Below are 102,015 nucleotides of genomic sequence, written 5' to 3' on the forward strand. Positions count from 1 at the left end.
TATAGGCCAGAAGCTCAAAGTGAGCAAAACGGAAGCCTAGAATGTGTCTTGGCTCACTTGTCACCAAAGAGGACTTGAAGATACAGCACTTTTGGGGTAACAGTATTCAAAATACAATTGCTGAGAAATTTTAAGTTCCTTGATACAAAGATATGTCTGATAGTTTACTAAAGAGACATCACTGTAGGGAAGAGGTTCCTTGAGCCTGACTCACGGCAGGAATGACGTGTCGTCAGTTTAACATCTACTGGCTTATAGCAGCTTACCTCTACGTTCAGAGAGCAAGATTACAAGTTATGGCTCCTAATATCCACACCCTAAAACTGACAGAGGCAGAAAGGCATCTGAAAACATACAGGTAAATGGCTCAAGGTCATTACAGTACTTCTTGCCACGCGGATCCCTCCCTGGCTACTCTTAGTGTTTGGGAGGGGGCTGATGGGATGCTCAAGAAGGCATCGCTCAGGCACTGCCCAGCCCTCCCTTCTCTAGTCTCGGGAAGAAAACCAAACATACGTGCAGAAACCCCCACGCAGTCCTAACCTTTTAAAACCGTGGCTGACAAGCTGTTGTAGGAGGATACCCCCCAAATATACTTTTAGCCATTTACTACCAAAAAAACCACTAATGTAAGATCGCTTGGAACTAGGCCTCTTTTGAGACACAGGGCCCAGAAGCTGCGGTGGCTTGTCCCACCGTTACAGCATGCACCGCGGCAGAAGCACGGCCGAGGCGGGGCGGGGGACAGATGGCCCGACCAGCACACCAGGCTCGCGAGGTCCCCCCAGGCTCTGCTGCAGGGTCCAGCCCTGTGCTTGTCCCACAGCACAGAGACAGGACAGGGGAGGTGGGGGGCGAGCACGGGGCGGGGCGACAAAGGAAGAGGGAATGAGCAGTCTATTTTAAATAGTGTGGCATTCAAATGAGGAGAAAAGACCCAAAGGAAAGTATTCAGATCTGGGGAATTCAGCGTTTGGTGTTTTTCACTCCTAGGTTAGAACAGGACAAAGGAAAGGTTCTTCTAGCCACTGTTCTGGAAGAATAATCTAAAATCTATACTCTGTCCATTGTGATAGTTTGAGTCCTGAAAATACCTGTTCACAGGGGCCTGTTAAAAAGTCTGAAGAGTTCGAGCCTCTTTTAGAAATTCTCAGTCTAGTTCAGGCCATGACGGGATATAAAACCTCTGTAAGGAGCCTTCTAGCAGCCGTTCCATCCATAAGGACAACTTGCTCAATTTTCCTTTGATGGGCCTGGATCCAAGGCCAGAAGATTTCCCTCGAGATTCACCCAGATGGAGGGAAGAGTCAAGGTCACTGCACGACCCCATGGCTTCCTCCTCTTCGACTGTTTTTTGGGGCTTGAAGAGGCAGAAGTATTTCTTGTGGCCATTCAGAGCCAGTACATAGCCCGTGTAGTCGCGTTCCATGAAATGCTTGTCGTATTGGTTTGGGATCGGGGCCACATCTTGAGCAAATTCTAGTAAGTATTCCAGCCATTCTCTGTGTTTATCTAGACTCAGGAAGGAAAAGTGCAGGCAGCTGCTCCTGTAAGAAGGACAGAAGGAGGATTTAGGGTATTTCCCGACACATTTAGTCGCAGGGAACACAAGGACCTCAGTCAGATTTTAAATAATAGGAAAAAGCTTTGTGCTGGGTGGGGCCTGAATACAGAAGAAACGAAGGATTTCTGCGGGACCCGGAGGGCTTCTACAATGGCGGCAAGAGCCCCTCATCCATTTCCTGTCCCTTGCTGGGCGTCACTCACATCACTCTCGGTGTCTGGCTTCAGGAAAAGGCACAAGAGCTAGAGAAGAGAGTTTCCTGAAAGGGCTCAGGGAAGACTGAGTTCAAGCTCTTCTGTTCAGAACCAACAGTCAAGGGGAAGAAAGGTCCCCACACGATGGCTTAGAGGTCTGGGTTGGAAAGGTCACAGCCAACACCATGCTGCACGGAAAAAGCCCCTGCAGCTCCCTCCTTACCCAAGTGTGCAGGCTCCCCCACTCCTGCTTCCACAGCCCCTGCCCTCTCTCACGTGCACCCAGGAGCTCACCCAGTGAACGTGTAGACCTCCAAGGCGAACTTCTGCAGCAGGCTGGTCTTGGTGGAATTTGACAGGATGAGGACCACGTTCATGTGGCCTGGCCTCAGGCGTACCAAGTTACTGGTGTACGTTACATCTGTGAGCTCGGTCACCTCCACAAAGCCTTTTTTAGGAATCTTGCTGTGGAGAAAAACTGAGGAATTAAGATCTTGTAGGATAAGGGAATGCCACGACTTTTAAAAGGAACAAGTGGAAGAAAATGATATGTTCTAACCAGACTAGATATGTTATTTACTAGTCTCGAGCCTGGCGCATGGGCAGGGCGGGACTGACCCCCGTCTGGTTATCCCGGGACCGTAAGGAGCCTTGCCGGGGCTGCCGTGCAGTTGGTGCAGAAGCGGCTTTAGGACAGGATGAAGGCCGTCAACACAGTTATGGTGACGCACCGTTCTCTGCTTCTGGCTCATCTAGCATCTCCCTGACACGCTTCTTTGCTTGCTTCCCGCCTTCATGATTAAATCTGGGATTGAGAAACTCAGGGTACTGAGGAGAAGATAACTAGTCCTGCGTCTGAATGCCTAGGCAGTCTCAGTCAGCGCTCGTCAGCTGCGACTCTTGCCTAAATCCACATCTCTCACAAGGGGGGGAGCCAGGGCTCTGAGCTGTACTAGCCCCTCGGACGCTGCTTATCAGACCCCGTGGCGCGCGGGGCTGCTGCTGAGGGCGAGGTGCCGGTGTTTGGTTAGGGCGACCTGCTGGGCTCCTTGGTGAAGCTTGGCTCTGTCCTCCCGGTCTTCTCGTGGGCTTCCTCTTTGTCTGGAGGGCTTGACTCTCGCTCCTCATTTGAGTCACTGAAGTAAGAAAAAGGACTTTTCCAGAAGGTTTGTACGGTCCGGGGCTCACCCTTCAGACACGGCACTGAGCAGACACGGAGGCTCTTACCTGAAAGCCTGGATGATGACGGTGCCGAAGAGGATGAAGAGAGCAGAGAAGACCAGGGACAGAAGGGGCATCATTTCCCGCCTACAATGAAGTTCACAAGCTCTGGTCAGCTCTATGTGGGCTGCTGTGACGTACCAATGAATGGTTTTAGGTCTCTCCTCTCTGGCTTAAGGAAAAAACCCTAAACAGCCCCCAACCGAAAAGCTTTCACATCAACAAACACTTTTTTTTTTTTTGGCTGCGCCGTGCAGCTTGTGGGATCTTAGTTACCCAATCAGGGATCGAACCCGTAACCCCTGCATTGGGAGTGCAGAGTCTTAACCACTGGACCGCCAGGGAAGTCTGACACTTTCTAATCTCATACCAACAGAGGTTTTTTTGGGTGGTGGTGGTGGTGAAAGCAGAGGTTTTTCCCTCACTGTTTTAATGCACAGATCACTTATTCAAAAAGCTTTTGTGTCTCAGGCTTGGTGAATAAATTCTGCAGAAGGAAACAATAAGATGGGTAACAAACGATTTAAGTTGTAAACATGGAGGAACATTCTAATGTCAAGGGTAGTATCAGGTGACTAAAAAGGTCTGTGGAATTATTTCCTTTATTTTGATTGATTTATTTATTTTTTCTGGCCAGAATAATTCAGATGTGGCCCAGAGGGGAGGAGAAGGGAGGCAAAGTTGACTTCTCAAGATCTCCACTAGGTGTTCTGAAATTTTATTCACCCACAAACACCCATCAAAGGCCTGCTGTTTTTCAGGAGCTGGGTTGGGGGCCAGGAAGCACGAACATGAGTGGGACATGGTCTGTCCTCAGGAGCTCATGGTCTCGTTGGGGTGGGAATGGTATAGCCCTCCCTTCTCCAATTAATTCACTGATTCATTTGTGCATCTATTCACTGGACTCCATGTGTGTCAGGCCCTGTGCTGTACACCAGAGGTGCTCTGATGAAGAGGATGGTCCCAGGCTCTGCTAGCTGGAGGGGCAGTCAGGGGTGATCCTTTCTTTCCCCACCAGTGGGAAAGGGTCAATCAGCAAATATAAAAAAAGGGAAGTCACTGAAAGAAAGAAAAAGGGGAACAGTTGTTGAAAATATGTAAACACTCTTCCACCTGCCTATGGAGTCCACACTGAAATCAAAGAAGAGTGGACTCTTCTCAAAAAAAAAACAGCGGTCCTGGTAGTTAACAGAGAGAAAGAAATTCAAACTTGGCAATACTCCTACCAGTTGCTGTGAAATATGCCGTCCCAAGAGTCTGAGATGTAGTCAGAAGCAGAATAGAGCCACCGAAGGAGAAAAATCTGTTGAGGGAGAAAATGGGTGACGGTCAGGCCTGGACCCCTGAGCCCCGGAGGGAGAAGACCCCTGCCTCCAACATGGCACTGTTGCTCTGGGGGCTCAGGAGCCCTGCCCGGTGCCCGCTCTCCTGGCTATGTGCTTACAGGGGCAAGTTCATCGGTCAAGTCGGGGAGCACAGCTTCCGAGGACAGAAGAGCTGGGTCTTTCCGCAGTTGGTCAAGATAACCCAAAAGGATGAATTTATCGCTCTCACTCCCGGTCCAGGGATCCTCCAGGGTTTTATACACCACCCTCCCTGCTGTGTTGCGCCTTTCTAAGATAGACACCTGGGAGAAAAAGAGAGCAAAAACCATGAGAATTCTCAAAAGAATGCGAAGTTACTGTTGCTTGGGTTTTTTCCAGGGAGGATGGAAAAAAACGGGTCTAGCGAAGCTCAAACACAGGTATGGATGAGTATACAATATCTGCAAGAGACTGACATTTTTCTAACAAAAGAAATTAGTTTTGTGCTGACTTCCCAGAGCTTTCGCTACAGTTAAAGCTCCTTCTTCTCAATAGACTTTGTTCTTTAACTTCTGACTTAATGTCATAAAGAAGGAAACCTTTGTTTTTTCGAGAGATTTTTTTTTCCATAATTACCAAGATGATGAAAAAGACAGAGAAGAATTTCATGCTTCTGCGGAGAGTGATGATGAAGGAGGGGAAAGGAAGGTGAAATCAATTAGGATGAAGTAAAAGAGGCAGAAGCACAGAAGGGAGACATTTGGAAAGCCTATTACTGGTAGCCTAAGGAAGATTCTACAAACTAGGTACTGTAAGACTAGACCTGCCAAGGGGAAAGACTGGTGAAAGGGGCTGATGCTCTCTAATCTTTACCCAGAGGGAAGATGCTTTCTGTGAAGGTCCAAGGCTGAAAATCTAGGAGGTGAAATCAGCATAGTTTAGGAGTGCTTTCAAAACAGGCTTTGGACAGCACAGCGAACTATACTCAATATCCTGTGATAAACCGTAATGGAAGAGAATATAAAAAAGAATGTATATATAACTGAATCAATCTGCTGTACAGCGGAGATTAACACAACATTGTAAATCAACTATACTTTAATTAAAAAAAAAAAAGTCAAATGGCTTCCAAGCACTCGGAAAACATAAGGCAAAACAAAACGGAACAAACAGGCTTCAGAGATTCCAGGACTTCCTGGAATCTATACTGAAAATTCCTGAGGAAGGAGGACACAGAACTAAGCGTCACGTGCTTGTGAAGAGCTCGAGACCAGGACAGCATCCACGACTCACCGCTGATTTTCCTTGAAACGCGTCGCTGTCTGGCAGTAAGGTGTTGGCAAACTCCTGCTGCCGATTGCTGTAGACGTGCACGAACCTCACTGTGTCCTGCGTGTTTGCCAGAGCAAAGGACAGGAAAGCCTCGAAGGGTTTACTCAGCTTGGTAGCCTCAGCCGTCAGTAAAACCACACAGTACCTGCATGTCAACAAAAGACAAGACTTTAATCCCTGAGGCCACGGCTAGAACCTGAATGGCAAGTGAAGGTGAAAGAGAGGAGACGCTCACTTACAAAGTGAACGAGCATGTTTTAGGAATGAAAGCTTCATGGGGGAGCCTCTAATGAGAGAAGATGTCCAAGGCATTAAGGACCCGCTTCTTTCTAGACTGGTGATGCTCTCCCCAAACCAAACTTCACGACATTTAGAGATGCCTTTGAAGGCAATGGTCACTGAACCCTTGATGCAGAAGGGCCTTGCAGAAGGCACCTGTTCTAGTTCTCCCACCGCAGGCAGGGCTGGTTGAGCCTATCTGAGGCCAGGGCCACTGGGCCTCATTCTGAAGGGCTTCCTTTGTAGTGGTGCCAAGGGAAAGTTCATCTAATCATTCATTCATGCATTCATTCTCTCAAATACTACTGAGCACTCAATAGACGCCAGGTAAGACAGACAACGCTCTTGCCCTCATGGAGCTGATATTCCAGTGTGGAAGGCAGATACCAAATAGATAGATGGACAGATCGTGACAAGTAGTGACAAGGGTCATGAAAAAAAAAAGAAGTGAAGGGGAGAGAGTCAAGGGTGGGCTGGGAGTCACGATCCATCAGGCTGGCTGCGCAGAGGTGTGAAGGAGATGCCATAAGAGGAAGTGGGGTCTGAGCACTCCAGGCAGAGAGCACCACAAGTGCAAAGACCCTGAGACTGGGGCACTCGAGCCAATTCACAGTGCTAGGAGGATCGCTGGCTGACATGAACTGACTGAGGGTGGGAGAGTGGAGCGGAGGCAGAGGAGGTTAGGAGGCTAACACGGTGGCCTCGACGAGAGGCGACAGTGACCTGGAGAGGGTGGCGGTGCTAACAAAGGGAGGAGCGCGTGGACTGGGGATACTTTCTGAAGGCGGTATAAATACCAATCCTTAAAGCCCAGGATCACCTGCCTTACGGTTAATTAAAGTCTTTCTTCTCTTAGTCTATAAAGGAAACTGAAAAGCCTGGAAACACAGGGAAGTTTTCCTATTTTAAACAATATTTTAGTTGTATTTTCACATAACGTGATCAAAATGTTTTCCTTTCATATCCAGACAGCTTTCACTCATATCCAGACAGCTTTCACAGATGAAACAGGCCTAAATTTAAAGGCACTGATGCATTAATCTGAAAGAGGTATAATAAGTATTTTCCCTGTATTTCCAGACTTTAGACACTCTGTATGAATAAGTATGCCTCAGCCTTATTATTCCCATTTAATTATTTTACTATTTCCTCAGTACTCTCACTTCTCTACTGTTTAGTCATTAACCTGGTCCTCTCCAAGACCCCCAGAGGCTCACCCTGTGTGGAATACTCTGGTAGGAACAGTAACTCTCTCCTACTCCATGCTGCTCTACAGTGACCCAGGCTCTCCTTGACACCCGGCAAAATCTACTCATCCTTCAGGGCTCAGCTAAAGTGTTACCTCTCAGGGGGATCTTCCCTGGCACACCCAATAATTTGGTCCTAAGGTGCCCTGGACTCTTATACCCCTCACTGTCATAGTTGCTCGTCAATATCTGTTACATGAAGAATAAATTCTGATTGTCTCAGGGTCGACGTTTAACTGCCTTGTAGTAAAATGCAACACGCCCCTCTGCTGCACTGATGAGCAGGGGCAAAGCCTTCAGTCCTTACTTCCTCTGTCGGTGAGACCGTTTCACGGGGCAGAGTTCATGGAACAACTTCTGGCTGGTGAGCCTGGCTGCCAACAGATACTTGTTTTGGGTGATAAAGTCATCAATGACCTGTTTCTTCATACCTCGGGCCTGGAGAAAAACCAAGAGACAGTGGATTCCGATTCAGTTTTCTCACTGAAAATGGGCTTTACTTACAGCTTAATAAACATGTAGCTGAGGGAATTCCCTGGCGGTCCAGTGGTTAAGACTCCGTGTTCCCAATGTGGGGGGCACAGGTTCGATCTCTGGTCAGGGAACTGAGATCCCGCATGCCGTGCAGCGCGGCCAAAAAAAAAAAAACCAAAAAAAACAAGTGCCTGATCCTGGCTAAAGTAATAAAACCACTTACGTCAGACTCATTTGAGCAGATAAACATGTGGTGATCTTTTTAAAAAACGCAGGGCTGGGACTTCCCTGGTGGCGCAGTGGTTAAGAATCCGTCTGCCAATGCAGGGGACCAGGTTCTAGCTCTTGTCCGGGAAGATCCCACATGCCGCAGAGCAACTAAGCCCGTGCGTCACAACTACTGAGCATGCACTCTAGAGCCCATGAGCCACAACTACTGAGCCTGCGTGCCACAACTACTGAAGCCCACGTGCTTAGAGCCCATGCTCTGCAACAAGAGAAGCCACTGCAATGAGAAGTCCGCGCACCGCAACGAAGAGTAGGCCCCTCTCGCCACAACTACAGAAAGCCTGCAGGCGGCAACAAAGATCCAACGCAGACAAAAAAAAAGAAAAGAAAAAAAAAAGCAGGGCTGAGAGCAATGACGTAGCTATCTCAGGTCAAAGGAAAAATCAAGTGCTCTTTTCACTGGACAACTTTTATATACTGTTGTACGGTAGCAGATTTAAAAAGTCAATAATTTGGAATTTTTAGGCAAATTTATTTCAAGATTTATAGGAAACTGAAGAATTGAAAATAAACTCCCTGGGACTTCCTGGCAGTCTGATGGTTAAGACTCTGTGCTTCCACTGCAGGGGGCACGGGTTCAATCCCTGGGGAACCAAGGTCCCGCATGCCTTGCTGCATGTGGCCAAAAAAACAAAAAGAAAGAAACAAAACCCCCCACAAAACTCCAAAGTAACAATGTTACTGAGTATAAAAGGCGGACAACAAAACTGTAATATGACCACTTTGCTATTACTGACTTTCATATATTTCAAAGGACTGAAATTTTATATATAGTAGCTTCTCTGACCACAATTAAACAAGAAATCAATATAAGATAGAAACCAGAAAATCCCTTTTTGTTTAGAAATTAAGAAACTCTGAATAACTTATTGACCTAAGAAGAAAGCATATCAGATATAAGAAAATATTTTGAATTTGAAGTGATTAATGAAAATACTATTTATCAAAACTTTGGGACTCAGATAAAGTATCAGTAGTACTTGGAGAGTAATGTTAAAATGAATATAATAGAAAAGAAATTAATGAACTAGACATCCATATCAAGAAGTTACAGCAGGGCTTCCCTGGTGGCGCAGTGGTTGAGAGTCCGCCTGCCGATGCAGGGGACACGGGTTCATGCCCCGGTCTGGGAAGATCCCACATGCCGCGGAGTGGCTGGGCCCGTGAGCCATGGCCGCTGAGCCTGCGCGTCCGGAGCCTGTGCTCTGCAGCGGGAGAGGCCACAACAGTGAGAGGCCCGCGTACCGCAAAAAAAAAAAAAAAAAAAAAAAAAAAAAGAAGTTACAGCAAAAATACAACCGTAGTGGGCTTCCCTGGTGGCGCAGTGGTTGAGAGTCCACCTGCCGGTGCAGGGGATGTGGGTTCGTGCCCCGGTCCGGGAAGATCCCACATGCTGCGGAGCGGCTGGGCCCGTGAGCCATGGCCGCTGAGGCTGCGCGTCCGGAGCCTGTGCTCCGCAACGGGAGGGGCCACGGCAGTGGGAGGCCAGCGTACCGCAAAAACAAACAAACAAACAAAAACAAACCGTAGAGAAAAGGAAATAGTAAAGATGAATATAGAAATCAATAAAACAAAATAAATATATAAGAAGAAGAATTAACAAAAACAAAATTGGTTCTTTGGAAGAGCTAATAAAATTGACAAACCTCTGGTAAAACCAATCATGAAAATAAGAGAGAAGGCACAAATAACCATTATCAAGGATGACGAGGGACTTCTCTGGTGGTCCAGTGGCTAAGGCTCTGCGCTCCCAATGCAGGGGGACCCAGTTTGATCCCTGGTCAGGGAACTAGATCCCACATGCCACAACTAAGAGCTTGCATGCCGCTACTAAAGATCCTGCATGCCACAAGGAAGATCCTGCACGTGGCAACGAAGATCCCAAGTGCCGCAACTAAGACCGGGCGCAGCCAAATAAATAAATATTAAAAAAAGAGAAAAAGGGACCTGCTTGCTGGCACAGTGGATAAGACTCCATGCTCCCAATGAGGGTTCGATCCCTAGTCAGGGAACTAGATCCCACATGCGTGCCGAAACTAAGAGTTCACATGCCACAACTAAGGAGCCTGAGTGCTGCAACTAAGAAGCTGGGGAGCCACAACTAAGGAGCTCTGGAGCTGCAACTAAGGAGCCTGCTGCAACTAAGACCTGGAGCAACCAAAAAAATAAATATTAAAAAAAAAAAAGGATGACGAGGAGGAATCACTCCCTATGTTGTAGAAACTAAAAATATATACGTATACATACATATATATATATACACATATACATTTAAATTTGAATATTTAGATGAAACAGAAAAATTTCTAGAAAAATAAAACAACATCTGAAAAAGAGAAGAGTTAACTAGTTCTATAACCATTAAAGAAGATGAGTCAGTAGTCAAAAATCTCTCCTTGAACACAAACTCAGGCTGAGATGGCTTTACGTAGGTGGTTTTGACCCAATTTTCAAGGAGGACAATCTAATCTTATACAAAGTCTTCCCAAGAAGAGAAAAAGGGAGAACACACCCCATCTCGTTTCATGATTCAAATCCTCACATGGGCATCTTGAGAAAGAGAAGTTAGAAGTCAATCTCATTTCTGAACATAAATGTGAAAGTCCTAAACAAAATGTTAGCAAACTGAATACAGCAATATACTGAAAGCAAAATATAAATAATGATCCTGTTGGATTTATCTCATGAATGCAAGTTAGGTTTAACACTAGAAAATGATTAATATGATTTAGCACATTACAGAACATGAAAGAAGAAAACTCTGGATAATCATAATGGATGTGTAAAAGGTATCTGATAAAAATCAACACCATTCATATCAGAAAAATTAAATTGGTCTAGTGTTGGCAAGGATATGGAGCAATGGAACACTCACACGTGATTGGTGGAAATGTACTTAGGAAAACACATTAGCTAGTAAAGTTAAAGATATATATATATATTTAATCATTAAAAAAAATAAAGCCATATATGTTAACATAAATAACTTTTTTTAAACATTAAAAAAAATAATTTCCAAAACCAAAAAATGTTTAGTGAGAAGATTAACACTGCTTTACATTTTTACAAATCTTTTTAATGTCTGGTTTCATAGGAGAGATAGGTGGATTCTCATATCTGCTTCTATATACAATCGGGGGTCACATATTGTTTTGGTTGAAAACCCAGCCTCACACAGATATATGGTTAGAAAAGGGAGGTTTATTTTAATAGCTTTTCAGATAACTGTGGATATCCTTCTTTGCCACTACACCGAAACTGGACAAATGGTAGTTTCTTAAAAGTTAGTTGCTATGTGGATTCAATGAACTTTTTTTGTTTTTTTTTGGCTGCACTGCATGGGGGATCTTAGTTCCCCAACCAGGGATCGAACCTGTGCCCCTGCAGTGGAAGCGCAGAGTCCTAACCACTGGACTGCGGGGGAATTCCCATCCATGAACTTTTAGTACTCTGTTAAATTAAAATTCACTGATCAAAAATAAAGAAGGTAAAATTCACTGATCGCCGTGCACTTAGAATGGATCTTTTGCTCATGCATGGTCATTTGAAAAATACTGGTTCACTGATCTCCCAGACACTGACAAATTTTCTTATTCATATGAAAAAATGCATCACATCGATGAACCAATCTCGTAAGCAAGTTTGAGAAGCTATCAAGGTCACGATGGCTGATACAAATTTTTCAAAATTAAAATTTCCTTGGAAGCCTGGATTCTATCATCAGCAACAGATGCTGTGAGTTGTTTCCCTTAAAGTGCCAGGCTCACTTCATTCATTTTAAAGAAAATGTCTGCCCTAACTCTGAGTAACCATAGTTGTCCGTCAATTATTCTTTCAAGTAAAAAATGATGTTCCATCAAAAAAAAAAAAAAAAAAAAAAAAAAGAAAAGTTGCCAGTTCAAAACTCCTGAGTTAGGCAACCACACAGACATTTGTCCCCAGGACACCCTCTCAACTTGGCCTGCAGCAGAGCTTTCTGCACACTTCCTATTTTGTCACAGAGAACATTAAAGATACCAGAAAGACGTGGACTTGAGTGTCAATTTACCTATTAATAAAATTCATATTTCTTACTACTTCATCAAGGCTATTCAGTGAAATGGGAGTTGACCCTCTGTGTTGTTACGGTGAGTGCTTAGGCGTGAAGAACACACGGCCACCGGCAGCCTGGTGCCCGGGCCTTGGTGTGTGCACTTGGTGGTTATGCACTGGAAAGTTTACCCACCATTGCTTTTGCACCATCGGTGCAAGCGTCAACACAGAGAAAAGACAAATTATGTCTTAGTGGTTCCTGTGAAGACAGCTTTGATCTCACAGACTCTCTTAAAGGGTCTTTTGGACCCCCGCCCCCCGCCCCCAGGGGTCTGTGAACCACATTTTTAAAACTGCCGTCCTGTAGAAACTTGTGATTGGGTACACCGGGATACATGGGATGTCCACAGCATCACTGGTCCTAAAGCCCCGAAATGTCCATCAACAGAAGAATGAATAAACCCATTATCATGTGGCCATAGCCACTGTACAGCAGATGAAAACAAGTTAACTAGAGCTAAGAGAAACCACTAGTGCTACTAGTGTTTGCTAAGCCCCTTGCCATTGGGAGGACTCAGTTTATGTTAAGAATGCAGTTTTACATTCATAAAGAGCAAACTGGTAAAGCATCCATTGTACCAGCAATTTTGTTAATGTATCTGATTAACGATTTTCCCCAGGGAATAAATAAATAACAATTCCCAAGAGTACAAGCTATCACTAAAAAGCAATTTAGGAAATCTCACAGATTAATCTTGGATTGAGACGACCTTTCCTCTCTTCCACAACTGGCATTTGTTTGCTTCCTGACCCTCTCTTGGCTCCTTCTTAGTCGCCATCAGGCATCCCTTTTTTTTTTTTTTTTTTTTTGCGGTCCGCGGGCCTCTCACTGTTGCAGCCTCTCCCGCTACGGAGCACAGGCTCCGGACGCGCAGGCTCAGCGGCCATGGCTCACGGGCCCAGCCGCCCCGTGGCATGTGGGATCTTCCCGGACTGGGGCACGAACCCGTGCCCCCTGCATCGGCAGGCGGACTCTCAACCCCTGCGCCATCAGGGAAGCCCTCCCCTCTTTTTATTTGCTGGTGATTGTCCAGAGTTTTGTCCTTGGCTGCCTTCTCTCCTTACTTTACATACGATGCCTGCGAGATCTCCCCACACTAAAGATTTCACCCTCTAACCAGTCACTGACGATTCACAAATCTCTATTCCAGCCCCTCCGCCTTCCTTGGATCTAGAGCCCTGCCTGATGGGCATCTCCCCTTGGGTTTCCTGAAGGCAGTTCTAATTCTTATGTCCACAACTGAACTCATTACCTTCTTCTTAAACCTGCTCTCCCTTCCTTACTATCCACTTTCCCCATCTGGTTCTGTCACACACAACACCCTAGTCCCATAGTCTCAGGACCCCTTCTACATCCACAGGGCACCCGGAGGAACCCTCCATCTTAGTGAGACACCTACTACAGTGGACGGTCTTTTTCCTCTCCTGACTGTGAGTCAAAGGAGGACGAAGACTAAACTGGATGTCGGAGCTGTTCTGTATTTAGTGTTCAGCAGGCAGGCAGTGAATGTACTGAATAAAGGATTTTAGAGAATTTCTCCTTCTTCTCGTTCTAGCATCCTATAAGAGAAAGTATCAAAGGGTTCTTGACCATTTAAAAAAAAACATTAAAAATATTAAAAAATACATGTCCATTATAGGGATTTTTGAAAACCTAAATATTGAAATAATACCTAATTCTGCCATCAAAAGATAACCATTAATGTTTTGATGTATTTATTTCTAGTTTTTTCCTGTGTGTACACATGCACACATGCACTCACTTTACAAAATTGAGGTCAGTGAATAAACTGCATATACAATTCTGCATCCTGCTTTCTCTGTAACATCATGTTAGGAAAATTATACCCATCATTAAGTATTCTCGAGTTGCCATTTTAAATGGCTATATAATAGTCTCTGGGATGTACCAATAATTATCCTGCCGTTGGATGTTTATATTTCCACCTCATTTTTGGTATTATGAATGATACTTAACATCTCTGTATGTACTTCTTTGCCTGAGTTCCTATTCCTTTAGGATAGAGCCCTAAAAGATAATCTCACCTCCCTCAGGTCTTTCCTCGTGTCACCTTAATGAGGCCCTTCCTGGCTGCTCCACCTTAAAAATGTGAACCCTCTCCCATAATACCCTCTTCCCTGTTTTATTTTTCTCCTTGGCACGTATCACTATATAAATACCACGACAGAGTATGTTATGCTGATTGTCTGTCGTCCCCACTAGAACACAGGACGGGGAATTCTGTCAATCTTGTCCAGGGCTGCACCCTCAGCACAGAAAGCGGTGTTTGGCACACAGCAGGTACTCAGGAGTGCTCTTCTGCTAGGCAGTTGATGTTTCATCACCCAATCGCTTTTCGGAAAACTTTTGAGGCTTCTTCCAGCAAGGCAAGAAAGACAAGTCCCTGTTTCTCTGTAGTCTCAACTCTACTGAGGATTTTTCCTTCAAAAATCTTTAACAATTTGATGAGAGAAGAAAATGTTTATTTTGCTTTTCTCTGATTATTAGTGAGATTTATTTTTGTAAGGGGGTTTATTAGTCACTTGAATCTCTTCTCAGGATTTTGTTCACTTCGTTTTGGGGGGAAGTTTTAAAAATTTTTTTAAAAATTGAGGTAAAATTCACATAACATGAAATTAACCATTTTAGTGTACAATTCAGTGGCACTTAGTACATTCAGTGTTGTGCAGCCCTCATCTCTATCTAGTTCCAAAACATTTTCATCACCCTAAAACTCTATACTCATTAAGTGGTCACTCTGTACTCATTAAGTGGTCATTCTCAAGAAGTTTTGGGTTGATTTCCTTGATTAGAAGAAGCTCATTAGAAATTAAAGATAATGATCCCTTTTATATTGGTTGTAATTACTTCCCTTATTGTTTAATCAAAAATTCTTAAGCATTTATATAAAAATTTAAAACTTATAATCAAGTTATTAAGATTTTCCAACAAGATTTTCCCCAATGTTTTTAGCCCTTCCCTATCTTAAGATCAGATAAATATTCAGTGTATGTTCTTTAACTTAGTTTATGGGTTTTTTTCTTTTTTGCCAGTGATGTTATTTAGTTAGTTAGTTAATTAATTAATTAATTAATTTTTTGGCTGCGCAGCGAGGCATGTGGGATCTTAGTTCCTGACCAGGGATCAAATCCGCACCCCTGCAGTGGAAGTGCGGAGTCTTAACCACTGGACCGTCAGGGAAGTCCCTAAAGGAAGAGGTTAAAACTAGTTTCTTCTCCTCTCCTGCTGTGCTCGATTTTGCTGTTTATTTATATGACACCTTGAGATAAAATGGGAGGGCCATCTTGAAACAAGGTGACACTCACGTACCTGGATAACATCTGCAGGCTTGTGTATGTGTTCTTTAAAGATCAGGATGGTGGGGGTATAGACGTTGACGTTGTATTGCCTCGTCATCTCTTCCGCCCCTCTCAAACCGACGTACACGTATCCAAATGACAAATAATCTTTATACGCGAAAGCAGTCAACTGTTAGGGCATAACAGAGAGGAAGAAATGAAATTGATAGCACAGCATCTAAATTAAGTGTGACTTGTTCTCATCAGTGGGTGGAGATGAACGCTAGCTTATACAGCCCCACTCAGGCTGCCACACCCTCGTTCCCTGGTAGGAATGCTATGGTGCTCCATGAACAAAAACTGTACCAACAAAGCTAAACAACAACTAATTCTTTTTTTCAGACAGAGCAAGATATTCATCTTACTGAGATCTGTACTGGGTGGGAGGTTTGAGGAGTTAACTGTACCCTAATTAGGTAAGATGGCAGTGACCATGCCAACGGTTTAGCACTTTCCTCTCCCATCTCATGTCACAGTGATAACCAGAGGTGTGCTAGATAGAAGTATAGTATATATTCAGAGGGCAGGTTCGGAATCAGACAGGCTACGAGGGAATCGATATTCAACATGGGAGACCTTGGGCAGGCTATACAACCACTCTAAGCTTCAGTAAAAGTAGGGATAATAATCTGTATCACTGGGTTCTTCTGAAGATTAAATGCTATTATGTGTGTGGAAAGTACTAGCACAGTAATAGCATCAGTAGGTCCTCAATGTATGGTGGTTAAAGCAAATTTCTGGTCTTCAAGCATTTCTCTTGGGATGAGCTACTACTCACAGAAAAGAAAATCACCAAAATAAGAGAAAACATTACCCAGCACCTAAAGTACCTTGTAGAGCAGTGGTACAACGGGCATTTGGTCAAACAGAAGGACATGCGGTTTATTCTCTTGCTGCCAGCCAGAGAGGAATCTGACATAATTTTTACTTGTAACCTTAAATTGAATAAAGGATGTTAGTTTCAACATTTAATTCTTAACAACTGCATTATAATCCAGTCAGGAGATAATTAAACAAAATCAAATATGTGCAAAAGATTGTTTTGTAAAAAATAAAAAATGCAGACAACTAATTTTTTGCCTTTATGTGACTAAAATTCATTAAAAGAACAGAGATATTGATTTCATATTTTCATGTGATCCAACCCTTACAGACTGAAATCATAATCTTTTCTGAAACAAGTACTGACCATACTATAAAAAAAATGAGCTTTCAAAGTTGGTTCTTGATCAGTTATAGACTGCACTTGTTAATCTATTAGAAGATAATGCAACAACTGCTCTTTTAAAACGGCTTGAATAAAAATAAGTGTGCCCACCCCACCTATACATTACATAAGTTCATTCACTGCCATCTGAATTGCTACTTTTGTGTTTCCCTGTTTATGCCTTAAAATAATCCCAAGAAAACAAATTAAAAACTTGAATAAATTAAATTTCTATCTAGAAAATGTTCATAGTAGTTCAAAAAAGTTTATCTTTCCACTTTGCTTCCATAATGATCTATATAAAACCACAATCTCATCATTTCATCCCACTGCTCAGCCCCTTTCAATGGCTCCATCACCTGCAGGCCAAGTCCAAGTTCCTTAAAGGAGACCCTCACAGTGAGATTCCCATTAACCCCTTTAATCTTGTCTTCTCCCACTCACTAATGACTACTTCATACAAAGCAGGCTACCTCTGTATGCCTGGAACTCATTCCCTTCTTCTCTCTCCTCACCTGGCAAACTCAGTACAGGGGTTATTTCTGCCAGGAAGCCTTTCTCAAATCTCTAGGATGGGCACTCTACATATAGGATGGAAACAATCACCTACTAGACTGCGAGCTCCTTGGAAAGTGTCCTCAGCACTTATCATAATGTCTGACATACAACAGGCGTTTTAAAAAGGTTTGAGGACCTGTCAGGACAACCTATCATCATTTTAGGAGGCTACAATGCTCTCTGACAATTTCAAGGTAACTCCAACAAATATTTCTTCTGTGGGTAATGATCCTGGTGGGACAGGCTGTGTAGAAATAGGATGGAAGTATCTGTATGTTCACTCTCCTTGGTATTATTAAAAGAATGAATCATTTTCATTTAAAGCAACATAAGAGTCTTCTTCTAGTTCCTGTGATCTCTAACCTCAGATACTGAGGGAAAAATGCTTCTTAAATATAAAAATCATAGTTTATAGTTTGTGGGAATTTCTGTGCCTGGCTTCTCTAGCTCAATCTTTTGTTTGTGAAGTTTACTGACACTGTTGCATCGCTGTATGTTTTGAAAGTTCCAAAAATAATATCTGATTTCATGGAATCTGGTGTTTTCAATAGATATGATCGTTAAATATATAACCAAATATAACTTAATTTGAATACTCTCATAAGAAAAGTATCTTTAAACGAACACATGCATGAGTTGGAAAGACCTCCTTCATCCCATGTTGCGATCTAATTTTTTGTTGAGAAAAGAAGAGGCACTCTCATTTTAGGCTCAGATTCCTATGACAGTGTAAGTCTTCCCAGCGGTTTTGACAAGGATGATTCTTTCAGTCTCTCTACTTCATCTGTTTCAATTTTCAGTCTCTGGCAGACTTCATTTAAATGATTTAGTTAGAGTAATTAATTAATTAATATGTGTCTTGCCCTGCCCCAAATGAAACTCAGGTCTGAGGATGACCACAGGTAGAGTTCAGGGCAGCCAGCAGTCCCAGGAGCCTCTTAAACTACTTCTCAGCCAGGTACTTACTTTCTCCACCAAGTTCCCTGGAAGAAGACTCTCTACAAACTGTCGCAGGTTCTCACGGACAACTGCATTATGGAAGAAGGAGATTTTCCCATTTATGATTCCTAGGATAGCTGGTGTGCTGTGTGCTCCCAAGTGATGGGCCAGGCGTCTCTCGTAGCCAGCGTGGACCACGCCGATTCCTACGCCTGAAAAATATGGAAGACCTCCATGAAGACTTTTTATGCCCTCATGGCAGATGAAGAAATGCTGCTAAATAATTTTCTGGTGTGAAAATGAAATCCCGACTTAGTAGGAGGGGATATCTTTCCTGATAGACTGTCTAGCATTCTATCACTGCTGGAATGCTAAATTGGTTCAGTTTTTCTGCATAGCCATCTAGCAATGTTTAAGAAGGGCCACAAATCTTTCTATCTTTCAGTCTGTTGTTTCTAATTTTGGGAGTAGATCATGAAGAAATACTTCAAAAGAAAAGAACAATCTGTCCACAGTGTTCCTATTCATAAAGAACACCACCTGTAAACAATTCAAGGGTTCATCAACTCTGCAATGGTTGAAAAAACCTAGAATTTAACGATGGGCTGGAATCATAATCTTCTCACCTTTCAGAGCATGTCTCCCTTTTACATCAACTATTTTATAGAGATTTTGTACAGATTCTCAGAAAGAGAAAGAGATTAGGTTAAAATTACTTGGTCATATCCCACATAACTATTGTTAACATTTTGGTATCTATCTGTGCCTTTTCTTACGCAAATATGTGTGTGTGTGTATATGTATACACACAGGTATAAATAAAATAAAATGGGATCATCTGACACTTATTTCACTTAGTATTTGAATAACTTTTCTTGTCTTTCATTCAACCACTGTATTTGGAGGGCTAGCTCCTCTGCTAAACATTGGAGATACAGTAAATGTTAATAGGCAGTAAATATGCTTTTTCTCTTGGGTGTCTAACAGACCTCTGAGTATAAAGTTTTCAAAAACAAACTCCTGATCTCCTCCTCAAACCTGTTCTACCCTGGCTTTCACCATTTCCATTGACGGCGGCTCCCTCCTTCCCGTTACTCAGGACGAAAGTCTTAAGAGTGATCTTTGACCCCTCTCGTCTCTCACACCCCCCATCTGATCCATCAGCAAGTCCTGTTGGTCCTGTCTTCAAAATACAGCAGGAATCCGACTGTTTTTCTCCCCTTCCATTGTACCCCGTCTCTTATGCATCTTCATCTCTCTCCCGAGTGGCTGCAATAACCTCCTCAATGGTGTCGTGTTTCTCCTTGTTCCCCTACTGTCTGTCCTCAACACGGTAGCCAGACTGTTCCTTCTAAAACATAAATAACGGATCATGTCGCTCCTCTGCCCAAATCTGGCAAAGCCTCCCCTTTCAACTCAGAATAAAACCGCAATCTTCACAAAGGCCGACAAGACCTCTGGGACTTGGCCCCTGGCCCCCTTCCTCTCCCATTCCTCAGGCTCACTTGCTCTAGCCCCCAGCATCCCTGTTCTTTAAACACACTGGCATGTTCGTTCCTGCCTTTGGGCCTCGGTGCTGGCTGGTGCACCTCCTGACATCTGTGTAGCTGGCTCCTTCACCAACTGCAGGTCCTTCTCAATGAGGACGACCCGACTCCTGTATTTAAAACTGCCCTCCCCACACTCAGGATCCCCTTCAAGTCTCTCACTTTCCCTTTTCCATAGCACTTACCATCTTCTAACACACCGCCCAAGTTCCTCATTCTGTGGATTTTTTTATTGTCTGTCTTCCCCTGTTAGAATGTAAGCCGTTTGAAGGCAGGGGTCTTTGTTTAGTTCTCTGATGTACTCCAAGCACCAGAACAGAGCTTGGCACACAGTAGGAGCTCATCACTGAAACTGGACCATCAATCTATTTAACCCATTCTTTATTGCTGCACATTGAAATGGCTTCTGGCTTTCACTATCATAAGGCATGTTTCGATAGACATCCTTGTACATCTCTGTACACACATCTTTGTGTACTTGTGTGATAACTTCTTAATTGAAAAATCCCCCAAATGGAATTGCTGAGTAAACGGCAGCGACTGCAAACTTAATACTTTAAAATTGCTGAGTAGGCTAAACAAATCTATCTGCTGGCCACCTGACTGTGAGTATCTCAAGGGCAGGAAAGGAGGCACCTCAGACATCACATAGTCCACTCCCCTCATTTTACAGATAGAGAGACTCGGAGAGGTGAACTGACTTATCCCAGTTTGCAGAGGTGATAAGATTGCAGAAGAAGAATCCCAACTTGATGTTCTAGAGTCAAGTCTAGTACACTATTGTATCACACTAGAGGTATTAAAAATAACCACCGAACAATGTCAGTAAATGAAAGTGCACCTAAGATTGTGTGAGCAGGAGAAAGAACGAGAACATAGCAGGCACATACCTGAGAGACCCAGTCTCATGTAAAGTGAGAAGAGACGTCACCTAGCAAGGTCAAGTTGCCACACAGCAAAGGTCCAAGGGGGGAATCAACGTGTCTTGAGCCCTTTCTAAGACAGGCAGCATGCCTACAGCTTTATATCCGTTATCACTTTTCACACCCACAAACCCCGAGTGGTTAAGTATTGTCATCTTCATGGATGAGGAAGCTGGTGCTTGGAGAGGCTGAGCCAACCTAGCTGGTATCACAGTTAGTGTGCAGTAGGACCAAGATTTGAACCCAGGCCCAGCCGACTGCAAAGCCTGGCTCCTTTCTGTCTCCAGTACCCTCTTCCACTCTCGGCTCTGAACGCTGGAGGGATCAATTTCTTAGAGACGGACCCACCATCAATGACTACATAGGCCAGAAGCCACCATATTTAACTGATCCTGGGGAATATGCCTTCCCAGTAACTGCATCATTCAGCGGTGCCCTCTACCAGACTTTGGGACTAGAATCAGTAATTAGAATGGTGGCTGGTGGGCCCAGAATCAGGACAAGGGATGCAGGAGTCTTGGGAGAGCAAAGGAAACTGAAGAGATCTTTTGCGCTTGCTGTTCCCCCCCACTCTTCCCTGATATTCCGGAAGCTCGTTCTCTCGCCCCCTATGGGCCACCTGCTCAGTGAGCCCTTCCTCATCTGCCTGATTTAAAACTGAAGCCTCTCACCCCGGCACTCCCTAGCACCCGGCCTTTTTTATCACACTCTACCACCATCTGGCGGGCTGTATATTTTGTTTGTTTGTCTCTCTTCACTAGAATATAGAAGCTCTATGTAGGGGTTTGGGGCTATTTTGTTTACTGCTGTATCCTTAATATCTAGAATAGTTCCTGGCACTCAGTTTTTTAAAAACAAGTAAATGAATAAAGTATTCAAAGTCAGATCCAGATTCAAATTCCAGCTCTGCTACCCATTAGCTGTGCAACCTTAGGCAAGTCATTTAACCTCAGCTTCCTTATTTGTAAAATGGAGATAAATAGTTGTGAGGACTAAATGACATAATATAAAAATGAGCCTAGGGCTTCCCTGGTGGCGCAGTGGTTGAGAGTCCGCCTGTCGATGCAGGGGACACGAGTTCGTGCCCCGGTCTGGGAGGATCCCACATGCCGCGGAGCGGCTGGGCCCGTGAGCCATGGCCGCTGAGCCTGAGCATCCGGAGCCTGTGCTCTGCAAGGGGTGAGGCCACAGCAGTGAGAGGCCCGCGTACCGCAAAAAAAAAAAAAAAAAAAAAAAAAAAAAAAAAAGAGCCTAGCCCAGAGTCTGGAATATAGTGGGCGCCTAATTAATTACAACTCTTATTATTAAGTATTATTTCATCCAGACCGTGTGAAGTCCGATCTAGAGACTTGCCTCTTATGTGAGTGGAATTTTAACCTCCATGAGTCTCTCTCCCTTCCTTGTGTGGAGTGGGATAAACAATGTTACACTCTCACTCTTTATGTCATCCTCCCCCCACCTTTCCTATGCTCCCATCAATATAGCTTTTTTCTAGTTAAAACAGAATACAAGTGATTGGTTTCATTTATTTTACTTAAAATTACCATTGAGTCCTTGGAATTACCTACATCACCTTCATCAAACATAAGCATTTCTCAGTCTATAAAAGGCTATTCCTTGGATCATTTCTACAAAGGACTTCGATTCTTAATATTATACCGATTTCTAAACTCTGAAGGAATGTTACTTCTTTCCTATAGACTGACTATCACACGAATTAGAATAGCATAAAGAATGATACATATGTGGTGTTTAAATTTGTGGTATTCTTCCTCTTGAAAAGATACTTAAGATTATAATAAGAATACCAAAATTCCTTAAAGTCCAGACCTAACTAATCCCTTCCTCTCCCTCCATCCAAGCTGGGAAGGAAGAGTCAGAAAAGTTGACAGCACTGTTTTCTCCCTAAGACTCAGGCTGGGAAATGACCACTATGACTGGTGGTGACTTAGGGTCTCTGAGTTACAGTGGACAACAGAATTTCTATTGTCTCCTCCTCTGCCTTGAAACTCTCTACATTCCAAAGTTCCGGGTTCATAAAGCGAGTTCAGCAAGTACAGTTCTATTCTTATCCTGATTCAGCATAACCTGGCTGGATAACAAGGACACACCAGAATCCACACGAACTTGAGTAGCAAATTTAAAAGAAAGGCAAAGTGTGTTACCGTTTTCAGAAACATTTGATTTTTCTATGGATCAATGTTTTGGGCTAATTTGTAGATCCCGGGGAATTAAAAATACAAATACCTTCTCCTCTTTTTGAGTTTGTAAGAGGGTGTTCTTTCTGTAAAGTACTAAAGATCTCTCTTTTGAGGTGTCAAATTATATTTGCTTTCATTATGCAATCCTAAACGTGTATCACGTGTTTTAGGGAAATTCTTTCATTTTCCCCTCTGTCGCATACACATATTCATCTTTCTTTCAACTTTTCCATATGCCTTAAGGGATGGTACAGAGCCAACTCAAAGAACGTGGCACTGTCAAATCTGGCTAAATACAAACCTGTTAATAAACAAACTACTAAGGTGCAAAATGATGTGAAAGAACACAAAATCAAGAACACAGAGCTTCAGGAGGAAAAAAAAAATAACTAGTATCTAGGCAGACCGTTTTCCTACACAGTATGAAGTTGTTATACACTTAGCTATTTTTAGGAATAATTCCTTGAAAGAGAGGAATTATTCTTTCTTTTAAAATAAGAAGTCATGGTGGATAAACACTACATGATCATCCAAATTGGGTTTCCCTAAAATGATATCTGATTTCAAGACACACAACCTCCTTGACGCCCTGGTAACTGTCTGCAGCTCCCAGCGAGCACCGAGTGCGCTGTGATGATTCAGGTGTGTCTCTTAGTTGAGTTTCCTGGGTGCGAGGACCAGGTTTGACTTATTTCTGAGCAGTGCAGCACAGTGGTTAAGACTGAACTCTGGAGTTAGACTTCTGGGTCCATGTCCCAACACTGCTGCTTATCAACAGTGTGACCTCAGTTGTTCCTTAACCTTCCTGGGCCTCAGTTTCCTCAACTGTAAAATAGGGATAATAATAGTCTCTCCCTCGTTGGGTTACTTTGGGGATAAAGACAATCCATACAAAGCATTTAGCACAATGAAAAATAAGTAAAATGCTAAAAAAAAAGTTATAATATTTACTTTACTGTTTAATATGGTGCTTGGTCCATTAAGAAAATAGTTCTTTTTTTTCCTGGCCATGCCACGCAGCTTGCGGGATCTTAGTTCCCGGACCAGAGATTGAACCCAGGCCATGGGAGTGAAAGCACTGAGTCCTAACCACTGGACTGCCAGGGAACTCCCAAGAAAAAAGTTTTAAATAAGAACATGCAATGAATTCCTTACCATCTTCTACTTATTCTTGTAGTACTATATTATTCTGTACTTGCAAATGTGAGGTTGGTGTGAATTTTCCGGGTACCTATTTTCTCTTCAATTAACAGTAAGCTCCTCAAGGTCAGGGGCAGTGCTGACTATTTCTGGACCCTCCTCCACTGCATGGTTGTCTATAAGTGCTGGATGCTTTTGCACAACTGCATGACCATAGATTCCATCTAAATAGCTACAACATTTCTCCTCTGGGTGGAACTGTTCCATTTCCTTCATTTACTGCAATTCAGCATTTTATGTTATTCTGAGATAATGTCCAGGCTTCCCCAGACCACCCAGCTAATCTTTAAGATTGTCCGCTCTTTCTGTCGACTCAGAATAGAAACATTTTCTGCAGTAACTGTCTTAAAGGATAATGCTGCCTTGCTCAGACAGGGAGCGGCCATGGATACTGGTCATGGATACATGGATACATGGATATCTCATCTCAATGTCATCTAACATTCCAAGTGGAACTTGACTGTCAGGAATCTTCAACAAATCCGAATGTTCCAAAGAGGAAAACCAAACTAATTTAATACATTTAGTCAAAACTTGCTTTCGAGGAGACTTGGGGGGGTGAGGTGGGGGAACAGACTAAATTCCTATAAACATTGCTTCTATGGATCTAAATCCATCTTCTTCCATCCTTGTCATTTTGAATCCTGACTTATTAGGATTATACAGCACAGCAACCCCAAAGGATGGCAAGACCTTCAATCATCACAGATTTAAGGACCCCGAAAGGCAGCAGGGCATCGTGTTCTCCACGTGGATTATAGAGCCAGACTCCCTGGGTCTGAATCCCAGCCCTGCCGAATACCAACTGTGGGACCTTGGACAAGGTACCAATATGAGCCAAGTCTCTATAAAAGCGGGATGACAACAGCAGCTGCCTCAAGGAGTTGTTTGAGTTGATACTCACATTAGTGCTTGGCATACGGTAACCTATCAATAAATATAAGCTATTATTATTATGCCTATGTTATTATTGTCATGTCATTGCACTTGGTATGTCCAAACCACAGTCATTATTTAGAATCACTTCTCCCCGATTCAACTCTTCTCTGTATTTCCTGCCCATCCAGTTGCTCAAGTCAGAATGCAGAGTCAATCTTGACTCCCTCTCTTTTCCTCATTTCTCACATTTAAATGGTCCTCAGGTGCCAGGTCCCTTCGTGATCCTACCCCTGAAATATCGGACACTTGGCCCCTCTCTGCTCCTACTGCCCAAGCTCAGGCCAATGGTTGCTGTCTTGCCAGGACTGGTAACCTCCCTGCATCTATTCTCACCTTCTTTAATTTGTCCTTCACGCAGCTTGAACAGTTAGCTTTCTAAAGCACAGACCTGATTAGATCACTCTTGGCTTTACTACGTACTATACAATAAAGTCCAGCTTCCTTAGCCTGGACTTCAAGGATCCTTACCACCTGGCTCCCAGCATGCTCTTCCTGCTTCCTCCACTCTCACCTGCACTCAAGTCACACCTTGCTGCTGGCTCTTCTGAGGATGCTCTTTGTTGCCCTGCCTGCACTGTTCCCTCTTGCCTGAATGTTACTCCTCTATTTCCTGTCCAGCCAGCTTCTAATCATCTAATCATCTTTAGCTAAAAATAAGGCAAAGGTCAGTGCTTGACAGTCTATGAGCTGAAGAAAACTAACATTTGAGAAAGATTTTTAAAAGGAATTTACAAAATAGGTGCTTTCAAAAAATTTCAGTTTGGTAAACCAGAAAACCCCGTTAACCAGAAATTCTCTAAGGTTCATTTATTAAGTACTTCATATATATCAGGCACTTAAAACACATTTTTTTCTCATTTAATATTCATAACAATCCTGTTGGTTTGACATCATAACCCCATTTTAGAGCTGAAGAAACTTAGGCTAAGTAATTTGTCCAAGGACACAAAGTAGTAAATGATACAGCTGAGATCTGAAAACTGGTCTGTATGACTCCAAGGCATGTGTTCATAACAGCTGACCACTGTGCTATGTTGCCTCATGTCATGTATGTTTGCCTGTTGGCTCTGATCTGACCTTGGTGTAAATGCATTACCATTCTAAATTATGCACTGGGTCAATGTTTACGTTCTGCTATGGGGTTTTTTTTTTTTTTTTTTTTTGGCGGTATGCGGGCCTCTCACCGTTGTGGCCTCTCCCGTTGTGGAGCACAGGCTCCAGACGCGCAGGCTCAGCGGCCATGGCTCACGGGCCCAGCCGCTCCGCAGCATGTGGGATCTTCCCGGACCGGGGCACGAACCCGTGTCCCCTGCATCGGCAGGTGGACTCTCAACCACTGCGCCACCAGGGAAGCCCTGCTATGGGGTTTTAATGTCAGCTTCTAGACTGAAGAGGTTAAATGATTTTCAGCACACCACCTGGCATGGCACAAAGTGCAGCTGTGCTGTGTGATGAACCCGGTGGCTTCCACCTGACCTCGGTCTCTCATTCGTTCATCAGACGCCACAGAAAGCATCTGCTGACCGCCCGCCACACGTGAGACAATGTGCTAAACTTACTCCCTTGTCTTCCAAGAAGTTGATTACATCTTAGGAAAGCATTCTGGCAAATCTGACTACCTGAGTGCCTCTGGACAACAGGTCGAAATTTCTGCTTTAGAATAAATGAACTGATGGCTTTCAGGGGTGCATGCTCTCCAGAGAAATCCAGGCCCCTCAGCCCCTATGGTTGAGTTTGTCCCTTTTTAGTTACTCAAGAGGTCTGCTAATGCCTATAAAACACATACATATACACGCACACACAATTAATTCAGTAATTCCAACTTTTAGGAGTTATTAAAATAAATATCCTTCCTGGATCAGTAAAATTTTCCTGGTGCTAAGTGGTGCCTATTAACAAGGGAAAGGCTAATCTGTGATTGAGAGTGGTAATCTATAACCATTAGAATACTATGGGTTATAGGCTGAATTGTATGCCCCCAAAATGCACAGGTTGAAGCTCCAATCCCCAGTACTTCAGAGTGTGATTATATTTGGAGATAGGGCCTTTAAAGAGGTAATTAAGTTAAAATGGGGTTGTTAGGGTCACAGAGTGTGATACACCAGACCCAGACACATGCATAGAGAAGACCATGTGAACACACAGGGAGAAGGTGGCCATCTGCAAGCCAAGGAGAGAAGCTTCACAAGAAACCAAACCTGTCAACACCTTGATCTTGGACTTCTAACCTTGAGAACTATGAGAAGATAAATTTCTGCTGTTTAAGCCTCCCTGTCTGTGGTATTTTGTTATGGCTGCCCTAGCAAATTAATACACAGAGTGAAATCACAAACACCATAAGGATAACCTGCAGATCCTACCAGCATTAAAACTGGTGCTCGAGGGCTGCTTTGTTCAACCAATAATTTTTAAGTTTTTCCTCTATATTAGGCCCTCAACTAGATGTTAGCAGACTATATAGATAAAGCTTCAAGTTAGTAACGCTAACTTGATGAAAGTGGCTTACACATTTCCCCTCTCTGAAAATGTGTCCCCAGGAAAACACCAGTCACCATGACTTTGTGAACAGAAGTCACATTAACTGTTCCTTCTCCCAAATATCCCATAAAATTCAAGAGATGTAAAAGTCACCTTCTCCTATACCAACATCTTCCAAGGAATAAAATGATCTTACCCAACCCTTCCAGTTCTTGAACTACTTCCTTCCAAACAGGCTCAATATGGATACAGCTAAAGCACCAATCTGAGGTGATCTTAATGAGGTAGGGTTTCTTGAAGCTATCTGGAACCACTTCGTTCACATAATGTGAAAAGTGCAATAAATACTTTTCATCAATTGAGTCTCGCCGTTCAGAATTAAAAGGGAAGTGAAAAAATGGTTCATCAAAATAAAAATTCTCATGGAAATGGCGGAAGCGATACTCTCGCTGCTGCTTCTGGTGGCCCTGGTTCTCCCCGGCATCTCCATAGTGGTCATAATGTGATCTCTTTTCTTCATTGGAAAGAATCTATAAAGAAAGGGGAAAAAAAAAATAAGAAATCCGGGAAACGAAGAAAAAAAAAGAGATCATCTAAAGGACTTTCCTGTAAGCAGCTTGGAAGACATAGGAAAAAAATAAATGTAAAGATACAACACAATTAGATGTTTTAAACACAATCACTCAATATACCATGAAACACTTCTCTTAATAGAAAAATTAAGTATTTCAGAAACAAAATACTTCAGTTGTGTAGCTACTCATGACCATCTTGGCTTTAAAGATTCTGAGCTATCACACTACTAAACAGAAAACTTAATATAACTTTGATCGCTAGGGCTCAACCTCGAGAACGCTGACTCAGTCATACCATCTAGGTTGGAGTCATTCAAACGAAGGTATGGAAAGCTGAGAACACCAAAAAGTAGCCACAGGATTGAATTCTGTGACTGTATGTTAGCTGACTTTGTCTTACTTAGAAGTAACTTTGACGTCTAAAATTCAAGAACCTGTTTTAGGATGAAGCATCATTCTATAAGCCAAGCACTGTCTGTGGAAGAACATTACCCTACACAAATCAGGAAGCCATGGACTTATCTTTCTTGCATATTCCAGACCAACTTACTTAACCTGATATGTTGGAAAACTGTTAAAAATGTTGTGTTTAAATGTATTTGTAACCTTAACTCACTTTAATAAATATAGTAAAATTGTTCTGTGATTCTTTAATATAAGTTTCTAGTATATGTGCTGCCAAAGTGAGCATGTAATATAAGGAAATAGAGACATACGTTCAGGGTGACTCTAAAATTCCAATTAAAGCCTTTAAAATAGGCCAGTTTTCCTAAGAGCTGAGTGTTCAGGTACTAGTTTCAACATATTGGATGTGGCCAAATATGTTGTCTCTACCATCACCTAGAAACGGGGTCAAGGGCATGGGGAACATGCCCTCTTCGAGAGGACTTTACCAAACTGATCACCTAAGATATATTTTATAAGAGCTAAAAGATACATCACAAAGTTTGCCACGATACCTCGTAAGCTTTGCTAATCTGAATGAACTTGTCTTCTGCTCCAGGATCTTTGTTTTTGTCAGGATGCCTGAAACACAAAGGGGCAGGCAGTGAGGACGGATTTACTGTTCTATACATGGTCAACTGACATCTTCGTACACACAGAGGCAAAGGGAAGGGCATTCTGTTAGGACAGTTTCTTGAAAATGGGAGAAGCAATTAGTTGCTTCACGTGACTACAGTAAATAAACTGTGAACAGGCAATTTCTTCCCAAAGCGCTTCAGCTGGGCACATGTTCAAAGCACCAGATAGCGCTCCAGGCTCTCACTGAGGAAGGGTGGGATGTGTATCTGTCTTTACACTGCTCCCAAACACTGCTGGAGCTCAAGGGTCAAGTCACTTATCCGTAAGAACCAACTTCTTTTCCCAGGATGGCAGCATTTCATCCCAATGTTAGAATGGTATCAATGTAGGTATTTCTTCTGACAACTCAGGTAGACAAAGCAAACAGTTTTTAGGATATTCCATGAATTTGTTTAGTAACAACCATGTTCCAAATGGTATCTTGCTGCTGATGTTCAAATTAGAACATTTTAGTTTTCACTATTCCCTTGGTTATCCCACCTGCCTGATTGCCTACTTACAAATGGATAATAATTACAAGGCCACATGTTTTAAAATGTGAGAAAAATCTAGTTTGTACGAAGTGATTTCAACTAATACTGGACTAATATTTGCTATTATATACAGTTGGCAATTAACTGTATCCATCTTGCTGCCATATATTATTCTGTAATCTTCTTGTATTGGTACCAATTTCAGCTTTGGGGATTCTAAAGTTTTGGAAAGTAGGGGTTGGGTTTTATTTCCTTAGAACCACTTAAGATCTAAATCAGTGTTTTATACCAACTGATTTTTCAATGTTCATTTTATTAAGAGGTTCTATTACAGAGCTTATTTTTTTGTAATCACTCCTGCTAACTTCTAGTACATTTCCTCTAGCAAAGGTTCTGGAAAGAAACAATCCACTGGGAAGCAAATGACTACTAAAAACAGCACCAAGTACATTGGAATAAAAAAAATTTACAACTTGACCAACTTATTCTAGCAGGAACATGTTTGAATGAATTATACCAATATTCTGACTTCTCTAAAAATAAAAAACCTTCAAATTATTGGCTGTTGAATTTAGACATCATTCCTCCCTTAAATATTTAATCCTGTTACGAATATTAGTAGGGAAAAAATCTCAGCTAGATGTCAATGAAAATAATGACTTAAGGAAACAAGATGGTGGTTCCAAAGTATGTTTCTGGATGACTGGAAAAAAAAAGTGCTTTCAATGTTCAAACTTAGGCCAAAGGTTGAGAAGATAAAAATTATGCAATTGCACAAATGAAGATTTAACATACAGAACTCTGTAGGGAAAGAAGGGAAGGGTAGGAAGGAGCTTTTAAGGAGACTGAACCAAAGACAGACTATTGAGACCTGGGTTAAAACCACAGATCCTGAAACAGAGGAAACCAAGGCCCAAGAACAAGGAGGATACCATAAGACGGTTTTAGCTTATAAGGAATATTTTCCTTATTATAGGAAGATACCACAGAGTTGAAAACATTTAGAAAAGGATAAATTCAGCTCTAGGAAAGTACCATCTAATGCTATTTTCAGTGTACATGAAACATTTCACAGACTACAATATTATACACACCCTTTAAATTTCAAAGTGAAGAAAATACTGTACTTGGTATCTACTGGCTGTCTAACGCTACCTTTAAGGGAAAAAAAACAAAGGTAGAAAAAGTAATATAGGAAAGTATCAGACAAATCAATTACTGTTGGGGTGAACGACTACATTATACTCATTTGCTTCAAATCAAATTTTATGATGCCTTTTTCTTGGGGTGGGAGGAGTTATTCTGCCGGTGTAGATGACAAAAGAAAAGTACCAATAATAAAACTTAATTATTGGGAGAGAAACAGTTTTTCTGAGATAAAAAGTAATTTAATATGGTTTCTGGACTACCTGCCCTTTGTTGCAAAACCTCTATATATCCTAGCTCCCCCCATCGCCTCCTCGGAGCAGTTCTCTCAGGATTACTTGAGATGCTGCCTCTCGGGCTTGAAGTCCTAAAAATTCTTGCCAAATAAAACTCTCAAAAAAAAAAAAACCCACCAGAGGTTTCACCAAGCAAAGGGAAAGCGCTTGAGCAATGTAAGAAATACTATTAAGTGGTGAAACAGCAGAGGAAGGTTACAAATCCAATTCAATAATGAACCATTCCCCACTGTGACAGCTCATTCTGAAAAGTCAAACTGGGAAACTGCTATTTTCAGTGTACAGCTGACCCTTGAACAACATGGGGCTCAACGGAACTGCACAGTTCAAACCCATGTTGTTCAAGGGCCGACTGTATATGAAACCATTATGAAATGAAACAAACTGTTTCATTGATAAAATGCTGCCATAGCTGAAACAGCAGAAAATAATAGTACAGTGAAAATACAAAGGTGAAGTCAAATTTTAGCCTTTCATTGGATCAAATTTTAGACTTTCTATGGGGACATATTATGCCTAGAGAGACTCTAATTAAGGAGGGGAAGCATATGATTTATTTAATTAATATCATAACACCTTTTTTAGCTCTGGAAGATAGAAAAGTCACAGCTGTACATTTTAATAGATCCCACATAACCAAGTTATCATTTCTGCTTTCAAATTGTGTCAAAGGCCATATCCTGTCCAAAAGAATATTGCTACCTTGTGAATTAATTCAAAGGCCACACTGTGTCTAAAAGAATGTTGTTACCTTATGAATTGCAGATTTATGTGTTTTGCTTTAAATACAAAGAGGCAAGAGTCTGAAATGATGTAGAAAAAAAAGCAACTTTGCTGTAGAGTCCCTGGAAAGAGGCCATGCATAATCAGAGATTGTGTTTTTAGTATCCAATTCTGGGTTCCTCATGATATGAATATATGGTCTAAGATAGTTACATATTCAAAACATTCAAAAGTATATTTTAAACTATCTTTCACCTTTACTGCAACCAACTGAATACTCAGACGCATCTCTCACTGAAGAAAAATGGTGTCAGGCAGAGTCATGCACAGCCTGCAGTGTCATCTGCACGTGGCAGCTTTGCTCCTGCATAACTTCCTACCCACCCAGACACTAACCCACTCACTCTCGCTTCTGCCCAGATGGGTAAGTGATTAAAAAAGAAAAGAGCAGGGCTTCCCTGGTGGCTCAGTGGTTGAGAGTCCGCCTGCCGATGCAGGGGACACGGGTTCGTGCCCCGGTCCGGGAAGATCCCACATGCCGCGGAGCGGCTGGGCCCGTGAGCCATGGCCGCTGAGCCTGCGCGTCCGGAGCCTGTGCTCCGCAACGGGAGAGGCCACGACAGTGAGAGGCCCGCGTACGGCAAAAAAAAAAAAAAAAAAAAAGAAAACAGCAATAAACTACCTGCTGGTGCGGAAGGTCAACCTATGGAACCCACAGGTAATACAGACTTACCAACCGTGAGCCTAGTTCCTCCCCGGAAAAACAGGGACAGCAATATCCGCCCCCAAAGGGTAATTATAAGATTTAAATGAGATAAACAGCGTAGAACCTGGAGCCTAGCACGCAGTAGGTACTTGATGATGGCTCCCATCCCAGACTTCCTCTCCTTACTTCTGGTTGGTCCACCCAGCTTTAGCCGCCTGTCCTCACCATCCCTTCCTCCTCCTGCTGCTCCCCTCCAGCTATATAATCTAGCGCTTCTACTGTGTCATGTCCAAGGCATCGGTGGAAGAAACTGATGTTTGTCCAAAATAAGGTTTAAATTTATTGCTATCCTGCTAAATCACAAACACTTGCTTATTCCCCAATGTCTACAGGTAAAATTAAGATTTTTCTATGTGATAATTTTTTAAAGTAATGTACTCAGTTCCTGAATATTCTTACTAAATTGAGGGCAAAAAGCTCTTATTATAAAATTTTTTTGAAAGCTTAAAAATTAATAACCTAGACAATAGGACTGGATAGTGTTCCGTTTAGCAATGGCACTCATAAAGAGTTACTTTACGGGGCTTCCCTGGTGGCGCAGTGGTTGAGAGTCCGCCTGCCGACGCAGGGGACACGGGTTCGTGCGCCGGTCCGGGAAGATCCCACATGCCGCGGAGCGGCTGGGCCCGTGAGCCATGGCCGCTGAGCCTGCGCGTCCGGAGCCTGTGCTCCGCAATGGGAGAGGCCACAACAGTGACAGGCTTATCGCAAAAAAAAAAAAAAAGAGTTACTTTATGAATCACGGGAAGGGCAGCTTATCCACTCTTGACTATATATATATTATATATATATAAAATTTTAATATATATTAAAAATATATTTATTAAAGTTTCCTCCTACTTACTTTAACATTAAATAAGTGAACAGTATCAAGGCAATTCTTTAAGCCAAAGAATTCCTAACAGGGGGTTTCATAGTTAACAGAGGCTTTGGATCTCATCACTAAAAATTCTAGAATCACACGAATACAAGTCCTTCCACATAAAATACGTTAGACAAATATATATTATATATTTAATGAACACAGAAACAGAGACAAATAAAAGCTAACCATAATTTAGGCTTCATTCTCCTGCTAAAACTGCTTAGCTTATTTTAAACTGCTATTTCTTTGTTTCACCTACCATTCCCGGGCGAGCTTCTTATAAGCCTTTTTAATATCAGCCTGACTGGCTGTTCGGCTGACCCCTAGGACTCTGTATGGGTCAAAATCCAACGCAGACAGAATTTGCAGGATCAGAACCAGAACTATCAAGAACTGCCAGGAAATGCTCAACTTTTTCACTTCCATTTCTCTTCCTTTCCAGAGCTGAAATGATTGAAGAGGCAGTAAGTTTTAGTGGTAGAAATCTGGAGAGTCTTGCTTTCTAGGTAAAGGTATAAGATATACAGATGAAAAACAAAACAAAAGGTACTTTGCAGGAAAAGTGCCAAGCTGTTTGACCACATCTTCTTAAATGAGCAATCTTGCTACTGTTTTTGAATATCACAAATAAGAACTATTATAGATGAAGAGATGAGCGATAAGAATAGCAACTCTCCAAAATCCTTGTATCAGAAAAGCTTCAGAAATGACTGAAAACGAATGAGAAGAAGAAATAATAAGCAAACGTGGGAAAACATACACAGGGAAATCAAGGCAACTACATCTCAAATACACTATTTCACTTATTCTGACAATAATAGTTTAAACTTAAAATATGTGGTTAGAGAATACCTCACTGAGCACATGCTAAACAAATTCATGAAATCTTAAGATTTACCATGTGCAAAACTACCAAATGAGATAGTTGTGATGCTCTTGGGAGTTAAATAAGTATAAGAATGAAAGTGAAATACTCTAAAAAAAAACTGCAGTTACAACTTTGTGTGCCCCAATTCTATTCTTTCTCACCATGCCCATTCAAACAAGAAAATAAGAAGCTGTTCTTTAATCACTAGCAATACTGTCATTACAAATGGAGACCTCAGATGAAAAAAAAGTGGTGAGAAAAATTTTAGTTTGCCACGTGAAGGGGGATTAATGGCAAAGATCGTAGACCAGGCATGGTCTTCAAATGTTAAAGCTCCAGCTCTGGTGAGTGTAGTGACTGAATTCACTGTGGATTTTGGAAATAATCCCGGCTGGTAAATGAACAAGGTAGTGCTGTACTGCAGGGACATTTACACTCCAGGAGTATGATCTTTGTGATATCACACAATGATTTTTCAAGGGCCATATCTTGGTTTCTCACAAATCACTAAAATTTTAAGGATCAAGTATCTAATATGACATCTTACTTAAGGGAGGCAAAGCTATAACACTGTGGATTTTGACAAGTGGGAGTCTAAATCCTCAAGAAATTGACTAATCTGATGGCCACTGTTTAGGACTGCAAAAAATGCTGAATAAAATCCTAAAACAAACCAGTTTCTTTTCTGTAAAGGCAATTTATAACCTATTCTCTCACAAAACACATACAGCACGCTAAAAACTGAGAAGGTGATGTAGCTACTAATTAAGCACATGGACTCTGGAATCAGACTAACATTGGGGTCTGTCCTCAACCACTTTATGACCTTGGACAAATTACTTAAAACTTGCTAAGCCTCATGTCCTCCTTCATAAAATGCGGGTAAATAATACCACCTTGAAAGGATCAAAATGGGAGTTAAACGTATGTAAAGGATTTACTGAGCACGGGGTCAGCAGCCAATAAGCGGTATTTACTGCCATTATTTTTTCTACCATGCAGTGCAACCAGTGCCTTATTCAACTGTGTCAGTCGCCTCCACTTAGAGGGCCCAAGTGCCGGGGGGCTGTGTTCTTTTGCTGACAGCTCGACGGTGCCGGCCTCAAGGCAGGAAACAACCTGCCCAACAGGTAGGCTATCGCCCTCGGGCAGTATACCCCGGACCAGGCAGCCGGTCCCAGAGACATGGTTAGCTCTGAGCCCCGCCTCGAGCTCCCGCCGGAGGTCGCAACCCTCCAGGAGACAGCCGCATCCCTCGCCGCCCCCGAGAACCCTGGGCCAGGCCCTATCGGCTCTGGGTTCCCCCCGGGCCCAGCGGGGACCGGGAACGAGGAGGAACTGACGGGAGATCCCTGAGCCCGCCCGGCCCCGCCGCGTCTGCGGCTCCGCGCGTCACGCCGGGAAGTAGTTACCTGGAAAGGGCACCGTCCTAACCGGCTGCAACGTCCGTGCTCCAGTTACTCCGCGGGGCCGAGAGCCTCCGGTCCACACCAGCGCTCGCCGGGGCCTGGGGAGGGGAAAGAGGAGGGACGAGCCGGAGGGCAGTCACGTGACACTTAAAGGCCCGGCGCACCGAAGGCGCGGACTGAACAGTTCTAGGGCTTCAACTTTGAAAATCTGTTTTGACCCTTGCCACCCGCCGTCTGCGCGTGGACCTGGCGCGGTTGTCATAGGAACGAGGCTCGCGCTCCGGCTGGATCCAAAAGGATGGTGGCGACCAAAGAGGCTAAAACGTCCTTCCTAGCGAGGCGAAGTCGCGATGCATGATGGGATGCCAAAACACCTCCCCTATCCAGGGAGGAGTTTCCGCTTCTACCAGGAGATGGCCCTTGTCTAACAACAGTTGCTGGGGTGGAAGCAGTCGCTGGTCCCTATATTCTCTTTAACCCTATTCATAGAATCCTAGAGCGTCAGAGTTGGAAGGGACCTTAGGGATCGTTTCTAGTCCAACTCCACCGTATCCTGATGGGGGAGATTGAGACCCAGAGACGGGCAGGAACTTGCCCAAGGCTTAGAATCCAGGACTCCTAATCCTATATACCCAAAAGCGATCTCCACTCTAGAATGTACCAGGTCCTGTCCTAAGCACGGGAAAGGGATATGTGTATGGTGATGCTGGTGGGGGCGGTGGAGGAGAGGCACAAGTGAGTGAGGTAAACTTTCATTGAGCCAATGACATAGGTTCCTTGGGGATGTAAAGAAAGAGATTTCATGTCCTCCTGCCCTGCTTATTTAGTCTTTATCTCCTTTGCATTTATCACTATCTAACATACTGTATCTTTTATTTATTTACATTGTTTATAATCTGTCTCCTCCCACTGGAATGTAAGCACCTAAAAGCAGGGCTTTTTGGACTTCCCTGGTGGCGCAGTGGTTAAGAATCCACCTGCCAATGCAGGGGACACAGGTTTGATCCCTGGTGTGGGAAGATCCCACACGACGCGGATAGAACTAAGTCCATACGCCACAACTACCGAGCCTGCGCGCTAGAGCCCGTGAGCCACAACTACTGAGCCCACGCGCTACAACTGCTGAAGCCCATGAGCCCTAGAGCCCGCACGCCTAGAGCCTGTGCTCCGCAACAAGAGAATCCACCGAAATGAGAAGCCTGCGCACTTCAGCAAAGAGTAGCCCCTGCTTGCTGCAACTAGAGAAAGCCCTAGCGCAGCAACGAAGACCTGACACAGCCCAAAATAAATAAATAAAAGCAGGCCTTTTAAAGTCTGTTTTGTTCGTCTCTATATTCTTGGTGCCTCTACAGACCTTGGCACAGATAGGATCTCAACAAATATTCGGGAATAAATGGATGAATGGGGCTGAGGTTTCACTGCTCAAGAGAATACATTCTAAAGTGGATTCCCGGTTGTGTGTGGACCTTGAGTTGGGCTCGGGTTTAAATCCCACCCGCCTCTGCCACTTACTACCTCTGTGATCTTGAACAGTGACTTCACTTCCTACAGCCCCAGCGTCCGCATCTGGGAAATGGAGGAAAAGACTATCACCCTGGTAGGATTGTAGTCAGGGAGAAATGAGGTAATACAATGTAAAGTGGCTAGCACAATGTTTTTTTAATTGAAATATAGTTGACATAGGAGCAATTTTTGAAATGAGGAAATGAGCCGTACAAACGGATCAGAGGACATGATTTCTGCCGGTTTTTTTCTTTGTGGGAGGTGCTAGGGTGGGAGGGAGGGAAGAGGGGAATGGGAGACCTATAAGGTGGACTTGGTTGCATGAGACAAGTTTGGCAAAGGAAACCAGGATATCTGGGCACGGGGCGGAGACTTATGGTTTCATTGGGGGCAGGGCAGGGGGCTAGAGGGGAATCATGCCCAGGAGAGGGTCGAATGGGGCGGGACAGACCATCGCTCCAGGCATGACAGTCTCTTACTAGAAGAGTAACCCACTCCGAGTCTGCGAAAGCGAAGTGGTAATGAATTCCCGCAGGGGCCCTTGACGGAGCTGCGCGGGTGTGCCCTGGGGGCGGGTCGCACCCTGCGGGCGTGGCAGGGCGCGGGGCTGGAGCCGATGGGCTAGAGGTAGTGAGGTGGCGGGGCCGGGGGGTGGTGCAGTAACGCTGAGGTGGGTTTCGAGGGCGGTGCCTGGGGGCGGGACCCAGGGGCGTGGGGAGATGGGGGCGGGGCGGAACGCGGTGGCAGGTCCCGGGGCGGGTCCTGAGGAGAGGGCGGGGCTCGGCGGCCGAAACCCGGAAGCGCTCAGAGGCGGCCGGTGACTCTGCCGTCTGCCCGACATGGACGAGGCTGACCGGCGGCTCCTGCGGCAGTCCCGGTTGCGGCTGGTCGGCGAGCTGCAGGTGGCCGCGCTCTGGGACGCTCTGCTGAATCGCGAGCTCTTCACCCCCGACATGATCGAGGACATCCAGGTGCGGCCCACCACCCCCCCAGCCGGCGCCCCCAGCTTCCCGCGCCGCGCACACTTCAGGTCACAGATGGGGACAGCGAGGCCGCGCGGAGAGGGTTGCTGAAGCCACACCGTGACTTAATGGCCGAGCTCCCGCCCTCTCCTCTCGCGTCTGTGCCACGCAGTACCCGCTCCCTTTGGGGAACCATTGTCAGGGAACCCCGTTTTCCCGCAGGGCGTCGAGCCCACTAAATTGCCCAGAGGAACCAAACAACCCCATACGCCTTTTCGAGGGTTTGCTAAAGCGATTCCATCAGAGTACACCGTTAGCTGCTGCAGCGGTGTACTGTTTTTTCCTCTTCTAACGTGGAGGTTCAGGAAACCCATTTGGGCGGTCAGACTGCCTGACACTGTATCCTCTTCGATCTGCAGTGTCCTGGGATGTGAAGTGGGGACAACAGCAGTACTGTCCTGAGGGCTAAAAGAGATAACGGGTGTGAAACAGTAAAGTTTCAGGCACAGAGTGAGGGCACATCATATGGTAGCTGGCTGTGCCCTGTCCTCCTTGGCCAGCCCCTCATGAGTTACGATTATGTTTTGTAAGGGGTTTGGAGAGGAGGGGCCTACTGCAGGTAATGAAGAGAATAATAAAGTCAAACATTTGAGGTTCTCTTTAAAAGCACTGTCATGTCTTTGGCTTATTTGACTCTCCCCACAGGCCTGTGAGGTCAGGAGGGAACAGGAGGTTTTTTTTTTTTTTTTTTTTTTTTTGCGGTATGCGGGCCTCTCACTGTTGTGGCCTCTCCCGTTGCGGAGCACAGGTTCCGGACGCGCGGGCTCAGCGGCCATGGCTCACGGGCCCAGCCGCTCTGCGGCATGTGGGATCTTCCCGGACCGGGGCACGAACCCGTGTCCCCTGCATCGGCAGGTGGACTCTCAACCACTGCGCCACCAGGGAAGCCCACAGGAGGTATTTTTTACCACAAGATACAGTGGGAATGTGTGGCTTCCTAGAGGCCCTTGCACAGTGCCCTGTGGGCTGCTTGCAGGCCAGTTTCTGCATCATCCAGGAACTTGGCCTGATCCAGTGAGGAAGTCTTTAATAGGATAAATATCATATGGAAAATTGCCAATGAATAATAATATTACAAGAAGTCTTATGAGCATCTGCTGTGTACTGAGGAGTGGAAGTGATTTGAGGCCATACCCTTGCCATCAGGTACATTCACAGGAGTCATAAACTCGAATGTCATTGGAGGCCCAATGGGTGGGCACTAGAGCGGGCAGCCTCTGCCCTGCCCCCCAGCTCCAGATGAGTATGGTTATACCAGAATGTTGGCCCAGTGTTGCCAGGTTAGGGTTTGTTTTTTTTTTGGCTACGCTGTGTGGCTTGTGGAATCTTAGTTCCCTGATCAGGGATCAAACCCAGGCCCTTGGCAGTGAAAGCACAGGGTCTTAACCACTGGACCACCAGGGAATTCCCGAGAAGCTGGAAATCTTGATTTCGATGTCGAGTTCCCTGATTTTAAATGTTAGCAAAAATAGCACAGGGAGCTCTTCTCAATATTCTGTAATAACCTAAAGGGGAAAAGAATTTGAAAAAGAATAGATACTTGTATGTGTATAGCAGAATCACCTTGCTGTATACCTGAAACTAACACAATATTGTTAATCAACTATACTCCAATATAAAAAAAAATGTTAGCAACAAATTTGGAATTTTTAAAGAATGTCTTATGAACAATGGGCCACCATTTTGCCACCCCTAGTATGGCGGAACCACATGGATCTGGGCTGTTATCTGGCTTTGTTACATATTAGCAAGTTGCAGCACCTTTCTTAGACTCAGTTTCTCTCATCCATAAGGTGGGGATAATTGTAATTTAACCCCTTAAGTTTGTTGAGGAGGACTAAATGAAATGATGCATTTAACACAGTGTCTGTGAGTGTTCAGTAAATGTTGAGAGAAACCAAAACACCACGATTTACTTGCAGAGAAGTAAGCATGCAGCTAATTATGCTAATGAGAATTACCTTCTCAATGATAGTATAGGTCTGTGCTATTCAATATAGGAGCCATTAACCACATGTGGCTATTTCAATGTAAATATGAAGTAATTAAAACTGAACAAAAAATGCAGCTCCTCAGTCATATGACCCAAGTTCTCAGTAGCCACGTGTGGCTGATGGCTGCCATATTGGACAGCACAGATAACATTTCCATTATCCTGGAAAGTTCTCTTGGACCACGGTGCTGTAGGATATTTGAGGACAGGGTGATGTCTTATCCCTGTGGAACTTGCCCAGAGCTGGGCCTCAAAGGACAACCAGCAGATAACCTGATCCCCATCTCGTTGTCTGGTACCACCATCCTGACACCTGTCAACCTGGACCATTCCTGCAACTTCACAGTCCACCCGATCAATGCCCAAGTCTTGTCAATTTCCGCTCCTTATTTCTCTGGTATGTCCTCTCGCTTTTCTCCATTCCAGCTGCAAAGTCTCTGCCACCAACTGACTTGGCTATGGCCCACTCCCTGCCATTGTCCACCCTACCCCCAGGATGATTTTTAAATTTTTATTATTTATTTATTTTTAATTTTTAAATAAATTTATTTATTTATTTTTGTCTGTGACAGGTCTTTGTTGCTGTGCACGGGCTTTCTCTAGTTGCGGCGAGTGGGGGCTACTCTTCATTGCAGTGCACGGGTTTCTCATTGTGGTAGCTTCTCTCGTTGCGGAGCATGGGCTCTATGCGTGCGGGCTTCAGTAGTTGTGGCACGCGGGCTCAGTAGTTGTTGCTCGTGGGCTCTAGAGCGCAGGCTCAGTAGTTGTGGCACTTGGGCTTAGTTGCTCCGCGGCATGTGGGATCTTCCCGGACCAGAGATTGAACCCGTGTCCCCTGCATGGGCAGGTGGATTCTTAACCACTGTGCCACCAGGGAAGTCCCAGGATGATTTTTTAAAAGGCATCTGACTCTGTCACTCCCTTCTTTTTATTTGTTTATTTATTTGGCTGCGCCGGGTCTTAGTTTCATCACTCGGGATCTTCGTTGCAGCTTGCGGGAACTTTTAATTGCGGCATGCAAACTCCTAGTTGCGGCATGTGGGATCTAGTTCCCTGACCAGAGATCGAACCTGGGCCCCCCTCATTGGGAGCGCAGAGCCTTAGCCACTGGCCTACCAGGGAAGTCCCCGTTACTCCCTTCTTAAAACTCTTCAGTGGCTTCCACAGCTTTCTTGACACAACAGTGCAAAGGTCTCCTCTCTCACTTTGTCTCCCCCCTTATGTCTCTCATTTCTCTGAATTCATTACTCACTTCCTAATGTTCCCTGGGGTCTCAGCTAAGATAGCCCCTTCTGGAGGCTTCCCTGATGCCCCAAGGCTGAGTTGAGTGCCCCTGTACCCTTCCAGCCCCATGTGCTTTCCCTTCTGTCACTTCTCTCTTTGCTGTGTCGTTGATGTGCCTGTTCACATCCCCCGCTAGACGTCTGGTCCCTGAAGACTGCGACGCTTTGCTGCTGCATTTTCAGCACTTGGCACGGTGCTGGGCACACCGCAGACACCTCCAACATACTGACTGAAGAGATAAAGACTGGCAGGTGGCACACGCTCAGTGCAACTACAGGCTCAATGTTTGCAGAGGTGCCTGATTGTTTAGACTTAGGTAGATGGGGAATGGGGGGACAGGGTGAGATTCACAGGAAGGCACGTGGATAATAGTGCCATGTCTTTCTTTCCAAACAGCGGGCAGGCTCTGGGTCTCGGCGAGATCAGGCCAGGCAGCTGATCACAGATCTAGAGACCCGAGGGAGTCAGGCCCTTCCTTTGTTCATCTCCTGCTTAGAGGACACAGGCCAGGAGACTCTGGCTTCGTTCCTGAGAACCAGCAGACAAGCAGCAAAGCAGGATCCGGAGGCCATCAGACCCCTGAACCTCAAGCCTGTGGTGCTCGGACCAGTGAGCCTCAAGCCAAAGGAGCTGAGAGGGGCGGAGCAGGATCCGTCGAGGCCGAGCCCAGGAAAACTCGCTCCGGTGGTGCTGGGGCCTGAGGAGCTCTGGCCAGCCAAGCTCAGGCCCGAGGTTCTCAGACCAGAGGCCCCCAGGCCAGTGGACATTGGTTCTGGAGGATTCAGCGAAATCCGTGAGTGCCAAGAGTGGGTGGTGGGTGGGTGTGCTGAGCGGTCATTGAGGAGTGACCAGTGGTACAGCTGGGTAGGGTGAGGTTTAATTTAATTTTGGTGTTGTCTTTCTGAGTACTTGTAGGGGATGGGTGGACTGTTCTGGTAGGTCTTCAGGAGAGCCCCTGCTCTGAAAAGCAAGTGTTGAAGTCTGTTTTGGATGTTGGAGGTTTTGATCAGTATTTCCAGATCAAGCTATTGTTTAGGATTTTGCCTTTGGCTCCAGGTGGGTGGTGTGGACTAACCCAGGCCTGGGGGCAGGAGGGAGGCAGCTGCCTGTTAAGTGTCTGCCCGAAGCAGGCACCGTACATACCCTTACCTCCCTCCCTCACAACAGCCCTGCAAGGCACGGGAAACTGAGGCTCAGGGAAGTTAAGTCATCACCCAGGGTCACAAACTGCATCCGGTAAAATGCAGAAATCCAAAGAGTGCAGCTGGGTGATTTTTACCTATGTGTACACACAGATAACCAAACCCCAGATCATGAAGACACAGAACATTCTAAGGGGGTGGTGGGGGGTCGTGGTGGTGAGATGAATTGGGAGATGGAGATTGACATATATACACTAATATGTGTAAAATAGATAACTAATAAGAACCTGCTGTATTAAAAAATAAAGTTAAATTAAAAAAATTGCATTTTCTACTTAAGGAATTAAAACAAAACAAAAAACAGACATAGAACATTCTGGTGTCCTATCACACTCTCTTGTACCTCTTTCCAGTCTATTCCCACTCTTACCCCATCCAAGGGAATCACTATTCTGAGCTCCGTTGTCATAGATCCCTTTTGCTTGTCCTTGAACTTCAATATAAATGAAATCCTATGTAAACTTTGAGTCTGGATTCTCTTGCCATCATTATGTTTGTGAAATTCATTCATGTGGTTGTGCATATCAGTAGTTAGTTCTTTTTCATTACGAGTAGTTCTTATTCTGAATCATCCACAATTTATTTAACCATCTCTTGTTGATGGACATGTGGTTTTTTGTTAGGGCTTCGTTTCCATGGCAGCACATGGAGATCCAGCACATCCTTTTTCATGGATGCCTAGTGGGCCATTGCATGGATGCTAATAATAATAATAGTAGTAATGGTTAACCTTACTGAGTGCTTACTTTTTGCAAGGCACTGTCTGGAGTGCTCAATAAATGATTTATTATATTTATTTATTTATTTATTTTTGGCTGCGTTGCTGCACGTGGGCTTTCTCTAGTTGCGGCGGGCGGGGACTACTCTTCATTGCGGTGCTCGGGCTTCTCATTGTGATGTGTCCCCGTGTTGGGGAGCACGGGCTCTAGGCTTGCGGGCTTCAGTAGTTGTGGCACGTGGGCTCAGTAGTTGTGGTTCGCAGGCTCTAGAGCGCAGACTGAGTAGTTGTGGAGCACGGGCTTAGTTGCTCTGCAGCATGTGGGATCTTTCTGGACCAGGGCTTGATCTCGTATCACCTGCATTGGCAGGCGGATTCTTAACCACTGCGCCACCAGGGAAGTCCCCTCAATAAATGATTTAATTTAATCTTACCAACTCTCTTGTAAGGTAGGTGCTACAGTTTTCCCAATTTACTGTTTTTTTGTTTGTTTGTTTGTTTTGTTTATGTTTTTTGGCCGTGTTGCTCGGCTTGCAGGATCTTAGTTCCCCCACCAGGGATTGAACCCAGGCCATGGCAGTGAAAGTGCAGAGCCCTAGCATTGGACTGCCAGGGAACTCCCCAGTTTACTGTTGAGCAAAGTGAGTGACAGATTGAGAAATGACTTGCCCCAAATCACGTAGTTAGTGAGATGTGGAAATAGGACTGCAGTCCAGGCTTCCCCACTGTCTGCTCTGCTGTATGGTCTCACATGTACTTTGCACTGTATTTCATTTATCCAACTTCTGTTAATGGACATTTGTGTTGTTTCTGCAGTGACCTTGCATGTTCATCTATCTCCGACTGGGGATACATTTCTAGAAATGGAATTACTGGGTTAAAGTGTACATGTTCCCATCTGATAGATGCTGCCAACTTGGACTTCAAAAACATGCCATTTTATAATCACACCAACCATAAGTGAAGGAGACCATTTTCCCACACGCTTGCCAACAATGAGTATTAACATTTTTTCCTATGTGATGGGCAAAAAGTGGTGTCTGTTTTCTGTGCTGGATAACTGCATGATTTTGGATGACTCGTTAACGCAGAGAAACAAACATACATACTGAGGGTCTGGGGAGGAAGACCAGTCCTGGAATTGTTCATGTGCATTATTGTCCTACCATTAGGGAGGGAGGCAAAATACGAAGTCCAACTGTTGCTCCCTGGTCCGGGGAAATGTCAGTATGAGTCATTTAGGGCCAACAGTCTTGACTTAAAGCTTCCTGGTCTTGTGTGAGTTATTTTATTTCCTGTTTGTTGTGAATATTTTTTCCCAGTGGGAGCTTAAATCTGAAGGGTAAATGATAATAACAATAATAAGATCACTTTAAAATGTATATATTGATACACAGTGCTTTTCAGGTCATCAGAACAACCCTGTGCAGTGGTAGACAGGGCAAGCTCCTCTGTTATCATGCCCCATTTACAGGGCAGGAAGCTGGGCTCTGAGAACAACTCAGTCACAAAGCAAGTTCAAGGTCAGAGCTAGGACTTGGGCCTTGGTCTCCTGGCTTAATAGAGCGACTGCCCCATCCACCCATGATCTGCTGAAGGATGTCCCTTTTAGGAGCTGGGCTGGAGGCTCCTAAGTACTGCACAGGAATGTTTCCCAAGGTCGGTTTCATGGTGACCCACAAAGGAAGAGTTCTGTAGTCATACCAGTGGATGAGTAGGATTAGGGCCATCAGCTGGACTTCTCAGAGCCTTTAATAAGTTAATATGGGAAAGTGTGCTCTAGGTCAAGGTTTCTCAAGGGGGAGGGGCAATCTCCCCTCCCCACAAGAGACATTTGGCAATGTCTAGAGACATACTTTGTTGTTACGACTGAGGGTGGGTGAGTGCTGTTGGCCTCTAGTGGGTAGAGGCCAGCGTTGCTGCTAAACATCCTACAATGCACAGGACAGCCTCATGACAAAGAATAATCTGGCTTAAAATGTCAAGAGTGCTGGGGTTGTATATACATACTGCTCTGGAGTATGAGTGTTAATAATAATCATAGCTGAGCTCACTTTTAGTAAGTTGTCAAATGTGTCGGGTTTTATGTACCTCACATGTACTAATGAACTGAGGCATCACCGCAGCCCTATGAGGTTGGTAGTTGCTCCTCTTATCCAGTAATACAGATGGGAACTGTAGCGGCCCCGAGACTGAATAACTTGTCCAATGTCATGCAGCTGGTAAGTGGTAGAGTAGGGATTTGAACCCAGGGACTCTGGCTCCAAAGTCCAGATCCACTCCATCTACTGCCTCATAAAGAACTAATTCTCTCATTCTCTTTCTTGTTCCTGTTTTGGTGCCATTTACTCATTAGTTCACTCAGATATTTACTGAGTACTTGCTGAGACCTAGGCATCAGCCTGGTGTTGGGGACGCAGCATTAAACAAAGCTGCAGAGTCCATGCCTTCACATGGGAGGGTCAGACATTCAATCCATGCCTGCATAGCTGGGTCTTTAATCACCGCTGTGGTTAGTGCCTCAAAGAAATTGAATACAGTGCTTTGGGGGACTTACCAGAGTGGGTGGCTTTGTCTTTTGATGTTCGGTGGGAAATGCCTTTTCCTTCGGAATGGAATTAACTTTCTTAGTTTTGGACATGATGCCTTGTCACTGCTTGTCTCAGCCAGGACCGCTTGCAGGGGGCGGGCTGGGAGAGCTGTTGGTGGCGGCATGAGTCAGGGTTCTCCAGAGAAACAGAATATAGATATAGGGATGTATAAAGAGATTTATTATAAGGAGTTGGTTCACGTGATTGTGGAGGCTGAAAGGTCCACAGTCTGCTCTCCTAGAGACCCAGGAAAGCCCACGGTATATTTGTGGTCCAAGTCCAGAAGCCTGAGAACCAGAGAGCTGATGCTGTACATTCCAGTCTGGGGGCGGAAGACCCATGACCAGCTCAAAGTCAGGCAGAGAGTGAGTGAATTCTCCCTTCCTCCACCTTTTTGTTCCATTCAGGCCCTCAACGGATTGGATGGTGCCCACCCACCGTGGGGAGGGTGATCTGTTTACTCATTCTGGAGATTGAAATGCTCATCTCCTCCAGAAACATCCTCCCAGACATACCCAGAAATAATGTTTAAGCAAATATCTGGGCATCCTGTAGTCCAGTCGAGCTGACACATAAACATAAATTGGCCATCATGGTGGCCTGCTTACCTGGGCTAACTTTCTTGAAAGTTGGCTTTTTAGCCCTACCTGGTCTCCTGGCCCCTTCACCGTGGAGCTGGTGAGTGTGTTCACCTTCTATTAACAGTCAAGCTCTCTGAGTCTCCAGTTCCCCTCTGGCAGCTGGGGATAAATGACAGTCCTTTGCAGCTGCAAGGCCTGCTCCGAGGAGTCAGTGAAGCCATTCTTGGAAAAGACTTCACGTGGGGCCTTGCCTCGGGCGAGCACTCAGGCTGGTTGGCTTCCTTCTGTGATTTCTGAGTTGGCAAGGGCCAGCGCTAGGACATCTACCCCTCCTTCCCTTGGGCAGCAGGGAGGATGTGCTTCCCCTCTTCTCCTTGTGCTGGAGACATGGGCATATGCCCAGTAATGCTCAGGCTATGACTGATTCTTTTGCACACACACTTGTCCATATGTGCTTCTTGTCCCCACGGGAGCTGTCATTTTGGGAAAAACGGCTTTCACGCATGGTACATCTGACCATGTCGTCCTCCGTGAGGGTCCGCAAGCGTGCCGTGCTCTTGTACCCCTCCCTGCCTTTGTTAGTGCTGTGACTGCTGCCTCGAGCCTTCCCTACCTCTTTATTTTGGTACCTTTGTCCGTTTACTCCTTCTACGTGTCCCTGTAGCCTATGGACCTCTCAAGAGCAACCATTTTGCTTTGTGTACCTTTGAAAATTTTTTATTTATTTCTATTTTATTTTTTATTTATTTTTGTAATTTTTACTTTTTTTTTGGCCGCGCCACGCAGCACGCAGGATCTTAGTTCCCCGACCAGGGATCGAACCCCTGCCCCCTGCAGTGGAAGCGTGGAGTCTTAACCACTGAACTGCCAGGGAAGCCCCCCCCCCTTTTTTTAAGTAAAAAGTAAAAAAAAAATTTCAAGCTTTATTTAGGTATAATTGACGTATAACATTGTGTAAGCTTAAGGTGATGATTTGATACATGGATATATTATGGAACGATTACCACGATAAGGCTAGTTAACACATCCATCAACTCACATAATTAACACTTTTTGTGTATGTGTCATGAGAGCATTTAAGATTTACTTGCTTAGCAACTTCCAACTATGTAATACAGTACTGTTAAATATAGTCACTATGCTCTACATTAGATCCTCAGAATGTATTCATCTTAAAATTGGAAGTTGGTACCCTTTGGCCAACATTTCCCCACTTCCCCAGCTAGCCACCACTATTCTACTCTCTGTTTCTATGAGTTTGGCTTTTTTAGATTCCACATGTAAGTGAGATCATATAGTATTTGTCTTTCTCTGTTTGACTTATTTCATTTAGCATAATGCCCTCAGGGTCCATCCATGTTATCGCAAGAGGCAGAATTTCCTTCTTTTTTGTGGCCTAATAATATTCCATTGTATATATACCACATTTTTTATCCATTCATCCTTCTGTGGACACTTGGGTTGTTTCCATGTCTTGCCTATTGTGAATAATGCTGCAGTGAACATGAGGGTGCAGATAGCTCTTCAAGATCCTGGTTTCATTTATTTTGGATATATACCCAGAAGTGGAATTGCTGGATCATATAGTATTACTATTTTTGATTTTCTGAGGAACCTCCATACTGTTTTCCATAGTGGCTGTACCAATATACATTTCCACTAACAGTGCACAAGGGGTCCCTTTTCTCCACATCCTTGCCAACATTTGTTATCTCTTGTCTTTTTAATAATAGCCATTCTAACAGCTATGAGGTATATCTCACTGTGGTTTTGATTTGCATTTCTCTGATTAGTGATGTTGAGCAACTTTCACGTACCTGTTGGCCATTTGTATGTCTTCTTTGGAAAAATGTCTATTTAGTTCCTCTGCCTATTTTTTAACTGGATTATTTGGGTTTTTTGCTATTGAGTTATATGAGTTTTTAATATATTTTGGATATCGATCCTTATCAGATATATGGTTTGCAAATATTTTCTCCCCTTTTGTAGGTTCCCTTTTCATTTTGTTGATTTTTTTCTTCTGCTGTGTAGAAGCTTTGTAGTTTGATGCAGTTCCGCTTGTTGATTTTTGCTTTTGTTGCTTGTAATTTGGTGTCATATCCCAAAAAATCGTTGCCAAGACTAGTGTTAAGGTCTTGTGTTTTCTTCAAGGAGTTTTATGGTTTCAGGTCTCACATTTAAGTCTTTAATCCATTTTGAGTGATTTTTGTGAATGGTGTAAGGTAGGGGTCCAATTTTATTCTTTTGCATGTGAATATCCAGTTTTCCCAACACTATTTATTGAGGAGACTCTCCTTTCTCAATTGTATGTTCTTTGCTCCTTTGTCATAAATTAATTGTTCATATATATGTGGGTTTATTTCTGGGCTCTCAGTTCTGGTCCATTGATCTGTGTGTTTTTCTGTCAATACCATGCTGTTTTGATTACTATAGCTTTGTAGTATAATTTTAAATCAGGGAATGTGACACCTCCAGCTTTGCTCTTTTTTCTCAAGATTGCTTTAGCTGTTTGGGGTCTTTTGTGGTTCCATATAAATTTTAGGATTATTTTCTATTTCTGTGAAAAATGTTGTTGGGATTTTGATAGGGGTTGCATTGAATCTGTCGATCCCAATTTTATGTTTTTGATGTCACAATTTATATCTTTTATATTGTGTATCCATTAACAAATTATTATAGCAATAGTTATATATAATATTTTTGTCCTTTAACCTTTATACTAGAGTTAAGTGATTAACACTCCACCACCACAGTATTAGAGTATCTGATTTTGACTAGGTACCAGTGTGTACTATATTTTCATGTGTTTCCATGTTACTAATTAGCATCTTTCATTTCAGCCTGAAGAGTTTCTTTCTGCATTTCTTGTAAGGCAGGTCTAGCAGTGATGAACTCCCTCAGCTATTGTTTGCCTGGAAAAGTCTTTCCATTCCTGAAGGACAGCTTGGCTGGGTAAAGTATTCTTGGCAGGCAATTTTTTTCTTTGACCACATTGCATATATCATCCCATTCTCTTCTTGCCAGCAAGGTTTCTGCTGAGAAGTCTGCTGATAGCTGTAAGGTGGTTCCCTCGTATGTGAGGAATTTTTTTCTTTTGTTGCTTTTAAAATTCTCTCTCTGTCTTTGATTTTAGACAGTTTTATTGTAATGTGTCTTGGAGAAGATCTTTTTGGGTTGAAATTGTTTGGGGATCTGTGAGCTTCTTGAACTTGGATTTCCAAATCCCTCCCCATATTTGGGAAGTTCTAAGCCATTATTTCTTTAAATAAGCTTTCTGTCCCTTTGTCCCTCTCTTCTTCTGAGACTCCAATAATGCATAGATTGTTTCTTTGTATGATATCCTACAGGCTTTACATACATAGGCTTACTTCGTTCTATTTCATTTTTTTTCTTATGTTTTCTTCTGAATGGGTAATTTCAAATGACTTGTCTTCTATACAGATTCTTTCTTCTGCTTGGTCACGTCTGATGTTGATGCTTTCTGTTGCATAGTTCATTTCATTCATTGTATTTTTCTGAGCCACAGTTTTTGTGTGTTTATGTGTTTAAGATTTTCATCTCTCTGTTAAACTCCTCATTTTGTTTCTGCATAGGTTTCTTGATTTTGTTGAATTGCCTTTCTGTCTTTTCTTATAGCTCACTGAGCTTCCTTAAAACAATTTTGAATTCTTTATTGGGCAAATGATAGATTTCCATTTCTTTGGGGTCAGTTACTGTGGAAAACTATTGTATTCTTTTGGTGGAATCTTGTTTCCTTGATTTTTCATGTTCTTCAAAGTCTTATGTCGCTGTCTTTGCATTTGAAGAAGGTGTAACCTCCTCCAGTCTTTACTCTTCAATGTGTCCTATATAATTGGACTTTTGCACCAATCGTGTACTGGAACTTCTCTGCTGGACTCCTGGACTTCCGCAAAGGCACTCTTGTCTGTGGGTGATTGTGAAAATTGGTGTTCTTTGGGAGGAGGAAGGCGGTAGAAAACTCTTATTCTGCCATTTTGATGATGTTACTCTCTCACTTTAGGGATCATTACTGCTAATTCAGGAAATGAATATATTTTTCAGTTGTAGATAATGGTATATTTTTGGGGTGCAGTGGAATTTTCGAAATGAGCAGTTGTTAAAGATATAAGTCTGTGGCCTAATAGGAGTCTTCAGGCTAGGTAAAACCATTTCCAATTTAAAAGATGGAATGTAAATGCATTTCTGGCATGACTTTTATTTTTTTATTATTATTTTTTGTGGTACGCGGACCTCTCACTGTTGTGGCCTCTCCCGTTGCGGAGCACAGGCTCCGGACGCGCAGGCTCCGCGGCCATGGCTCACGGGCCCAGCCGCTCCGCGGCATGTGGGATCTTCCCGGACCGGGACACGAACCCGTGTCCCCTGCATCGGCAGGCGGACTCTCAACCGCTGCGCCACCAGGGAAGCCCCTGGCATGACTTTTAAACTGGCAAAAGAATAGTTCCCAACAAGGTCCAGGCCCACTCTGAGCAATGAATGGCACCATAGTTGGGTCATGAGAATAGTCTCCAGTGTGACTTGGAGGTGGTCAATGTGTTCTATTTGTTTAAAAAAGAAAAAGTCCTGTAACCTTGTAGGCTGGTGGCCAGTTGACTTCTTGCTAGTTGAAATGAAAACTCTTTTGATACTGAAGGAAAAATGACCATCTTTACTTGTTTATTCATTCTTCAACTATTTCCTGAGGACCTACTGTGTGCTGGGCTCCATGGATTCCACAGAGAGGGAGCAGACCTGGAGCTTCCTTATGTCTTTCTGTTCTAGAATTTCACATAAATGGAATCACACCATATATACTCTGCTGGCTTTTTTTTACTTGGCCTGGGTTTTTGTGGTTATCCATGGTGTTGGCATGTAACTCATTCCTTTTTAGGCTCTGTGGTATCCCTTTGTTGTATGGCTGTATCACTGTTTGCTTACCCATCAATTTGTTTTTTTTATTTTTTAGTCTTTTAACAACTTTTATTTGTGACATACAGCAGCATTAATCATCTTTATCATGTTGTACATTACATCCCTAGTACTTACTTAGCATTTTAAATTAATTAATTAATTAATTAATTAATTTTGGCTGTGCCGGGTCTTAGTTGTGGCACACAGGATCTTCGTTGCGGCATGCAGGATCTTTAGTTGTGGCACACAGGCTTCTTAGTTGCGGCACGTGGACTTCTTAGTTGTGGCATGCATGCAGTATCTACTTCCCCGAACAGGGATTGAACCCGGGCCCCCTGCATTGGTAGTATGGAGTCTTACCCACTGGACCACCAGGGAAGTCCCCCCATCAACTTGTTGATGGACGTTTGGGTTGTTTCTAGTTTGGGGATTATGAATAAGTCTTCGGTGATCATTCATGGGCAAGTCTTTTTGTGCCCATTGTGCTCATTTCTCTTGGGTATATACCTGGGAGTGGAGTTGCTGGTCAGAGAGCAGGTGTGTGTTTAACTTTATTGGAAACTTCTAAGCAGTTCCCCAAGGTGGCTGTGCCACTTGGCTCTCACCAGCAGTTCCTGGGGGTTCCTGAGTTCCTGCTTCTCTGTGTTTCTGTGGGAGCTGTCCTCACAGTGTCCCTTGCCCTTCCCCTGTTGGACCCCGACATTCAAATTTTCCTTCTTTCTCTCTCTCCAGGTGCTCAGGACAGAGCCAAGGGAAATGCCGACTTGGTGAGTCTTCATGTGATTCGGGGCCAGTTGTGTTGGCTTTGGGTTCTTCGGCTCTCCACTTCCCAGATCCTTCCTGTAGCTGCGTCAGGAGCCCAGGGAACTCAACCCAGCTGGAGAGAGGGTCCCAGTCCCAGGCCTTCTACAGCACCCTGGCCCTGGTGCAGCTCTTCCTGCGGCAAATAGTCTAACTCTGCTCTTTCCTCGTCTGTGAAGTTTAGATCTGACAAGGGGTGGGCATCAGAATCGGCTGCAGCAGCCACCCCACACCAAGTCAGTCTCTGTCTTAGTCACAGCATTTATCGTGTGACTCCTGTGTGTCAGCCCTGGGCTTCGTGCTAGGACACCTGGGAACAGACCACTCGAGTTTCTAGCCCTCATGGAGCCACCAGCCTAGCAGAGGCTAGTCACACAAAGAAATATATAAGTATAAATACTGTTAAGTACCATAAGCAAAAAGAACAGGCTGCTGTGAGAGAGAACTACTAGGGAAACGTTGAACCTCTGGAGGAAGTGGCCTCAGACGCTCCGAGGGTGGCCCGGGTGAGCGTCTGCTGGCAGATCTGACCACACGATTCTCAGGTGCTCCCCTGGACTGGGCGACCTCTAGGTCCTTTTGGGATGAATGTCTAGGGGAGCTGGATTTCTAAGCTAGCAGCTCCTATCCCTGAGTACTGCGATGGGAGCTAATCTTTGGTCCCAAGTTTAGCTGTTCATCTGTCACACAGCTAGTGCGCACCCTAGTCTGCTTCGCAGTCTGGAATGCTGGGTGTAGATCCCAGACCCCTCCTTCAGAGGGAGGCAGACTGCATGCTCTGTCCCGTCTCTCTAAACTGTCTACCCCATGAGTGAAACCCAGGGGGTCACCTTCTCTCCCGAGGAGTGCAACGAGACCCCGGTTTACGTTGGTCCCCGTGCTTGGGCAGGCATACGTCCTGAACGCAGACCCCTGTGGACACTGCCTCATTATCAACAACGTGAACTTCTGCCACGAGTCGGGGCTCGGGACCCGCACGGGCTCCAGTATTGACTGTGAGAGGATGCAGCAACGTTTCCACTTGCTGCATTTCGTGGTGGAGGTGAAGTGTAACCTGACTGCCAAGGTATGGTCCCTGTGCACAGAGAGAGATGGGGGGCGGGCGGGGTAGTGTCCTGCGAGGGACCCTGGAAACAAATGACTCCCCAAGATGAGCCCTTCGGTCTGTAGGACTGTGAGAGGCAGTATGGTTCAGTGGTTACCAGTGCAAGCTTCAGACTCAGAGACCCGGGTTGAGGACTGGCTCTCCCACTCCCTGTGTGACTCCCAAGCCTTAGCTTCTTTGTCTAGACAGCGAGAACCATGCTCACCTCCTAGGGTCATTGTAGGAGTAAATAAAGAGTGCCTAGCCCAGCATCCCTTCCCCAAGGATGGTGGCTATTGTGATTGCTGTGACTGTCATTACTTCACTATTGGCCCTGGGAGCAGGGGGCAGGCCCGGGACAAGGACTTGATCCGTCAGCGGTCTGGCTCACCTTCAGCCCTCTCTTGTAGCAAATGGTCCAGGCTTTGGTGGAGCTGGCGCGGCGAGACCACAGTGCTCTGGACTGCTGCGTGGTGGTCATCCTCTCTCATGGCTGTCAGGTAGGCGACCTCATCTCCTTGGGCAGGTGCCTGGGAAGGCTGCCCTGAGAGGCTGTGCAGAGCCCCGTCCTTTCCTGTGTCCAAGACACCCTGGCCCTGTAGGAAGAGCCGCGGGGCCCTGTCCACCTCTTGTTGTTTTCTCGGGAGCCATTTTCCCTCTGGGGGGTTGATGCTCCTCCTGGGTGGCACGGTGTCCCTTGGAGAAGCTGTCTGGGAGAGGCAGGAAAAGACAAGCTGGATTTTGTTCAGAGCTGGGCTCAGCTCATAAGAGCTCCCAGTTCCTGCCTCGGTCCTGCTTGGTGTTGTTCCGGGCCGTTTGCTGCTGGCTGGGAGTCGGGACACTGGGACCCACTCTGGGCTTGGCCACTAATGTGCTGGGTCATTGTGGCCACGCCCCTCCCCCTTCCTGGGCCTCAGTTTCCCCATCTTTTGAGTTGAGGGGTTGGACAGAACAGAGGTAACAACCCCTATGGGTTGCACAGTGTTTTCAAAACTGGCAACTTTAGCACAAATGTCAGGATTTCCGGCTTCTCTTGAAAAGCCCCAAAGGTCTGACCTTATCAGGCCAGCATCCTCATGGAGCAAAGCTCTGGCCTTTGGTAGGGCAGGGGCTGCCCGTTTAGTTCTTTCATTCACAGTGTGGTTCCTAGACCGGCAGCCTGGGCATCACCTGGCAGCTCTCGAGAATGCGGACCCTCATTCAGAGCCTGCACCTTAACGAGATCCCTGTGCACATAAAGTTTGAGATGAATTCGTCTAGAATAGCAGTTCTCAACGTTTCACTGCAAGAGAGGTGCCTGAAGGACCAGACTGCTGGTCCCACTACAAGGGATTCTGATTTAGGAAGTCTGGGTGGGGCCCAGGAATTTGTATGTCTTACAAGTTCCCAGGTGATGTTAATGCTGCTGCTTCAGGGACCACACTTTGAGAGTAGCCGATCTGGAGGTAGCTGCCCAGTGTCCTCGAGTTAGGCTATCTGGTGCTTATAGGCATGTGAGTTTCAGACCCCTGCAGTAGAGGTGGACAAGGGGCTGCCCGGAACCGACCTGCTGTAAGTCAGCCTTGTGCCCCTGGGTGGGACCTTCTAACTGCTTGGCCCCCACAAAGCCTCTGAACAGGCTGTTGGATTCCTACCCTGACTTCTTGGGTTTGTCACCAGGATTCATGGTTTTCTAGGCTAGCCACCTCCAGTTCCCGGGCGCTGTTTATGGCATGGATGGATATCCCGTGTCTGTCGAGAGAATTGTGAACATCTTCAATGGAACTGGCTGCCCCAGCTTGGGAGGGAAGCCCAAGCTCTTCTTCATCCAGGCCTGTGGCGGAGGTAGGCCGGTCCTCAGCCTCCCCGCCCCTGTGAGTCTAGTGGGGAAGCAGCCACCGCCTACTTCCTTCTCCATCGCTCCCTCGATGTCCCAGGGGTTGATCCAGGCAGCCGGGGGCGTCCCACACATGGTCACTGCTCTCCGAATGTGGCACCCCCACCTAGCTGGAGTAGCTTCAGCTCTGTCCAGCCTTTAGAGGTTTGCGTCTTCCGTCTCACAGTGCCATAGCATCAGGGGATCATTCAGCTGTGGCCATTTCAACCCCAGAGACTTGGCAAAAACAAACAATGCAGAGGAGAGAGAAAACCTCTTTCATTTTCCTTATCATCATTCCCCTGACCTCCATCAACCAGGCTCCCTTCCCCCTTTCGCAGAGAAAGGGAGGCCATTGCTGAATTAACTACTGGAATTCCCAAAGGCTTAGGTTCTGGGGATTCAGTAATTTTTAAGGATTATTTAGATTGTTTCTAGTTTTGCTATATGTCCTGATTTTAAACCTGAGCCCTACTTCAATGTTACCAGGTTTTCTTATAAAATAAAACAAGAGGGAAGAGAGAACAACATTATGTGTCCTGGATTATGGGACATGATGGCATCTCCAGGGGCAGGGATGTCTGAAAGGCATATCACTTCCTTGTCCCTTGGCCTGATCTGCCAGAGAAGCGGGCATTGTTATACCATAGAGCTGTCAGCTTGCATGCCAAGTGTACACACCAGTGACCTGTAACATGGGCACCTGAGGCATATTCTTCTGCACACGGTGATTTGTCCCATACTATTCCACATTGGCGGGGGAGTCATGGGAGAGATTGTCTAGGAGGGCAGGCTCTGGTCATATGATTCATCCAGTAAGTTTACTGACCACCTGCTGTATACACCAGGCTGTAGAGATGCAGAGGTGGGGTCTCTGTCCCCTGGAACTTATAATTTGACGGGAACTGTGTTAAGTCACTATCATGACCGAGGCCTATAACTTGGCCACGAGTGATGGAGAGCACTGGGTTAAATCCTGCGTTAGCTACTCCCTGCACAGCCACGGGCCAGTTAATCTCTAGAAGTCTTGGCAAATAGGGATAGTAACAGAGCCTAGCTCTTAGTGTTACTATCTCTCACATACTAATCAGTGTGGCTCTTTTTTTTTTTTAAAATAAATTTATTATTTATTTATTTGTTTGTTTATTTTTGGCTGCGTTGGGTCTTTGTCGCTGTGTGTGGGCTTTCTCTAGTTGCGGCGAGAGGGAGCTACTCTTCATTGCGGTGCGCAGGCTTCTCATTGCTGTGGCTTCTCTTGTTGTGGAGCACGGGCTCTAGGCACGCGGGCTTCAGTAGTCGTGGAACACGGGCTCAGTAGTTGTGGCTCGCGGGCTCTAGAGCTCAGGCACAGTAGTTGGGGTGCACGGGCTTTAGTTGCTCCGCGGCATGTGGGATCTTCCTGGACCAGGGCACGAACCTGTATCCCCTGCATTGGCAGGCGGATTCTTAACCACTGCACCACCATGGAAGCCCTAGTGTGTCTCTTAACACACTTAACACATTGCCTGGTTCATTTTCCTAACTGGAAACATGGCCTCCCTCCTCCTGCTGACCCCAGAGGACTCAGTGTCACATAAGAGCCCCACCCCTGTCACCAGTGCAGTTATCTCAGAGTGATGATGACAGGTAGATGGAGAGGCTGCTGTTCTTGGGTTGAAATCCTTTGTAACTTGTCTTTCTTCTTATGATCCAGAATGTGTGGTCAAGTGATGTTCTTACTCAGAAGTGTGTGGTCCCTCTTTCTCTTGTGAATCAAAGGAAGAACAGACTGAAGGGTGAGCCGGGGTGCCAGCTTTCTGGGGAAGATAGCCCGTCTTCTGGGCCAGGGCCCACCCCACTGTCCATTCTCAGCAGCAAAGGAGGATCTTTGTGGTGTTACTCTTTGGACTCCTTAGCAGGGCCGCTGGGCCCTTGATCTGGGCCCGACCTCTTTGCCTCCCCCGCCTGGCATGCTGTGCCCACCCCAGTGCTGCTCAGCCTTCCCAGGACACCAGGGTCTGGCTTACTCCTCAGGCTTTCTATGTGCCATTCCTCTGCCTTGTCTCCTGGCCACCTCTTAATCATCCATCCTTCTGGTTACAGCTTATTGTCACCGCTTCCAGGAAGCCTTCCCTGAACACCTCCTTCCTTGCAGAAAGTCAGGGTTCGCGCCGGCTCTTGTGCTCCTGCAGCCCCCGTTCTTCCCTTGTCTTAGCACTTTCTCCTTGCATTCAGATGGCCTCGTCCCCTGGTCAGCTCTCTGAGGGCAGAGCCAATCACATCCGCCCTGCAGCTGGGTCCCCAGCCTGGCACAAAGCCCACGGTATGCTTGCATCTTATGTGCATTGTAATTGTTTGAATTTGAAATAGAACCATATAAAAATATGGTTTGAAGTAATGTGGGCTCCTGCCATTAAAAACAAAACCAAACAATTCACTGACAACAGCAGGATTCCAAAGCTGGAACGCAGTGATTAAGGTGCCACTTTCAGAGCGGCAGTCTCTGCTTAGCTCCCTGCTGCGGGATCTTGTGTTTAACGCTGTTGCCACATGGTGGCGCCACCGTCAGCTGAGGACAGAAATACCCAAATGTCAGTGACAGTTGTTTGGTGTCTGGTGACTGGTGTCGTGTTGTTTACAGGTCTCTGAATGTCTGCCCTGGATTTTGGTGACTCTTGTGTTGCTATTTTAAGATTCACCGTTGTTACAATTTAAATCAATTAAAAAATCTTCTAAATGTCATCCGCCCCTTCGTTAAGAGGTAGTGCGGGCACCAACACGGAAGAACGTGCCTCAAAGTCAGTAACTTCGGTGTGAAACTTCAGTGTTAGCATGATGAACTCAGCCAGAGCTGAGTGGCCTAAATTTTGGGGTGACCCCTCCAGAACTTTGGAGATCATGCTGAGAAGCTGGAAAGGAAGAATAACGTATGACAGTGGTTGTGGATTTTATGTGCTGAGGGAACGGCTCCTCTTCCCACTGTGAATTCTTATGGGGTGTTATTCTTCCTTGCAGGGAGTTTCGAATCAATAAGCCTCCTTAAGAAGAAAGCAATGGCTTAAATGCATAACCCATAGGCGAGGCCTTCCCAGCAGATTTGTAGGAGGATGACGTGTGGATGGAGACACAGCCAGCATCCCCTGTCTGACCCCTTCTTCCTCTGATCCCGATCCTCCCCTCTCAGATCCCATCGTCCCATTTTCACAGGCAGCCCCCACCCGTCTCCTTAGGCCCTTCCTACGGCATCCCCCACTGAAGCGCTCCCTCCCCCACTGCACCCTGCTTCCCCGGGCAGACCCAGCGGCAGCCCCAGATTCCCCTCTCAGGTCCCCTCCCCCGTCCGACTTCCCCTAGGACAGATTCGAGAATCTCGACCAAGCAAACAACCGGAAGCAGTGACCTGAGACAGCTATGCCAGCGTCCAGCTCTCACAGACCTAAGAGGCCCCCTTGGCAGGCTGGGGAAGCAGCAGGGTAGCTGAGAGGCGCAGAGTCCTGGTCCCCTGTGCGTTAGGTGTGAGACCACAGACAAATTACCGAGTTTTCTGAGCTTTAGTTGTATGGGGTGAGAGGTCAACAGATTTTTGTTTTTTAAAGGTTTTATTTATTTATTGGCCACACTGCACGGCAAATGGGATCTTAGTTCCTCGACCAGGGGTCGAACCCATGCCCCCTGCAGTGGAAGCACGGAGTCTTAACCGCTGGACCGCCAAGGAAGTCCGATCAGTAGATGTTGGGGTTATTATTATGGGGTTTCCAGAAGCATCTTTGTCCTGTCTCTGTCCCCTGTGGATGGGACCCCAGCTTCCCTGGGTGAACTGTGACCTCCCTCCCTCCTTGCTATTACCCACCGTGGATCTAGCCACACAAACCCTCCAGCTCTCCTGCCCAGAGACCTGCACGACAGGTGCTGTTTCTCCCACCAGGATTGCTCTCCCTTCTCACATGGGAGCCTGGGTCACAACCGCCTGCTCCAGCAACCCTCCCCTGCGGAACCCCGGGCCCCTCGGCCCTCTGCCTGTCTTTGCTGAAGCTCTTTTCAGCTGCTTCCTTTCTGAAGTAACACTTTGTACTCTGCAGTGAGCTCTGCTTTGGAGGCACTCATCCCAGGACATGTCCTGCAGCGTCACCGCCCCAGTGACTCTGTGGCTGCGCTGTGTGTGGCCCGAGTCCTGCCCTGACTCCTAACCCTCTGTTTTCCAGGCCTGCCACTGCTCTGGGGCAGTTTGGGTTTTAAAACAGAAAAGACAGAAAATATGGCAACTTAAAGAAAGAAACATCCAGAATCCCACGAGCCCGACATGGCAGCCTCATTTTGCCTTTTACCTTTGGATCTTGGCCGAGGGGCACGGTCTGCGTTTCTCATTGAACCCTATCCCTGAAGCATCACCCCACGTCTCCACAGTCTCCACTGTCACTGTTCAAATGGCTTCTAATCTTGCATTGTAGCGATACGCACTCACTTACTAAACCAATCCCTAGTGGTGGCCATTTCGGTGGTATCCAGTTTTTGGCTCACATGACCACCAGTGTCTTTGTATTGAGGGCTTTTGGCTTCACTTGAATTATTTCCTTAGGAAATTACTGAGTCAGGGGTGTAAACATCTCCATGGATCCCATTACCTATGACTTAATGCCTTCTTTGGTTTCCATAAAAGGGTTTGAGGTAACTTAAGGAAGTACAAGTGATGTAGGAGAACAAAATACAGAGAAAAAGAAAACAAGGAGGAAATAGAAATGCAAGGAAAGAAGAGGAGTAAGTTTGGCACCTAGAAGTGCATCTCGTGAGGTTCTGCGTGCTTGCTAGAGGTGGCCCGCAGATCGTCTTTGTGCTTTCCAGACGCTGAGGCACGATAGGGTGAGGTAGAATCGCTCATAAGATCCACCTTATTTGGTATTTGTAAGACAGAATTGCCAAGAATGACAGTTTTTCTCCCCTGGGTTGTCTTAATAGGGGACACTGTAAGATAGTGGACAGTTGCCTCAACTGTATACCTACCAAAAAATAAAAGAGATCAGTTTTATATCTTTTGTTTTTAAAAAATTTTTATCTATTTGGCCGTTCCGCACAGCATGCAGGATCTTAGTTCCCCAGCCAGGGATCGAACCCGTGTTCTCTGCTTTGGGAGCACGGAGTCTTAACCACTGGAATGCCAGGGAAGTCCTTTTTTTAAATTAAAAAAAAAAAAAAAATTCCAAGTCTCAATGTAAATTGAGGGCAGAGTTTTTTCAGTTTGGGTGTTTAGCTCCCCAGACAGGATCCCATCTTCTTCTTTTTTTTTTTGGCTGCACTGCTTGGCTTGCAAGATCTTAATTCCCTAACCAGGGATTGAACCTGGGCCCTCGCCAGTGGAGGTGCGGAGTCCTAACCACTGGTCCACCAGGGAATTCCCCCATCTTCTTATTTTCTGTCTTCCTCAGTGCCCATGTTGGTGCTCTGTACCCCAGGGGTAGTCCGTGTGTATGTGTCTCTGCCATCTGTGTCATAAACCATGATTTTAAGGAAGCCTTTATCGTAACCTGAGGAAAATCCTCATGATGCCCTGATAAGGGAATAAAGCATGATTAGTTGAACCTGCAAATAAGCAGGTAAAAACAAAACACAAAAGATTGGAAGGAGGTGCAGCAAACCATTAGCCATGGTTGTCTTTGGCTGCTGCCAACATGGCCAGGCTTTGTTTTGTTTTGAATCATAATGTTGAGATTTAATGTGTGTTTGGGGAAGAAGCCACAAATATGGTTACAAAAAAATCAACAAGGACAAAATGATCAAAGTGCATAATAATTGGTCGGTAAACTCATGAGATCAAAAGTAGTTCATGCTGGGCTTCCCTGGTGGCGCAGTGGTTAAGAATCCGCCTGCCAGTGCAGGGGACACGGGTTCGAGCCCTGGTCTGGGAAAACCCCACATGCCGCGTAGCAACTAAGCCCGTGAGCCACAACTACTGAGCCTGCACTCTACAGCCTGCAAGCCACAACTACTGAGCCCGTGTGCCACAACTACTGAAGCCCGCGCGCCTAGAGCCTGTGCTGTGCAACAAGAGAAGCCACCGCAATGAGAAGCCTGTGCAGCGCAACGAAGAGTAGCCCGCACTGGGGCTTCCCTGGTGGCGCAGTGGTTGAGAGTCCGCCTGCCGATGCAGGGGACACGGGTTTGTGCCCTGGTCCGGGAGGATCCCACATGCCGCGGAGCGACTGGGCCCGTGAGCCATGGCCGCTGAGCCTGCGCGTCCGGAGCCTGTGCTCCACAGCGGGAGAGGCCACAACAGTGAGAGGCCCGTGTACCGCAAAAAAAAAAAAAAAAAAAAAGAGTAGCCCCCGCTCGCTGCAACTAGAGAAAGCCTGTGCGCAGCAACGAAGACCCAATGCAGCCAAAAATAAATAAATAAATTTATTAAAAAAAAAAAGTTCATGCTCATTAAAAAACAAACAAAATCAAAGTCCTCAGAGGTGTATAAAGGTGAAAAGTCAAAGTCCTGGGCCCATCCCTACTCCCATTCTTGTTCTTCAGGAGAGCCACCGTTAACAATTGGTGTTTCCTTCCAGACTTTTCTCTTTATCTCCTGTCCATTTATCCATTATATCTATGCCAGACAGGTCATACGTTATATACTGTTCTGTGACCTTTTGGGGGGTAATTTTTTCTAATTTAAAAACGTTGTGATAAAATGCACATAACATTTACCATGGTAAGCAGTTTTAAGCGTATAGCTCTGGAGTGGTATTAAGTACATTCACGCTGTCGTGCAGCCATCACCACCATCCATGTCCAAAACTCTTTTCATTTTGCTAAACTGAAACTCTGTACCCATTAAGCACTAATCCCCATTCCCCGTTCCTCCAGCCCCTAGTAACCAGTATTCTGTTTTCTGTTTCTATGAATTGGGTTACTCGAGGCACCTCATGTAAGCAGAATCATGCAGTATTTGTCTTTCTGTGACCGGCTTATTTCACTCAGCATAATGTCCTCGGGGTTCATCCATGTTGTAATGTGTCAGAATTTCCTTCCTTTATAAGGCTGTATAACGTGACTTTTTTTTTTAATCTATATGCTGTTTTAATTAATTTATTTATGGCTGTGTTGGGTCTTTGTTGCTGCGCGCGGGCTTTCTCTAGTTGTGGCAAGCGGGGGCTACTCTTCGTTGCGGTGCACGGTCTTCTCATTGTGGTGGCTTCTCTTGTTGCGGAGCACGGGCTCTACGCGCGTGGGCTTCAGTAGTTGTGGCGCATGGGCTCAGTTGCTCCACAGCATGTGGGATCTTCCCGGACCAGGGATTGAACCCATGTCCCCTGCATTGGCAGGCGGATTCCCAACCACTGCACCACTAGGGAAGTCCCAGTGTGACTTTTTTTTTTTTTTTTTTGCGGTAGGGCCTCTCACTGTTGTGGCCTCTCCCGTCGCAGAGCACAGGCTCCGGACGCGCAGGCTCAGCGGCCATGGCTCACGGGCCCAGCCGCTCCACGGCATGTGGGATCTTCCCGGACCGGGGGCACGAACCCGCGTCCCCTGCGTCAGCAGGCCGACTCTCAACTACTGCGCCAGCAGGGAAGCCCCCAGTGTGACTTTTTAATGACATAAAATTTAGCATTTTTAACTATTTTAAATTGTACAATTCAGTGACGTTAAGTACATTCACAATGTGTGTGACCATCATCACCATCTAATTCTAGAACATTTCATCTTTCCCCAAAAGAAACTCCTTACCCGTTAGCAGTCACTCCATTCCCAGCCCCTGGCAACCAATCTGCTTTCTCCTCTCTGGATTCGCCTCTTGTGGACATTTCATGTAAATGGGATCATATTCTGTGGCCTTTGGTGTCTGGCTTCTTTCACTTAGCATGTTTTCAAGGCCCATCCACATTGTTTTCTGTATCAGTACTTCATTCCTTTCTAAGCCTGAACAATATTCCATTGGATGTTTATACGACATTTTGTTTATCCATTCACCTGTCCCTGGACACGTGGGTGGTTTCTAGCTTTTGCCTGTTGTGAATAATGTAATGAACGTTGCTGCACAAGTTCTTGCTTGAGCACCTGGTTCCCATTCTTTTGGGTGTATACCTTGTAACTTATTTTTATAGCTGTTTTAAACATTTCTGCATTCTTGCCCTCACCCCCAGCTTGACTTAATGAATGTGGAAAACTCTTGTTATAGTAAAAGTAAAGCTCCTGTTTTGATTTCCTGCCCATGTTTGTCCAGCACTAGGCCCCTGGCTCGAGAGGAAACCAGGCCTCTCAGGATGGTGGCACCAAGACCTGGGAACTCTGGTGTGGGTGTTTTCACTGCCAAGTGTTGTCTGTTTCTGTTTCCTGCAGAGCAGAAAGACCAGGGGTTTGAGGTGGCCTCCATTTCCCCTGAAGACAGGACCCCTGACAGCGACCCTGAGCCAGATGCTACCCCGTTCCAGGAAGGCCCAGTCACCGTCGATCAGCCGGATGCCGTGTCTAGTTTGCCCACACCTAGCGACATCTTGGTGTCCTACTCCACCTTCCCAGGTGAGTGGATCGTGTGAGAGCTTGTCCTTCCAGCCAGCAGGTCCCCCCATCTGCCCTAGAAGCAGCTGTGTTGTGAAGAAAAGACCTGCGTGTGAGACTTCGTTCTGCCTCTCGTGACCCTGAGTAAGTTACTTCACCTCTCTGAGCCTCAGCTCAGGGCGAGGCAGTCAGGGTGCCTAGAATGCAAAATGTGAGGAGGCATGCATTCTTGCGTTGGTGTGCCTCACTCGCTTCACCCTCATCCTGGCCCTGCCTCAGTCTTCTCATCTTTAAAATGGGTATATCCATTGTACCTTAGGGATCGTCATGGTGATTTTAACAAGGTGGCTGCTCCCCCACTGAGCACAGCGCCTGGCACATAGCAGGTGTGACAAGTGTTCGTTTCTTTCCTTTCTTATCCCTCGGGAGAGTCACTTGACTTCTCCGAGCCTTGGTTGCCTTGTCAGGAAAATGGGAACCGTGACCAAAGTCACAGGGTAGTGGTGAGGATGAAATTAAGATCACGATGGGACAGAGCACAAAGATGTGGGCTGCTGCTGGCTGTGTACATCAGTCAAAGTGCGGAGGTGGGCCCGTCTGCATACGTGGGGAGGGGCAGCTTCCCAATGAAGTTCAGCCTTTCTCCTTCGGCAGGTTTTGTCTCCTGGAGGGATACCAAGAGTGGCTCCTGGTACATCGAGACCCTGGACAGCATTTTTGAGCAGTGGGCTCACTGCGAGGACCTTCAGACACTCTTGCTCAGGGTGAGGCTGGTGGGAGGGCCAGTGTGTCCTCCCCAGGGCAGGTGGGGGGGCTGAGCAGGGCCCCAAGCCCAAGCCAGAGGTTTCTTCTGCACCGGGCTTGCCCTGAGAGTTGCTGCTTCTGCTCCTTCTAATGCGAGAAGTTGCCGCCTGCAGCGACATTTGCCCGTCACGCAGAAGACTGCTTTCCCCGGCCTCTGAGGCCCCAGGCTGACACCTCTGTCCGCCCACTGATGGAGCCAGTCCTCAGTGCCGGGGTGGGATGGCCCAGTGCCTGGGCGTGGCCCTGAAGGCAGGTCGCGGGGCCTACACCCTTTCCCCACTGCACGGCCTTCTACTCTTGACCCTCGAGAATCATGAATCCTTTTAGTGTCTCCCCTTCTGGAAGGCCGCAGTGACAACAGGGAAGGACAGCCGCATAGGGCCCCACTCAGAGCAGTTACTTTCTCCAAGCGTCTCAGAGCACGCATGGGCCCCTCCTGCTCTGCTCAGGTATTTTGTGCCGCGAGAAGGAGCTATAAGGGCTGGGACCTCCTCCTGGGGAGGCTCCGGCTCTGAGCTTTGCTGAGCAGAGAGAAGAAAAGCAGGTGCAGGGCCACCACGCAGCCCGACTCCAGGGGGCGCCATGAACCATGGCCATGGATAAGCGGGTCTCAGAGGCAGCTGGGGGCCCACCAGGGCTAAGCAGTGCACTCGGCTCGTGGGCCCAGTCTCTTCTCTCAACTTTCCTTCATGCAAACCTTTCAGTCTGATTTGAACTTTGTGAATTTCTGAGCTTTGAAATTCTGAATTTTGAGTTTTCTAAACTTAGTTGAGATGCTTGTTCTCTAACCCCTCCCCTATCCCCCCGCCCAGCGTGCGCGTGTGCACACACACACACACACACACACACACACACACACACACACACTCAAGGAGGCTGCAGCTAGAGTTTTTTTTTTAAAATTAATTAATTAATTAACTTATGGCTGCATTGGGTCTTTGTTGCCGTGCCCAGCTTTCTCTAGTTGCGGTGAGTGGGGGCTACTCTTCGTTCCGGTGCGCGGGCTTCTCATTGTGGTGGCTTCTCTTGTCGCGGAGCATGGGCTCTAGGTGCGTGGGCTTCAGTAGTTGTGGCACGTGGGCTCAGTAGTTGTGGCGCATGGGCTCTAGAGCACAGGCTCAGTAGCTATGGTACACGGGCTTAGTTGCTCCGCGGCATGTGGGATCTTCCTGGACGAGGGATCGAACTCATGTCCCCTGCATTGGCAGGTGGATTCTTAACCACTGCGCCACCAGGGAGGTCCCTAGAGTTGTTTATAAAGTTCTGACTCGGTGGGGACTTCCCTGGTGGTCCAATGGTTAAGACTCTGTGCTCCCAATGCAGTGGGCCCGGGTTCGATCACTGGTCAGGGACCTAGATCCCGCATTCCGCAATTAAGACCTGCACAGCCAAATAAATAAATAAAAATAAATAAAATAAAATTCTGACTTGGTGGACGCTCCCCCAGCCCTTCTTTGGAATTCTTACTTCAGTCAAGAGAACTCACAGGCCTCCCTGTGGTCGTGTTTTCACAGGTTGCTAATGCTGTTTCAGTGAAAGGAGTTTACAAACAGATTCCTGGCTGTTTTAATTTCCTCCGGAAAAAACTTTTCTTTAAAACGTAATGAGGCTGGGGCCTCTCACCCTGCCTTACCTTTCGCCCCCAAACCTTCCTGCTCCAGCCCTGGTGGCGGCTGAGGCCTGGACTTTCCTACAGCTGTGGCTGACACCCATTGAAGGATTCTGTAGCCTGTAGAGGTCTGCTCTTTCCCCCTCCGGGCTGCAGACAGGCTCCTAGCAGCTTTCAAACTGGAGCCAAATGACCGGCGATGGAGGAAGGAGAGCAGAACGCCGTGGACACCACAGGGCTCTTCGCCAGTGGCCCGTTCCTGCCTAGTGGCTGTGGCCTGTGACCCCTGTGTTTTCTCCACATCAGGGCTTCTCAACCTCAGCACAGCTGACATTTGGGGCCAGAGTCCTTAGTTGTGGGGCCGTCCTGTGCACCGTGGGCTGTTTAGCAGCATCCCTGGCCTCTCCCCACTAGGTGCGAGCAGCACCCCTTCCCCGAGTCGTGACAACGGAAACTGTCTTCAGACGTTGCCAAATCTCCCTGGTGGGCCCCCGCTGGAGAACCACTGAGCTACAGGACATTTTGGTGACAAACAGACCAGCATCTCTTTTAGATCAGCAGTTTGGGCTGCTAGAGTCTGAAGAGTTAGAATCTGTGAATCCTAAATGAAGTTTTAAAAATTATCAAGTTTTGTCTATATTACAGTGTTCTTAAAAACAAAACAATACAAAACCTTAGGTGAATGTGGACTCTCTTTCACCTATTGCCCCCCCACCCCCCATTTTGCTCTAACTCTTTATTCTTCCTTATATAAAGGGGACTTCGGATTTTTGGGAAACATTTCCCCAGCTCTTATTTCTTTTGACTTTCCCCCCTACCCCATCACAGGAAGGTGACTGGGGTGGGAGCCGTGTGTTCGGGGAGGTTAAGTCACCTGTCCAGGGAACACAATTAAGCAGTGGAGAGACCTGGCCAGGCCCAGGTCTTCTTGAGTCCAGCCCGTCCCTCCAGGTGCCTTCCTGGCTGCAGGACCCGCACCCTTACCCCCGCCGCCAAGGCCTTTAAGCTGCCTCGACCCCAGCCTGTTTCTTGCTTTCAGGGCCCTAGATATGAGGACGATTTGCTAATAAGACTCTCACCAAGATGTGATTCATGTAGTTGTCATTTTATTATTATTTTCCTCTTGTGACCTTTCCAAGTCCGAAACAGTCCCGGGGACTTTTGGTGGTTAGTTATTTTCAATCACCTGCAGGACACACACAAGAAAATAATCCGGTCAACCCAGCAGAGCAGAGCCTTGCTTGCAGGTTCCCGGCTTTCTCCCTCCCGGCTCCGCGCTGCCCGTGTGAATCAGGCGGCCCGCGTTGAAGCAGCTCTCCCCTAGGGGCTCTAATGATGCTCCAGAGAAAAGATGTCATCACAGCCTTACACTGACCTGTTGGGGCTTCCTGTAAAAAGCAGTCTTAGCCTGGAGTTCAGTTTGGACTTCAGGGCGGGGGGCCTGGGAACTCTTAAAAAATTATATGCCGGACGTATGGACGGGCATGTTTGTAGATCTCGTTTGTTTCTCAAAAGGTTTGAGAACCCCTAAATTGTTAACAATCCCTGCTGTTGCCAAGGCACCATCACGTGCTGGGAGTGGGGCTGTAACCCGTTTTCAGAGGCGGTTTGGCATCTACTAAACATCCTAACGTGCCGACTCCGTGATCCAGTGACGCTGCTGGATCTGTGTAGCATAGATGCTCTCATCAGTGTGCAAGGATATACGTCCAAGGATGTTCACTGCAGCCATGTGAGAGTGGCAAATAGGAAACAGATGAAAGCTTCATTCATTATATTCATACTATGGAATTTTATTTAGCTGTTCAAAAGAATGACATAGATAGATGGGCTCACATGTAAGGTATGATATGGTGTTAAGTGAAACGACTAAGCTGCAGAACAGTAATGGAGAGTCAAATCCTATTTTTGGTTAGAAGACAGTATGTTTATATGTACGTATATAGATATTTTGTAGATGCACCGAAATAAATCCAGAAGACCACACACCAAGCCACTGGCTATGATTATCTCTGGGGGGGTAGAACTGCAGATGTCATACAAGGGGGATGTCTACTTTTTTACTTGATATACTTTTTTTTTTTTTTTACTTGATATACTTTTAATACACTTGATATGCTTTTAATATTTTTACCAAGAGTATGTATTACCTTCTAAAATAAAAATAAAGCTGGTGAATGCTGAAGATTCATGTGTTGCTGTCATTCAGCGAACATCTGTTGAAAGGATGAATGCCCTTGGCCACCTGTCTCCTGTCGCTTCCCAGCCCCTGACCTTGGCTCGTCACTTGTCTGGGTTTGGAACTCCAAGCTACACACGGTGTGCCCCTGGGCTGGGACCACTGCAAGGCTCCACTGGCCCCTCTGCAGTTGCCGGGGCGGCCTCTACCAGAGGACAGCTGGCAGCTTGGCTCTGCTGCTCCTGGAACCTGTCACAGGCACATGAGCCTGCCCTGGCTGCTGTCCCGGGAGCCTAGGGCCTCTGCCCGGCTGCCTCCAAAGGCTTGCTTTCCCCATTGATCCCCTCTGACATCTGGCCAGGCTTTCGGCTGAGACCTGCTCGGTTGTGCTTGTGTCTGTGGCTGGGAACAGCTGATGCTGGGACCAAAGGATAGGACAATTGCTCCCGGCCCTGCTCGGGGTCCCCAAGGTGCTGCCAGGGCCAGCCGCGTGGTGACTCACGCGGCAGCTGGGGCTGGAAAGGACCCTCGGATTTGGCTGGGAAAAGGCCCTAAGCATCCTCCCATCTAATCCATCTCGGGCTCTTTTGAAATGCTGGTGCACTTCCAAAGCTGGACTCAGGTTTTCCTCTGGCAAAAGGGGACCAGAGCTTTCCCCCAATGGACAGAAAGAACCTGGTAAGTTAATGGCCACTCTCCTTGATTTAAACTCTTTCTCCAACAAACTTTCCTGGCACTTCTGGTGCCTGTAACCACTTGTTGGTAGAGAAATGCCAGCAGACAGACAAATGAACAAGGAGCCCTCAAGTATTAATGGGAAAACCCGGAGGCAGCCACCTGCTTATTTTGACAGTGCCCATTTGACAGTGTTGTTTTCGTCCTGGGACTGCAAGCTCACGGCTGTGACATCATATTTGATTTTATAATGGAGTGTCGGTTTGATTTAATTAAACAGCTCTCTGTAAATTCAACTTGAAATAATGAAACCAGATGCCAGCTTTCCCTTCTTTGGGGGCTCTGTCACAAACACCACAACCCCGACTTGTTCTGCCTCCTAAAAAAGTGGATGAGTCCTGGTCTAGTTCAAGTCCTATTTTACAGAAGAGCAAACCCAGGTGGTGGCACTGCTGGGAGGTGGGTAAAAAAGTGCCCCTGATCGGCACGGTGTCCTGCTTTTCCCCTCCAGCATCCATTACCAGGCACGATGCCTCCTCCGCCCTCCCCCAGGTCCCCCCCACCAAGGCCTGCCCTTCCTGTGACAACTCTCCCTGTATCCATGGCTGCTCCCAAGATTGGTGCCAATTTTGGGTTTTTTTTTTTTAATAAAATTTTTTTCTGGTTTTCATTATAAATGAATGTTTATTCACTGTTTTTTTTTTTTTTTTTCGGTACACGGGCCTCTCACTGTTGTGGCCCCTTCCGTTGCGGAGCACAGGCTCCAGACGCGCAGGCTCAGCGGCCATGGCTCACAGGCCCAGCTGCTCCGCGGCATATGGGATCTTCCCGGACTGGGGCATGAACCCGCGTCCCCTGCATCGGCAGGCGGACTCTCAACCACTGCGCCACCGGGGAAGCCCTATTCACGGTTTTTTAAAAATAGGAATTGAGCTGGTGTGGAAGTTTGTGAGGCACTGGTTTTGAGCTCACAGGCTAAAGCTCTCTGGGGACACATTCACAGTCATAGTGGGATCAGCTCAGCCCCATTTACCTGGACTGCCTTGGTCTGAAACAGAAAGTCCTGCATCCCAGGCAACTTCCCAGTCCAGCGCAAACTGAGATGATTGGTCACCCTACAGAACAGCTGGGGGACCCTTTAGAATGACTAATTTCCAATAATTAAGGCTGTGAGGATCTCAAGCGACCAGGTTTTGGGCTTTGCAGATAAATATAGCATTGGGCAGTGGGGTCTGGGCCTACACGTAGATAAGCAAAACCAAAATACCCCATGAATCCTAGGGAACCTGCTATTAATGCTGGAGGAGTAACCTTTATTTTCAACCTCTTTGGACAAGACCACCCTCTATGTGCCTTTTCACTCAACTCACACAGAAATGTTGGGGCCTATGGGGGATCCTGCAGGGGTTGCTCAGGTCTGCAGCCTCCTAGCTCTCAAGAGGAGGGAGGGGGTCCTCAGAACTCACGTGGGCATGGCCCTCATGGGGCCAGGGCCAGGGCAGGGCCTGGGGGGCACAGGGCTGGTCCGGTTCTTACCGAATTGATCCGGTCAGTGTAGTTGGAGACCCGTGTGAAGACGGAGGGCTTGTGGTAGTCGTTGCAACCAAGGGAGGACCCGAAGCTGACCACGCCGTGCACTTGCCCCTGGCCGTTAGCTGCCTGCCAGTTCAGTGGTCCGCCAGAGTCCCCCTGGGGAAGGCCAGTGTTCTGTCAGGAGGGGCCTTTGAGCTTGGGTGGGGCGATGGGAGGGGAGGGGAAGGGGCCACCCTTCAGAGCCCCGTGTTTTACATGTTGGCAGTGCATTTATATTGTTCCGCGGTGGGTTGCCGTATTCTCGGAGGCCAGGCCTTGCGGTCACAGCTCAAGACGGCACCATAATGCCAACAGGAGCTGTGTGTGTGCCTGGAATGGTGCTGGCACTTTATAGGCCTTACCTCATTTAATCTTTACCAAAACCTATGAGGTAAGTGTTGCAGCATCCCCATTTCATCAAAGAGGAAGACAGAAGCCCTCAGACAGGCTGTGCAAGCAGTAAAGTGGAGGAGCTGGGACGTGACCCAGAGTTAGAATGCCACGCGCTCAATCACCACCGGCCACTTCCTCCCGTTGATGGAGTGTCCCGGGGACCCGTCTGCCTGGGCAGAGAGTGTAGGGGCCCAGTGTGATCTGAAGGACACGTGAAGCTCCTTCCCGCTCTGTCCCCACTCTGCTTCAAATTCCACCACATAGCAAGTCCTTTTGGTTAAGACACTGTATCAGAAAGGCTCTGTGGCAGCTACCATGAAGGGATACGTTGGGTCATGAATGGGACTAATTCAACAGATAAACTTGAAATCACCTTAGAAAGGTCCTAACCCAGCAAGTATGTCCCCTTGGCTCCCTTACTACACAGAGGAAAGAATAAGAGAGATGACAGTCGTGAGAGACCTCAATGAGACCCAAGGAAGGACTTCCCAGCAGTGAGAGGGTGGACACTACTACAAGGAGAATCTCAAAATATCTTTTCTGGAGACTGCAAGGACAAAGGTCAGGGTTCAAATGTGTGAAGCTGTTTCCCAGTGCTTTGCTAGCAGCTGGGAGGATGGAGTCCAGGACCCTGAGAGACTCTCCCCATCCTCAGCCTCATTTTGTCAGTGTGTGTGTGGGGTCACCTGACTTCCTGCACTCACATTGCAGCTGGAGATCACACCATCACCCCCAGCACAGATCATATTGGTCTTCACAGTCCTGCCCCACCAACCAGGTTGGGAGCATGTGGCAGAGTCCACAGCCAGCAGCTCGCCCTGCTGCAGGATGTCAGGAAGAGCTCCGCTGGCTGCATGAGACAAGAGAGAAGGTGTTACAGGGACAAAGGGACTCCTGAGAAAAAAGCAAGTAGTGGATGCCCAGCCTCTTTCTTTCTGGTCCCTCTTACTTCCTTCCATCCATAGGGTTGCCATGAGAGCAGCCATGTTTGCCCATACTGTATCCTCACAGTTGATTGGGTAGTGTTCTGGCCACAGCTGATTGGTTCAGGGGTGAACACCTGACCCCAGCTAAGCCAATGAGCTCCTTCTCCTGAGAATTTGGGGGTGGGACTAAGAAATCCCAGCCAGAGAGGATATAAATCTGGGAGCTGTTGGTAGCGGCTGCCATTTTCTTCTAGGGAGAGAAGGATGAGGTAGATCCGCGAAGAAAAGAAATTCTGAGAGAGGGTTTCCTGAGTTTCTCATAGTCTTTCAGCCCCTGTTTTTCTCTGTTCCTGAAGCCTGGCTGTCTCTGGCCTTGGCTGAGTCTCTTAAATCCTTATAACAAACTCTCCATTTTGTTGTGCTGGCTCCATGGTTTCTACCACTTACCTTAAATATGACGGTGAGCCTGCTGGCATCTGGAGACCCAGCTTGGGAAAAATATTTGAATGCATTGAAAGTAGAGCTTTCCTAATGGCTCCCAACGACACTGCCACCATCACTTTCATTACTGTCATCACTGCTACTCATGTCAAAGACCAATAATATTCTTCACTTGCATTTTATTAGGCCGTTCAAAATACTAAGCTAATCCTCACAGTAAGTATTTATTCCTATTTTGGACATTGGGACAGATGGGACATTGAAGCCAAGAGAAATTAAGCAGCTTTCCCAAGACCATCCTAATTAAATCTAGTCTAACCTGTATTATATTTTGCAAGTGTCTAAGCATTTTCACATCTCTTTTGTCATCTCTTTTAACCTTTGCCAACCGTATTTCCATTTTACAGATGAGAAAACTGAAGCTAAGTTTACACAGCTAGTGACCAACAGAGCTGGGGATAAAGCCAAGAATTTGGACCCTTCCCTGGCTCTTGCTGCCTCCAGTGAAATACTTTCTGCCTGGGTGTTTTCTGATAAACGAACCAGTGGTTGTGCTTGTATCTCAGTAAGCATGAGATACACTTCCCACTTCTTACTTCTGCTGAGTTTCCATGTAGCCATGTTTTTGCAGATAAGCCAGGCAAGAGGGTGATACTAATTTGAGTGTATGTGTGTTGATGTACCTCTGAGAAAACATGTCACTTATAGATTTATGTCATTATGAAAAAAAATAACCACTTATCTGCATGAGCCTTCCTAGAGCTTTCCAACCTCTGGTGATTTTACAAGGGGAGGGCAGGTCCTCTGTTCCTTCTTGGTGGCCTGCTGTCATTGGATTTCTGACCCTTAGGGCTTATGTCAAAAGGAGACCCACATGTAGCCAGGGTCTGAGCAGCAAGGTCAGGAGGCACGTGGGACAGATGAGTTTTGAGATGGGGAGCAGAGAGTCTGATGAGGGCCCCAGGGACCTTTGTGGAGCTCTGGAATCCTGAGGTCACAGAGTGAATGCTATTTTGGACTCTGGCTTTGGGCCATAAAAAGGGACTTCTGGGGACTTCCCTGGCAGTCCAGTGGTTAGGACTCTGCACTTCCACTGCAGGGGGCATGGGTTCGATCCCTGGCTGGGGAAGTAAGATCCCACATCCCACATGCCGCGCGGCATGGCCAAGAAAGGGGAGAAAAAGAAAAGGGAGTTCTGTGCCAGAAGTCATGTAGTCAATGTAACCCTCATTCTGTCATAGTGACAGTGACAACAATTAACACACAACACCTACTATGTGCCAGGCGCTGGGCTAAGTGCTTCCCATGGATTATTGACAACTCTGTGATACAGGTGCTGTTATTATCCCCATTTTACAGATGAGGAAACTTCAGTGTGGAAAAGCTAATTAAGTAACGTGCCAAAGGTCACATAGCAACTAAGTGGAGGAGCTGGATTTGAACCCAGGCAGTCTGAATTCTTTTTTTTTTTTTTTTTACATCTTTACTGGAGTATAATTGCTTTAAAATGGTGTGTTAGTTTCTGCTTTATAACAGTGAATCAGTTATACATATACATATGTTCCCATATCTCTTCCCTCTTGTGTCTCCCTCCCTCACACCCTCCCTATCCCACCCCTCTAGGTGATCACAGAGCACCGAGCTGGTCTCCCTGTGCTATGCGGCTGCTTCCCACTAGCTATCTATTTTATGTTTGGTAGTGTATATATGTCCATGCCACTCTTTCACTTTGTCCCAGCTTACCCTTCCCCCTCCCCGTGTCCTCAAGTCCATTCTCTAGTAGGTCTGTGTCTTTATTGCCATCTTACCCCTAGGTTCTTCATGACCCTTTTTTTTTTCTTAGATTCCATATATATGTGTTAGCATATGGTATTTTTCTTTCTCTTTCTGACTTACTTCACTCTGTATGACAGACTGTAGGTCCATCCACCTCACTACAAATAACTCAGTTTCATTTCTTTTTATGGCTGAGTAATATTGCATTGTATGTATGTGCCACATTTTCTTTATCCATTCATCCGATGATGGACACTTAGGTTGCTTCCATCTCCTGTCTATTGTAAATAGTGCTGCAATGAACATTTTGGTACATGGCTCTTTTTGAATTATGGTTTCCTCAGGGTATATGCCCAGTAGTGGGATTGCTGGGTCATATGGTAGCTCTATTTGTAATTTTTTAAGGAACCTCCATACTGTTCTCCATAGTAGCTGTACCAATTCACATTCCCACCAGCAGTGCAAGAGTGTTCCCTTTTCTCCACACCCTCTCCAGCATTTATTGTTTCTGGATATTTTGATGATGGCCATTCTGACCTGTATGAGATGATATCTCATTGTAGTTTTGATTTGCATTTATTTAATGATTAATGATGTTGAGCATTCTTTCATGTGTTTGTTGGCAATCTGTATATCTTCTTTGGAGAAATGTCTATTTAGGTCTTCTGCCCATTTTTGGATTGGCTTGTTTGTTTTTCTGTTATTGAGCTGCATGAGCTGCTTGTAAATTTTAGAGATTAATCCTTTGTCAGTTGCTTCATTTGCCAATATTTTCTCCCATTCTGAGGGTTGTCTTTTGGTCTTGTTTATGGTTTCCTTTGCTGTGCAAAATCTTTGAAGTTTCATTAGGTCCCATTTGTTTATTTTGTTTTTATTTCCATTTCTCTAGGAGGTGGGTCAAAAAGGATCTTGCTGTGATTTATGTCACAGAGAGTTCTGCCTGTTTTCCTCTAAGAGTTTGATAGGTTCTGGCCTTACATTTAGGTCTTTAATCCATTTTGAGCTTATTTATGTGTATGGTGTAAGGGAGTGTTCTAATCTCATACTTTTATATGTACCTGTCCAGTTTTCCCAGCACCACTTATTGAAGAGGCTGTCCTTTCTCCACTGTACATTCCTGCCTCCTTTATCAAAGATAAGGTGACCATATGTGCGAGGGTTTATCTCTGGGATTTCTATCGTGTTCTATTGATCTATATTTCTGTTTTTGTGCCAGTACCATACTGTCTTGATTACTGTAGCTTTGTAGTATAGTCTGAAGTCCAGGAGCCCGATTCCTCCAGCTCCGTTTTTCGTTCTCAAGATTGCTTTGGCCTATTCGGGGTCTTTTGTGTTTCCATACAAATTGTGAAATTTTTTGTTCTAGTTCTGTGAAAAATGCCAGTGGTAGTTTGATAGGGATTGCATTGAATCTGTAGATTGCTTTGGGTAGTAGAGTCATTTTCACAATGTTGATTCTTCCAATCCAAGAACATGGTATATCTCTCCATCTATTTGTATCATCTTTAATTTCTTTCATCAGTGTCTTATAATTTTCTGCATACAGGTCTTTTGTCTCCTTAGGTAGGTTAATTCCTAGATATTTTATTCTTTTTGTTGCAATGGTAAATGGGAGTGTTTTCTTAATTTCACTTTCAGATTTTTCATCATTAGTGTATAACAATGCCAGAGATTTCTGTACATTATTTTTGTATCCTGCTACTTTACCAAATTCATTGATTAGCTCTAGTAGTTTTCTGGTAGCATCTTTAGGATTCTCTATTTATAGTATCATGTCATCTGCAAACAGTGACAGCTTTACTTCTTCTTTTCTGATTTGGATTCCTTTTATTTCCTTTTCTTCTCTGATTGCTTTGGCTAAAACTTCCAAAACTATGTTGAATAAGAGTGGTGAGAGTGGGCAACCTTGTCTTGTTCCTGATCTTAGTGGAAATGGTTTCAGTTTTTCACCATTGAGGACGATGTTGGCTGTGGATTTGTCATATAAGGCCTTTATTATGTTGAGGAAAGTTCCCTCTATGCCTACTTTCTGGAGGGTTTTTATCATAAATGGGTGTAGAATTTTGTCGAAAGCTTTCTCTGCATCTATTGAGATGATCATATGGTTTTTCTCCTTCAATTTGTTAATATGGTGTATCACGTTGATTGATTTGTGTATATTGAAGAATCCTTGCATTCCTGGAATAAACCCCACTTGATTATCCATCTACGCTATCCTGCTTCTCCAAGGCAGCAGCCATTTTTTCCAGACTCCCTGGATGATGAGTGGGGAGAGAGCCCCTGACTGGACAGGGGTGACATCGCCTCCCTTCCCTCCCTTGGGGTCCTTGGGGTTCCCAGCACCCACTTACTCCGCAGCCTGCCCCAGCCCGTGACATAGCAGATGTAGTTGTTGGGTAGAATGGCGCCAGTGGGTGGTAGGCAGCTAAGCTGGATCTTGTCAGTCAGGGCGATGGGGTTGGCCAGTTTGAGCAGGGCAATGTCGTTCCTGGGTTTGTCAAGAGGCAGAGCATAAAGAGAGGGTTGACTGGTCCTGCCCCAATTATATTTCTGATTTTAGCTCCAGCGGGGACCATCGAACCCCCTCCTCGGCCAGCCTGATGGTGAATCTTCCTTCCGTGGGGCTATGAGGATTGGGGAGCAGCTGTGGTTAAGCCCCAGGACTGCATTTTGTCCCTGGTGGAGATTGGAGCCCTAAATTCCCCTGAGGCCTCTCAGGGGACTGTACAGAACAGGGAGGGCAAATAGGTTTGTCTTGCAGTGTCCACTCTGATGGATTAGTTTGTGGCTGCCTGGCAGGCTGTGTTGACAAGGATTCTGAGGCTCTGTCCAGGGTCAGCAAGGAAATAAATCCATGACTGCTTGGTAATGTCTGTCCCAGCCATATGCTTCCTATGTTTGGTTTAGAAAACAGTAGATGTTCAGGCTGAAAGGCCTTTTTGCCTTTACTCTTTACTCACCCTTCCACCTTGAGTTCTGCTGCCAGATTTATCCATTAGTCTCATGTCCTTGTCTAGGAAACCTTTAGTGATTGGCAGATTACATTTTCCACGATGGCTGCAATGAGATTTCCTATCCCATCGGTGCTTGTTGCAATGTGATGTTGACACTCTGTCCTTTGAGAGGAGGGGACTGGGTTTCTTCCCTCTGGTTGGGGGGTGGGGGACTGTGATATAGAGGAAGTGACACCATGTGACTTCTGAGACTAGGGCATGAGAAAATGCAGCTTCTGTCTGGTCCTTCAGGATTCCTGTTCTTTGGTCCTAACCTCTATGCCGTGAAGAAGCCCAGGCCACATAGAGAGTCCACGTGTATGTGAAAAGGCCCTTCTCCACTCTCTGCCCACCCATCTCCTCCCCATCTCTTACGGCTTCCCTGGACCCATTCTGTGTCATTTTACGGCTTTCCAGCATCTTGTCTGTGTGTATTTCATCTAGTTGACAAGTCCCTTTGGGGGCAGAGACTGACTTATGACTCACGGACACCCCGCATCCTTTGTGCACCATCATCGGTGCTGGACCACAGCAGGCTGCCCGGATGAAGGATCACAGGGTGTTATGGCCACAGGGCATCCTCCCGCTCTCCCCAGGGCTGTGATGCAGAGTCTTCTGGACGATATGGCAGACTGAACTTTCTGGGCAGCCATTCAAGAGTGGCATCTTGGGCTGCAGAAGAGCCCTTGCATGTGGATAAATTATGCAGATTTGAAGAGATGGCTGGGGCTCTTCTTTCTAAAGGCCCTTCTGGAACTGCAGATCTGCTCTTGGGGATTGGGAGAGGATGATGGATACCTCTGGGTTTCGGGAAGATGATGGGGAAGGAGGAAAAGGGAAGACAACTTTCTGTCCCCAGAAAGTGGGGACAATCATGACGACAATGATGATGAAAGTGTTTTGAAGATGTGCTCAGATCAGGCCTCTGCTGGGCACATCACACCTGATTTAATGCTACTTTCTGGATCTGTATCTTCAGGCAAGTTCCTTCACTTCCTAGGTCGTGGTTTCCTCATCGGTGAGTTGGGGATAATAACAGTACCTCCCGCCTGGGGCTGTTGTGAGGAATAAATATGCTAACGCTCAGGGAACACCTAGCACAGTGCCTGGCACAAGGAAAGCACTAAGTGTTCGTTGGCGTGATTGTGCAAACTAACTCCTGGGGGTGGAAGAGAGCTCACTGGGAAGGGGGCCTAGACTGTGAGGTTCTGGAGGGTTGGCGACCCCCACCACTCCTGCCTGTCCTAGTGGAAGACCAGGCTGGCTGGGCACAGTCTCTGCTGGTCACTGGAGTGCCTATGCTTGCTTGTGTGATCAGAAAGGGGGAGTTCCCTGAGCTGCAATGAGATGCTCGGGTTTAGGTGGCCCCCTAAACCCCGCAGGACTGGGGACCTTGTGTGTTTCACTCACTGTTGTTTCCTGGTGCCTAGAACAGGGCCTGGCATATAGTAGGTGCTCAACAGATACCTGTGGAATGAAGGCGTGAGTGAACCCATGGCTCTGAATTTTGTTTACTACCACCTGGATCTCAGGATTAGTGATGATGAAAGAAGTTTGATGTTCCAGCAACTATTCCCTGCCCCTACATGTGCCCGCTCCCTGGGGTAGGGGGTGGAGATTCAGGGGTGAATCAGGCATGGCCCAGCCCTTGCAAACTTCCGGCTAGAAGGGGAATTAGATGTGAATTCATCTCTAATGCACCTTGAGAGTGGACCGGGCGGGAGGAAGGGGTTGATTCCGCCAGTTTTCTGACGTGCAGAGAACCTTCCCTGCCTCTTCTTCCTCTCCCTCCTTTTTTCCACTTCCTGGGACCACTCCCCTCTACTTTGATGGCTCAGACATAGATCCTAGCACTTACACCTCTTTACTGCACCATTATTGTACTATTACTGCTAATAGCCCACACATATGGTTTTTATCACGTGCCAGGACTTTTTCTAAGCGCTTTACATACATTATCTCATTTAATCCTCGCGACAACCCTAGAGGTAGACACTATTACTGTTCTTATTTTACCAAAGAGGAAACTGAGGCACAGAAAGGCTAAGGAACTCTTGCTGGGCCACGCGGTCAGTATTCGTATCTAAGCCTCCAGGCTCCAGAAGCTCGACCCCTAACCACCACCCCTCACTGCCTCCCAGCCACAGTTCTGGCCGTGGGCTCCTTGAGAGCTGGCGTGGTGACCTGTGCATCTCTGTGCGTCCAGCACCCAGCACGGCATGTGGGACATGGCGGGTGAACATAGGATGGTATGTGCTTGTGTATGAGGAGTTGGGGGAAGCGGAGTTGCCATCTCCCTGCAGGTCGGGGAACAATCACTGGGGGGCTTTGCAGAGCTCTGTGCCCCTTGCCAGCTTCCTGTGTGTGTTACCCCAGGCTGTCCCAGCAGAGTATCAGGGAATCTTTGAAAAATGTCAAAGGTGTGTTGGGAGGGGACACAGAGTAGGGGACAGCAGAGGGACTGTGTCCTACTCCACTCATAGACTCCACTTATAGTGGGACCTGCAGACCTATCCCTGTGTCCCCAGGACTTGGCACAGAATAAATACACGGTCAGTGAGTGCCTGCGGTGGACAGGGGAGCTGCAGGCTTAACTGGCAGGAGATCCAGGTCGCTCTGACAGTCTTTGCCTCTCCCTCCCCTAGTCACAGCACAGCCCAGGCATCTTTGGGGCCAAGAGCTCCTCCCCACTCCCTACAGAAGGAGCAAAGGATGGGGCAGGGCTGCACCCACTGCCTTCTGGGAGACGCCCCATCCCCGCTCTGCACCCCTGCCAACCCACCCCCCAAGCGCACCCAGACAGAACACACCCTTTGGAGAGCTGGTTGGAGTTCCAGTCCTCTTGCACCACAAGCTTGGAGACCTTGACGGCCAGCGAGCCGGGCTCATGGGTGGCGAGGCAGTGCTGGCCCAGCAGCACGCTGTAGGTCCTGGAGGAACTGGGAGAGGGGGCCGAGCGGGGAAGGTAAGCTCTGGGCTGTCTTTTCCTCTCTCTGGGCCCTTATGGGCAGGGACACCCCAATCAATGCACTGTCTGGAGGCCTGGCTCTGGCCAGTGCTGGGATGGGCCCAAGTCGGTGCCTGCCCCAAGAGCTGCTAGTTGGCGCTGGGAATTTTTCTTCCCTCTGGGCAATCGGTTAGTTACAATAACTATAACCAAACAGTAATTGCAACTATATTATACCAACTGTAAACTATGATATAAAATAAAAGTTATAATAATATAAACTCTGTGTTACTATCGGGGAAGTGAGATGGATACAGAGATAACAGCAGTCATTTATCCTCAAGGACATCTTTTAATTTAACCCCTCACCTTCCATATTTAGATGGGGAACCTGAGGCTCAGGGAGGAGTAAATGGTCCAGAGTCTTGCAGCTCGTTAGTGACAATTCAGAACTAGAACCAGGACTCCTGATGCCCAGGCCTCTATTATTTACCCCCGCCCGCCTCACAGAACTTGTAAATCAGGTGAGGAGAAGGGACCTCTCCTGGCTATGAAAGCGTCACATTGTACCAGCGGAAACTCCAGTGAGCACCAACCGGTGTGAGATAAGCAGAGGCTGTAGGGAGGGAAAAGGACAGGTGAACAACGAATGTCACAGAGCCCTTCCTGTCCCTTGTGGGCCTTTATAATGGTGCCAGTTCACTTTTATTGAGCACTTGCTAAGAGCCAGCCCCTTTAATGCATCATCACATTTAATCCACACTAAATTCTGTTGCCTGATTTTTAGCAGGTGATGGTATTGAGGCTTGGAGTAGTTGTTCAAGTTGCTCAAGGGAACCCAGTTCCAGATCCTGAGGCCACATCTAGTTCCCCCAAGAGGACAGGAAATGGGCCTCCTCCCTCTCCATAGTCCCCCTCAGCGCCCCGCAAGGGATACTTAACCCATGGCACGTATGGGCCCATCAACTGACCAATAGACGGAACTATACATTGATGAGAACTTGTTTTTGGCTGAGGAAGTGGTTCTGTGCAAGGCTCCTTCACACAGGGTGGTTCAGGCCATCTGGGCTCCAACTCTGAGGGATGAGCATTGGCCAGTGGGGTGAGTGGGCTGGGAGACTGGGGAAGAGCACTCACCTGATGTAGTGGGCAGCTGTCAGGACCCAGTTTTGGCCTGTCAGAGACCCTCCGCAGGTGTGGCGCCACTGGCCATTGGAGCTGTACTGCAGGGAGACCTGGGAAGAAGTTCAGGTGCTCTGGTCACTGAAAGGACCAGGCTCCTCTGCTCTGCAGCTTCCCAGCCCTGAGAGCGGGGCCAGGGTCAGGTGAGCAAGGCACTCCCCTCAGGTGCAAAATCTAAGGGGGCACCAAGAAACTCAGTAATCAGGATAAATAACATTTTTAATAATCTTTAGAAAATTAGCACAAAAAAATCTCTGATGAGCAAAATGTCAAAAATTTAAATAAAGACAGTATTAAAAAGTCATTGTTGGGCTTCCCTGGTGGCACAGTGGTTAAGAATCCGCCTGCCAATGCAGGGGGCACGGGTTCGAGCCCTGGTCCGGGAAGATCCCACATGCCACGGAGCAACGAAGCCCGTGCGCCACAACTACTGAGTCTGCGCTCTAGAGCCCGCGAGCCACAACTACTGAGCCCACGTGCCACAACTACTGAAGCCCACGCGCCTAGAGCCCGAGCTCCGCAACAAGGGAAGCCACGACAATGAGAAGCCCGCGCACCGCAAGGGAGAGTAGCCCCCCGCTCGCCGCAACTAGAGAAAGCCTGCGCGCAGCAAAGAAGACCCAACGCAGCCAAAAATAAAATAAATAAAAAGTGATTGTTTTGAACATCTTTGGGCAACCTGACTTGTTGGGTTTTTTTCCCTTCTTTGGAGCTATTTCTTTAGGACATATTCCTCCAATTTAATATGTGTAAACCAAAATTTTGATTTCCCCCCCACCCCGCCCCAAGTCTGTGTTTTCCCATCTTGGTAAATGGCAACCCCACTGTACCTGCTGCTCAGGCCAAAACACTAGGCAGTGAATTTGCTGCTTCTCTTTCTCTCATATGCCTCATTCTAATCTACCAGCAAATCCTGCCAGCTCTACTTCCAGAATATGTAGACAGAACGCATCCCTCTTACCACCTCAACTGCTGGTCCCAACCATCTTTATTTAACTCTCACCTGGATTATTATTGTAGCTTCCTATATATTCTCCCTGCTCTCACCCTGGCCCCTCCCCCACCCTATTTCTCAACACAGCAGCCAGAATGATCCTTTTAAAATGTAAGCATGATTATATCTCTTCTCTGCTCGAACAGCCAGTGGCTCCCCCTATTACACAGTGTGAAACCCCGAACTGAACAAGGCTCTACAAGTCTCTACATGAGCTCCCTGACCTTATAGGCTCCCACTCCCTTCTGCTCCAGCCACACTGTCCTCCACGAGGTTCTGGAAATGCACCAAGCCCACTTCTGCCTCAGGGCCTTTGCACTTGCTGTTCCTTCTGCCTGGACTATTCTTCTCTTATGTATTAGCACAGCTTTCTCCTTCACTTCCTACGGGTCTGTGCTCAAGGTTTTCTTCTCTGTGAGGCCTTCTGTGACCTTACCTAAAACAGAGTATGCACGCTCATGTGCACACGTACATCCTTACACACGTATGCACACATATGAACACACACATCCCTTTTCCTCTGGTCCTGCTTTATTCTTCATCATAGTATCTATCATCACCTGACATTATGAATTTACCCATTCAATTGTTTATTGTCTCGCTCTCCCACTTTAATATAAGCTCCGTGAATTTTTTTCCCCACTGCTGTATTCCAGGTGCCTAGAACAGTACATGTCTCATGGTGGGTCCTTAATAAATTGAACAAGTGAGTGAGTCAGCAAATGAATGAATGAATAAATGAATGAATGGATGAGTGAGTGAATGAATGAAAGTAGACTCACCAGGCAAGGGTCTGGTCTTTCCTGCGGAACTTGTCACCTGTTGCTCTAGTTTTTCCCTCAAGACTAAACCCACCGATAGGAATATGAACATACATAAGTGTACCTTACCCTACAGCTCCTCAACTTTTAAAAAACATTTTTGTATTTTTTAAAAATGTATTTTATTTTATTTATTTTTGGCTGCATAGGGTCTTAGTTGCTACGCCCGGTCTTTCTCTAGTTTCGGCAAGTGGGGGCTACTCTTCATTGCGGTGCGTGGGCTTCTCATTGCGGTGGCTTCTCTTGTTGCGGACCATGGGCTCTAGGTGCACAGGCTTCAGTAGTTGCAGCATGTGGGCTCAGTAGTTGTGGCGCGTACGCTTAGCTGCTCTGCTACATATGGGATCTTCCCAGACCAGGGATCGAACCCATGTCCCCTGCATTGGCAGGTGGATTCTTAGCCCCTGCGCCACCAGGGTAGTCTCTCATTTTTTTTTTTAAACAAAAACGTGTTTCTATTTAGATTTGATAGTTTAATAGGTGTGGGTTGGAACTTTAAGGCGGTTGCATTTGGCACTGTTTGGTTCTCTGCCAAAGCCGTCCCATCTCCTTCTCTTTCCTTTCAAGTCCTTGCCAAGGCCAAGCAGAGAGGAGGGAGGTGACAGCAGAGCATTGTGTGCTCTGACCAGGGTTCCTGTGGAGGAAAAGCAGGAATGATGCCTGCTTTTCTCCAAACATCCTCATTTCTGATTATCCACGTGGCATTTTCTTGTTTGCTTGACATTTAAGAGGCCTTAGATGAACTGGCTTTTTAAACAATGCTTAAAATTAGACAAAATTAAAAAAGACACCTAAAAGGATGTCCCCACCCCCAAAATCTGAAAATAGGCTGAAACCATCCTACAGATGTGAACATTTGAAATAATATGGAAACATAATTTGTGGGTAGCTAAGTGTGGCCATATAATTTGTGGGTAGCTATAGAGCAAAGGTTGAACCAAATTTGAATCTCCAATTTCCGCCAGGCTAACGGGGTGACTTTGGGCAATTATGTAACTTTTCTGAGCCCCAGTTACCTTGTCTAGAAAATGGGGATCATAATGCCATAATGCCTGTCAGGGGCTCTTGGGATGATTAACAATTACAATAGCTAACACTTTAAATGTCTAATAATTTGAACACTTACTATATACTAGATACTGTTTTGAGCTCAGAGCGTGAATCAGCTTACATCATAATCACAGCAATCCCATAAGGCACTATTACTATTCCCATTTTACAGATGAGTAAACTAAGGCAACCAATAGAAATTTGTACAATGTGGTCCACGCCATAAGGGCTGTTGTACATTTTTAATATTACCCACCGAGAAAGGTAAATTGAGTTGCTCCACTCATACAGCTACTATGTGGTAGAGCAGGGATCGTCTGGCTCCACGATCTGTCTGGAAACTTTACACATCCTACTTTAATTTTGAATCACATAGCACTTTATTTTCGAGTGTCTGGTGGGTTATGATCTAGGATCATAATCTTGGGGTGAGTGTGGAACAAAAGAGACCTCTCAGGCAACTCAGAGCAAATTATATTTGTTTAAAATTTTGATATTTTGTTTGTTATGAAAAAGTTTGATTTTTTAAAAATATTGCATTTAAATATTCATTTTGGTTACTGAGTTTTGTGATGCCTCCTTAGATTTTGCACCCAAAGTGAGTGCCTTGCTTGCCTCACCCTGGTCCCCACCCTGCTGGACCTGCCCACCAACCTCAATAAAGTAATCTCCCAGGGAAACAGAAGCAGGAAGTGTAGAGAGACACTTCCAAGACCAACATTAATCAGTTCCCAAGGCAAGGATGCTTTTGTACCAGCAGTGTCAGCGGGTCCTGAGGATGAGGAAATATTTTGGTAGGCAGCATTGATTGGTTCTCAGCATAAGGGTGACCTCTGCTTAAGGGGGAGGTATAGGATCGCTCTTGCAACTTTCCAGAAAAAATATATTATGTGAGTGTGAGAGAAGTGCCAAAAGAATTGGCAACATACACAGAGCCAAGTGTATAAATCGCGAACTATCGGTCACCATCTATTAATTGAGGGGAAGATGAACGGATGTTGCCATTCCCTCTGTGAAACATACTGACGGCTGTGTGGGGCACCCTGAACGCTCACCACTAGCACTCACCCCAATTCAACCTTTTTGTTCCCAAACCTGTGTATGCCAGCTGTGCTTGTATTGTAATTATGTAAATTGATTAAACATGTAACCGATGAAACGTGAGTTCAAAAAGTGAGTTGTGATTTATATGGAAACTAAGTTAAATGCTTGGAAGAGACCAGATAACCCTGACTTTTGAAAAATTGCTGTGAAATTAGGCATCGAAGAGAAAACGGAAAAATTGAGAAAATAGGTCATAAAAATCTGGAAGAGCTCATTCCGATGGCTTCTTGAATGTCTCACAGTCATTGCTCTACTCTAAGGAAATGGAATTATAGATGATGTGTTGTGGGGGGTGGTTTACACAAGACAGACTGGTGAACAAATATATATGTACAAGGTTTAAATTAAAATAAAATGTTTAAAAAATGTATGTGTGGTTTCTAATAATTTCGCTATAACCAACCTTTCAATTACTTAGTCCCAATCACGTCAGATTAGAGAGATTTTACAATGTTTATTTATGTCAATGTCAGCCTCATGTATTTTCTTCGGGAGTCCTACCACTAACAGGTCCTGGTAATTTGTGCCTGTGCCCCAACCAGAATTTTTAGTCTCCATATCACTAGGATTATTTTAAGGTAAGGAAGCATTTACTTTCATTGGTAACATCTACTTGTCTGTAGTTAAGAAGTAATTTGCGGGACTTCCCTGGTGGCGCAGTGGTTAAGACTCCGCCTGCCAATGCAGGGGACACGGGTTCGAGCCCTGGTCCAGGAAGATCCCACATGCCGTGGAGCAGCCAAGCCCGTGCACCACAACTACTGAGCCTGCGCTCTAGAGCCCGCGAGCCACAACTACCGAGCCCGTGTGCTGCAACGACTGAGCCCACGAGCCTAGAGCCCATGCTCCGCCACCGCAAGGAGAAGCCCGTGCACAGCAATGAGACCCAACGCAGCCAAAAAGAAAAAAAAAAAAAAAATTAATTTGTACTGGTTCCTTAAAGCAAGGAATATTTGCATAGGGGGTGATGAATGGTTCATAGGATAACAGTACATGTGTAAGCAAGCATCTGATTGGTTAACAGAGCAAGACTGTATTTGTGAATTTGTGTGTATGGGTTGTGGGGTAGGGCAGGTCTTTATCAACGCTGGAGAAGGCACCTCTCCTTCCACCCCCAAGGTTGACCAAGGGCACAGAAATGTATTTTTTATTGGCGAATTTTCCCATCCTGCTCTCTGAGTCCCCACCAATCCTCATCTTTGCCAGTGCAGTAGACCCCGTGGTGGAGGGCAAAGGGGTGATGTGAGGTAGGTAAGGGCAGGGGGGCAGAAGTGGAGGGGTGGGGGGACTCCCCTGCCAGGGACAGCTGTTGGCTCTCACATCTTCACCTCCAACCACCCTGGGCAGGTTGGGCAGGTAAGTGGGGAGCCCACAGCTGAGAGCTGTAAAAAGAGAAAGGGTCGTGAGCCCAGGAAGCAATGACCCAAACGATGTAACCTATACTTGCTGAATTCCCAAATCCCAAACAGAGAATCCCTGTTCTGGAAGGATCTCCACACGTTGCAGAGTCCTGCCCTTTGCTCCACTTATTTGGAACTTCACTCCAGCTTTCCTATAACCACAGGACTGAGTCCAGTGGGTACAGGGAGGTCCCATCCCCAGTCCCACCAGGAGACTGAAAATGTGCCTCTGGGTGACAGGACTTACCTCCAGCCACCAATGTAGGCAGCAGTAGGGGCTCTGATCACGGTGTGTCTGTAGGAGTCCGATATGTGTGGCCCTGGCTAAGGCCCTGGTTTTATGAGTGAACTTATCGGCCAGAGATACACTAGGAATGCAAGATGGGGATTTTCTCCAAGCCCAATGGAAAAATGGCCTGTGTCCAAATATTTTTTTCCATTTCCCCCACCTGTCACCCTGGCACTACTTTGAAAAAATGCCAAAGGCGGATATTGAAATATGGGTTATATCTGCTTTTAAGAGATTATGTTATGTGTTAGGGGAAGAAGAAAAATATTGCTGTTGGTCCTTGGAGTTGTGTTTTCATAGAAAAGATTAGGTTGGTGTGCTGAGCAAACAGCATTCTAGGCCAGTGGTTCTCAATGGAGCTGGTATTGCCTACCAAGGGGACGTTTGGCAATGTCCAGAGACATTTTTGGCTGGGGATGGGGTATTACTGGTATGTAGTGGGGAGAGTCTAGAGATGCTGTTAAACATCCTATAAGGCCCCCGGCAGCCCGTCATAACAAGGAATTATCCCACCCTGAACGTCAGTGGTGCCGAGGTTGAGGAAGCCTGTCCTAGGCCATGCTATGGCTTGCTGTGTGACCCTGGACAAGCCATGGAAGTCTCTAGGCCTGGGGCCTGCCCTTCTGTGAACCAGGCAGAGAAACGTGTGCCCAGTCTGTTTTGCAACAATGTGGTGAGGATTTGAAAACATGAACGTGCTTACCTAGGAGAAGCACAAAACAGACCCACACAGGTAGGGTTTGGCAGTCCCAGCAACAGTGAGGAGGGAGTGCTGGCCGAGGAGGGCTGTATCTATCATCTCCTCCTAAGACGACAACAGTTTGTACTTCTCCAGTAACTTCATCTGCCAAGTGGGGTCAGAGCAGGAACTTCTTAGAAAGGGAGGCTGACACTCACCAAACATATACATCAGATGCACTCAGATGTCTTACCTAATCTAAGCCTTACAAAACCTTGCACAAGGGTCTCATATTTCAAGGGAGGAAGCTGAGGTTCAGAGAGGTAAAGTGACTTGCCCAAGAACGCACAGCTTCTAAGCGGCAGAATGGGGATTCCAACATAGGTTGGTCTGATTTCCAAGCCCTTTTACTTGATGCTGCTGAAGGTGGCCTTCCGAATGTCCTCCTAGCACTGCAATAAGCCCCTTGTTTTTGGCGGGGGTGGGGGGGCGGGGAGAAGGGTGGAGAAAATGAGCGAGGGTTCCTGATGGATGTTCTCGTTCTGCCTTAAACCTTCACTCTTATTGCTTGTGGCAAAGTTCTAGCCTCAGCTGGGTCTTTGAGGTCTCAGCGGGGCCGGGGAGTGCAGATGCGAATTTCTCACGGGGCGTATGACTCATTCATAAGGGTTCCTCTGAGACGCCATATGCTCCGTGCTTAGAGGCTTGGGTTTGCACCCCTGTGCCTCCTGGTAGGGACTCTGGTCTGGATTGTCGCTACTCACAGAGTGGTCTGGACCAGCCTAGTTTAGGATCTGGTTAGAAATGGAGACTCGGGGGGACTTCCCTGGAGGTCCAGTAGCTAAGACTTCGCCTTCCAATGCAGGGGCTGTGGGTTTGATCCCTGGTTGGGGAGCTAAGATCCCACATGACTTGCGACCAAAAAACATAAAACAGAAGCAGTATTGTAACAAATTTAATAAAGACTTTAAAAATGGTCCACATCAAAAAAAATCTTAAAAAAAAAAAATAAATGCAGACTCAGAACTTCCCCGGTGGTCCAGTTGTTAAGACTCTGCGCTCCCAGTGCAGGGGGCCGGGGTTCCATCCCTGGTCAGGGAACTAGATCCCACATGCCGCAACTAAGAGCCCGCATGCCACAACGAAGATCCTGTATGCTGCAGCTAAGACCCGGGGCAGTCAAATATATATATATGTGTGTGTATATATAAATATAAAAGAAATGCAGACTCTCCCACCCAGGCCTACTGATTCAGCATCTGCAGTTTAACAAGATACCTAGGTGATTCTTCTGCACGTTAACATTCGAGGTGACCTGGGCTAGAACAAGTTTCATCTCTTTAACTCAATTTCTTCACCTACCAAATGCAACAGTAACAATCCCATCTATCTCTTAGGATTGTTGTTAGAATTAAGCAACGGTTTATTCACTTAAAACACTGAGAATCATAAATGTGCAATAAAATGTTCACTCTTCAAGCCTTAGACCTGTAGGCCTCAGCTATCAGAATAGCACAGAATTCTTCCAACTTTTCCATCAAAGAATCCTAGGAGATCAGGGGTTGGCAAATTGTTTCTGTAAAGGACCAGATAATAAATAGGTTAGAATTGCGGGCCATACGGTCTCTGTTGCAACTACTCAACCTTGCTGTTACAGTGCAAAAGTAGCCCGATAGGCATAGCTGTTTTCCAATAAAGCTTTATTTACAAAATAGATTTGGTTTGCAGGCTCCGGTTTTCAGTAGATTAATGATGTGGGGTCTAGCATGTAGCAGTCACCACAAGAGCAAAATGTCTCCGGAGTCTCATTCTTCCTCTTGAAAGCTTGATCTGAATTTTGCAGCTTATTTCATAGCACAGCTGGGTTTATTTTAATGTGCATTTTTTTCTTCCCACATGATCTTCATAGGAAATCAGTGCTTTGGGAAGATGCTCTGTGTTTATTCTCTGTCATTACCTGCTCCCCAGCCCATCACCTTGTGAAGCTTGGCAGATAGGTGCCCCCCACCTGATGAGAGTGAGCTTCAGAGGACTGACCCCCACGGCCTGCTGGGAATGAAGCTCCCTCTCCTTAGGAATGAAAGGGAGAGGGAGGAGTTCCTAATAGGGGTCCAGGTGTGAGGTCAGTAGTAGTAATGATGCCTCCGATCACAAGCCTCTGTTATTTTGTTGGCTCCCAAAAGGAAGGAGGGAGGGATGGAGGGGAGGTGCCCATTTTACAGATGAGAAAACTGAGTCTCTGAGAGGTTAAGTGACTCAGCTGCTGTCATTGCCTATCAGTGGCAGAGTTCAGAGCTCCAGCATAGTGACCGCCTTCCCTTCTGCCCTGCCATAGTTTATGCTATTAATTTGTGTCCAAGATAACGGGGGGTGTGGGAGATTGCCAGGATGGCTCTGATCCTTCACCCCTCCCTGTATCCATGCCTTTTGTTATGTAACTTTGCGGTGGCCTCCTGGGAGGAGGATGAGAGCCCTGTGGAGCTGAGCTGTCCCAGCCAGAGCCAGGCTTGACCCCTAGACATACGAGTGATTCCAGCCAAAATCAGCAGGGCCACCTAACTGACCCCAACTGACCCCAGGCGTGTGAGCAATAAATACTTGTCATTGGATTCCACTGAGCATTTGTGGCTGGCTTTTGCTCAACATTATTAATGATGCTGGAAGTAGCTGATACAGTGGGTAAAAGCCTTCGTGAACGTCTTTGAGCAACAATTCTCCTCTTAGGTTTCTGTCTACGTGGGCTCATTGCCAGCTTCGCTCAATCTTGTCAGCACACGTACAGCCTCCACCCTTTCCTGGCAGGGCCACTAGAGGAATCAGTGTGTGAGGGGGGCCTTGAGATTTCGGGATTAATGGCAGAATAACATGGTTGTTAGTCACACAGGCTCTGGAGTCAGACTACCTGGGTTTAAGTCCTGGTGCCCCATTACTAGCTGTGCAATCTTGGGTGAGGGTTTCTTTTTGTTTTGTTTGGTTTGGTTTTTGAACAGAGAATGGTTTATTGCAGGGCCAAGCAAGGAGAATGGGCAGCTCATGCTCAAAAAGCCTGAACTCTCCAAAGGTTTTCGGGAAGAGTTTTTATAGGCAAAATTTGCCAGGAGGGCTCCAAGGTGTGTAACCTTCCTCTGATTGGTTGGTGGTCAGGTGACAGGGTGGTGTTCCAGGAATCTCCGTGGCTCTGACCACGTGCTTGGGCTCAGCCTGAAGTTACCGTCCTCCACCTGGGTGGGGGCCTTAGTTCCTGTAAAAGAACTCAGAGATAGGTATCAAATTGTTATTGGGTGAGTTTTTTTTTTTTTTTTTGCGGTACATGGGCCTCTCACCGTTGTGGCCTCTCCTGTTGCAGAGCACAGGCTCCAGACACTCAGGCTCAGCAGCCATGGCTCACGGGCCCAGCTGCTCTGCGGCATGTGGGATCTTCCCAGACCGGGGCACGAACCTGTGTCCCCTGCATCGGCAGGCGGACTCTCAACCACTGCGCCACCAGAGGAGCCCCTTGGCTGAGTTCTTAAACCCCTCTGAGTCTCAGGTTCCTCATCTGCAAAGGGGGATGATAATCAGGGTTGCCAGGATTATTAAATGAGATTGAGTATATAAAGCCCTTGGATGGTACCTGGCACACAGATTACCAAGTGCTCAGTACACACTAGCCACGGTGCCTGCATTAGACACACAATGGCACTCTAGTGGGTCACTGGCATGAGGGCTCTCATGCCCCCAGGCCAGGGGAACTCCTGCCAAGGCAGAAGGTGGAGGTGGAGGGTCACTGCCTAAGTGCCCACTCTCCCTGGCTCCGAACCACTGGTTTGTGACCTCTTGGACAAAGTCTACAGATCCTTGCTCTCATCCCAGCCAGATCCCAGGGAGTCCTTCCTGACCCTTCCTTTGCCACCCTCTTACACTCCCCACCTAGTACTTTAGATTTTGCTGGAAGGGAGGAGTGATGGTGTATTTAACTCCTATTGCTACTTTAACAAATTACCACAAATAAGGTGCTGAAAACATAAAAGTGTACTTTTTTACAGCTCTGGAGGTCACAAGTCCACAATCGGTGTCACTGGGCTAAAGCAGGGCTGGTTTCTTCTGGAGACTCTAGGGGAGAATCCCTTCCCGTGCCTTTTCCAGCGTCTAGAGGCTGCCTGCATTCCTTGGCTTGTGGCCCCTCCCTCCATCTACAAAGTCAGCAGCATCGCATCTTCAGATCTCCCTCTGACTCTGACCCCCTGCTTCTGTCCTCATATCTCCTTGTGACTAATCCCTCTTAAAAGGACTCTTGTTTCTTTTTATGGCTGAGTAGTATTCCATTGTATATATGTGCCACATCTTCTTTATCCATTCATCCGATGATGGACACTTAGGTTGCTTCCATCTCCTGGCTATTGTAAATAGAGCTGCAATGAACATTTTGGTACATGACTCTTTTTGAATTATGGTTTTCTCAGGGTATATGCCCAGTAGTGGGATTGCTGGGTCATGTTGTAGTTCTATTTGTAGTTTTTTAAGGAACCTCCATACTGTTCTCCATAGTGGCTGTACCAATTCACATTCCCACCAGCAGTGCAAGAGTGTTCCCTTTTCTCCACACCCTCTCCAGCATTTATTGTTTGTAGATTTTTTGATGATGGCCATTCTGACTGGTGTGAGATGATATCTCATTGTAGTTTTGATTTGCATTTCTCTAATGATTAATGATGTTGAGCATTCTTTCATGTGTTTGTTGGCAATCTGTATATCTTCTTTGGAGAAATGTCTATTTAGGTTTTCTGCCCATTTTTGGATTGGGTTATTTGTTTTTCTGTTATTGAGCTGTATGAGCTGCTTATAAATTTTGGAGATTAATCCTTTGTCAGTTGCTTCATTTGCCAATATTTTCTCCCATTCTGAGGGTTGTCTTTTGGTCTTGTTTATGGTTTCCTTTGCTGTGCAAAAGCTTTGCAGTTTCATTAGGTCCCATTTGTTTATTTTTGTTTTTATTTCCATTTCTCTAGGAGGTGGGTCAAAAAGGATCTTGCTGTGATTTATGTCATAGAGTGTTCTGCCTATGTTTTCCTCTAAGAGTTTGATAGTTTCTGGCCTTACATTTAGGTCTTTAATCCACTTTGAGCTTATTTTTGTGTATGGTGTTAGGGAGTGATCTAATTACTCAGCCATAAAAAGAAACGAAATTGAGCTATTTGTAATGAGGTGGATAGACCTAGAGTCTGTCATACAGAGTGAAGTAAGTCAGAAAGAGAAAGACAAGTATTGTATGCTAACACATATATATGGAATTTAAGAAAAAAAATGTCATGAAGAACCTAGGGGTAAGATGGGAATAAAGACACAGACCTACTGGAGAATGGACTTGAGGATATGGGGAGGGGGAAGGGTAAGCTGTGACAAAGCGAGAGAGAGGCATGGACATATATACACTACCAAACGTAAGGTAGATAGCTAGTGGGAAGCAGCCGCATAGCACAGGGAGATCAGCTCGGTGCTTTGTGACCACCTGGAGGGGTGAGATAGGGAGGGTGGGAGGGAGGGAGACACAAGAGGGAAGAGATACGGGAACATATGTATATGTATAACTGATTCACTTTGTTATAAAGCAGAAACCAACACACCATTGTAAAGAAATTATACTCCAATAAAGATGTAAAAAAAAAAAAAAAAGGACTCTTGTGATTCCACTGAGCCCGGCTGGATAATCCAGGCTAATCACCCCATCCCAGGGTCCTTCAATTAATCACACCTGCAAATCCCTTTTGCCACGTAAGGTAATGCATTCATATGTTCTGGGATCTATGGCATGGACGTCTTTGGAGGGCTAGTATTTTGTCTACCACAGATAGGCATTGACCCTTGTATATAACAGTGGATCTTGTCCCTGAATCTGAGAATTTTACACTCTTGTTGAACAGACAGAACTGTGGCTTATGTTTTACCATTTATTAGCTAATAAAAAGTAGCTTTGATAATCCAATCACGTTCCCAAAATTTATATAGATTTGGCACTGGGGGGGATGCTGCTGTCCGACACTATACCTATGCCTCTTAACTAATTACTGAATTATTACTGAATTACTGAACCTATCTCTCCTTTCCATCTGCAGCTTGATGGTTGGGGCCCCATTAATTCTGGCCTAGAACATTGCAGCAGCCTCTTAACTGGCCTCCCTGCCTCCATTCTTGCCTGCTCCAAATCACCCTCCATATAGCTGTCAGATGAATGCTTTAGTGTGTACATCTGACCACAGAGATCACTTCTCTATCTAAAACCACTCTACGGCTCCCTATTGCCCTCAGAATAAAGTCCCAACAACCCTCTACCATGGCTACAAGTCCTTCCAGGAAGGGCCTTTCTCACTCTCTAGCCACATCTCTTGCCCCTCCCCGTTAGGGTGACTGACCATCCCAGTTTGCCTGGGACAGCACTGAAAGTGCCACTTCCTAGAAAACTACTCAGTGCCAGGACCACTGGTCACCCAATCCCTGCCCTGTGCCTTATGCTCTAGCAATACCTTCTGCTTGGAGATTCTTCCAAGCAGTTACCATGACTTTGCTTATGGCCTTCCCTCAGTCAGGAAAGTGACCCCTTTTGTTATCCCCCAGGGTATCACTTAGGACTGTGCTGAGCTGCAAGTAACTGAAAACTGGACTACAGTGGTTAAAACAAATGCAGGTTTATTTAGTTTTTACACAATTAGACATTCAGAGAACGGTTGCTGGCATCAGATCTGCAGCTCGATGATGTCTGAGCTCATGTCTCTGTAATTCTCTTCGCCACAAGAAGGCTGCCTTAGTTCCAGGCATCATACCCATATTCATCACAGGGCAGTAGAGCATGGTGGTCAAGAGCATGGGCTCTGGGGCCAGATTAACGAAGTCTGGATCCCAGCTCCATCACCTCCCAGGTAAATCACCTTGGGAAGTCACTAACCATCTCTAGCCTCAGTTTTCTCATTTGTGAAATGGGGATGATGTTAATAACCTACGTCTTAGGATTGTTTTGGAGATTAAGTGAGGTCATACACGTAAAACCTGTAGAACGGTGCCTGGCACAGAGTAAGTGTTCAGTAAGTGTTAGCTATCACTTTGATATTAGAACTGCAAGGGACCTGGGGACAGCAAGAATTTAGCATGTTTAGCCTCCAGTATAGAAACAACTACAAAAGGAGGAGGCTGGGAATGAAGTTTGGGTCAAGCAACCAGCAGCATCTTCTGTATTTTGGTACCTTCTGCTCAAATGTAAAGAATACATTACACTGGGCATCACCACCTCTAGGAAGCCATCCTGGACTCTTCCTGCCTACTCTCACTGGTTTAAGTGTCCCTTCGCCATGCTCCTGGACTGTATTCCTACCTTCACACTTACACCAGGGAACTCAGTGATCTGTTTATGGGTCTGTCTCCTGCAGAGCAGGAATCTTGTCTGGACCATCCCTAGATTCCTACGGCTGAGCTGGTGCTGGGCTCCTTGTAGGTCCCATTGCTGGTTGAGAAAATAAAGTATTTTTTGAGAATGAGCTGGACATCGTGGGAGGCCACGGTCCCCATCTCCAGGAACCAAAGTCTGATGGGGAAACTGGACAACTCATGGACCAACCAGAGGCAGCCATAGTTGATGGCTTTCCTAGGAGGACTTCAGCGGCCGGGTTGGGGATACCTCCCTCCATAGAGCAGCACATCCCCAGGAGCGCCCTGGACCAGAGACCCTATGGTCAGGGGTCGGGGGTCCCGCTTGGATGTACCTCACTGGACACTGGGTCCCTCTCTTTTCTGGACCCCTTGCCCTCCAGTCGGCCTCAGGACCAGAGGGCCCTGCCCTGAGCCTCTTGCCTGTGCATGACTGGACGTCAGCTCCTGTGATCTGGCCCAGCTCTTTCCTTCTCTGGGCCTGAGCTGCCCTGCCTGTCTAGTGCAGTGCAAGCTTTCCCACCTCTGACCTGCTGTGACTATGTGTGGAAGCCATTGCGGTCTGATCAGGGCCCGGTGGTTCACGGCTTATGAGATGTGCGGGGATGGGGCAGGTGTCCGGTGTGTCCTTAACTCATATTCCCTCAGGCACCAGGTGGCTTCCTGGGGGTGCCCCCTCCACCAGCATCCCCAGCAGCTCCTTCCAAGGCCTAACCAGGCTGGCTGAGGGGGATCTCTCATTGCACTCCTGGTATGGAAACGGGCAGCCCCTAGAGAGCCCGGGAACCCGCAGGGGACGTGCAAATCAAGAACACAGGTCGCTTGAGGGGAAAGGAGGTTTATTGTGGTTGCCGGGATTTGCGGCCTTGGCTCCCAGGGATGAATCACAGCTGTAATTTCTGGAGAAGCAGAGAACAGGGTGAGGGACTCTGCGGGGTGTGAGGCTCTGCCGGGAGGGTAGGAACATGGCCGGCAGCCCCGGGCCTTGACAAGACAGGCTTGCCTCTGCCCGAGGGGTCTGGCCCTCTCGGGCACTTCCGACCACTGTGCAGGTGAGCTCAGGATACCTCCTGCTCCCAGGGTGGAAGCCCCCACCCCAGGGTGACTCTCTGTCCCCGCACCCTCAAAATATAGACGGCCATCCATGCTGCCCCCTCTCCTGTGCTGGGGCCACGCTTCACATTTGGGGGCACTGGTGGGGAGCCTGGGCTTGGGACAGAAGTATTTGCTGATGGATGAAAGGGTGGGGAAGTGAATGGCCATTTGCTTCACTGCCCCTGACTCAAGGCTGCCTGCAATAAGCACGCGATCAAAACTTCTGGAAGGAGTGAGTGAGTAAATGGAGTGAGTGAAAGAGTGAGTAGGGGAGTCAGTGAAGGAAGAGCGAGGGAGGGTGAGGGGCGGGTGGAGAGGAGGGGGCAGGGGAGGCGCACCCACCTCGTTGATCCAGTTGTTGTAGGCGGACACGCGGGTGAAGACCGTGGGCTTCTTGAGGGTGTTGCAGCTCAGCCCGGAGCCGAAGCTGACGATGCCCCGCACCTCCCAAGAGCCGTCCTTGGCCTGGCAGTTCAGTGGGCCGCCCGAGTCCCCCTGTGCCAGACGGGGCGGGCGTCAGAGGGAGGCTCGGGAAGCAGGAAGGTCAGGGCGGGGCATATGGGTAGCCCCTGTTTTGGCCTCAGCGTGTCCATAGTGAGGGAGGCAGAGAAAATGTGGTTTGTGGGTAACTTGGCCTTATTCTGGGGGGCCCTGGGGTGTCAGACTAGGTCTTGCTTTGCTGTGTGATCTTGAGGTGTTGCGAACCCTCTCTGTGCCTTGGTTTCCCTAGCTGTTCAGGTCACCACGCCTAAGACTCTGAGCTGCCCAGAGGGATGAGCATGCTGGGAGCCGTGTAGGAAACCCGAGAAAAGGGAAGAAAATGCAAGTGGGGAGAGGCTCATGTGTTTGAAAACGGGACAGTCCCCGATTGTCCTAGATGTTTCTTCGTTCTGTGTCAGACTCCCTGAGTCTTCTGTCTCCCTGGACCAACGGAGCTGATGGTATGAAGGAACGTGTGCCCGGACTTCACTGAAGTCTCTTCTACCTGTGTTAGACTCACTTAGTCCTCATAGCAGCCCTGTGCTTACTACCGCTCCATTTTATGCATGGGAAAACTGAGGTTCAGATAAATCAAACAGCCTGCCCAAGGTTACACAGCTATGAAGTGGGGGGGGCTGGGACTCGGACTCAGACTCACATTCAACTTTCATGCTCTGGCCACAGTGCTGGTGGGGGAGGGGAAGGGGGACAGTGGCAAGTTTCTCCTGAGCCTCTTAGGCCCAGCCAGGGCTCAGTCTCCCCCCAGGGAGAGGGGGTGGCGTCTCCCCACTTCTCACTCCTTTGCCCTCCTCACTGCCCCCTTCCATCTGGCCACCTGCAGTAGGGACATGGGGCAGCGCCTCGACACTTACGTTGCAGGCTGAGATGACACCATCACCCCCGGCGCAGACCATGGTGTTCTTCACATTGTTGCCCCACCAGTCTTTCTGGGAGCATGTGGCGTGATCCACCACGGGCTGCAGGCCCTGCTGCAGCTCGTCAGCGATGGGGCCGTTGGCTGGAGAGAGAATGGGTGGTGACCGGGCGGTCAGCCCAGGCAGCCTCAGCGCCAGCCCAGGCCCAGGCCTTCAGGGAACAGAGGGCTGGATGGGGCTGGGCCATGACCGGGCGAGTTCTGGAGAGACTTTGAGGGACCCACACACAGGCCCTTAATTGAGAGGCGAGACTCTGAGCCAATGGTCCTGAACTGTTTGGGTTAGAGACCCCTCTAAGGGCAGGGAAGGCAGAACCAACCCATAGAAAACCCTTAAGAAATAACCACTGAGTTATCTTTAATTTGGGTTCTGGGGTTTTAATTGCCAATGGTTTCCCTGTAGTTCTCTGCCTTTGGTGTCACACACTGAAAGGTCTTTCTCATCCCCAAACTTTCCAAATTTTAGAGGATCTGCATTTTCATCTAAGTATTCTGTAGTTTCATTTATTTGCATTTAACCTTTTAATTCAGTTGGAATTTACTTGGGCGTGTGGTATAACATAAGGTCATAGGATCTAATCCCCGCCCCAAGATGGTTAGTTTCATTTATTTACTAGTCACTGACATGACACTTAGTATGTGCCTAGCCCTGTTCTAAGCCCTTGACAAATTCTAGTCCATTTAATCCTTATAACACCCTTTATATGCACTTGTTAGAGTGTCTGCCACATGGTATATGCTTAATAAATATTAACCATTATTACAAAATTAAAAAAGATGTGAAGATGTTAAGGCAAAAAGGAAAGTGGTGGGCAAATGTGGGTGGTGTGCTTATCACGGGAGCTGCTTCCTCCAATAAGACACTCGTGTTTGGCCAGGGGCTATACTCACTCCAGAGACGGCCCCAGCCGGTGACGTAGCAGGGGTAGTCCTGAGGCAGCAAGGAACCCTCCTCTGGCAGGCAGGCTGGCTGGATGGTGTCACTCAGTTCCACGGGCTCCGCCAGTTTGATAAGGGCAATGTCATTGCTGGAATCCAAAGCGGAGGTGGTGAATGGCAGGAGGGCCTGCTCCCCCAAGCCAATGCTAAGAGGCCCAGGCTGTGAGTTGGGAGTCGGGCCAAGGGTGAGCAGGGGTCCTCCATAAACATCCTGGACCTCCAGCTTCTTACTGGCAGACAGAGATGCCGGAGGACCAATTATCTGCCTTCTAACCCCATCACCCGCTCCTGTAGGTGTAACTTCTTCCCCTCCCCCCCCACCCCGTGCCACCTTGTGTCTTCACACCATGAAAGGCTTAACAGAGGGGAGACAAGAGCAGAAGCCTTCTGAACCACTGCAAGGTTATGAATCAACTGAAATTCAGCTAAGCAAATTGGAAATTATAACGATAAAAACACTTGCGGATGCAATTTTTAATGTTTTCGTGTCGCCAGAATGAAAATGGACAACCCTAGAGAGAGCCTGGTTTGATTTCTAGTTCTGCCATGTACTGGGCTGTGTGACCTGGGACACATTCCTTAACCTCTCTGATCCTCGGTTCCTTGTCTAGGGCTGTTGTGAGGATTAAATAAGAGATGGCATGTAAGCTGCTTATTACAATGCGAGCATGCTGTAGGCATCAGTGAAGGTGAGTGCTGGCTCATCCTCGGGCTGAGAGACTTCAGGTAATATACTGGGGGAGCCTCAGGATCCTCATTCCCTGTGTACTTTCCAGAGACCCTTGGCCAGTGATGGGTATTGGAGGGGTGTCCATCTCCACTTAGCATTTTGCCATTTTGCGTAAAGTCATCATCTGTTGGCTGTTCAGGCTAAGGATGGGGTCCAGGGACAGGCTCCGGCCGCATCTCAGGGACGCCTCCTTCTTCTGAGCTGCTCCTAGGGGGCTGTGGGATGGCCAGCTGGGCACTCACCGAATTAGGAAGGAGCTCCACTTCTCGTGGACAAAGATGGTGTCCACGCCCATGAACACGGAGCCTTCCTCATTCTCCACCTCCAGGTTGTTCTTCCCCAGGGCCACGCGGTAAGTCAGGGTATTGCTGGACAGAGCAAGGGGACCGGGTCAGGGTGGCCTCCTGTCCCCACTGGCCGGTGGGGTAGAGGGGGACGTTGGGTCTTTAGTGACCCAGCTTTGGGGCCACTGTGGGACTTGTTCGGGGGAAGGGAGTGTTCATCCCATTGACCCTTCCCAGGGCATGGGGTAAGGACCCTGGTCTTGGAGTCAAGTCCACTTTGACTGCTAGGTGGGTAGGCTCGGCTTCAGTTCTCTCACCTGGAAGGTGGCGATAATCTTGGAACTCACCTGCCAGGGCTGCTGTGAAGATGAGCTAGTCCACATGCTGCTGGCCTGCATTCTCTCTCCTGCATTCCTCTCTAACCGCCTCTTCCTCTCCTCTCACACAAAATGCCCCGCCACACCGGCTTCCACTTTATTTCTCAAACCTACCAAGTGGGCTCCCTCCTCCGGGCCTTTGCATCAGCTGTTCCCTCCACCTGGAACACCTTACCCCCAGACCAATGACGTCTTCCCTTATTTCCTTCAGGTCTTTGCTCAAACAACTCCTTTCAAGAGAGATCTTCCCCCGGCCACGTCATTTAAAATAGAACTCCTCATACTTTTTATTCTCTTTCTGCTTTATTTTTCTTCATTGCCACTTGCTTTGTTATATATTTACTTGTTGAATGGTCTGTCACTCTGTCTTCCACTAGAATATAAGCTCCCTGAGAGCACAGACTGTGTCCTCACTGCCGTGTTCCCTGGCGTATAGTAGGCGCACAGTAAATACTTGTGGAATGAATAAATTAACAACTGAGTTACTGGATGGGAGTAGCTTATTCAGCCCAGTGTCTGGAGTGTGTGCTCAAGAAAAGCAGCTTATCAGGCTCCTGTCCCCGGGCGAGGGTGGGGTGTCTGGGCAGCATCCCGTTCACCTGATGCAGTGGGCAGCTGTGAGGACGTGACTGGGGGTGATCAAGGTGCCACCGCAGGTGTGCCTCCACACGCCATTCTTGAGGTACTGGAGGGAGATCTGGGGGAGGATGGGGAAGGACCACGTGTCAGCCCCCAGGGACCTGCTCCCCACCCACCTCCACCTCGCCTTCCCCACCTGCTGCAGTGCGCTTACCTGCCAGGGCCAGCTGTGGGGAACGGCGTTGTCTCCGCCCACCACCCGGGCTGATAGGTTGGGCCGGAAGATGGGGACCCCGCAGCTGGAGGCTGGGGATACAGGAGAGGAAGAGCACAGGTGAGCCAGGCTGGCATCGCTTTGGGGAAGGGGCAGGTGGAAAGAGCGCACATTTGGGGGCTGGGCAGATATGGGTTTGACTTTTCCTGCATGGCTTTGGGGAAGCCATCGAGTTTGCTGGGCCTCAACTTCCCTTTCTGTGAAACGGGAAGACTAGCGCTAACCTGGTAAGTTCATCCTGAGAATTAAATTAGATGACGCAGGTAAAGAATTGAGCAAAAGACCTGGTATAGAGTGAATGTCGAATCATTGAAGGAAACCCAAAGTGGCTGGCTTGTGTGTGAGTGCCCAGGTACACCTGTGTCCTTCACCCTTACCCTGCTGTCCCTTTTCAGGCCACAGCACAGTGTGGGTGTGTGAGCACTGAATCTACAGAATTCCAGACTGTCAGAGCTGGGGAGCTGTGTGGCACAGTCAAGAGCGAGTGCTGTGCAGTGAGGAAGACCCAGACTCAACTTCTGGCTCTACCACTAACCAGCCATGTGATCTTAGATACCAAGATATTGAGCATCACTGAGCCTCGGGGTCCTCCTCTGTAAAATGGGCATATTAACAGACCCCGCCTCTCAAGGTTGTTGTAGGATCAAATTGGCTCCTGATCGCCAAGGGCTTAGCACAGTGCTCGACACAGAGCAAACATGGGGTACACAGGAGCAGCTATTGTTATCATCACTGTTGTTATTAGCTGGAGGACTCTTAATCAAGTGCTCTCACTTGCCAGAAGAGCCAGTGAGCTTTAGAGAGGGGAAGTGGCTTGTCCAGGTCCCGCCAAGAGAGAGGGACATTGGAGCCAAGTTCCTGGATTCCCAACCTGGGAGGTCACCAGCATGGCGGGGGGAGCAAAGAATCCCCAAATGAGAGATGCCGATGCTGGGAAAGGTAGGCCCTGAGGCCCCCCGGGGTCACCCGGGATGAGGCACCTTCTGCGTCCCTGGTGCTTTCCATACCTCATGGCTCATCCTCACCCTGGGGTGAGGAACACGAATCCTATTTTGCAGATATGGAAGCAGAGTCGCCAAGCAGGCGAGTGGCTCATCTGACACACAGCTGGTCAGTAGTAGCTGAACCCACGTGGGACCCCAAAGCTCCTTTCCTGAAGCCCTGAAGAGCAGAGGGTCCCTGACCCCATCCTTGTCCCCGGGAGGCCAGCCCAAGCTCACAGCCCGCTGGCTGCAGCCGGTCCCCAAGCCACAGCTTACCGTAGGCCAGGAGCACAGTGAAGACGCTGACGCCCAGCATGTCGTGAGTGCCCGGGATCGAGTGGCTGTCGCGGTGACCAGGTCCCCACTTATAGGCAGGAGGAGGGTGGGTCCACCTCGTCAAGGCTGAGCCACCCCTTGGGAGGAACCTGTTCTGTCAAGGCCCTTTCCCTGACCTTGGCTGGTTACTGTTTAATTTGCGCAGGAGATGGAGCTGGAGTGGAGGCATGAGTTTCCCAAATATCCTGAGACAGAGCAAATCTGACGTTTACAGGTTTGGGGGGC

General features: G+C 46.7%; 4 protein-coding genes across 4 annotated transcripts; 1 reads left to right on the top strand and 3 right to left on the bottom strand.

Moving 5' to 3' along the window:
• Positions 1–872: 872 nt before the first annotated feature.
• DNAJC16 (DnaJ heat shock protein family (Hsp40) member C16) lies at positions 873–33,712 on the bottom strand. Its single transcript, XM_082832448.1, has 14 exons — positions 33,534–33,712; positions 28,882–28,948; positions 27,544–27,877; positions 18,087–18,271; positions 16,186–16,290; positions 15,327–15,485; positions 7,449–7,579; positions 5,577–5,760; positions 4,424–4,606; positions 4,206–4,282; positions 2,986–3,066; positions 2,796–2,894; positions 2,053–2,223; positions 873–1,547 (listed from the first exon to the last, which is right to left on the bottom strand). Exons 1-14 carry the CDS (start codon positions 33,698–33,700, stop codon positions 1,151–1,153), a joined length of 2,340 nt encoding a protein of 779 aa, XP_082688574.1. The 5' UTR covers positions 33,701–33,712; the 3' UTR covers positions 873–1,150.
• Positions 33,713–37,893: 4,181 nt separating this feature from the next.
• CASP9 (caspase 9) lies at positions 37,894–68,034 on the top strand (the record flags this gene model as incomplete). The annotated part of the gene is made up of 9 exons (XM_082865320.1): positions 37,894–38,025; positions 41,750–42,146; positions 52,089–52,123; positions 53,047–53,223; positions 53,652–53,741; positions 54,918–55,065; positions 63,392–63,571; positions 64,205–64,314; positions 65,869–68,034. 9 exons carry the CDS (start codon positions 37,894–37,896, stop codon positions 65,956–65,958), a joined length of 1,359 nt encoding a protein of 452 aa, XP_082721446.1. The 3' UTR covers positions 65,959–68,034.
• A 401-nt stretch (positions 68,035–68,435) lies between these two features.
• LOC309975135 (chymotrypsin-like elastase family member 2A) lies at positions 68,436–87,109 on the bottom strand (the record flags this gene model as incomplete). The annotated part of the gene is made up of 8 exons (XM_082860067.1): positions 68,436–68,615; positions 70,354–70,506; positions 71,487–71,632; positions 76,277–76,413; positions 79,729–79,857; positions 81,003–81,100; positions 86,310–86,398; positions 87,079–87,109. The coding sequence occupies 8 exons, from the start codon at positions 87,107–87,109 to the stop codon at positions 68,436–68,438; spliced, it is 963 nt and encodes a 320-aa protein (XP_082716193.1).
• Positions 87,110–95,663: 8,554 nt separating this feature from the next.
• Positions 95,664–101,811, bottom strand: CTRC (chymotrypsin C; the record flags this gene model as incomplete). Its single annotated transcript, XM_082860086.1, has 8 exons — positions 101,731–101,811; positions 100,412–100,503; positions 100,218–100,315; positions 99,200–99,325; positions 98,180–98,316; positions 97,227–97,372; positions 96,217–96,369; positions 95,664–95,678 (listed from the first exon to the last, which is right to left on the bottom strand). Exons 1-8 carry the CDS (start codon positions 101,768–101,770, stop codon positions 95,664–95,666), a joined length of 807 nt encoding a protein of 268 aa, XP_082716212.1. The 5' UTR covers positions 101,771–101,811.
• Positions 101,812–102,015: the final 204 nt, after the last annotated feature.

This window comes from Leucopleurus acutus (assembly GCF_964270905.1).
Source record: "Leucopleurus acutus genome assembly, chromosome: 2".
Classification (NCBI taxonomy): domain Eukaryota; kingdom Metazoa; phylum Chordata; class Mammalia; order Artiodactyla; family Delphinidae; genus Leucopleurus; species Leucopleurus acutus.

What these genes read in the sequence shown, in the direction of transcription:
- DNAJC16 (XM_082832448.1), bottom strand. Translation starts at nt 33,700, where the DNA reads ATGGAAGTGAAAAAGTTGAGCATTTCCTGGCAGTTCTTGATAGTTCTG. An exon ending in TCAAGAACTGGAAGGGTTGG is followed by an intron (nt 18,272 to 27,543) that starts GTAAGATCATTT and finishes CATATTTTTCAG; the next exon opens with GCGTAGGAATCGGCGTGGTC. An exon ending in GTCATCATCCAGGCTTTCAG is followed by an intron (nt 2,895 to 2,985) that starts GTAAGAGCCTCC and finishes TTCTTACTTCAG; the next exon opens with TGACTCAAATGAGGAGCGAG.